Source organism: Sceloporus occidentalis, unplaced genomic scaffold (assembly GCF_023333645.1).
Source record: "Sceloporus occidentalis isolate IW3139 unplaced genomic scaffold, rSceOcc1.0.p SCAF_3, whole genome shotgun sequence".
In the NCBI taxonomy this organism is placed as follows: domain Eukaryota; kingdom Metazoa; phylum Chordata; class Lepidosauria; order Squamata; family Phrynosomatidae; genus Sceloporus; species Sceloporus occidentalis.
Genome location: NW_028316983.1, coordinates 220044970 through 220150994, shown reverse-complemented (window position 1 = coordinate 220150994; position 106025 = coordinate 220044970). Strand labels below are relative to the sequence as shown.

The 106025-nt window shown below is 40.6% G+C and overlaps 1 protein-coding gene across 1 annotated transcript; it reads right to left on the bottom strand.

Annotated features, from left to right (window-relative positions):
* Positions 1–20523: 20523 nt before the first annotated feature.
* Positions 20524–95117, bottom strand: LAPTM4B (lysosomal protein transmembrane 4 beta). The gene is made up of 7 exons (XM_089517686.1): positions 94960–95117; positions 56032–56143; positions 50781–50854; positions 49502–49624; positions 42778–42876; positions 31996–32091; positions 20524–22473 (listed from the first exon to the last, which is right to left on the bottom strand). Exons 1-7 carry the CDS (start codon positions 95059–95061, stop codon positions 22399–22401), a joined length of 681 nt encoding a protein of 226 aa, XP_089373812.1. The 5' UTR covers positions 95062–95117; the 3' UTR covers positions 20524–22398.
* Positions 95118–106025: the final 10908 nt, after the last annotated feature.

Genomic DNA, 106025 nt, shown 5'->3' with positions numbered 1-106025 from the left:
ACTGCAAATGATACTTGCCAGAGTACTAACAGGAACCACAGAAAGGCATATTGTGGTTTTTGAAACAGTAATCCCATAGTTTGGTCAACTCTGCATAATTTCCACTAGATGTGAAATAGCTGGATTTACCAAAGAAGACTTTTGTAATGACACTGCTCCCCTTGTTGGCAACTTATATTCAGCTTTTCAAGACAAATGATCTTTTCATCAAACTGATTATTTGGGGACAGATTGACCTAATGTCTTTGAACTGAAACTGTGATGAACATCAGAGTTTCCATAAAATCTGTAAGACTAACAATATTTTAGTTATAATTTAATTTAATGTATTTATATGCTACCTTTCTCCCAAACTGGACCCAAGGCAACTCACAAAAGATGTTTAAAACCAACAACAATAAAATAGTACAATTTTAAAACACAATTAAAATATCACATTAATATAAAAAGTTAAAAAAATGTAAAATCCTTAAAAATACTGTTAAAATATAAAACCATTTAAAAAAACTTCCAAAGCAACATCACAGTAAGAAGCCTCCCTGGATGCAAAAATCTACTTGAAAGGGTTTTTTGCTTGCTGGTGAAAGGAGTGCAGAGAAGGAGCCAGCCTAGTGTCCTGTAGAAGGGAGTTCCAGAGGATGGAAGCCGCCACTGAGAGGCTCTTTCTTGTGTCCTCACCAAACAAGCCTTTGATGGTGATGGGACCAAGATAAAGCTCCCCCCCCCCCCAATATCTTAGGACATGATCAGACAAGGGAAATTGGAAGTATAATCCAATGGCAATCCAAACACAATCACGGGGTTTAACGTTAATGCGTGATAGACTACCACACACAAATTCAGGCAATGGGAAGTCAGTCCGAGCGCAATCATGGGGTTTCATGTTATTGTGTGAGAGGTGATCAGACGCAATTTCGGGCAATGGCATGCTATTTTTGGGCAATGGGAAGCCAGTTTGAATGCAATTCACATTCATGTAAATTTGCTGAACTAGCCAATTCACATAAATGCATTCTGGCCCCACTTTCTTTTCATTCGAAATTAAGAGAAATTCCTCATGTGTGACAAACTCCTTAGTGTTCTTGCAGGTTCATAGGGGAAAGATATGGTCTTTCAAATACTCTGGGCCTAAGCATATGTAGTTCATTCAATAAAAATGTAGGACATTACCAAATAAAAGTTAAAAACACTTATAGAAATATAAATACATGCTTCTTAGTCATGCTCAAGATGGAGGACCTTTTGGAATTCCTCATGGACAAAAGGCTGAAGTGTAGGGCATGTCCTGGAAAAGGATGTCTGGTCACCCTGAGCTGGTAGAATCAAGTTATTTATGTATTTCATAGGATGGGACAGATTTCATTTCTAAGCTCACAGGACTGAGACTGCTGTTCTTAGCCAGAAGCCCTTAGTGCTGAAATGCATACGTAAAACTTTTAAAAGTGCCTTTATATAGAAATATTACATGGAGAATGTAATTTCCTATTTCCTATGAACAGGATTTCAGATTTCTATTGTGTACTGAAATAAAGCTCTAGTGAAATTGTATGAATTATGCAACATTTCCACCTGGATGTTCCCATATTAAGAAATCCAGCCTTCAACTTGGACTGTTACTTTGGAAACAGCACCTCATAAACACAAGGGAAAAGTTGGTTTGTCTGTTCAAGGCCACTTTCCCTTTTCCTATTTCATATGTTCCAACACTGAGTCCTGGCACTGACATAACAGCTGTGCCCCAAGTGAGCCCTGGCACTACATAAGCCCTATTACCAGCCAACGCAGCAAAAATCAATACTGTTTGAATTCCCTGTTGTTGAGAAAAAGAGACTATAAATATATAATTGGTGAATTAAATGTTCAGCCGAGTGGTGGGCACCTTACGGTGACCCCACCTACCATTAGGGAAAATGAAGCTGCTGCTACATGTTTGGAATATTGCACCTATTTACTATTATTGTATTTATACTGCCAAGGAGGGAAGAGGTACTTGTGGGATTTGATGCCACAGGTGCCAAAATAACTTGATCAGCCTTGGGTACTGTACAACTGGAGTAGGGATAAGAGTGTTTGCTGGCCTGCCTTTGGCAACATAATGTCTTGATCTCACCCCACATAGATAGTTCACGCAAAGATTATCAAAAGATGGTGAGGGTGATCAAAGTAGCTTACTCCAAGGGTGTAATGCGGGGGTGCTAAATGATGGCACTGGCCCCCATCAAGAATTCTGCCCCTCCGGTGAACTTTTCCTTCTGTCCCCATTTTTTTTTAGCATTGCAGTAACTTATACTTTCAGTGAGCATTTGGAAATACAATTTAGTCATTTCTTTTCCAAAGAAAAGAGGCAGTCAAAGTGACCAAACACAAAAGTGCTAGGGATAACTGAATTTTCGCATCCTCAGTCTCTGCAATGCTGGTGTCTGAAGGGTCAGCACGGAGGAGGAGTTTGAGCACTGGAGTATGACTCTGGAGACCAGGGTTCAAATCCCAACTCAGCCATGGAAGTCCACTGGGTGACCTTGGGCAAATCACACTTTCTCAGCCTTAGAGGATGGCAATGGAGAATCCGCTCTGAAGAATTTTGCCAAAAACAACAACCCTGGGATAGGTTTGCCTTAGGGCCCCCATAAAGAGCTTGAAGAAACTGTTTTCAGCATCTCACTCTCCAGTGCTAGAAATCTGAGGATTGAATGAGGTTTTCATTCAAAGGAGCAGAATTCTTACTGGGGGAGGCAATGCTTTCATCCCCCCACCCCCATAATAACACTTCTGGCCTAGTCATTTCTGCTGTTTTCAGTCACCAGAAACATTCTCTAGAACAGGGATTAAAACTTTGCTCCCCTAAAAAGAGCCTCAGTCACATTCATTTCCCCCAAATGACTCACTTCTGCATTTTCCCTATGATTAATCCTTCAGTTTTTTTAGTTTGAAGTTTGAAGGAGGGACAGTGTGGCATAGTGGTTTGAGTGTTGGACTATGAGTCTAGAGACCATAGTTCATTCTTGGCCAAGAAACCCACTGGCTGACCCTGGACAAGTCACACTCTCTCAGCCTCAGGGAAAGGCAATTGGTAAACCTCCTCTGAACAAATCTTGCCAAGAAAACCCCACGATAGTTTTGCCTTAGGATCCCCAGAGCTTGGAAATGACTTGAAGGCACACAGCATTAACAACATCAACACATTCTGACTTGGAAGGGGGAGTATATGTGCTTCTGGCCTGGGAGGGGAGTCACAGGCAGAGACTCCAGAAAGGCAAGAGCCATGACAGTCTGGGAAGATCGGGATGCAAAGGCATTTTGTAGCACTTTTGGGTCTAACTGAAAGAAGGAACCTGGGGGCATGAGCTTCCATAACAGGCTTGAGTCTGTTTCCTCAGCAGATGCATGGAGGGGAGCTTCCAGAGGACCCCCCCCCCCCGCCATGCATCTGAGGAAGCAGACCAACATCTAGGAAGCCCATACTGCCTGGGGATCCATCGTTCCATGCATCTGAGGAAGCAGCTCCAAGCCTAGGAAAGCCAAGGCTCCCCGGGGACCCTCCTCCCCTCCATCCCCCCAGAGAAGCAGACTCCCTGCGCTCGGTTGGGCCTCAAATGTGCCCCAAGGGGCCAGCTGCAAGTTCCCCGGACCTGCCCCCCTCCCCCCCGGCCAGGACCCCCAGAGAAGCAGGCATTGCCATTTCCGACGGGTCTAGCTTGGCGCTCGTCTGTGCTCCAGCCCTGCATTGGCCTGGAAGGTGCTCCTCCTCCTCCTCCTGCTGCTGCTCCTGCTCCTTGGAGGCCCCTGAGGGCGCCCAGAGCCCGCCTTACCTGGGGCAGCAGCCCAGAAGCTCCCGAGAAGCCGGGCTCTTCCCTGGAGGGCTCTCTGCGGAGAGAGAGAGAGAGAGAGCTCCGGAGGCGAAAGGGCTTTCCCAGCCCAGAAAGAGCGTCAGCCTCGGTTCTGGGGAAGGAGGAGGAAGACGAGGAGGAGGAGGAGAGGCCCCCAGGGTCCAGCCCCGATCCTCAGGACCTGGGAGTGGTCCCTCAGAGCAAGAAGGAGAAGGCCTTTGCTCCGACTGTCCTCCATTCCCCACCTGCTCTCCAGGAGGAATCCCCAAAGGTCCTCCATTCGGAGGGCCACCAGGAAGCAGGGATGGCTATTCCTAGCAGGAGTGCTATATCCTAGGCATCGCTGGGGGATCTGGGCTGTTACTGCCTGCCCTCCAGAGTGGTAGACCAGGCTCAGACCATTCCCCCCACTGCCCTCGCCCACTTGCTACTGGACCAGATAGGGCTAACTTTTTCAGCCGACCCTTATCTCTATCTTTCCAAGGAAATTACTGGGAAGGTCAGTCATTCCTGGGAAATCACTCCTCCTGTGTGTGTGTGTGTGTGTGTGTGTGTGTATACACACACCCCCAACTCTCTTCCATGCCCACATTCTCTGAAGATGCCAGCCACAGATGCTGGTGAAACATCAAGAAGAGACTCTTCTAGAACATGGCCACATAGCCCCAAAACCCCACAAAAAATCTATTGGGAAGGTCTTAGTGAGGACGTTACTACTCAGCTTCAACAGTTTGGTTCTGCTCTTTCTCAGTTAGTGGGCTCCCATTCCTTGAGGAAATGAGTTATCATCACTTTTTTATCATTTGATCATAAAGGCTGTGATCCTGCCTAACTCTCAATGCATTCTCTTTTGACTTGGCCATTGCCGCTTCCTGAAGAAATTGTGACTAGGGAGAAGCAACAGGAATTAAAATCACTGAGGTGCAGCAATAAACCATGTGGGAAATGTATACCCAGTTCATTCAATAGATATTCTAGTTGTAACCAGATATCAGTGGCATAATACTGGGGAAATGCTTACAGGCACACACATCCATGTTTCTCTGGGTGTGGTAAACCTCACTGTTGAGAGACTGGAAAATAAAACATTCTGCACCCCACGCCAAGGGTTATTTAGCCCAAATGACTAGGCCACCCACTGCTCTGCCTTCACTTTATATTAATTAGCCCACAATTTAAATTCTGGCAATGATTATGCATCCTTTCAATACACAAGGCTAGTTGCAGAGGTGTTACTGCACAATTAAGTCAATGTTCAGATAGATTGCTGTCTCTGCCTTTTGCTTTCTGTCCAGCTGTATTCCATGCTAGAATACCAACTGGCATAGAAATGCTCCTGGAAAAGGTGATTTGAGCCTGTTTGTAAAAATATCACTGGAAATGTAAAGGATCGCAGGACAAATTAATTGGCTACAGGTAATTAGCTTGAGCAGCTAGGTATTGATACCAGCTTGGTTGAGTTCTCAGGCTTCTCCCTCACATACCGGTTTCATTCATGTGCTCATCTTGGGGGTGCATCTGCACTGTGGGAATCATGCAGTTTGACATTAAGTGCTGTAACGCCATCCTATGGTATCCTGGAATTTCTAGTTTTACAAGGTCTCTATCATTCTCTGCCAAAGAATGCTGGTGTCCTACAAAACTACAAATCCCAGGATTCTGTAGGATGGGTCTATGGCAGTTAAAGTTGTGTTAAACTGTTCTATTTCTACAGTTCAGATGCACCCACAGTAACATTTGTAATTGTTGGACTCAGAAAATAATTAATTAAGTGAGATCTTAGGGTTTATTCAGATGGTAAAAATAATCCCAATAGAATGTGGGTTGAATCTTTCTTGTTTGCAAGTTCACTTAACCTGGGATAATCGATTAGTTCCCCCCCCCCCCAACCCGAGTTTCCTAAAAGATATGCATTGGATAAAGCGGGATAAAACTCTGCATTCCTTGAATGAATACATCTGAATCATCGACTCCATCATCCTTCAGTGTTGACATGTGTGAGCAACAGAACTCTCAGAGATGCACATAGATGTGGTTCCAATAAAAAAAAAATAATGTGAAAGGAGAATGTGTGAGTGAGATTATTCTGTATAGTCGTGCTAACAAAAATTGTCTGGTTAACCTCTTAGATTTATTATTATTATTATTATTATTATTATTATTATGCTCAATCACTCAAAATCTAAGTGGATTACAACAATAAAACAAGATACAGTTAACAATTCTAAAAAAAACAAAACCTATCTCTCTCCTTCAGTATAAAAACCTAGTAATACTAAAAGGAGATTAAACCAAAAGGACATTAAAACCATAGTATAAAATAACAGTTAAAATAAGTAGGAGGTTTGTAGGAAGTTTATAGCAGGGTTCAGATAGGATGGAAATGAGGATGGAGAAAAGAGGAGAAAAAGTGGAGGAGGGAGGCAGGTAAATGGAGGTGGTCTAGTCTGGAAAGGCCTGCCGGAAGAGATCCATCTTAATAGCCTTCTTAAAGGTTTCCAAGGTGGTAATTTGACGGATCGTTCCAGAGTCTAGGAGCAGCTACTGAAAAGAAGCACTGGGTCACTGCCAAGAGTCTAGTCCTCTTTGGTTGAAGCAGATTCTTCCCAACAGAACAAAGAGTGCAGGGAGGATGATATGGGAGACAGCGTTCCCGCTGTAACAGAAATTTCAGTAAATTTAAAGTTCTAGGACTGACAGAGCAAAGAATTGGCAAGAGGACCTAGTAAATTGAAAATCCATAAGTTTATTTCCAATTGTCGACAAAGGAAAACATTGAACTCAGTGGAATTCAAGTTCCAAAAAGCTGAGGCCCCGAACAAGACAAAATGGCTCTTTTTATATTATTGAAGACAAAGAAGCTTCTTCAATACACCTGATTGGCTAATTCCAATTTAAACATACAGAATTCTTACAATCAGAACAGAAATACATACATTAAAACTGCATCATCACTCCTTACCCCCTCCTTTAGGAATTTAGTAGCTTCCTTCTAACCTTGCTTCTGAACATCAACAATGTATCCTTATCTTAAATTGAGTATATTATGTCTAATTCTGTTGGTGCCAGCTTCTTACGGGTCATGATGCTCTTTTTACTCCTTAGCTCTAATTTTTTCTAAACCCCAAGCCTCTATTTTAAAAACCTATTTTTCTTTAACCAAAGCGACTCCATGTTTCTATGGCTTTTTATTTCATCAAGGAATTTCCACCACACGCAAGAAGTCTGGACCCAAGCCATGTAGATTACCCTTAGAAACTCTCAGTTCCTTTTTTACCAAATTATTCCATATCAAGCCAGATTTCACAGTGAGATACTTTACATACTCTCTCTGTTGCTCAGCAGTATTCTGACAAAGTTTCTGACAAATTTATTTTTTAAATATTTCCAAAACTGATTAAAGCAAATAAAAATAAAGATTATTTGAATATGGTATTTCCTACTTAGACGTGAGTTACTTCCAGGGGTCTTGGTAATGCACACAGACCTCTGGCTGGACCTGAAAAAACCACTGCTCCCTCACAAATCCTAACTGGAAAAAAGGCCTCTTGAATCCATTCTTGGATCTCTCTGATATATTTTAGTACCAGGAGGGGGCTTCCATTTTTGGGGGGAGGGAAGATGAGGGCCTCAAGCATGCAGGAGGGAAACAAAATGGAGTGAAATTTACCCCTTCCCATGTCTTTAGAGGGCATAAGGGATATTTTTCAGTAAAATAAAATTAGGATGTGGGAGTTTCAGGGCTTCTCTATGGCTGCTGGAGGTTGCATGCAAGCCAGAGAATGCACTTTGTCCATCTCTGTTCCTACTGTTGCCATCTTGTGGAACTGGTATAAAATCAGCTGGAGAAAATACATTGTTGTTGTGTGCCTTCAGTCATTCAAGAGTTATGGCAACCCTAAGACCCTATCATGGGGGTTTCTTGGCAAGATTATTTCAGAGGAGCTTTGCCATTGCCCTTCCCTGAGGCTGAGAGTATGTGACATGACCAAGGTCACTCAGTGGGTTTCATGGCTGAGCAGGGAATCGAACCTTGGTATCCAGATTCACAGTCCAACACTCAAACAACTACGCCACACTTACTGTTCCTATTAAAAACAGAACAGATGGAATTAATGGACATGTTTTTTTATCTCTAGACACTAAGCCATGTAAGTCTTTGGCCACTTTCCCAAGAGACATTTAAGTGGTTTTCACAAATGAGACAGAGGGTGCTTCCAGATGTGAAAAGACATTGTGCAGTTATGTCATCTTTCTCTCCTTAATGTTTTTCTTTTCCTGGTAAGGAGCTTGATGTAAGAAGTAGTGGGAAAAGGATGAAGGTTCCAAACAGAAGATAATATAATATTCTGGAAATAAAGCAGGACATTTATATAAGGAAAAACAAATCTAGAGTCCACATTAAATAAGCACTTTCTTTTCTTGTACATGTAATACACATGAAAACTTATGTTGTCTGTAATATATGTTCAAGTGTTGAAGTGTCAGTTCTGATCTCTGCAATGCATTAAGAGTCTTCACAAACTGAAGATTCACACTCATTGACACAATTATGTCTTGGTATTGTTTTTGCTATATGCCTCAAATAATTAAACCAATGTTTACACGCATTAGTTTTAATAGTTATCTTGAATTTAAAAGAAAGAAACTTGGTTTGTGAGTATATTCATGGTTATTTTTGATCTTGCTGCTTCTTTTTTTGCTTTCCATTTTATCTGAGGAAGTGTGACTTCTTCCAGCAAACCTCTGGCAAGGTTTAACACTTTCCAACAAATAAAAACTGATACTGAAAATGGTATCATCTTTCCTAATATTATCTTCTCACACATTGTGTGGCCATCTGTGAGTATAATCAGACAACTTTTTTCCCCAGTGAATGGAAGTATATGGAAAACTCATTCTGAGCAAGGTGCATCCAAATGGATTTGTTCCTCAATCTCTAGCACAAACCACAAATAAGAATGGATGGAGGAGGGGCATTGTTGCAAGAAGGACTACGTAGTTAAGTACAATAAAATATGCAAAAATGGTGTAACCAGTTGTCATTGGTCCAAACAGCAAGAAGAAATTGATGTTTTTCTTAATCCAATCAAGATAACTGACAAAATAATGAATCTAATGTTCTGTCTCATTATTGCGTCTGTCATTTTATTATCTGACAATGTCTTATATTAGAAAAACTGCAATCCAAGGAGTTGAATGAACTAAATACTGAGTATTTTCATGTTTTGTTTATGTAATTAGCAGCATTTTAGAATAAATGTGACAGAAACAATCCATGAACAATTCCCGGGCATCCAGAAACTTACAAGAAATTGTGCAAAAATGTTTATTTGCTTCTTGCACAACTTTCACTCATTTAAAACAGGGCTTGAACAAGGCACAGATGCATTGCTTATCTTTGTAAAATTATTACTACAATTTTTCATTGTTGCAGAATGCAGTACTTCACCATGCTTATTCCTGCTTGTTTGTCAGAACATTTTGGAAAGTCTAATGTATGCATCAGTCCTAAAAACAGCACTGGTCTGTCTCCATGTCTTTCTTCTTGCTTCATTTGAATGCCGACCCATGCATAGTTTCTGTTATCTACATTAATGGATGTGAACAAATGTCTATATGTGGAATACTAGGGTCATAGATCTATTTTCTAAAGTCTTTCTGTCATGAAGTTGAATCTAAAGGTATGGGAGTGCTTAAATATGGAAGTGGAGAGAGCTAGCATGATGTAGCGGTTTGAGCATTGGACAATTGCTCTGGAGAACAGGGCTTGAATCCCTGCTTTACCATGCAAACCCACTGAGTAACTTTGAGCAAGTCACACTTGCTCAGCCTCAGAGAGAAGTAAAAGTAAAACAACCCCCTGTGACCAAATCTTGCAAAGAAGTTTATCAAACGGGAGGAATTTCTCTTAAATTCGAATGAAAAGAAAGTGGGGCCAGAACGCATTCACTTAAAGTTGCTAGTTTAGCGCAATTACGTGAATGTGCATTGCATTCGAACTGGCTTCCCATTGCCTGAAAATGGGATGCCATTGCCCGAATTTGCATGTGGCAGTCTATCACACAATAACCTGAAACCGCACGATTGCGTTCGGACTGACTTCCCATTGCCCAAATTTGCATGTAGTGGGTTATCACGCAATAACATTAAATCCCATGATTGCGTTCAGATTGCCATTGGATTATACTTCCAATTTCCCTTGTCTGATAAACTCCATAGAAAACCCCATGGCCTTAAGGTCACAATAAGTCAAAAACAATTTGGAGGAATAGGTTTTTTTTGTGGGTTTTTCAGTCTATGTGGCCATGTTCCAGAAGAGTTTCTTCCTGATGTTTCTCCAGCATCTGTGGCTGGCATCTTCAGAGAATGTGGGTATGGAAGAGAGTTGGGTATATATCTCTGGCTTTTCTTCGCGAACGAAGATTACACACACACACACACTGTGTAACCCTGGGTAGGGAGGAGTGATTTCCTAGGAATGATTTACCTTCCCAGTAATTTCACTTGGAAAGATAGATATAAGGGTCATCTGAAAAAGTTAGCCCTATCTGATCTGAAGATGCCAGCCACAGATGCTGGCGAAACGTCAGGAAGAAACTCTTCTAGAACATGGCCATATAGCCCGAAAAACCCACAAAAAACTATGGCTGCTGGCCATGAAATCATTCAACTTCACAATTTGGAGGGACACAACAATAACAACAACCACCAAGGAGTGGTTCTGAAATGAGGGCGTATTTTTACCTCCTCCCTCCTGCAGCTTTCACACACATCCCATCTGCTGTGGAGTGTCCAACCATTCTGCGAATGCTAAAATAATGGTGGATACAACCCACACTGTCTGGCAGCAAATTCATTTCAGGCTTAATGGCTCTGGACCTGGCTTTTTCATCAAAGCCATGAAAGGGCTTCTTACGGGTTGTTGGCCTGCAGTACTATTTATTTTTGTTCAGATTAAAAATCTTAAACAATTAAATGAAGTCATGGTCAATCTGAGTTTAAGCATGCTTCCTTGGAAGCTCAGTTCAGTAGGTCTTACTCTCAAGTAAGGACTTTATCACATGGGGGAAATAGGGGAGAAAGTGGGGGTTTAAACAGACATTATCCTATGAAAATCATGCAATCACATTGAAGATTTTCACAATCATCATGATTAAAGAGGATTTATCCCAGCAATAACCAGGTAATAACCAGCAACAAATAATTCATAAGATTTCCCCATGAATGATTTGTTGCTGGTTATTACATGGTTATTTTGCAAAAACAAACATTTTTTTAAAAGCTTATAAGTTATAAGCTTATAAGTTATACTAGCGAGAGAACACATTTGCAAATCCTTATTGCTTGAAAACTGTAGCTGTCTGAAAGGGCATTACTATTTATGGCTGGAGGATGGAAAAAAAAGGAGAAAGGAAGAAAGTATTTTTGCTGCAGCCACTGTTAAAGAGAAAATTCCCTCGCCAGTCGCCAGCAACACTCTTGGTGCTTGCTTTCCTACAAGTCAGGAATGGTAAAGGAGAAGCTGAGTAGGAAAAGCAAGAAAGCACATGCAAATGCACAAGATGGTTTAGTCAGTGTTAATGGAAGGTTAGAAGGGGAGTGGGGGCTTGAGACCTGCTATGCAGCAAGTAGAAAAGGGTGAGCAGCAGCCAAGGTGGAAAGCTAGATTCCCACCTCATCCTCTTGGTGGCAAGTGATCATACAATATGAGAATTGGCTTATGCGTCTTCTGACCTTTTCAGCTTAAAAGCAGAAACGGCTTCAGGAGGTCAGTTGGTCTCTGTTTGAGTGCTTTCCAGTCTTTTTTTTTTATGTAGGGGTTTGTTCGCAAGTTTCTTCAGAGGAGGTTCACCATTGCCATCCTCTGAAGCTGAGAGTGTGTGAATTGCCCAAAGTTAGCCAGTGGGGTTTTTATGCTCCAGCAGGAGAGCCCAGCAAATGCACATTAGAACTGGCTCTGATGGGCTGCGCAAACAACAGAGATTCAAGTTAGGGTTGATGAGCTGAAGCCATGCCAAGGAGATTGCTGTATTAGGTGAGGAAAGCTTTCTGTATTTTCCCTCAGATTGCAAAGTATGTTAAGGCATTAAGTAGTTCGAGATTCTCTTTTTAAATACATTTATGTTCTTTGTGTTGTTAGTCTATAAATCCTACCCGTATGCTTCCTTTCACATTGATGGTTTCATTCATTGCAATGGATGTTTTATATTATGTCTCTGAATGTTTAAATGGGGATGTGGAAGTGGAAACAGAATTCTTTTCTTCCTGCAATGATGTTGACGACAACAACAAAAACAACAATGTTGTTCTTTATATCATACCTTTCTTGCAGCACAGGACTTAATGTAATTTACAACAAATTAAAACAAAGTGCAATGTAAAAAAAACCCTATTACTACCAAAAAAAATTAAATTAAAGATGAATTTTATTATTTTATTTTATTACTATTTATTTTACTTAACGTGCTGCATTTTTGCATGTCATTCAGTGCAATGATACCATATGAAATGGTCTTGGGATGGATGGGACAATACTTCTCACTCACTCCAGCCACTATGGTCAAAGGTCCAGTAGTATTATAGGAGCTGCAATCATGTGGAATTCACCAGACTGACTATGCTGACATGAATTTTCATGGACTAAATCTCACCTTTTTAATCCATGAAAGCTTGTGCTGTAATAAATGTGTTAGTCTACATAGGAAAGTGTTTTGTTAGTTTTGCTGCGATAGACATTTCCGAAAATGGTGAATTTGGCTATTGACTTCCAGGTGAATTAGTCATATATCAAAGCTACAGTGCTATATCCACTTATTGGGATGCAATCCCTATTTTATTAACTGGTGATTCCTACTGATCAAACATTTATAGGATTGCTACAGTAGTCAGTGCAAAACCAAACAGCCAAAATAAGTATGTGTACATCTTAAAATTGTTTTGTTAGTACTCTTGGACATTTCCATACCCTCTTACATTTCATGGATGAAAACTGGGATGCACGTGGCCAAACAATATGAGAGTATGGTCAAAAGGGTATGGGCAGGTAATGAGAGACAAAAGTTATTAAAGAGGCTACAAAGTTTGTTTTTGCTGGAGCCTATTGGGAAAGCCAACATTTTGCCTCATCCTCTCCTCTCTCTTGTTGAGTAAATTGAGGGCAAACTACTTTTGCCCTTCGAACTCAGTTTGCAGCAACAAAAGTAAGCTGAGGACAAAGGTGGAAAGTGGGAAGAAGAAAGAAAACTCGGACATTTTAAAAGCAATTGGAAAAGGTGGGATGACAGAGGATTAACTGGAACTGTCTACAAAATCAGAACAGTTGGAGGGTATGCATTTTAAAATAATGGATTCAGTTCATGGGGCATGTTCCAGCCTTCAAGAGGACACTGAACCATTTGCAAAAAGTAGAGTGACTCTCCCAAATTAAGTGTTAAGGCCATTGGCCCAGACCCCTGACTTAAAGGGTGTTATTATTTATGTACTTTTCTTAATTTTTAAAAAGTGGGTACTATAATACATGCATGCACATTGTTTGTATATACATAAACACACACACACACACATAAGCGAGAGAGAGCGAGCTGCTTTTAACAGCACTCTAATCTCAACAAGCAGCTGTTTCATACAATGCTCAAGATAAATTGTGTGTGTTAACAATATTTGTTTGCACTTCCAAGTTATCTTATATATATTGGCTGAGTGACAATTATGCCCCTAGTGCTTGGTGATCCAGAATCTTATCAATAATGCAGTAGATGGACATGGAGGGGAAAAGTCACAGATCTGTCTTCTCCAGTTCCAGCTGGAATAAGAGAATGAGAAGCTAGCCAGTTTTTGCAGCAGGCTTTTGATCAAAATCCAGAAGTGTCCAGACAGCTGTACCAGAGCCAAAATGTCCTTTGTATGGTGTCAGATCCTATTTTAGAACTTTCAAAATTAGCATTTATTTTCAATGTTTCTGGCTGAGAAATCCATTTTAAATATGACAGTGAGACACCAATTACATTCTCTGGAAGCAGGGGTGTATAAAATGCAGGCCTCTCACTAAGATGGGAATTTACACCAGCCTCCCAACCTGGTGCCCTCCAGATATTTTAGCCTAAATCCTCACCATTTGCTATTGGCCCTGCTGTTGGGCTTGTGCTGTTGAGAACTGTAGCACTAACTCCCTGGAGGATGCAAAGTTAAGGAAAGCCAATATGTACTCAAAGAAGTTAACATTTTGATTTCCGTAATTCTTTTCTTGTTGTAAGACAAAGATGTCTGTCTACTGAGTAACATCTTTCCTTGTCCAGCTTGACAGAGAATTTTGTTTAGCTCTTTCTCCCTAAAATATGGGGGCATTATAATCACTGGCATGCTCTCAAAACTGATTCAGTTAAATTATTTTCCTTTAACTTTTGGTGATCAGCCAGAAACTCAAAAAGTGGCATAGTTTTGGTTTGTCTACTTGGAGAGAACTGTCTGTACAAAGTTGTCTGTACTCCAAACACTCCTGTCATCTTCACAATGAATCCATCAGCAAAATAGATCAAGAATACCTATATCCATACTCTATAGGCCCTCTAAAAAGGATTGGGGACTCTGAATCGAAAAGTTTATTACAAAGTGTTATAATTTTTCTAACTATTGTATTAAGTTTTCAAATAAGTATCCCTGTTACTTTCTTGCACCATAAAAAGGAGGAAGGGAGGGGAGAAAGGAATGCAGCATCATCTTTATGTTTTTAACTACAGTAAAAAGTTTTTATTTTTGCACCAGCTTTGGTGTATATAAATCTACTTTTAGGTGCAGTACAGAGCTATTAAGGTGTATGCTAAGTGAAAATGCTGAAGTTTGGTCTTTTATGGAAAATGGAGCAGTTCCACTAGACTGCACAAAATATAGGCTTGCCTTTTACAAATCTCTTGTAAGCATTTTAATAATTTTGGGGGGGAAATGTGTACAGAACACTAAAAATATGGCCCTGCTGGCCACAATGGATATCTGTTCAGCAATGTCATTTTCCTTATGCCATCCACTGATAAGTATGGCTTTTGCAAGGATTGGGAGGGGGAAGATCTACATAGATTATAAAATCTTTATTACATTTTATACTGTTTTAATTTGTTTTATGCTGCCTTTGAACCTGTGCCGGGAGAAAGGAAGGATATAAATTAAAGAAAGACATAAAAAAAATATTGTTAATACTGTTCTTAAATTGAATGAGCAGCTGAAGGAACAGCTTAGGCTGCTTAAAGTGTCATGGCTACAGATGTTCCAAATCATCCACTTCATAGCCATACTCTTAGTAAAAATGCAAGCAGTGCAATTCCTAAGAAACTTGGAGGAATTTTTTTACTATCAGTGGTAAACTGTAGAAAAGTTTTGAGATCTAAGCTCTAATTTTTGTTTATTGACAGATTGTACAGCTACTGCTAAGCATACCTGGGAAACTGAGTCAGGATGGAGATTGATGGATATGCCTGGTGCATGTTATGGTCCAAAGTAGTGTTTCTTAAGGTATGTGATGTGGGGGATCATAACATTATTTTTTCTAGTGTGCCAGGGACTGGTAACATATTTGGATCCATTGGCTATAATTGTTTCTTTTTTCCTGGAGACTTTCCAAGGACCAGCAGCTGATGCCTTGTGGACTGTCTTCTGTCCATGGACTTTGAGGAGCACAAGTCTAAGCCTCTTTTTAGATTTATTTCCCCTGCATTTCAGGAACATTTATTAAGTTATGACAGACAATACTATCTTCCAACTCATTTGAAACATTTTAATGAAAATCAAAATGGTCAGTGTTTTAAATTGTTAAATTGTTTTTAGCTTTGTGAATAGCCTAACTCTATTTAAATGCTGTTCTTTTGTATGTTTTAACTATATTGTATTAGGTTTAATTTGCAATCCACCTTGGGTCCTGATTTTGGGGAAAAGGAGGGTGTAAATAAAGTTGTTAGAATGCAGACAACCTTATTACTAATCATTAATAATCTTTTAGATCAAGGTTAGATAAAATCTATATCTATATCCTCTTATGTTTACTCTTCTCTGCTACACATTTTCTATTTTCTATTTTCTTTTATTTTTATAGTTAATAATCAAATTAAAATAAATATAAAGAAGCAAAATATAAGAATGATTATCTACTGGTCCGAATCAGAACCAATGTGGAAAAAAATTAATTTTGTAAAGGGGAGGAATAGCGTAAGACTAAAGTGCAAACATAGATAACCAGGAAGTATGTTAAGAAGAAAGACACAGTTTAAACTTGAGTTAGCTTTATGTTTTTTATTTGTTGTCTGTCTGTTTGTTTTGCTTGATTGCTTGATTGTTATGTATATTGGTATATTGTAATGTCTTTTATACGTAATATATATATATATATATATATATATATATGCAGACAACCTTACAATGATGAGTTGCAAGTTAAACTGCCAATGTGAAGTACAAACCACATCAGAGAAACAGAAATAAATATTCAGCTTCTCCTTAAGAAGGCTCTAAAAATCTCCTTGTCACCTCTTTCATTTGCCAGAGCTAGGAGAGTCCATTGCTAAATCTAGTACTCCAGAACATGCTAGTTTGTTCTTCTTTCTGATAAATCTGGAGCAGAGATGGGAAAGATGTGGCCTCCAGATGTAGTTGGATTACAACTCCATCATCCATAGCCAGCTTAGCCAATGGTGATGAGTGCTAGGAATTGCAGTCCAGCAACATCTGGAAGTCTATGTGATTCCCACCCATGTGCTAGAGCTACATTCTTCATCTCCATCTGTGGGATATTTTTCTCTTAGCCTAATATACTTCACATAGATAATGAATAAAATGGAATGACTCCATGAATTCCATGTTCATCTTCTGGTGGTCCTGTGGGATCATACAGATGAGATATATAATTCAGAATGTAGGAGATCCACAACGGTGAAGCCCTGGGAGAAAACCACCCCTACACACCCAAGTAAAGCAGTGCATTATGTAAGTTGAAACGAGGTGCTTGGGAAAAAAGCTGTGCCAAGAAAAACCTGCGTTGAAGTAGGTATGAACTTGGGTTATTCAAAAAGGGAAAACAGTACAGTGTGGGGTCATAAAATAACAGAAGATTCTAGAGTCAACATAAAACAGATGGGAAATGTCTTCTCCAAATGCTGCATTGGTAGTTAAACTCGAGTGCATAGTGCACATTATTAACCACACATTGTGTCCTCAAGTTGTGATTTTACAGCTCATCTTTAGATTTTAGGTTGCTTTATTGCATTGTATTTTTAATTTTTATGTATATCTCAGTGAAGCCCCATTTTAGGCAAAGGCAAGGTATATCAATTTGTAAAATAAAATAAAATAAATAGCAAGAAAAATTATTTGAATTCCTCACCTTGAAAACAAAAACCAAGTTCTTAGTTCTCATTGTTGTGCGACCAATGTCAGGAAGAGGCAGAACTTCGGAAATGTTTGTTAGAACTCCTAAAGGCCAAAACATGGCTTCTCAGGGTCCCTTTCAGCTGCTGCAATGCTAGGTACTGTCCTTTTTGCATCAATGAGAAACACAGATCCTGAGCACTACCCTACCACTGCTCAGTTAAAAATGGCTTCGGGATATCTTATTCTTCTGAAAGCTGTGGGCCACACACTTACCAGTTGGCCCATTTGTGGGCTGCAGGTAGGCACAGGAGAGTATTGTGTTGTCCTTGCCACACTGTCTTCTTCCCAGGAGCCTCTACAGGACTTTTAGGGGCCATCAGACAAATTAATCCTGGGTGCCAGACATTGAAGCCAGTTCTGCAAGTACTCCCAGTTCTCATTTCCATGTTGGAAGGACTCTTCATTACATTTGTGCAGTATAGTCAATCCCCCACTTCCACAGATTTTTTTATCCAAGGAGTCAAGTATCCACAAATTGAAAATATTCCAAAAAGATATACATTCCAAATGGTCAGCCTTGATTTGCTATTTTATGTAAGGAACACCATTTTACTATGCCACTGTATGTAATGGGACATGAGCAACCACAGATTTTGATATCCACGAGGGTCCTGGAACCAAACTCCAGTGGATACCAAGGGCTCATTGTATATGGTGGAAAAAAATCTTAAGTATGAAAGAACTGAAAAATTGGTAAGATTTTTATGTAAATCACAAATAGAAGAATTTATTCTGAAACAATACAGAAAGAGGCATGAGGAAATAACCTTTTTATTAGATAGTTTTGTTTATACATAAGAATCAAATGAGAAATATGTACAAGCACTTATTTTTATATTGACATTTAAAAATGCCACAAATTTAAGTAGTTCAACAAAAGCAAATGCCTATTATTGTACCCAGTCTGGGCAAATCAACATTAAAGAAAATTCTAGAATTAAACATGATTGTGAGGCCTACTCCAGGGTACATGTTGCCCTGCAAAACAAGCAAACAAAAACAAACCTATCTACCAGTAAACCCAGTGAGAAGCTTACATGCCAAAGTACTGCCTTCAGCAACTATTTTGGGACACATTGCCTAGTCTGTAAACAAGCATAAAGTCTTGAACTGGCTTTATTGGATGCTGAGTTTAAAAAATTACCTTTGGGGAGTACAACTTCAAGAATTCTCAAGACAGATTGCTAGTCAGGGGACTGATTTTGGGAACTGTAGTAATTCCCTCCTGCCAAAGCTCTGAGTGGATGGATACCCACAACTGTGTGCTGCCCACAGCATTTCCTTTCAGTCACCCAAGCAAGAAGAGAGGAGTTGCTTTGCTTCCATTGCCCTCATTCTATTTGGTGTGCTCCATCATTTTATCATTTTCCAGAATGTAACTTTTCACAAGAATCTCTGGAATGGTTAAATATAAAACAAAACACCAGCACCACTACCACTACCACCAGGTGGAAGAGGATGTGAGAAAGTGATAGAGATTGGACTGTTGATCTGCTGCCTGCACACCATGGCTGGAATCCTGTTGGTCTCTTACACATGTGTAGGTTCCCCAACAGAAGTGGTGGTCCAATGCACAACATCCAGCTTAAGATCAAGGACACAGAGGTGGAGTTGCACATGCAGTGCTACTGTGCATGCACACTATCAGCAGATATACATTCATCCATTCCCGCTGGAATTAGCAGTAGTACTTTTGGTTGTACAACACTGCCATTCAATTCATGTCCTGCCGAGCAGTATCAACGCTTAACTCCATTTGTGGGGATTTACGTTACACAATCCCAATGTAGGATCTTGGCCTATGTGCTTTGCCACTGTGCTGCAAGTGCTAAGTAGCAGCTAACTCCAAGTGTGCATTTTCTTAGAGGCATAGAAGAATAACCATCCAAGATAATAGGAACTGGTTTGCTGGCAGGCTCCTCATGCCTCCCTGAAATAATCAGCAAATTAAGACTTAGTGACCTATGTCAGCTGAGTTCAGGAGCAGCTAGGTTGGCAGGGGGAATTACCAGTATAGTTGTTAATAATTTTATCTGGCTGCTTCTTGCCCCTGAAATTATAAGTATAAAAGCAGCCACCAGTCACAATTTCCCTCAATCTTGCTTTGAACTTATTAGGTAACCATTGGGTAGGCCATTCTCAGACATAGCCCCATAACTGCAACATGGATATAATACTAACCTACCTCACAGGTTTGTTGTAAAGTTCCATGATAATGAGTGTGACATGTATTGAAAATTCTATATAAATGCTAAGTATCATCATCATCATCATCATCAATTGACAGGCTTAGATATTAACTCACTAGAATGATTTCAAATGCAAAAAAGAAAAAAGAAAAGAAAAAAAGAACTTGTTTTATTATCACATTAAAGCAGGCAGCAAGATATAAATTTATCTCTCAAACATGAAGCAGAACTTGGAGAAGGCTTATGAGTCCCAGAATTCCCTAGCTTGCATGATCAAGCTCTGAGTTATATTCCAGTGGCTCCCTCTGAAAGAGTGGGTTTGCCTTAGCAGTTTTATACTTTAGTGTATCATTCCCCCCAAAGTGCTATATTTACAAGCAAACTCTTATGGCAAAACATTCACATTTTGGATACTCAAGAGGTATTTATTATTTATCACATCAAATGACTCAAAAGAATGGATGACATGATCTTAATTCACACTGGGCACAACATTCCATACAAAATTATGCATTTTAAAATGACCATCAATTTTGGCAGGGTAGATTATTTAACTTCCATTGAAACCAAATGGGTTTAAAAGTGGTTTGTTAATCATTGTTTGCAATTGCTGGATATTAGTCACATAAGCAGTCACATAATCATCAGATGGCAAAAATGGAAGCAGTAAAATAAACTACTTGGGCTCAGATTGATATAGAAAATTTACAAATAGTTCATAATCTAACATTAGATGTGGTGGTAGAGGTTGTTTTCACTTGTACATCAGCTTCGCATAGTTAGAGTGTAAATTAATTATCTAGACGCCCTGAAAGATGCAATGGCTAACATGTTTCCCATTCTGCATGCCATGACATATCTTAGGGTTCCTGCATACACTAAAACTGTATCAAACAAGTTTGCCACTGCATGGGAAATCTCCTGGAGCTTGTAGGCGCTGAAAAGGGCAGGATAATGTGTGTGACTGTTTACAAACCCTCCCATTTTACATTTTAATGCGGAAATGTAACCTGTTTTTATGGCCACACTTTAAAAACATTGCGAATGTAGCAGCCTGCACCATGGAGGGGAGCATAAGACATGCAAGGGTGTTTTCAAACAGAGATGCTGGCTAACGGTGGGCCTAGTGCTCCTGCTCCCTGAGGCAAAACAGCCAGTGCCAGCTGTTGCTGCTGCTACTTTTCCTTCCTCTGATGCCAGAGGGTGAACTGACATGCTCCTGGTGATCTTCTTCCTTCTCTTTTCTCTTTTAAAGGTCCATGATCTTGCCCATAATGTCTCACTCTGAGGAAGAGAGAGTGGCATAAAGGCTGCTGGAGCAAAATGGCCACAGAGAGCACAAGAATAGTACCAAAACTTTTTTATATATATCAAGAATCTTTAAACAGTAATTGTATGGCAGGTGGTGAGCAGCAGTGGCATGACTTGCTGTGAGGAATGGAGGAGACTTCCTTAGAAGGAGGCACTAGGCAGCTTGGATACCTGCTGGTGAATGAGCAAGTTGCACATCACTCACCCTTCCTGGTTGATTTGCTACTCAAATGAGAATAGCTCATATCAGTTCTGACAAAGGCTGATGTATAGAATAATAGCCCCATCTTGAGAAAGCCATATATTCATGCAGCTCCATAACCCCTAGAAAAGGTGATTCTGGGATCCATACCTAAGAGTACATTCTCCCTAAAAGATGCTGCAGTATGAAGAACCCAATAAAGATCACAGCAGAAAGGAAGGGAAAACAGGCCAGTGGATTGGCATATCCCTGAGCTGACCCTTCCCAGGACAGAAGTGGAACAGCATAGATAGGCCCATAATTTTGCAAAAGCCAAATTTTGCTGGTGTCAAAGGTCAAATGATTATTTTTGTATAATATTTGATATAAAGTTACTCTATGCCTCCTCTCCTTCTCCTGAACCAGTCTCTGTCTTTGGCCAAGGAACTATGACTAGACACAAAGAGAAAATATTTTTGTGTTTAAAGCATAGTGCAAGTTGAGAATTTGTCTTTTTGTTTTAATATCTAAGCCAGATCTTTTTAATGGAAACACATTCTTAATTTTTAAAAAATATTTTAACACAGTTTCACTGTAGCAAGGATGAACATTCATTTCTTCAAATCTGAGCATAGTTAGCCTGAGATCTGAAGATCTCACCTGAGAACTGTGCTTAGAATTATTCCTCATATTCTTTGATGAATACACTAGTTCAAAAATGCTGATGTTGCACCTGTTAATTATTGTTTAATCACCAGTGGTATTTGATAACACAGATAACACACCTTTGGTCTTACCTTTTAAAAAATGAGAGGGGAGTAACTTTGGGGGGGGGGGGTAAGACCCAGATTTTATGTGGGCATCAGAGCTCTACCCATGGAAGGAAAAAGGAGGTTATTTTCACTTATTCATCCCTCTTCCCTAGAAAGCTGTTGTGAAGCGCTGGGGAAATCTATGGAAGAGGTGGAACCAGGGCCTTCAGGAGGTAGAAGAAATTGGGAAACATTGTTTATTTACTATAGCAAGGAGACTCTACTGGATTTCAGTCAATCCCTTGAGCAAAAAGATCCCTTCCATTTGTAAAAGACTAGAAACAATCCAGTCTTACAACCTGTTGTATGAAAGTTATTTCAGAAGCTGATTTCTATTGCTCAGAAATTCTGAACAAACCCAAACCTTCTCCATTTTATAGTTGTTTGGAGTAGAAACTACAGCTTTTCTAGACTTGCAGGAGAAGACATGAAAACACAACCCTATAATGTGGCTCCTGTAACGTCTGCTAAATCAAGGTGGTTCTCGGAAGCCAGTTCAGTGCTGCTTTAGGCAAACAACATTTTGTTTCAATGTCTACAGCAAAACAGAAATAACTAAATCTGGGAGAGTGTGCATCCATCTTTTAAAAATGAAACAATCTATTGCTCAGATGTTCTGGAGAGTAAAGCTATTAATTCCTTAGGTAGATTTTCACACATGCTGTTTATGCAGAAACATATGGTGGTGGGGGTTCCTTAGCAGCACCGTTTGCAGGATCATCATATGGTGGCAGCAGCACCTGCGAAGGAACAAAAGAAAGGTTAGAAAACAAGTGTTTTAATAGCAATGTCAGTTACGCACAATTATGCGTAATATTCATGGTAACAATATTCTCTTAAATAAAAGAACTTGTGGACAACCTCAGACTGGTTAGCCTGCTATGATGGAAAGGACAAGTGTTAGAGAATAACTGTGTTATTATACATCAACACAAATTTTCACAAGCATCTTTTTTGGTCCTGAAATCATACTAAATGGATCAATGTCACATTTCTTTCTAATCAGTTGTGAACACGGACTGTGCACAAATGAACTGGAAGTTGCTGTTGAACCTCAAGAATGATCACTCTTCATACTGAAGCAGGGAAGAAAAAGCAAAAAAGAAAAAGAAAAGAGCGAGGGGCTAAAAGTAAGGATGCAACAGTTTCAGAAACTTTAAACATGTGAGTAGGTTGACATCCTTCCTCGGTTAGAGATCAGGTGCTTACCAGTTAGTCCATTATATGTGCAACATGACATTCATGACACTCATACAGGGAGGAGGCAGCAATGGAAACAGGAGAAGAAAGTGATTGTTTGGTAGCTGCCTATGACCTTGGGCAAATCACAACATTAGCCCTTGAAAGTCCCATGACAGGCTTGCCTTAGGATCTCCATAAGTTGGAAATAACTTGAATGCGCAACAATAACAACAACACTGAAATGCCTGGCTCTGAAGGGACTTTGGAGCCAGGGTACTGTAGGAGAGGTGGCTTGGAAAATTATCAATGCCATTCAGCACCTTCTCCTTCTGTGTGGAAATGTACTGGTGAAAACAGAGGACCTCAAGGAGCCACATTTAGTTCAAAAAATAATGCATATGGGTTTTTATTGATCAGATGTTTCCTCCTTAGTCCTCTTTTGGCTTGGGAAACATTCCTTCCAAACCAGCACAGCTGTGAAGAACTATTAGGACCGGCGGCAAAATTAGGGTCTCCTCAGCCAAGCACTGTAAGGAAACAAATAGCTAGTACAGAGGAAAAATGAGGGGCCATGTCATTAAACTGACCACCTGTTAGACTTATGTTCACTCCCCAGAGCTCTATCATGCTATTGTAACTGTGACTATGCACACCACCAAAGACCACCAACACATAAATGCACAGCAAGAGAGCTGCTGCATTGTATATAAGGAAACACAAGACAGAGGAGAGGTGAACCAAACTGTCATTTTCTCTGCTTTTTGCCAGGAAAATTGAACAGTGCATTTATCACTATATCCTGTCCAGCTGGTTAATGCATTCGGTGGTGGACTGGGAAATTCAAATAAGCATAGGAGGTGGTGGAAGGTCAACATGTACCTTGCATTTGTCTGTTTAGAGATTTCACAAAGTGATTAGCCACAGGCCAATTTGGCCCTCCGTCCATTTATGTGGCTCCCAGAAGATTACCAAATTTTGGTTTCTTTATGCCAAAAATAAGGAAAATGATGCCCTTCAGAACTGCATTACGCAGCCAATACTCTGTACATAGTTTTAAACAAAAAACATGCCCCTCCCAAAAAAACCCACACAAAGCATTTTTACTTTGAAACTTCCAGTTGGGAAGCATGGGGTGGCAAGAGGAAATTGGGCCCTGGGTGCATGAAACCTGCCCACCTCTGATTTATAACTATGTTTCAAATAAAGGGTCTTTTTGATCTGAACAGCAGCAGAACTAGATCAGACTCTACTGGTAGAGACCATGGGATAACTTGTGGTTGATAAACACGAGTTTTTCATTCCCTCTTTTTTAAAATGTATGCTACAAGTGCTCTAAATAAGAGCTATTAACATCTCTAGTCTCTAATGGAGCTCAAATATAGATGAATTCCTGTATCTGTGGGTCATCCCAGGCTATGGCTCATGTAAGGCTTACTAGACAAATGACCCCATGAATCATTTGCTCCATTTGGTGATCCCATATTTATAGTAAAAACAAGAACAAAATAAATTTCAATGCATGGAGTCTGAACACACCTGTGTGAGGTACAACACATGGATACCAAGAAATCTGAGTCAGCCTTCAAAGTGTGTTTGATTACAACTCCCATCATTCCCAGTCAGCACACATTAGTTAGGATTGAGAGCATGCCTCCCTCTTGTATCTCTACTTAGGGAAATACATTCCCAACACTTAGTGTAGGTCAATATGTATTAAAAAGGCTGTTATTTGATTTCTATCCAGATTTTCAGTCCTTAAGAATTCCATAGATGTCTTTTTGTCTGATACTCTACCTCTGAGCTATAGTCACTACTGTGTTGCATTTCAAAGTTTACATACTCACTCTGTGGAATTTCTGAGAGCACATCTGAGAAAGAGGTCCAAACCAGAGATCTAGGTGGATTACCAACAGTTAGAAGGTCAGATACATCAGTGGCTCAGTGGGAAGGAGGGAAAAAAATCCCAGCTTCATCTCTTAGGCTGGAGTTAGCCCTCTTTTTGGTACCACAGGTTGGCAAGTTATTTTTTAAAAAAACAATTCATCCCATTATTGAGTACAGTGATTGACAAATAATACCCTGCTGTTATATACTTGATAACAATGTGGAGGAAAAGGAACTAATTGGGGGCTTGCTATTTTTCTTTTACTATTTCTACCACATTTTTTAAGTGAACAACCTTCAGGACTGTAAATGAATGCCATAAACTTTGAAAAATTCTTGCCAAAATTCCTTTGAAAATGCCCTTTAGAAGCAACTACTGAAAGAAATCAGAAACCACTACTTGTCACATGAGTAAGGTAACTTTATCCTGCTTGTTGCACTACTCTCAAATGTAACTTCATTATATCCATATTACTCTAAAAATAACTATTAATGAGTAATTGCATTATTGTAACTTGGTACTTCCAAGCTGTTTTGTACAGTTGTCCTGCAGAATTCTGACACACTGCATAAAGCAAGAGTGGGAAATGTAGGTTGCAAGCTTTCTGCGGTCCCAGAATCCCTCAAACTCCTATTGAGTGATAATTACCCTAAAACTGGTAAAGTGCCACAACAGAAGGGGTTAAAACCTATCATCCCAATCCAGATAAAAATAGACCACAAAGCAAACCAGATGTTACTTTCAAGTATTATCTTTTGGATAATTTTCAGGAAGGGTGAAAACTTGTTTATGATGCAATCACCTCCAAAGTGGACCTATGAACAATGCAGGGCCTTGCCTTTCATTCTGCTATGTATGTGTTCTACCACAGTGTTTCAAAGTAGTGGTTCATTTAAATTTAAACTTAATTGAATATTATGACAAAAATCCAGGGAAAGATTCAGCCTTTTTATTCACTGATGCTGAACAAGTCTTTGGTAACTTGGAATAGACTTTTATGTTCAAATTGGTAAAGAAACTGGAATTTGGGGAAATCATATTAAATTGGATAAAACATATATACAAAGATCAGAGCTCAAAAATTATCGCAAACGGAAGCAAACAGAAGGATTCAAGATTGGAAAAGGAACAAGACAGGGGTGCCCTCTATCACCCCTGTTGTTTATAATGTGTTTTGAAGTATTATGTATCAAAATAAGAGAAGATAGGTCAATAAAAAGAACAAAAATAAAAGGAAACAAAATCAAAATCCGAGTATATGCCAATGACATAATGATTATAACAGAAGAACCTAAAACGAGCATTCCCAAAGTTTTAGAAGTAATACAAGAATATGGAGGATGGGCCGGCTTGAGAGTAAATAAGACAAAATCATCAATGTTAACACTCAATATGACTGAAGAGGGGGAAAAAACCTGCTACAAGACAAGACAAAAATTCAAATACAAAAGAAAGTAAAATACCTAGGGATAAATCTAACAAAAAAGAATGCGGAACTTTTTGATAACAACTATAAAGAAATTTGGCATGATATTAAAACAAAATTAACAAAATGGTCTAATTTACATATTTCACTAATGGGAAGAATTTCAATTATAAAAAATGAATGTTTTACTGAAACTAATGTATTATTTCCAAAATTTGCCAATCATCTTGAAGGACTCAATTTTTAACCAATGGAAAAAAGACATATCAAAATTTATATGGGCAGGAAGAAAACCAAGAATCAAGTGGAAGATCCTAACTGATGTTAAAGAAAGGGGAGGTCCAACATTACCAGACTTCAAGATCTATTATTATGCAAACTGTCTTGAATGGATAAAAGAATGGATTAACTTAGAAAACAAAAATTTGTTAAATCTGGAAGGTTTCAACATAAGGTATGGGTGGCATGCATATATAAATTAGACCAAAACAAAAATTTCAATGACCATATAATATGAAAATCCCTATTAAGAATTTGGTTAAAATATAAAGAAAAAATATATAGACAAATCCCAGGTTGGGTGTCTCCCCACGAAGCATTTATGAAAAGAGGAAAATTGGAAGTGAAAGATTGGCTCAAATATATTTATTGAAAAAAGATAAAAGGAAATTTACATATAAAACTAGGGAGGAAAATGAAAATATAAGATTGAGCTGGTTCTCGTACAGACAACTAGTAGAGATAGGGTTGCCGTAAGTCAGGACCTCCAAACCGGGACAAATGTAGGACAACATTTTCAAATGTAGGACACTTTTTTTAAATGGAGGACACATGAAAAAATTGATAATTTTTAAAAAATGTTAATATAAATGGGCACCCACCTCCTCCTTCTCCTGCTCTTCTTCCTCCTCTTCTTCCTCCTTCTCCTCCTGTTTCCCGCTCCTCCTCCTCCTCGCCATGCACCAAGAAAGGGTGCTTTTCCCTCCCCCTGGCCCATAGGCTCACTCCTTCTCCTCCTTGGCTCCGCCTCCTCCTTGAGGCTTGCCAATGGCAGGCTGGGGCTGGAAACAGCCCTGCCCTCGCTCTTCTGCCATTGGACAGCAAGCCTCAAGCCAGGGGATGAGCGCTTCGTTTACAGCCCTGTGCGCAGGTGCGCAAGCAGGGCAAGCACGAGCTGGCGCTGTCCGCAGCTGAAGCAAGTGCTGCGGGCGGCGCGGCCATGTGATGGAGGCAGAGGTGGAGGAGGAGGTAGGTGGGCAGCACGGCTACATGGCCGCGCGGAAAAGGAAAAGGTGGCGGGTGGTCTCTGCAGGAGCGCGCAGAGGAGGAGGAGGAGGTAGGCAGGCAGCGCGGAGGAGGAGGAAGAGGGCGGGTAGCACGGCCACATGGCCATGCAGAAAAGAAAGAGGTGGCGGCCGTGGGTGGCCTCTGCGGGAGCGCGTGGAGACAGAGGCGGAGGAGGAGCAGGCTGGCCGGCCAGGCTGCCGGCTCCTTGAGCGGCCACACGCTCACAGCTGCCACAGGGGCCGGGTCCAAAAGCATGAATCCATAGTAACCAGGCCGGGACCGGGCCGGGACCGCTAAAACCGGGACAGTCCCGCCTGCAGGTGGGATATAGCATCCCTAAGTAGAGAAGTACAGAATGATCTAAAACAAGAGGGAATAACAACAGAGAAAATGGAACCAGATGAAATAATAAGTAAGAATAAAAGGGGAACCATCTGAAGATTATATAGAATGTGTTTAAAGTTGGAATTGGAAGAAGAAACAATAAAGAACTGCATGACTGAATGGGCAAAAAACATCAGTAGAAATATACAATTAGATAAGATGGGAAAAGGCATGGGAGAAGGACTTAAATTTTACATGTTGTATTGATATGAAAGAAAACTATATGAAAATGTTACACAGATGGTACCTCCCACCTTCCAGATTAGCAGAAATGAAAAAAATAAAATAAATCAGAGACATGTTGGAGGTGTAATAGCCACTATGGTTCTTTCTACCATATGTGGTGGACCTGCCCATATGTTAAGACCTTTTGGAAAGAGGTAAACAAAATAATCATGGAAATATATCAAATCAATGTCAAATTAGAACCTGAGACAATTTTGCTGAACATGATAGATGGGAAAGAATCAAGAAAGCACATAACATTAATATGATATTTAATAACATTGGCAAGAATCGTAATAGAAAAAATTGGGGGGAAAAGGAAAAATAGATATTGATGTATGGTTAAGTAAAGCTTTAGAAGTGATAGAGATGGATGAATTAACAATGCTGCTGCGAGATGAGGAGAGTTATAAGACAAATGAAGAAATGTGGAAACCTTTGTTGAAATACTGTAAGAACAGATGATCAAAATCTATATAAAGATAAGGTTAGCACATATTTTGGATGACATGAAAGATCAAGGGTATGCTTGAGTATATTAAGCATTATGTGTGCTATTTTTTAAAAATCCTTAATACTGTGGATATTTTATACAATTATAAAATATAGATAATGAATCAATTTATAGAATAATGGCTGGGAAATGAACTGTAAAAGAAAGAAGACATAAGAAGAGTAAGAAAGTTAGAAAGCTATAATTTCTTTACCAGAATGAAGGGAACATACGGAAAGTTATGTCATTAAAGGAATTCTATACATAGACTGTTATGTACAAGCAAGGAAATTAGCTATTAGTGTGAGATGAGGGCTATACAAAAACAGGAATAGAGGAATATGATATAAACAAGCTGTCTAGAAATAAAGGAAGGAATATCCAGGGGAAACAGAAGGGAGGGGGAGAATGGGGAAATAAGATAATGGAGAAAGAAATATGTGAAGTTATGTTTTTATGTAATTTTCTTTGTTATATGATTTGTATATGGAATGTAAATATGAAATAAAATATTTTAATAATAATAATAATAATAATAATAATAATAAAGTAATGGTTCATGGACTGGTGCAGTTCCATGAGTTATCAGCTGCTATTGCAATATGTATTTCCAGGAAACTCTGCAAATATGGCCATAATACGGTACTGCTCACACTGGGAAAAATTGCCAGACTGACATATCAAGCAGCTTGAGAAGCACTATACAGCCAGACCTTCATATCTGTGGGAGATTCGTTCCAGAACACCCGCCTCCGGATATGAAAAAAAAGTGTGACCTCAAGTCCCTTTGTCCGTAATGGCAGTGAGACGGATATGCGCGACTGCATGCACCGCCATTTGAGACAATTGGGCTTGCCATCGGCAGATGCTCAAATCCATGCATGGCAAGGTCCCACTGTATTTTTATAATGCAAACATGGCTGCATGCTTCACAGAAATCCGAATAAAGCCTAGACATTTTATCTGAAACACACTGGTGATGCACAGTGTAATTGTTTCTACATGTATTATCATCTGTCAAGAAGCAAATTCCAGGGTGCCTCCCTCTTCATCTCAGCAGGAAGCAACCTAAATGTTTATCTATGAGAATTCCCATTAGAACCCAACCCAGAGTGATTACAGATGGAAGCTGGACCGCCCCAAGATAATTTATAGGCCTCCATTCCCTACAGTGCCAAGCCTTTCCTAGGAACACATGTGTACATTGGCTCTCTCTCTCTCTCTCTGTACAATTTGAATTATATAAGCTATTTATTAATTCTTAGAAAAATAAAAGGATTATATTTAGGCAAACAGCATACATTTAGTAGCTGAAGCCACATAAAACATATACCATGTATAGAAACATCATCTGGGACTCATTAAGAAGATATATTTAAGAAATTGGCTTACAGAGACTCACTGAGAGCAAAGATTGTGGAGGAAAGTCTGTTTTAGATTTGTCCAGTACATTGTATTTAGGTCTGGACAGCCATAGATTCTGGGAATAACAAAGTGCTCCAGTTTGCGTACACAGCTTTATCACATGACATAATGATCCAGTATTTGGGGTTAGGTTGTTCCTTTTGTTGCATCTTTTTTTGACAAGAGACAGAGTGTTTTTAGGAATGAGGCACTTGGAAGAAACAGGAGAATCAAATATTGTTCTGCGTTCTTGTTTTCCAGAGGATCCATGACTTTTAGAAACAAATTTGATTCTGATACTGGTTGAATCTCCCTTATTTGAAATGGTTGGGACCAGAAGTGTTTTAGATTTTGGAATTATGGAATATCTGTATCTACATAATGAGACATCTTGGGAATGGGATACAAGTCTAAACACAACATACATTTATATTTTGTATACACATTAAACACATTGCCTGAAGGTAATTTTATACAATGTTTTAAATAATTTTGTGAACAATGAATCACTAACCTTCTGACATAATGTCAGCACTCAAAAAGTTTAGGATTTTGGAGCATTTTGTATGTTCAGATTGGGGATACTCAACCTATACTATAAAGTGAAGTGGCTAATCTTTGGTCCTACAATTTTCATCTCCCGATAGCTCTAGCTTTAATGGCCAATGGCCAGGGATTCTGTGACCTTTAGTTCAATAAACATCTACAGGGCTACAAGTTCCTCACCTTTTCTGTAAATATATGCACAGTGGTTATGCTATGTCTCCGATTTAAAATATATAATCTCCCTTGATTTTATTATGTTGAGTTTATCCAGTTGTCTTAGAATCCTAGGCGTTCACACTACAAATATAATCTGGGATGAAGCCATGTTATTTCCTTTTCACACTTGCCTTGAATGCACTCAGTAAACTGGGGGGGGGGGGGGGGGGGGGGCTACCAAAAAATCACTTAACCTGATATATTTGATACCAGTTTTTTCTCAAGCTCTCCTGAAAGATCTGCATCTTCAGCAGTGTGAATACACTACTGAATTGATTCAGATTGCCCGGCCAATCCCCCTCCAGCCCCTCTGAGCCTTTTTCAGAGTGGCCAGACAAACAAAAAGGGGGAATGGGGGGGTTTCTTTTCTGGGCCTGGGAAGGGGGAGGAAGGGAGGGGGTCTCATCCTGCCCAGCCTCTCCCCACCAGGATTGCTTCTGCAATCCTAAATGCAAACCAAAATGATAGCATGTGCAAAGAACACAGAGTTAAAGTGCCTCGGAGAGATTTGTGAACCCAAAATTGTAATGGAAACAACAATCCATCAGAGGAGTGATCCAAATCTCTTCAGGACAAAAAGATGAGTGTGAATGCCTCCCCCCCCCCCCCTGAAGATACTGAATTTAGCTTCAACAGGGGAAACTAACAAGAGGGAGTAATGAATGGGGACTTAATTCTTTGAGATTTTTACCTCCAACAAAGGCTGCATTATTGTTTTTTATTACAAGGTATGCAGGTGAGCCCTGCAGATTCTGACCAATGTCCACTTTGGCCATCAGCTTGTCTCTAACAGCTATTAAAAACTGTCCAAAGGAGGACATAAAGGAAACGCTTCCTACACTGTTAAGCCCCAGAAAGTGGTATTCCAGAGAATACATGCTGTCTCCAACCATGGATTACAGACTATGATAGTTCTACTCTAGATGAATGTGTCTAAACAATTTTTAAAGCCATCTAGATTAATGAAAAGAAACTGATGACTGATGTGGCTAAAAGCCCTTACTTTTCACCAGGAATCTGAATCTCTGCCCACCGTGCTCACATGGATCACCTCTAGGAATCAGCTCCCATCAAAAATAGCTGTGCCAGATCAATGGTTTCACAACAACGGAAGGGACAGCTTGGTATGGATGATTTTACAGAAGCTGAAGCACACCTCACCATCCAGACCACCCAGGTACCCTCAGTACCCCATTCAGTTTCATCCTGCTTACCGCTGTGTCATTAGTAGTAATGTAGACCAGGACATCAGAGTTGTTTCTGGTATTAATGTATCGGTAACAGTTCCAAACGCAGCTGATCAGATAAGCCTACCAGGAAGGAAGAGAAGACATGTTAAATTTGTAACAGTTCCTTTATCACATTTCTTTACCATGGCTTGGCCTATAACAAAATGCTTATGAAACTGTTTTTCCCCTGTTCTAAAGAATAGTATCCCTGCTCCTCCATTCGAAAGAAAAAAATGCTAGCCTTGCAGTATAATAATAATAATTAATTAATTTGTTTTATTTATATACCGCTATTCCAAAGATCATAGCGGTGAACAGCAAGTAAGCTAATTAGCAAGTAAGCTAATTTGCCCCCAACAGTCTGGGTACTCATTTTAGCGACCTCGGAAGGATGCAAGCCTGAGTCGAGCTTGGGCCCTTTTGCTGGTCTTGAACTCGCAACCTTGTGGTTTTGAGTGTGGCTGCAGTACAGGCATTTAACCACTGCGCCACCAGAATTCTGTGGCACCCAGGAACACAGTCATCTAGTAAGCTATTAACCATAGAAGACTTTTGTCAGCTGAAAGCAGTGGCAAGCTAGTGGCTTCCATGTTAATGGCACAGTGAATCTGGTCTGGATTTTAATCTACTCTTTAAATAAGCTATTTACAGTGTTGAACATATTTTAGGGGATACCTTGGATAGCTCCTCTAAAGCTCAGTCTATAGCCTAGTGAAAACACTATCCCACTGAGAGAAGAACCATCAGCTGCCAATAGTTGTAAAAGAGCTAATTTTGTTTGAGTAGGCCACTAATATTGAAAGCTTTAAGTAAACTACACAGTCTTGCATTATAGGAGTGATCAAGGCACTTTGGAAGCACAGGGTCTATCCCTGAGTTGTATCCTAGCCTTCCCCAATGTGTGTTCATTTCATTTAATACAAATTAATGCTGCGTTTTAGAAAAAATAAAATGAAGAAGATGTCCAGCTGAAGACTGGAAGGTGAAGAGGGGGGAAAATGGGTGCCCAGTGGTCAAATCTCAAGCAGGTATGAAGGGGAAATCTTGTTTTCTGGGAGAAAAAGGCTTCAATGAACTCCTGTTTGAAGGTATATCTGCACACATCTCCTAGCACATGGACAGGAAGGCTGCTAATATTTTTTGTGGATTAATTCAACATGTAGACTTATTTACAAGGCTGCCTTAAAGACATAACAGATTTTGTGACATAAGCTTTGAAAGGCAAAAGCTGTAGTCGCTGGGTCTTACAAGTTAAAAAATGCTAGAAAATGAGAAACTACACAGGAAATGTAAATGAAGGTAGTAATAAGGGTTGTAGGGATTTTAAGCCTAAGCTGTTGCTGATCAGATGTATTAGAATGAAACAGCAAATTGTTATTTTAAATTATAACAACCTTGTCTTGTCACTCTTCTGAAAACATTTTAAATCCTTTTATCGCTGAAGTCGCAAGAATGCACTGCACCCATCAGTACTTTTGGCTAAGCTCCCAAAGTTTGTTGCCTAAAGTGGGAGTAGTTTCCTTGTTAGTCAGGCATCAGCCAGAATGATCACCCACATGAACATGGGAATATGAGCAATGAAAGTCAGCACGCCAGCTAAAGTATCTTGGAAAGAGTCAGTCTCTGTGTGTACCTCTTTTTTCTTTCTCCCATACACACACACACAAACAGATGTTGTAATGGAAATTCATTTTGCCCAGCAATTTTCCTATGGAGTTGTCCTTAAACGCCTTTTTTTCCTCATTAGATTGAATCACTGACCTATTTTACAGTACATACCTTTCTCCCTCAGTGGAAAAACAACACCACATACACAAGAATTCATTTTCAAAATGGCTCTAATACACATTTCACTAATAGAATGTGAAACTAGTTCACCCAGTTCCCTTTAAAGAGAGCTGGTACATCACAGTAGCTCAAAAGACTGAGCTATGAATCAGGAAATTCCTGCTTCAAATCTTCCCTCTTAGGCAAACTCCTCTTTCTCAGCCTCAGTCTTATCATCACATGGGTGATAATAACAATATCCAGAGAAAATTATTGAAGTGGTGGTGGGGGGGTCACTCTCCCAAATTTGGGGTTAGTGAGTTAGGTGCCCCTTGCAAAAGATACCATTTAGTATTCAGCTGAGAACTATGCAAATATATAATTACTTGGATGCACGCATGGGGGGGGGGGAGATGAGCAAGGAGGAGGCTAAAGCCTTGTGCCATCACTCTGTTCTGCACTGCTGAGTTTGCACATCACCACTAACACTGTACAAATACCAATAACTGCTACATTGGGTCCATTGGGAGAGCAGAAGGCTTTAGCAGTGTTGAAACAGACACTGGTGAGAGGGGTGTTTGAGGAAGGAGCATGGGCGCCGTACAACAGGCTTCTGCAGGGAACACCTTTTTTGTTAGAATGCTCTACACTCCTCTAGTTGAATATAGGGTTTCATATTTTCTTATTAGTTAGCTAGCATCAGGCATGTTTTTCAGAAGGCATGATGACCTTTGGAACACTAGGAAGTTTCCATGGGAAAGGCACACTGGTCCAAGACACGTGGAAGACCTAGATAATACCACAATAAATGCAGAATGGATTTCCTGATCACTCCAACCTACTCCAGGCTCTTCACTTCCTTTTGCAATGAAGACTGAACAAGTCCCATTGCAAATCAGTTGAAGACCATACCTCCTCCTTACCCCAGGCTGTGTCCCTATTCACCCTTCCTATCCAATTGTCTCAAATTCTATCAGTGTTTTGTCACTCCGGAATTAAAGCCATCAGCTGCTCTGGAGCCCTTTTCTTAATTCCATGGGGAAATCATATGGGGAACATCAAGTACCCCTCAAGGGTGCAAAACAGGATATAAATATCCACCCCATACATATTCAATCACTGCTACAGACAGAGGCTCTGTTCTGCAGACCAAAGCTCTGCTCTCTGTATCACCCTCTGACTTTGTCTGAGCCACTCTCTGTCTTCTATGGAACCCTCTCTTCAAGACTGCTAACTGTCACTCCCTCTAATTCTTGATTCTTCACTATCCAAGCTTTCACATCTTCCTTTTCTATTAGCCTTGTGTGGTACTTACAGCTGCACTAGATTTGTGTGTTTGTGTGTACCTTCGCACATTTCTATATAAAACTCTTTTACTTATTGAAACTCAAGTATCTCTGCAGTGAGTGCTTGTATAGATGAGTGGAAAGATCCCCTTAAGTTACCCATCTCTTGCAGGCCTCCTTTTGAGCTAACAATTTTCCCCAAATACCAAAGAAACACTGACATTATTGGTGGGGACCCCAAGTTCCCCCACCCTTTTGGGTAATTTTTGCCTTATAGAATTTTTGGAGAGGACCATAACGTACTAATGCATGTAAAATACTTTGACTGCATGAAAGTAGAATACATGTTTTTTTAAAAATGTAAAGACTTAATATCCCACTTTGTAGTGTGCAAAGTGCTCTAAAGCACTCATTCTCAAACTGTGGATCATCTAAGTAACCTTTGACCTTTTGGACTTCAGCTCCCAGATGCCCTAGCCAGGCTTGCCAATGACCATGGATTCTGGGGGGTGAAGGCCAAAACACCTAGAAGATCAACATTTGAGAACCACTGCTTTATAATCTAGATCAGGGTGGGCAAGGTGTGGCCCACATGTGCCTTCCAGGGCTCTTTTTATGGTTCCCAGGGCCTCCACAGGAGTAAAAAATATTTTTTGCACCAAAATGTCTTCTGGGGAAAGAGGGGATCTTTTCAACAAGGGAGGGAGATGCACTATTTTACGCCTAGGAAAGGGATCTTTAAAAAACCCAAAAATAAATCAGAACAACTTCTGGTCACTTCCTGTTTTTTAAAAAGGCCTCTCCTGGGTTGGGGAGGCTAGAAACATAGTGAAAATTCCCCCACAGACCCTAGAATGCCTTGGGGTGTATTTGAGAGCAAAAAATATTTGCGGTATTTATTTTGCGAGATGTGCAGTCTCTTAGGAGACTAATGTGGCCCCCTAGTTTCCCAGAGTTGCCCACCCCTGAGTTAGATCATCATTCAAAGAACCAAATGCAGTTTGATCCTGGGTTGCTTGAATGAGACATGAAGTCAAATGTGGGAGTTTTACAGCTTTCCTGAAGTTGTTGAACTATAGTTCTTAGCATTTCCTTAACATTACTTATGATGCTTTGGGGCTGCTGGAAGCTGGAGGATGACATAACTCCCATCCTTGATTTAACTATGGTTTCTTGAGCTTCAACAAAACTTAGGCCTGTTACAGACTGCCAAAATAAAGCTGCTTTGGGTCTCTTTGGAGGTATGCTATTTAAATGATGCATGGGTCCTAAGAGTCCGGAGGTCGCGCCAAAGCCACACTCCATTCCTAAGCACTGGAGTGCAGCTTTGGTGCAGCTTCTGGATTCTTAGGGTGCATGCATCATTTAAACAGCATACCTCCAAAGAGACCCGAAGCAGCTTTATTTTTGGCAGTCTGTAACAGGCCTTAGGTTGGTTCAAAATCAAACGCAGAGGCTCTAGATCTCATCTGGTATGTAATAAAGCGCTGGGTGCTATGGCTAAGACAACTTGTCCAAGAACACTAAAATATGGTTTAATATTATTGAACCATTCTTTTAATATGAAAATTGTCCTCTTAATGCCATTTAAAGGTAAGAATGTGAAACTTAAATATCATCAAGTTCTTGGGTCTTTTATAATTTTTAAAAAATAAGTATGCCTGCATTGCCTGTTACATTCCATTCTAAAATGAACTTGTCTGTTCTCTCCTCAGGGAGTGAAGAAAAGCCTTGGAACACAGTTTAAAAGTTACAGGATTTAAGTCCAAAGTTATCTCTTTCTTTCTCTCCCCCCCCCCCCCCCCCCCCCCAGTTTTCAAATTACTAAAATGCCGTAGACAGGATGAATATAAGATTAATTAGACATGGGTTGCTACTGTGTTCTGAGAATAAATGCAAAGGGGGAAAGGAATGGGGAAGCAAATTCATTTTGAATTAAGCAAATGAAATCTGGTGGAAGAATTACAACAACAAGAAAAGAATGCTGCAGGAGAAAGTCAAGATGGCCCAACATAAAAGCTCTTCATGTACAGGAAACCACAAAGGAGTGCCTGCTGCCTGCCAAAGATTAATGGGATCCAGTGGTTTGGTTTTACAAGGCTTTAAAAGACTACTAACGTTGAGCAGGGATTCACTATTTGGATCATAAATGGTGACAAAATGAAATTTATCAGTCCTAAAAGTAACATAGATACACTTTAAAGAGGATAATTGTCTCTTGCCCCCCTTTAGAAGAATACAGAATAATCCTTTGCAACCCTAAGCAGGAGCACCTACTAACTGACAACTTATACTCATTTTTAAAAAAAGTTTTCAGTGTGCACACCTTGTGACCTTTGCTGATGGCAGAAAATTGAGTGAGGTTGGGAAGGAATATAATCGAACCAAGCAAGAATAAAGTGCGGGGGGGGGAGGGATTTGTCAATTGATTAAAAATAGCCCTGCTGAGAAAATATACTGGAGATTATACCTCACAAATAGAATGAGTCAGCAATGCAATATTGTTGCAAAAAAAGCTAATCCTATTTCAGGCTGTGTTAGCACAGCATCATATTGAGGACTGGGGGGGTGCGGTGGTGGTGGATGGGAATACTGCCTTCCTCACTGTGTTAAATTTTGGGTTCCAAAAACATATTGAAAAGTTAAAAGGACATGCAAAACCAAGATGATCAAACATAATTATCTGGTTATGTAAAGTACGATGGCACTATCTTTCCAGGTAGGATTGCATTCTTCTGTGAGGCAAGAGGCTATGCTAATAGCAGCAATGCGGCTGGTAGGTTCTCCCATGTCAGACATGCTTTTGCAGGAGACCCAGGAGATTACCAGATAGGGGGAAAAGCAGAGAGTAAAAGACATACTCCCAGCACAATCGCGCTGAAGATTTTCAGATGATGTCGCGCTCATCCAGGCCTTATCCCAGGACTTCCCTGTGAATGGTTTGTTGCTGGAGCATTCCTGGATCTTCATGGGATAAGTCCTGGATGAGCGTGATGTGTCTGAAAATCTTCAGTGTGATTATGCCAGGAGATCATGCATTTTACTCCCTGTTTTTATCCCCATTTTATAATCTCCCCAGATTAAATGTGCCAAAAAGCTACTGGGTAGCAGCAGGTAGTGGGGGATGATGCTGGTGGAGGATTGTGAAGGAAAATGGCAGTGGTACCATTGCTAATACTCATTAGTACCACAAGAAGGAGGCACAGTAATCCCTTCTCAATGTCTTTTGCCATAAAAACTCTATGATGAGACAACCCAAAATGAAATAAAAGATAATGCTAGAAGATGAAACTCCCAGGTCAGATGGCACTCAATGAGCTACTGGAGTAACACAGAATAGAGGACAACTAAGAGTAGTGCTACAGCTAATGACACAACTGGACTCAAGCCAAAAGGATGTTCAGCTGTTGATGTACTCAAAGGTGAAAGGAAAGTCTGAAGCTGCACAACGCATATTATAGGAACATGGAATGTGAGACGCATAAATCAGGGTGAGCTACACATAATGAAACAAGAAACAGAACATATAAACACTGCGATTTTTGGGGTGTCCAGAACTAAACTGGACGGAAATGGGATTTTTTTTTTAGTCACATAATTTTCACAGTGTTTTAGCCAGGAAATGAAAATCTAAGAAGAAATGGGGTGGCATTTATAATGGACAGAGATGTAACCAAAAGCAGTCAAAGGATATAATGCAAAATCTGACCAAATAATATCAATAGGACTTCATGGAAAAGCCATTAATATAACCAAAATGCACATTAATTTTCCAACTACAGAGGCAGAAGAAGGGGAAAAATTGAAAGATTCTGTGCTAGAGTCTAGCAGGAAATTGATCACACAACAAAACAGGACTTATTAACAACAATAGGTGATCCTCTACCAAGCTTATGACTATTTTAAAAAAGGGAAAGAAATAAGATTAGTCTGGCTAGGCACTGGTAGTTTGGTATGAAGTGGTATATAAATGAAGCTGTTTGTTTGTTTTTGTTTGAATTGTTTTCCCTGGTATTGATGTCAGGCTGACTGGGTGGTAATTATTTGGGTCCTTTCTCTCTCTCTCTCTCTCTCTCTCTCTAGAAGATGGGGACAACATTTGCCCTTCTCCAGTCCAGACTCCTCTCCTGTTCTCCAGGATTTCTCAAAGATTATTGCCAGTGGTTCTGATATTGTTTCTGCCAGTTCTTTTATGAATTGATGAAGGACAGGACATTCAGGACAGGTGAGGAAAAGTTATTTATCATGCAACGCATAAACTCTGGAATTCCCTACTGCAAGAAGTGTAGATAGATGCCAATTTGGGAGACCTTTATAGGAGGACTAGACAAATCCATGGAGAATGGGGGCATCGGTGGTTATTAGTAAAGATAACTACATATTTTCTCCAGTACTAGACACAGTGTATCTTGGTATATCTCTTGTTAAGGATGAGGGTGCTATTGCACTCAAATTCTGCCTGCAGGCTTCCCATATGCAACTGGTGCTAATTTAATCAGGTACTATTTTCTATCTCTATCAAAGATGAATGAAAATTGTGCACTAGATTATGCCTTTCATTTCATCAGGAAGATTTAATAAATCTGTAAAGCAGATTTAAGCTTTATGCAAGACAAATTCAAAATTAGAATACCAGAACCAATGGACATATGTATTAAGTTTGTATTTTTCACTTAGCAAGTGAGAGGCACAATAGTAATACAGACATTTTAATGGCCATATAACTAAAATCCATTTTCCCAATATATAAAAAAAAGGCTTTGGCTTTCCCCATTTTTGTTTGTTGGAAGAGTTTTTCCATCTTCAAACACAAAAGTGCAGTCCAATAAATGAGATAATTCTGACCTACTTTCAGCCTGAACTGCACAATTACTTGGTCAGAATAGTTGTTTGGCTCATCTTAACTTTTTTTGAGGCAAATGAGACTTAAATCCAACTATGCATGCTTAGCTAACCTCAGGATCATCACTAGCAGCTCACTGTATGGAATCTACATGGCAAATGAACATGTAATAATCACTGGTCTCTAGTGATGATTAAGGAAACTGGGGCTTCCTCGCTGACTAGGAGCACTGATAGTGGCTTAGGGACAGATAAATATGTTGCTACTAGACAACCAGTTTCACCCCATCTTCAGTCATGAGTTACCAAACCATGCCGTTCTGTTTCCTGGACACATTTCCATCATAACACCTTGCTTCAAGAGGAAATCAAAGCTACATGGCAACTCAAACCTAGGTAAAGTTATTATTTGTTTTGGACTGTAACTTCAAGAAATCTTCCAAATATGCCAAACCTATCCCAATCGTATAACCTGTGCAATGCCAGTGCTGGCTGGGGATTCTAGGATATGTAGTCCAAAACCAACTTTTTCTAAGCCCTAGGAAATCTCTCATACACAATTAAGCTAAGGAATAACCCATTACTGGAAGCATTTAGAAAGTATCTAATAAATTCACTTTAAAAGAATTATCCATGACAGTTTAGCAGCAACTGCTACCTAGAGCGAAATCCTGACAGGCAAAAAGAAAATTCCAGTAGCTGTGAATATACTTCTGCATGTGTCTAAACAAATTCATCAGATTATGGCTTACCCTTTATCTCAATTCAGTGTAAGTAACTAGTTCAAGGTGGAGACATAGGATGGTGCAAAATCTATGTAAATAGTTTTCATCTCAATGCAAGTGTCTGTCTGCACAAGCCACATTTCATAGTCAAGCTTCCCATACTTTCCAACATTTCACAGATAAAAACTGGGACACAGATGGCCAACAAAATCTAAGTATTGTCAAGATGTCAAATGTTATGAATGAGGATGAACACACAAGCTAGGAGAGCCTGAAGTAGACTCCTTCTGCTTGAGTCCCTCGGAAAATGCAAGACTCGATCCTCTTCTTTCTCTCCACTGAGATAGTTGAGTTCAAACAACTTTTACACGTTGAACTCAGTTTGCAGCAACTGAAGTAAACTGAAGACAAAGAAAGAAAGTGAGAGAAGGAAAGAAATGGAGAACATTTTAAAAACAGCTGGAAAACTGTGATGACAGTGGATTAATTGGTACTGTCCCTACTGAATCAGGATAGTTGGAGAGTATGCACCTCCAACTGACATCCTGTTGCAAAAAAGGCCCCCTCCTGGACCAAAAAATAGCTTCATGTAGGCAAGGGAGAGAGCCCTGTGGCATTTTTTTCAACCCCCCCAAAACGCCAAAAACACTTTTTTTGGAGGGAATGGGGTACTGGCCCCCAACCAGCATCCTTGGGAGTGATAAGTTGCCTATGGGCATCACTCTCCCACCTCTTCATCTGCAAGCAATCTATATGTAACATAGGATTTTTAAAATCAGGAATCAGGAATGGGAATTGTATGGCGCCTCCAGATGTTGAATTGCAACTCCCAGGACCCCTTACTATTGTCTGTGCTGGCTAGGGTTGCTGTGAGTTCAAGTTCCACAACATCTTGAGGGCTGCTCAATTCCCAGCCTACACTTCCTTTAAAAGCAGCAACAAAAGCTTCCAATCACCTCCCTGTGGCTCTATAAGAAGAGAGATAAAGAGTACATGAGTCCAAGATGCACACAGCTAGTTCACTTAGTCGGAAATTAAGGTCATTATATTTGAACCAGACTGCAGAAACTTCCAAAGTGTTATGTACTGCCTTCTTTAAGAGACGAGTCTCAAAGATGTGAATGGCAGGAGATAGTTCCTCTTATACTTACATTTTGGGACATAAGGTAGGAAGTAACAGTTTGAGCCTGAATCACCTCTGTGCAGGCCATGAGAATCCTGGGCCTACGCAGTTAAGTTACTATGCTTCTTGAAAGTTAGTTTCCATTTTCCAGAAGATTTAAAAAACAAAAAACAAAAAACAGGTATCTATATATCTTAACCATGTAAGAAGAAGGCCCTACAGATGGGTCCAGGACTATTACTTTTGTACTTGCACCCCTTCACAGAATATGCCTATTTCTGTATCTTCTTTTGCAATAAATCAGTGCCAGAACTTTGGAGCTCAGTGAAAGAGGCAAAGCACATGAACACATAACAGGGTTCACAGATCTGTTTTGCCTGGACTACCAGTGTTTTTATTGTGCTTCTTTTTTGTCCTGGGTGATGGTTGGAATTCTTGTATAGGTATCTGCCCATGCATGTAGGTTTTCTGTACACTGTGTGGCCCAAACATTGATTCAACTCTCTTATAACATATCTGATTTGTGTGTGTGTGTGTGTGTGTGTGTGTGTGTGTGTTTTGAGCAATGAGAGGCAGGGGCTTGTCTTTCATTCCATTTTCAACTTAAGACCCAGAAAATTCTTGATTTTACCACACTTAGAGAAAGTTATTTCTTGGACTAGGATTCCCAGAATTGACAGCAAGTACAGCCAGTGTGATATAGTGGTTTAAGTGTTGGGCAAGGACATCAGGAGACCAGGCTTTGAATCTTCACTCAGAAATGGAAACAACAACAAATGGCATCTGGCCAACACAAACTGGTGGATTTTGTGAGGTGCAGTCAAAAGGTACCTGTTCCAACATCTGGTTATCAGTGCCCTGTGTAACCAGACCTACTATTAGCCATGCTAGTTTTTAAGTAACATTTACTCCATGATTCCCACCTTTCTCAGTTCTCTCTAGCTCACAAAACACTGTTGTAATGGACATAAATGAAAACATTCTAACACATTTCTCAACTTGATCTTGACAGGTTCATGCTTACCTTGAAAGCCAATGTGATACTTATAAAAAGAAGAATAATCACAATTAAGCAGGTGGAGTTCACTGACATAATATCTTCCTTGTAGGGAAAGTTAGCTGGCTGTGAAAAGGCAAAATGTATGTAGTTAGTAATTAAGGGTTATATCCGCATGCACACTCACAAATGCTGTGTTGTTTTTTAATATTATACATGCAGATACAAGGTGTATTTTTTGCATATATATCCACAGCATGCTCAGACTAGTTATTTTAAACTATGCAGCAATTTTATGAAGCATATCAGGTCACTGAACACTATCCACAGTCTTCAAAGCCATTAGTAATTTTGAAATGGATTTTTACCCATTACCCTTAGCTAAATCAAATTTATACAAATCAAATATTCCTAGCTGAGGAAAGCAAACTGCAACTCCTATATAATGATCTGATTTGACAAGTAAGTATATTAGAGAACAAGCAGAGATACTTGTTACTAAACTTCAGCCAACTAGTGAACCTCAATCAAAATTCACAAATTATCATACAGAAGTCTTGCTACAAAGCAGGGATAGTCCATTACAGAGACCCAAAGGGCCACATGATCCAGGTGCATGATGTCAGATATATATGATCAGTGTATCATTCAGAAATGTTCTTATGCTTCTACATTACTTAATCTTTAAGAGGATTTTCTAAAATTAAGTCATTAATTTAAAAAAATCATAATTACTGTAAAGGCCCAAAATTAATTAAAATAGTAACAAATGATCATCATTACTCAAAAATAATGTACACTGGCATTTAACACTGAAATCAATTTTGAAATCATAGTTTAATTTTTTTCATGAATTATTAATTTGTGAATGAATTATTCCTAAGCCCTTAGTTAATGGGAAAGCAGAAGATGAGTGTTATGATTTGACAGCCCACATCCGATCTTTAATATCATTAGAAAGCGCTCTGGAGAAATTCCAGTAAAATAAATACAAACTTATTCTTTACATTAACTTTTAAGAGGCTCTTGAAAATTTCCCAGGTTGTAAAGCATAATGTACAGTTTGCTATATTAAAATATGTGTCTCTGTGTGATATAGTGATTAGTGTGGCAGATTAAGTGCTGGGCTGACCCTAGTTCAAACCCCTACTCACCATGGAGACCCTATGTCCATTAAAGCAGTTTATCATTATCTCCCAGTTAAGCTCCAGCTTACAATGTTGTAATGAAGAAAAAACATCCCACCTCATATTCTTTGAAGAAAAGACTGGATATACATGATCTATCCATTATATATACCCTTATACCTACAGGCTTGTACTCCCCTCGCCTTCTTTATAGTACCCACAAATACTCTTATCTTTTAGATTATCAAGGGCAATAGGAGGAAGAGCTTTTTTCTCTCATATAGTATTAAATCCTTGGTGTTTTTGTCAGATTCATAGAGGCATAAAGCAGGACAAATATACTCTTCTCCATGAATTTCTTTTTAGCCAGCTCTGGTAAGACGTTTTCTTCATTTGCAAATTCACTACAATGTTCCGATTGTTTAATCCCACCAGATGGCATGAAACAGATTGGCGATAAATGTTACGCAACAATGCTTTCAGCGTCTTTACACAAAATTCCGTTTTTTAAATACTGAAATTTATATTTTGATCACTTTTTGCTTTGTTGTGAATACATATCTGTCTTCAAAGGAAGGCAGTTGTCTCCCTCTCACAGCACTGAAACAGAAGGAAAATGTCAGTGCCATTTCCCTCCCTTCCCTTCCCTCTTCCTTTGTTAATTAATATACTTTACTGATTATTAACACAGCGGAAGTAATTATGTTGGGACAGATTGACTTAAAGATGTGTGAATCTCAAGCCTAAGCTATTGCTGTCTCAGCATCAAACACGGCAGGTTACAGGGCAAGTTTAATGCTACCTTCCCTAAAGGAAGGACCAAGGGGAATTTCAGAACCTGGGAATCTGATTCTTTTATTTCAAGGCATGTTCTGAAACCATGAGGCAGCCCTGCTGCTGAACATAAACAAATTTGCACAGAGGCCAGATGTGAACAAAGTGTGGCCCTAAATGGCCCCAAGGCTATTTTGTGGCCAAAACTACCTCCTTTCTTATATTTTTTAAAAAGGTGGGTTGCCTTTCCTGGAAGCAGACACACCTTTTACATGACTCACATGACCCCTTCATGCTGCTTAACATCAATGAAGCTGACCACTTTTAGGGTTTAAATAAAATTGGCTGTTTGGGCCAGCTTATGCCACTGCCAGTGTGTCCCAATGACAAAAAAAATTAACTGCCCAGATATGTTGAAGGTGCCCATCTAGGTGCTTGTCAGGATGGCAAACTATTTGGGAAGTTCCATGTATGCCATCTTAAGAAAGTGAAGGGAAAAAAAGCTTACAACCACTTTTAGAAAGGAATAGATTACATAGTAATGTTAGAAGGGGTAGGTTGATGATAGCACAAGCAATCTCATTAGCTAAAGAAGGAGAGCATCCTGTTAACTCCTCTGTTCTGCGGCCTCCTCCTCCCTCTTGGTTTGGGTGACCTAGGCCCAAATAATGCCTTGGTCTGAAGGGTTCTTCTTTAGAACAATGCATCGTGGCTGAGCTGGTCTGAAGAACACCAGTGCTATGAAATTACAGATGGTATCTGTGGCCATCTCAGACAGGGTGCATCACTGTGTGGGTACTTGCAGAACAACTAGGTGCACCAGTAACTGCACTTAACACAATGTCTAACACTACGTATTTATACACTAAGTGGATCAAGACTCCAGCCAGAATGTTCTAAATCAGATTACGTTAAAATCTATTAATGGGCTAAATATTGCATTGTGACTATTTATATTGTTCTTTTATCACCAGTTTGCTGTTGTTGCTTGTGTCTGGACAAACTGATAAATAAAAATGACAGCAAAGAGGCTTGGGGATACTCTGGAATATAATTTATGCCTCTAAGTAATCAAGTTTTAAGTAAAAAAAGGAGTGCCTAATTATTCTAAACCATTTACAAAGAAGGGACATAGGGACAAATTAGTCATGTTGTCACTATAGAGCCCTGAGTTTTGCATCTTAACATGGAAGCCTGCTAAATCAGGATTTTGCTCTTCCTATAAAAGCACATGCCCAGAGAGCCAATGAGCTAGATGAGGACAAAAAGAGTTATAGTTCTATACAACTGAAGAGCATTTGAGTTTGAAAAGGCTCCTCTTGATAGTATACTGAGTGCACCTAACCTTTTCCATCACTGCTCTGGCTCAAGTAAACACACGTTGAATGAACAGCAAAAGGAGTGCTACCTCAGGCAGTGTTACCCTTTTGATCCTCTTGGATCTCTCAGTGGCTTTCAATACTATTGATCATGGTATCTTACTGGACTGGCCCTAGGGAATGGGAGTAGGAGGCACTGTTTTACAGTGGTTCCACTCCTACCTGCAAGATTGGTTCCACAGAGTGGCATTGGGGGACTCCTGCTCAGCCCTTGAGCCTTGTGTTGTGGGTACCAGGGTTCAATCTTGTCTCCCATGCTGTTTAAGGCCACTGGGAATGGTCATCAGGAGTTTTGGAGTCAGGTGTCATCAATATGCTGATGACACTCAGCCTGGCTTCTCCTTGTCATCAGAGTCAGTGCTGGAGCAGTGCCTGAATGCTGTAATGGGTTGCATGAGAGTGAATAAACTGAAGCTGACTCTCACCAAGACAGGGGCGCTGTGGATTGGTAGTTCTTGGGTCTGGAAATTGGGTAGATTGCCTGTCCTGGATGGGGGCACTCCTCTGAAGGAACAAGTGTATAGTCTGGGAGTACTCCTAGAATCATCCTTGTCACCAGAGGCATCCTGGTTATGGAATTCCCTCCTTCTACAGGTCCAATTGGTGCTAACTTTAGAATCATTTTTCACACCAAGTTAAAACTTGGCTTTTTATTAAACGTTCAAGACAAAGTGATTTTATCTAGGTTGTACATATATTATAAGTATATCATTCAAAATTAGTTTTAATCAGTTTTAAGCTGTCTGTTTTTAAATTGAAAAACTATTTGATATATTTTAATCTTTTAAACACTTGCAATTATTTATTGTTTTAAGTTGAATTTAAATGTAAGTTGCCCTGCCAGCTTTCGACAAAGAGCAGGACATAAATATTTTAATAAATAAATAAAATAAATAATTGGCAATTTACTTGTTTGCATTCAAAAGAACTACTACCCAGGCTCCTTAGCCCCAATAATTAATGTATACAAAGCTAAGGTTATAGCTATGCTTTTATATGCAGCAGAAGTATGGGGTCTAAATTCCACCACAGTAGTAGAACTAGCCCAGTCTCGACATTTGAGAAGTATTCTGGGAGTAGATAAAAGGACTTCAGCTGCTGCTGTTAGAGCCGAATTAGAAATTTACTCTATCCACTCACAAGCTAAAATCAGAGTGTTTAATTACTGGTGCAAAATTAATGAAATGGAGCCAGGCAGACTCCTTAGATTATGCCTATTAGAACAGTTGCACTCTCATCTGCAATCTTCATGGTCTATACAACTGATAAACTCTATAAAGAGCTGTGGCCTCCCTGTAGCCTGCACTATGAAAGATCAAGCAAGAAAGGGTGCAAGACAGAGAATCTTGGACATTGCAGCCGAAGAAGAATATAGCCACCCTCAGCAAGGGTAGGCAATTTAAAATGGTTGAGCCGATATAAACGGTCCTTTCAAATGCCAACTTATCTAAAAATACAGATCCCAAAACATCTCAGAGAGGCATTCACACGAGCTAGGTTTGACCAACTTGATACCATGGTAAGACATGGGAGATTCCAGGGTATCCCTTATAATGAACGAATTTGCATTTGTGGTGACCATGAAACTGAGGATCTAGCACACATTTTGTTTAGATGTAATTTGTACCAACAGGAAAGGAACCTTGATCGATATATTAAACAAACAATATTCTGAGATACTCACATCAGAATATCATACTTTATGAGTGGACAAGATTCAAAAAATCTATTCTACAGCTCAGTTCCTTCATAAAGCATCACTGTTGAGATCTAGATATGTGGGGATGATTGCTATTAACTGTAAGGGTGATGAAGAGATTTGACATATGATGATGAATGTTTTATGTTATTTCTACCTCCCATTTTAATTCTGTTTTACTTCCCTTGGTAACTAATTTACACATTTCTGTTCGACTGTGTAAACACTTTTATTCTTACCTGTTTATTTGTATATCTTTCAGTACATATTGTATATTTTTAGATTTGTATAGTTTGTATATAAGCTGTTTAGGCTATTCATACGTATATATATTGTACTGTGGTTATTGCATTTAGTGCACTATATTAACATTTTATATATGTGTGTGTGGCATTGCTTGTATTACTATGTTTTGAGTATTTTGAAACGGCCCTCAGGCTATTCAATAAACTTGTTTGTTTGTTACTAGCACATTAAATTTTGCAATTCTGATGACTGAATGGAGGCTGCCCTGAGGTGATCTTCATATACTATTTTCAGCAAAGCATTGCCACATATTGAGTCAAAATGAAAACCATAAACTCCTAAGTAAAATCTGATTTTTTGGGCATATAAAGGAATATACCAGCTTACTCTGGTACTCAAGAAATGCTACACTTTTGTTTATGGTACTCAGGACATAGACTAGCAGGTAGACACCTCTGTTGCTCCAGACAGACTGAGATGAATAGAAATAGTGTTATGCAGCTCTCCTTCATTAAAGCAGAAGTAGAAATTGTGTTGCTCTCCAGATATTCTTGGATAGCAATTGCTAGCAGCCTCAGCCAGCATACCCAATGGTGAGGAATGCTAAGAGTTGCAGTTCAAAAAATCTGGAGGACAACATAATTCCTACCCTTGTACCAAATAAAAAGAGGCTAGACAAAGACCTGAGGATGTCATAACTTCTTAAATAACAGTACATACTTTCCAACGGTCTTAATATGACAGGGAAAGTCCTGATTGGCCTACGATTTCTGTCATTCTTGCTTTTAAGACATCCCAGTATCTTTTCAGTATCAGACAAAAATTATTTTTATTATTCCAGGCACATTAATACTGTTGTCATTATCAATACTTTTACATACTGGGTTGGATCCAAGCTTAGAGGTTTATCGCATGGGGGAAAAACGTTCCCCAATGTGTTCTAACGAGCATGAGCGCAGGCGCGCACAGAGCGTGATGGGAACCCGATGGGTCCCAGAACGCTAGTTTACCACACAGCGGAACGCTGCTGTCACCACCGGGCGTTCCCATCGGGTTCCCAATGTGTTCCAGGGGGTGCCATTCTGGGAACGCTTTTGAAACTGTTCCCAGAAATGGCGCCCTCTGGAACACATTGGGAACCCGATGGGAACGCCCGGCAGCAACGGCGGCGTTCCGTTGTGTGGTAAACTAGCGTTCTGGGACCCATCGGGTTCCCATCATGCTCTGTGCACGCCCACGCTCGTGCTCGTTAGAACGCATCGGGGAACGTTTTTTCCCCATGCGATAAACTTCAAAGTGATGCATACTAATAGTTACTTAAATTAATCCAACTGATATTAATGACCTCATTCCAAGTACAATTAAGCCTGGATCAAACCCACTTTATTTGCTACTGCTTGATGATCATATTCTATATGACGACATAAATTTTGACTGACTACTATTCTGAAATCCAAACAGGATGACAGTTTGCATACAAAGTTTTTGAACAAACAAACAAAATAATGAATAACAAAAAGTTTTACCAGTTGCCGCAGGTAATCCTGAATGGTGCTTGGGTAAACAAGGATGCTAATAGCAACTAGCGTGTTGAGTGCAAAGTCAAAGATTTGGTAACAGAAGAAAGGGATGATCCATGCTGCGTGTTGCTATATATTCAATAGAGAGAGATAGAGGAATATATCTTAGTGTTTAACTATATATAATATGTTACTGCATATTTTTTTACCTAATTGAAAATAATTCACAACATAAAAGACATGCTAATCCTGAGAATATATATGGGTGAATTGTACTTGATACCATTGACACAGAGCATGTAACAAAAATAGAGAAGCAGTGGCCTATTTTTGAAGTTCCTAAGTGCCATGCAGACCTCCTAGATCCCTTCCTTTATTTTGGTAAAAAGGGACATTTCTGTTCCTAAAACTATTTAACTAACTTTCTTCTGGGGCTGATGCAGCTTCTGTTGGGTCCCAGACATGAGAAAGTGTCTCTAGGATCTGTTGAGCTTAGCCACCCCTGTTTTGAAATCAGAATGTATGTTATGATTGCTACTGACAGCTCCATCAATTGGAGAAGAGCTTCTATGTGTTGAGTTCTCCACACACTTTCCTCACTCCATCATTTAGAATGCTCTGCTTTACAAATGCTGCAAATACACAGAGCTTTTGTACCCACAGGGAAACCTGGGGAGGGATTCTTACCTTAATCTGATAGGCCAGGGGTGGATAGAGAGCTGCACAAGGCCCCTGAAATCCACTTTTACAGCCCTTAAAACTTCCAACCAGTTTCCCAAATAATACAGATTCAAAATGATGTTCAGGCAATTTAAAAAATTTAGGGGGTGAGAATATTTTTTCAGGTAACATTTGGCTTAAAACAGTGCAGAAACTCCTCCAAATGAATGAAAACTCAAAAAGCACCACTACCTGATCCAAACAAACCCTAGAATCTTTACAACTTCCAAACACCTCAGTTTTTCTCAGCAGATCTGCTCAAAATGGCAACTGGAAATGGTGTGATATCATTTCTAGTTGCCATTTTGAGAGGGATTACAGAGGAAAATGGAAGTATTTGCCTGTCCCTTGTTTAGGCACTTATATCATCTCTGCAGGTGTGCATTTGTGTAGATCACCATGTTGACGCCTTCTCCAACAGTATCCTCATGGCAACTTCATATGACAAGCACTTTATAAAGAACAATTGGGTTATTTTTCCCTGAGCTGATCACTTATTTTGTCCACAAATACTATTTATTAATTTTATACAAGTTGGTTAAGATAAAATATGAAATGGTATTACCTTATATGCCCCATATGTGGCCATTGCACAGATCAGAATCATGAGAAGAGAAATTGCTGTGGCAATGCACATATCTGAAAAAAAATGAGTCACAGGTAGAGATATAATTAATATATGCAAACTCTGATAAAACAGGACATTGCAACACACTGAGATAGCCAAAAATGGTTAAGAATGTGACTGAAAGAGCAAAAACTCAACATTTTAACCTTTTCCATTTTTGTATTTTGTGCAGAAAGCCTTGTATTTTGCTGAAAACCCTATTGTTAATTTTGTTTGAAAAATTACAGGTTTTGAGATATCAAATGTGCAAAATGCCATAAACTGGCCCAGCAAGGAAGACTTGGAATTTTTCATTCTCAGTTTATCACTGTATTAAAGGTAGGGGTGATAGTTTGTTATACAGTCAGCCTTCCATATCCATATCCACAAATTCAACCTGGAAAATAGAGCTGGAAAATATATTTCAAAAAAGCAAGCCTTGATTTTTTCCATGTTATAAAAGGATACCATTTTTCTACACCACTGTATTTAATGGCATTTGAGCATCCACAGATTTCAGTATCCATGGAGGGAGAGTCCTGGAATCCAACCACAGCAGATACCAAGAGCCCATTGCATAACAAATCCGTAATATTCCATAATATTCCCAAAGTTCTTAATTACTGCAACAAAAACCTTGGAATTTAAACAACTAAAATGGGGGAGAAATGGGCAGTGACAGATTAATTTATCCAGGAGGAAGCTTGGAGTGCTTAGCTTTAAAGTCTGGGTATGAACCTATGCATTCAAGGGGAACAGAATTCAAGTCACTATCTCCTTTTTCCCCCTGTATATCTTCATCTTTGATATCTCTTATGAATGAGAAAGACAATACGATATTCTCCATGCTGGGAATAAATATTCCCAATAAATTTAGCCACTCCGGCAGGTGGGCAAGGTTTAAGTACCTTTTTGATGAGACCATTGCCAATTTGCTATGGAAAGATGTTGAGATTTACAATATTCAGAAATGGGAAAAAGTAAAAATAACATACATATTGTCCCATTTCTAGCCATAAGTACATGGTGAGCTTTTGTTTTCAGATGTCTCCTATTACACTATGTGTGTCCATGTGCCTTCAAGCTGCCTGTCAACTTATGGTGATCCCCAAGAGTTTCACGAGAGTTTTCTTAGGTAAGGAATGCTCAGAGGTTGTTTTACTGGTTCCTTCCTCTAAAATAGAGCCTACAGCATCTGGTATTCAAAGTGGTCCATGTGGACCCCCAGGGGTCAATGGGAGATTTGACGGGGGTCTACGGGGGTCCAATCTTCACATTTTTTGACGAGTTTTGGGAATATGGTAGAAATGTAGCAGCAGGGGGTCCACCAAAACCAGTAAAATTTTGAAAGTGGTCTGCGAGAAAAAAAAGTTTGGGAACCTCTTAATAACCAAAGCTCACCCTGCTTAACTTTCAAGATCAGACAGGATCTGGAGCCTTTAGGATATTTAAGGACCCAACTCTCCATTACATTATCAACCCTAAAATCTTTGAAGTAGCATGGATGATTGTTCTTGGTTTTGAATAAAAGTATTCAAAACCTGAATTGTAACCACTCTGTTAAGCAAAATGTGTTTAAATAAGTGGCCCGGTACAGACTTGTGCTATGCGTCGGCCTGGGGCTGAAATTAGGGCTCTGGAGAGCAGAGTGTCTGCACGCTCCCGAGCCCTACTTCGCTGTCCGGGCACCTTGTGCACTGTGTCCAAACAGCACGGCGCACGAGGGGGGGTCATCATGGCATGCAAGCACGCCAATGGCACCCATTCTGCAGTGCAAAAAAGCCCCTTTTCGGAATTTCTTTTTCTGCTGTGCGCAGGCCATGCCATGTGGTTGCCACAGCCTGGTTCCAGGGCAGAAAGGAATGGCGTTTTGCCACTCCCTTCTGCCCATCTGTTGAGTCCCCATGCCTATATCACTGGGCACAGGAATTTCCTTTAAAAAGATTCTTCCTCTTGCTGCCAAAAGTATGCAAGAACTGGCCTTGGACAACATTTCATCTCATAATAAACTGAATGAGACGTAGTTAATTCTCCTTCAGTTTAGATAACTTTAGCACTCTTCTAATGCATGAGCAGCCTCTGCTGGAGGACTGGAGACTATGTTCCTTGCTTTGAAATTATGTGTCCAACTGTTCCAAGACATGCAGAACTCTTGACTCAGAACCACAAAGACCTCTGGCCAGAGTAGGATCTACATCACAGCCAGGAAAAGTCATATGTATTCCAAACACCACATGCAGTGCTGTACAGAGGGAGGGGGTGTAAAGTTCAAATGAACTCCAGTTTGTTATGGGTGAAATGATCCTTTGAACATGGTCCAAAATACACTGCAGCAATAATCCAGTTTGAGACTGCTTTAACTGCCCTGGTTCAGTGCTAGGGAATCCTGGGAATTGTACTTTATTGTAGCACCAGAGCTCTCTAACAGAGAAGGTTAAATATCTCACAAAATTAAAGTTCTCAGAATTTTAAAATTAAAGTTCTCAGACCCATGAAAGATGATGCTTTGAACACAAATGTTGAGCTCCCATCTTTTAAAGATTAAAGCCTAAGCCAGTTATGATACTGTCACAATACTCTTTTGGTAAAAGACTCAAAGCAAGACACTTCAGCCAAAAACAGCATTATGACACTATTATTTTTCTGGGCTCTGTATACACAGGCTTGGAGCAAGTAAAGGCAGACAGATGACCTAAAAGGAAAAAGCCAAGATTCCCAAACTGAACTAAATAAATTCGTATTGGAAAAGTACTGGAAAGTAACAGGAATTATATCACTAGAAAAGTTTCACAAGGGATATGACATTAGTAATGTATCTAGCTGTAGAGTGTGTCAACAAAAACTGAAGCCTTGCGGCATTCTCAAATCTGGCAGATGTGTTGGACTACAGTTACCATCATACTGCACCACATAAGCATTCAAGGGAGAAGGAAAGGACAACATGATAAGAGGAAATCTTGAACCACTAAAATATTTTATTTACAATAGCTTTGGCAGAAAATCACAATAATAACACACGTGGTTAAAAGACATGTGGTTAAAACATGCACAATTGAGATTAAAAAAGGATTTGAAAATACAGTATTAAATCCATTAAAAACCTTACTATAGACCTCTTAAAAAGCCCTTCTCTTGTTCAATACCAGTTCCCAAAGTCTTGCTGGAAAAGAAAGGTCTTAATCTGTCATTGAAAAGACAACAGAGAGAGAGAACAGTCTAGTTTCCCTAGAGAGGGACTTCCAAAGTGAAGCCACCACAGAGGTGTTCTTCTACATTCCCATTCAGTGGTGTCACTAGGGTTGATGCCATCTGGTGCAGTAACTCATGGTGTCACCCTCTCATTGGCCTCCTCCCATAATACACCATACATAATCCTTTGTAGCTAATGTTACTCATAAACATAATTCCAGAATATCACTGAACATTATAGCAATAGTTGTGCCACAAACAACTAGAAAAATTAAAATTATATCCTTAAATTACAACAACATACACACAGCCTTAATGTACAGTATTGACATTTACATAGTTTTATGTGGTGAAAATGAAAATTTGGTAAAATGTGACATTTTTAAAGAAAATTTAAGAAGAGTAAAAAAAATTGTAATAATCCTGAGGCCTCTCCTTTCTCCACCCACTGAGCTTCATACCAACTGAGCTCCAGCTTTTCAAAATCATGTGGGCAAATGCCACAGTCCAAGGCAGATGTCTGGGGAGCAGTAGTATAACCCTCCCTTAGAGTGTCACCTGGTGCAGCCTGTCTCCATCCCAATGATGCCCCAGTTCCCACCAACTGTGTCTGGGAAGGTGATGGGTTAAAAAGAAGTGCCTCCCATCATGATCTTGGTTGCTTTGCACAAAAAACAGCCTTTTCTGCGCCATAAACAATTATTTTCTGCACAGAAAAACTCACTTTATTTGTGGAAACATTACTTTCTGTGCAAGAAAAAACTGATTCCTGCATAGAAAATGCTGCAATTGGGGTCATTCCATGCAAAATGTTAGCCCCTCAAGAGGGCCACACCTTCCACCAAATGTTCCCTTTTTTTGTAGAAGTGAACAGAAGTCACCTTCTGTTTCACAAAAGGTCTTCCCTGCATAGAAATTGGCCCAAGGGGCCTGCAAAATATGGTGAAAATGCACCCTATGCCCTCTAGAAGATATATGGGGGCATTTTGAATTTTATTCAAAAGAAACTTTTTAAAAATGTTTTTAACAACCCTCTGGGGAACCCTAGGGGACTGCATAAATAGCAACAGCAATAGCAGGTACATTCCTGTACCACTTATCAGTGAACTAACACTCCCTAAGCGGTTTACAATGTGTAAGCCAATTGGCCTCAACAAGCTGGGTTGTTTTTTTTACCAGCCTATGATGGAAAGCTGAGTGGACCCTGGAGCCCTGCCTGGGATCGAACTCACAACTTTGTGGCTGCAGTACTGGCATTTAACCACTGCGCCAACAGGGCTCCTCTAGCATGTAGTCAATGGGACACACTTTGCCCACCTCTGTCCTGTAGGCTAACCACAGTTTTAGAATCAGAAACAATGGTAAACTGGAAGTATTTGAAAACATAAGCAATACGTTTTCACCTTCTCCTGATAGTAACTCTGGAAACGCGAGATAAACACATGAGCCCAAGGCTTGTGCATGTAAGCAGTACATTTCAATCAGGTTGCTATACTATATATGTATGCATGTGCCTTCATATCAATTATTATCTTATGGCAATCCCACAGATTTCATAGGGCTGTCTTAATAAAGGGATATTCAGAGGTGGTTTTGCCAGTTCCTTCCTCCAAAATACAGTCTACACAACCTAGTCATCATTGGCAGTCTCCCATCTAAGTACAAACCAGAGCTGACCCTGCTTAGCTTCAAGATCAGACAGGATTGGGTGCCTTTAGGGTATTTTACATACCCACTGCCATACTACCAAGCTATAATTCTAATATAAACCTTTGCTGACTGCTATATAAAACCTAGAACAACTTCAATTATCTAGATTAATCTATGATAACAGTCAGTTTAATAATTCAGTTGCAGTAGGTATCATATTTAATGAATATTTATATGTCAAAAAGATTTTTCGGAGATTTTTGTGTGAACAAATGTGAAGCCGAGGCCTCAAAGTGCAGTCTTGGCACAATACCAGCTCAATTAAATTGGGACCAGGTTATACATTACCAGTGACATGATATATACTTACTGGCATCATCCATAAATTCAAAGTCACCTCCTAATTCAGCAGATGTTAAATGGTACTGGCCAGGGTCTGTCAAGGCGCTCAGTATAATCAGTAGTACCACTGCATTGATGATCTAGGCATGGAAAGAAACAGAAGATCAGTGACCATAGCTATTTTGAGATTACCTGCTATCAGCATTTAATGAAAATGACCAGACTAAAATAATATTTCACCTTCTTATACCACAAGAATAGTCTTAATTATAATTTTCTCCAGTCTTCGCCCATACTCAATAACTACACCTTCTCATCTTGGGTGCAAGGGTAAACATACAGAAAATCCAATGACCTCATGGTTAATTATAATCCACAATGTCCCAGATAAAATGTGCAAAATCGGGATTTTGGAAGCATGACAGGTTCTTCCCATAGGTCAGGGAGGACCAGTCCACCATCAGACAGAGAAAGGAGGCTGCCTTGGGCAGCAGATTTGGAGAGTTACTAGAAAGGCACAAAGCTATTAATTATTTCATTTGCTGTTGTTGTATTTTTACTATCAGAGAACGAGAGAGATGTTTGTAAAATGTTCAACTGATATGCTAAAATAACTTGGCTAGTCCTGTCCCCTCGTGTCCTCTGCGGACATTTACTCCAATCATCCAGGACTAGGTTGGCAACTGTCAGCCAGAGGACTTTTTCTTCAGCCACCCATGACTGTGGATTGACCTGCCTGAAGAGATTCAACAGCTGACTACACTGCCCAAATTTAAAACAGCACTGAAGACTAGTCTCTTATGGCAGGCTTATCCAGATAATTTTTAAATTATGCATTTTAAATATGGATTTAGAATGTGTATGTCTTATTTGTCCTTTTAAACTGTTGCATGTTTCAATTAATGTGTTTTGTGTATTTGTTGTTGTTCCCCATCTTGATCCATGGGGAGAGGTAAGAAATGATGATGATAATGATGATGACGACGACGACCCAACTCACCCAGCAAAGGAAGCAATTTGAGGTACAACTGTGCTTCCATGTCAAAATAGAAGAGCATATTGTCTGATATGACCCCAAAATAGAGAAAACTGGCATCTATTTAGTTGGTGTCCACAATTTCACCTTTATTATACATCTCTTTTGCTGTTCTGCAACCACTGGGCTGGTTCATGGACAGAACAGAGGTTCCATCACATTGCACAATTATAGACCACTAATCCACATTTATTTGACATGGCAGCATCCTATGGAATCCTGGGTTTTGTACTTTGTTGAGGCAGTAAAACTCTCTAACTGAGAATTATAAACACCCCTCTCTAATCTGCAAATGAGATCCAGTGTGGTATAATGGACTGAGTGCTGGACTAGAATTCCTGGAGACAAAGTTCTGAACCCCTGCTTAGCCACGGAAACCCATGCATCTGAGGAAGTAGACTGAAGTCTATGAAAGCTCATGTTGCCAACTTCTTTATTTCACTTAGTCTCAAAGGTGCTACAAGATCTCTCTACATACAGTTGCATATAGGCTATTGATTTGAACACATGAGCAGAGTATATTTGCTTTGGCCCTTCCTTCACGAGGAGTGAATCTCCATTTAATCACATCTCTCTGCCTACCTGCAACTGGCAAAAGGCCTCAAACAGCAAATTCCAGAATCCAGAAGTGATTAGATCATCAATTCCAGTTTGGGGAAATGACCAGGGAGTCCAGGAGGGGGAGGTGATGGCTGGAGAAACCTGGTCCTCCTTGGCTGCTGATATTTGGATTAATATATGATGAAGAAGGGGTGGGAGCTGGAGGATTATATGCAAGTTAATGCTAAAAAGATGCTGAAATCTGGATGCTGAAAGGACAACATCTGTAAGGATGAAATAAGAGATGTGCAGAATCTACAGTAGACGTGTCAGTGGTGTCAGCACTGTGGAAACCATGTCACTTTAACTCCAAATTTTAGAGAACTTTTAGCTTGGAAACATTTCTTGGTCTGATAGTTTTGTCTTCTGATAGTGAATACCAAATCTCTTACTAAGTATTTTAGTGCAACTAAATAAAAGTATCTTTTTACATCCTTTTCCTATTGTTCCCTTATTTGTTATGTTGTTGCTGAATGTGAATATGGACTGACATAGGAGCACATTTACCCAAACAACCAAGAAATGCTGGGATCTTTTGCAGAAGCATGACATCCATGCAAGGAATGATATGTTGTGCTAATCTAAAATCAGGAAATTAGCTCACTGACAAAGATAGAGGTTGAATTCTACCACAGAATTTTACAGGCAAAAAAAGAGAGAATTGACTACTGTAAACTAATCAATAACAGGAAAGTAGCTATATGGAGCCCAGAATCATTCTGGAAAAGGAAAGGGAAATCAGATGGCAGTGAGTGACAGTTGAGTGACCGTGGGGATCTGAAACCATTCCGGGCATTAGTCCAGACCTTAATGTAGCAATTCAAGGTGCTGAGCCTATTTGGGAGATATTTATTTAATATGCAGCCTTTCTCCCAAAGTTAAAACCCTACAGCAGAGTCACTGTCTGACTGACATGAAAACCACCAGCTGCCATGGTCAAGTGGCTATAATCCAGACACTTCACTCTGTAGCCATCCATTAAAAACAACAACACACTATTTTTAAAATTTGAGGAAAGAGAATGCTGACAAGTGCAATAAGAGAGGTATCGGTGACACAGTGGTGTTTGGTGGCAAAATGTTGGAAATGCCAACTTTAGACTATAAGTTAGAATTTGCTGCCCACAGAATGTGGTGATGGCCACCAATTTTAATGGTTTTAAAAGTGGATTAAGCAAATACATAAAGCTATTAAGATCTGTTAGTCATGGGGGCTACATGTTATCACCAGAAGCAACATTCCTCTCAGTAACAGTTAGTGGGGACGACTGGTGGGAGAGATTTACTGCCTTCATGATGGTGGGATTTCCAGAGACACCACCTGTATATCCACATGGGAAACAGAATAGGCCTTTGATATGATCCAGCATGACTTCTCTGAAGTCTTTATCCTAAGAATATCTGGTTCTTCATGTTGACTCTGCTTTATGGATGGTGACCAGATGTCCTCCTTTTCCAGGATATGTCCAACATTCCCACCCTCTGCCCAGGAGGAATTTCAAAATGTCTTCCATTTTGACCATGACTCAGAAGCATGAAATTACATTTGTAGTAGCATGTTTAGCTTCTAATTTGTAATGTCAAAAATTTTTCTTGAATGTCTTGCATTTTATGGTGCTTTGTCCACCTTGCTGGTCACCCTGGTTTCATGTTGACTCTTTTTCAACCTGTCTATAAACACAGATGGACTTTTGTCAGTCATAATACTAGATAGAAATAAAAGTCACCTCTATTCACACAAGGCTATTCATACTCCTTCCATAATCCTGCCCCTTTAGATGACATAAACCCCTATTTATAGTTTAATGCAGCTCTAGGAAGCTAAATGATGGGCTGCTAGGGGGAGGAATAATAATCCTAATTGAGATTCTTGTGTACATTTCCAGTTCACAGGCTACTAATCTGGGGGATGCTGATGAGCTGGAAGAGATCTCATCTTGTGCTGTTGCCAGGCAACCATAAGTGTGCCAATCTGCGAATGAAGAGGCCTGGCGAGACCAACCAGCGCCAACTTGCCCACGCTAGTAGGCTGATAGCTATGGGCCAATGGCTGGCTCCCATGCCAGGGTGATCTTGGCCACACGTGTTCCCACTGCCATAGGACACTCAAACAACATGTGAGGGCAACAGGGTCATTCCTCTAGAACACTACAGACAGAGGACTAAAGAGTCATAAGGCTCAGGGTACATGACCTTTGCCTATAGTGCCTATATACTATCTTCCTACTTTACCCTGAAGGGATGTCCTATTGAGGATGGAGGATGGAACAATGGATGCATGCTACAGGAAAAGTGCTTCCACCTCAACATTAGGAGGAACCTCCTGACAGTAAGAGCTGTTTGACATCAGAAGATGCTCCCTTGGAGAATGCTGGAGTCTCCTCCTTTGGAGGTTTTTAAACAGAGGCTGGATCTCTCAGGGGTGCTTTGTGATTTCCTGCATGGCATGGGGTTGGACTTGATGCTTCTTGTGATCTCTTCCAACTCTATGATTCTACTTCTGGATATAAATGCTTATTCTCCCAGCCAAGCTCACTTCTAGTTTGAGTACTCAAATTGGGGGGGGGGGGGGGAAGCACTGAGAACAGGATGTGATAATGAAGAGTATAGTAAGCTGCAAGAAGGGGCAATTTTAGTATGCCCATCCCACATCTCTTTCACTTTGAGGACTTGATCTCCCTTCCATGTTTAGTTTAGGATTGCAGCAATCATGCACTTAAGCAAATGCAGCCTGCTGTGTCACTAAAAATGACTTTTTATGTCATTCCACTATTTTGTTCCTCATGCAAAGATAAATAATTCCTGTTGCCTTCTCCCCAATGCAGGAGACAACTAATTTTTGTCTGCTGTATTCTCTGCATATTTGAATGTCCTGAATTATTCTTGGGAAATTATTCTTTAAAAATAAATCAATTTAGTACATTAAAATGGTTTTCTGCACAGAAAAAATTATTTTCTCCATAGAAAACTTGTTTCCCAAGTTCTGAACAGTGTTTTCTGCACATTGTGTACAGGTAACACATTTTCTGTGAGAAAACATTTGTGTGTGTGTGTGTGTGTGTGTGAAAAACACATGCATGTATTGTTCAGCAAAATAATTCCATGAAACACTTTTGAGACATTTGAATATTGGAAGGAAATTGAATGATTTTTTTATTACTCTATTACTCTTCCCAACTTTGGGGAAATCCATTTTTCAAATAGGAAATGAACAATTCAGAATATTAAATTATTTCCATCCTCAGTTGTCACTTGTAAGAACCCTAAGCAAGAATCTCAGACTAAATCAGTTCTACTTTAAGAGGGAGCCACACATAGCTTACAGTTAGCATATCTGCTAAAACTGCCAGTCGCACATCATATAGTCCAGGAACAGTAATTTATAGATATAGAGAAAAGCATTCCCCCAGTCCCCAAAATATACAAGAAATTTCAAAGGAGGAAAGAAATGAAAAATTCCCAAGAACAGAAATAGCAGAGACAAGCAAATAAGCAAACCAACAAGACGACGGCATTAGCCCATAACAGATTAAAGGAGTGTGACTGACCCAAAGCATGCTGAGTATTCTGTCTGCATGCTAGGCAAAATAAGGTGACTCTTTGCTGTGGTTACATAAAGGATAAAGCCTGAGTAAATCACTTAGCATGTAGTTCAGCAGTTCTGCTCCTCTGCTGCACAGTGCTTACGTTAGAAATCTGAAACTAAGAACACATCTCCTAAGTCTCACCAAGGCATGGGATATACAAAGTGAAAGGAAATTTCAGATGTCTTTTTCAGGCTGATCAAACTGACATGACTTTACAGAAAAATGAAAGGAAGACAAAACCAACCAACCAATCAACAAACAAAAAACAAGTAGATTCTAGCTTGGGTTGAAAGTTGACAAAATAAGCCTAGAGTCTAAATACTAAGAACAGTTCTTTTCCAACTGCTTCCCACTACAGACAAATACACAAAGTTGCATACATCATTCTCACATCATTCTCACAAACAATAAACACAGGTAGTGAATATTGATAGAAATAAAGTCAAGGAGGGACACTAAGTACCAGGAGTCTGAATCAGAATACCTGGGAGAACAATTATGAAATGCCATTTTTTAACAATCCCCATGGAAGGGCATATAATCTCAAAAGCTATCGAATGAGATCTGTGCCTATCTAGTAGCCACTAGGGTTATAATAATAATAATTTGTTTTATTTATATACCGCTATTCCAAAGATCATAGCGGTGAACAGCAAGTAAGCTAATTTGCCCCCAACAGTCTGGGTACTCATTTTAGCAACCTCGGAAGGATGCAAGCCTGAGTCGAGCTTGGGCCCTTTCGCTGGTCTTGAACTCGCAACCTTGTGGTTTTGAGTGAATGGCTGCAGTACAGGCATTTAACCACTGCGCCACCAGGGCTCCATTCTGGCTGGTCAAATCTGGGCATTTAACATGCATATTATGAAAATTATTTTACTTATACATTTTTTTCTAATTTACATAATAATGTAAGTTCAGCCAGTTACAAGTTAACTTTCTGCATTTGCACTGTTATGTAAATTACATTTTTTCCTTCCACTATGTTTCAACATTCATACATTCTGTACATTTCTGTATCATTCTGTAAATTTTATCATTTTACAATTACAACTGGTTTAAGAGAACCAGAACAGATTAATCTTTAAAGTCCTGCATTTGGAACGGGGAGACCCAAGTTCAAATCTCTGCTCGGTTGTGGAATTTACTATGTAACCATGGGCTACCACTCTCTCACAATAAACCTGCCTTATAGACCCCATGCTTTTTATAGTCAACCATGCTTCTTATAACCAGGAATACCAGGTTAATCTAAATGAATATAAGTCTCCAGGACCTGATGAACTACATCAAGAGTATTAAAAGAACTGGCAAATGTAATATCGGAGCCATTGACAATAATCTTTGAGAACTGGAGATCAGGAGGAGGGCAAACATTGTTCCCATCTTCAAAAAGGGGGTGGGGGGAAGGATCCCAACAATTATCATCCAGTTAGTCTGACATCAATACCAGGAAAGATTCTAGAGCAGATAATTAAACAAAGAGTCTGTGAACATCTAGAAGGCAATGCCATAATCACAAAGAGTCAACATGGGTTTCAGAGAAAGAAGTCATGCCAGACAAATCTGATCTCTTTCTTTGATAAAATTACCAGTTTGGCAGATTAATGGAATGCTGTGGATATAGTACAGTTGGCCCTCCTTATGCACAGATTTTTTATACACAGATTCAAGCATCCACGGCTTGAAAATATTCTAAAAAAGTATACATTTCAAGTATCAAACCTTGATTTTTCCATATTATATAAGGGTCCCCATTTTGTAATGCCATTGTATTTAAGGGGACTTGAGCATACACGGATTTTGTTATTCACGGGGGTTCCTGGAACCAAACCCCAGCAGATAACAAGGGTCCACTGTATATCTTGATTTCAGTAAGGCCTTTGACAAGGTTTCCCATGACATTCTTGCAAACAAGCTTGTAAAATGTGGGCTAGACAAGGTAACTGTTACATGGATTTGTAACTGGTTGACTGGACGAACCCAAAGGGTGCTCAGCAATGGCTCCTCTTCATCCTGGAGAGAAGTGACCAGTGGGGTCCCACAAGGCTCTGTCCTGGGCCCAGTGTTATTCAATATCTTTATTATTGACTTGGATGACAGTAGTGATATACTTATCAAATTTGCAGATGACACCAAATTAGGAGGAATAGCTAATGAGCCAGAGGATAGGATCAAAATTCAAAATGGCCTGAATAGACTAGAAAGCTGGGCCAAAGCTAACAAAATGAAATTCAACACGGAGAAATGTAAGATACTGCAATTAGGGCAGGAAAATGAAATGTACATATATAGGATGGGGGGCACCTGGCTTAAAATTGGAGTTGCCTTTAGGGGACTGTTTTAATTGGTTTTTTCAAGCTTTTTTTCAAGTGTTAATTATTTTTAAACACAATTCCTGCTTGTTTTTCTATATATCCTACATTGGTTTAGGAGTCACAATGGGAGGAGATGCAAATAATTTTAAATAATACTAATTAAATAATATGATTCACTGTTTCCATGGAACATACCCATCAACTTTCTGCTTCAACAATATTTTCGGTAATATTTTAACAGTGTATTACATTCCTGCAATAAACAATTATGGAGGGTTTTTTTCTAAAAAAAAGTCAACTACCCACACTACTCACTCTCCTTCCCTTCTACTCCCCCACCTCACAATCGCACATTGCATCCCTCCCTCACTTCTTGTACTATCGCTGCTCCTACCACTCATTCTCCATTCCCTTGTCCTCCCTCCATCATCTTGCCACATGCCCTCACAATGTGTCCATTCCTTGCATCTTTCACTGTGCTGCTTGCATGGCTTGCCCTCTCATCCCTCACACTTGTCTCTTGCAGAGCAATTTCACAGAAGAGTGCCACCACATAGTGACCTTATCTTGTCTACTACAAGAGCTAAGGCTTATTTTTGTGGGGAAATGGAAGCTTGGAAGAGCCAGCATGTCATAGTGGTTTGAATGTTGGACTACAACTCTGGAGACTAGGATTCGATTCCCACTTGGCCATGGAAACCCACTGGGTGACCTTGTCACATGCTCTCGGTCTCAGGGGACAGCAATGGCAAAACTCCTCTGAACAAATCTTGCCAAGAATAGGGTCACCTTAGGGTCACCATAAATCAGAAATGACTTGAAGGCACACAACACACACGTATGCGCACGCCCACACACAGAAGAATGGAATCTGGGCCTAATGATGGCATTAGGTGGCATGCCTAGAACCCATGTAAAACTTAGCCAAACCATTCCACTCCAGTAGCCATGGAATGCTGACAGTAAAGCTAGAAAAATGGGAAGGGGGAATCAAGAGGGAATATAAAGACTATTCTGGATGAGAGCATTGAAGGCTGGCAGGCTGGCTGGCTGGCACCTTGATTTGAAAAACTCCTTGTAGGAAACAGCAACAAGTGAAAAACTGCTTTGTTCTTCAGACATCAGATCAGGGTCAGATGACTATTCTGCTACAGCTATGGTTGCCATAAGTCAGGACCTCCAAACCGGGACAAATGTAGGACACATTTTTTAAAATGGAGGACACATGAAAACACTAATGTAATTATAAATCCATGCTTCTTAGCCATGATCCAAATGGAGGACATTTTGAAACTTGACGGAAGAGGACATGTCCTGGAAAAGGAGGAGGATGTCTGGTCACCTTGTCTCTGGTCCAAAATACACTGCAGAAATAAAACATAGCTGGACTGAAATGCCCAGAGTTCCTCACCAAAGCTGCATCCACACTGAGGAAAGAATCCAGTTTGAGAGTGACTTAACTGTCCTGAGTTAGTGCTGGGGAATGCTGGGAATTGTAGTACACTGTGGCCCCAGAGCTATCTCTGACAGGGAGTCCCATAACCCTCCAAACGCAGTTGAGCAGCAGTGCTCAGAATTCCTCACCAGGTGCATCCACACTGAGGAAATGGTCCAGTTTGAGACTGCTCAGTGCTGGGGAATCCTGGGAATTGTAGTCTATTGTGGCCTCAGAGCCATCTCTGACAGAGAAGTCTCAATGTCTCCCAAACACTAGCATTCCCAGGATTCCCTAGCATTGAGTTAAAGCAGTCTCAAAGTGGGTTATTATTCCTGCAGTGTGTGAGAAAGATATAAAAGCTAGGGACTGGATTCATTTGGAGGATCTCTGTGTCCAAAACACACTGCTTGGACTGCCAGGGCTCAGTGCTATGGAATCCTGGGAATTGTAGTTTATTGTGGCACCAGAGCTCTCTGACAGAGAAGGCTAAATGCCTCACAGCCACAGACACCAGAATTCCAGAGCATTGAGCTGGGGCAGTTAAAGGGGTCTCAAAGTGCGGGGGGGGGGGGGGGGAGAGAAAAGCCAGGGAGTGTGAATGAGTAGCTCACCTCAGCTGTGGCTGCTCTGAAAGTAGAAGGAGGAGGAGGAGGAGAGGGAGGAGGGATGGAGCCAAGGGAAGTGGCCAGGACCATCCGGAGGAGCCCCTGCTTTTCCTCATCATCGCAGCCTCCTCCCTTCCACCACAGGCCCCAAAGGGCCAAACTGCCGGCAAGAGGCTCTGCCCCCAGGCAACGCCTCCTCCTCCTCCTCCTCACCTCCTGGCCCTGAAGGCTCTTCCTGAGTCTGGCAACCTCCTCAACCCGGGACAAACCTGAGTCAAGGAGGAAACCGTGCAGGGTCGCCCCCTACTGGTGAAAACCCAGGAATGTCCCGCCGGCAGGAGGGTTATGGCAACCCTAGCTACAGCACCCATTTCTCTGAACAAGGCAGAAATTTATCCAACATTAATGTAACCAAACAGCATTGACATTAAAAATAAAAATCAGGAGAGATGTAATGCTGACTTGCTGATGGACACACACAATAACCTTCAAAAGTATCAACTAACTTGTAAGTGAAAAAGCCTGAAACTCTTAATTAACGGCCCCATTCATACTGGTCTAAAAGACCTGGAAGGAACTGGGCTGATCCGGATGCCCCTCCCCCGAATCGCTCCGTTAGCAAGTGCCCACTACAAATTTGAAATCGAATGCATTTTGACCTGCAAATTAGAAATCGAATGCATTCTGTGTCTGCTGGCGAGGTGGCTGCTGCCAATCAAGCTATCGTCATGGTGACGTTTGCAGGGCATCGGGGAAAGTGTCCTCCCTTTTTAAAGAGCCAGGCACAGGGGTTTCAGCGGCTGAAGCAGGGAGAGAGATGCCTCTCTCTCTCTCTCTCTCTCTCTCTCTCTTTTTATAAACCTGTGGGCTTTTGGGTCAGATCTGCCCCTGTCCCAGGCAAAGGATGGGATTGCCATGCATTTTTTTTATGCTTTTAAAAGCAACATTAGCTTTCCCTTTGCTTCCCTTGCTGTATCTGCTCAAGAAGACAAACCATGCGCATATTTGCTCCAAAAAAATTGTTAAAAATGTAACATTGATTGTTTGCAACATTTGTAGCTTCCCCCTCTGCAGAAGGCAAGGAGATCCAAGGATATAAAGTGCAAGCCCAGCTCCATCTGCCTCTGGAATACAAACATAATGTATTCAATGCGCATATTTGCTCCAAAAAAATTGTTAAAAATGTAACATTGATTGTTTGCAACATTTGTAGCTTCCCCCTCTGCAGAAGGCAAGGAGATCCAAGGATATAAAGTGCAAGCCCAGCTGCATCTGCCTCTGGAATACAAACATAATGTATTCAATGCGCATATTTGCTCCAAAAAAATTGTTTGAATTTGAAAAGTGGGGGGGGGGGGGGTTTGCCTGACATGAGCTCCATTCGTGACCTGAATTTTTTCCTCCTGCAAGGGAAGGAATGCCCAGCGACAGAGGGCTTTGGGCAGGGGATGCAGGGAAAAGAGGCTCCTAAAGAATGCCTTCCCTTGCTCTCTTCTTCCCAGGGCTCATTCCTCCTCCCCCTCCCCTCCGATGAGGGAGGAAATGCCTTGCCCTTTGCCCACCCTCTGACCTAAATCCCTCCCTCAATTTGCCTCGATCGTGATCGAGGCCAAGTTCTCATTCCCAGGACCCGGGGTTTTCCAAAAGAAACGGTATTTGCGCCGATTTCAAAAACACCGCGCTAGGGGCCATTTAACACGGAACGGGTGTGCAAGCCCCGGATTCGCTTGTGTGAGATTCGGGGTGAGTAGGAACTTCACGTGATTGAATCGGTTTCAGAACCGATTTTTTTTGTAATGTGAATGGGCCCAACGTTTTATTCAAATCTGCTAGAGGTACTGGGAGCTAGATTAAAAACAAACAAACAGCCTACTCTGGATATAAGATATGGCTCATGAAACTCTAGCTGGCCAGCGCCGCTCTAAATTAATCAAATGTTAGTACCATCAGTTTCTGAGTCCACTATCAATAATTCAGACATGAACAGCTACTTCATAGATGATTCAAAGCGCTAGGCATATATTTAGGGGGTAGCAAGAATCCATAGAGATACCAGTCTTGAAATCACAGTCATAGTAGAAGATATCAGCTAAGAGGTAACTAACTCATGTTATGCATTATGCTCACAGTGACCCTTTTTAATGTAATGGTGCCATGACTTCTTATGGCAGCATTTTTGCTTATCACAGCGGATGATCTTTTTGGTCCCAAGGGCAATATCTGCATCTTGCTGAGAGACTGGAAGTATACATGCATGTCCAACAGTGTAACCAATCTGCACATTTTCCCAGGAAGCATGGAAAGCACAGCTCAGTTATATGCTCAGAAACATTCCACAGTGCATGCAAACCACAGCACTCTTTCATAATCTGCTTTGAATGAAAGGTGGGAGAAAGACGATGGCGATAAGGCTACTATAGGAGTGGTTTTTATTTTATTTTGCAAAAGGACTTGTTTATTTTATTTGAATTGCACTGCAAGAATAAGAAGCTGTGGGAGGCCAAAAGCAGGAACAGGTGTGTAGGTGTGTTTTTCCTATGGCTGGAGAGAGCTAGGTAGGACAAAAGAATTGTAGTCTTAACACTTATCCTGAAGCCTCTAGATAAGCGTGTACTCAGAAGCATTCTGCTCCCGAGTTCAGAGAACATGGGGATGCAGAAGAACAAAGCTGTTCAAGAAGAGACACTCTGTACATGCTCAAAGGTACCCTTCTATACTACAGGACTCAATCTTGGTAATGAAGAGGGAAAACAGGCTCTTACACTGAGCCCTCATAAAGACATGACACAGTTAAGACCTGGATTGGATGAGGAAAATAAAGAAGAATATCTTCTTTTCGTCCCGCCACCCTCATACATAGATCTCATTGGAACAAGGGAGAAGACCTTCTTAACAGCTGCCTGCAGGCTCTGGAACTCTTTTCCAGCCAAGTTAGGCTGACACTGTCTCTGCTATCTTTCTGCAAACTGATAACTCAAGGGGAATGGACTTAGCATAATGTGCTGGATTTTTCTGTTTCCTGCTTTCTTTAATAGTTTCTTTAACAGGTTTTAATTTTTTGATAGTTGAGTTATATTTAACACTTCCATTACATTGTTAAATATTAGCTATGCTTGATATATACATCAAGAACAGCAACAACAACAACAATAATGATAATTTACCTATAAATAAGAATGGGGGTGAGGTGGGGAAAAGAAAGGAATTAATGAAGAAGGCACCTGTTTTCTTGAAGAGTCAGTGAAAGGAAAGGAACAAAAGGAACTAGGAGTGAATTTTTCTACAGAGGGGCTTTCATTATTTGTTTTATCTGCTGAGGAATTTAGATTAGTGCTATGTAGCTGCTGTCAGAAAGATGGCTCCCTCCCAATCTTGTATATAGCACCTTCAGGCACTGCTTTCAAAGCTTTCTGAGCTTTTGTATTTTAAGATGTTCAGCTGCCTACTTGGACCCCATCCCCTCTGAAAAAGCTGGCTTTTGGCCAACTGCAAAATATATTTATAGCATTGCTTACTAGCAGAGTGGTGGAGCCAAGTAATAACAAGCATTTAATTGCTCACAATAATTTTTATTTAGCAAGGATCAATATTTCACTTGTTCAGTTTTTAGTCTCTTGCAATGATAAATATCTAAATATGATCAATATTTGCATCAGACCACAAGTTTACATTACCTTTTTCCTTAATCCCATCACACATGCACACCATATTTTCATCCACCCATTTGATTTGATAGTTGGTCTCTAGTTTCACAATCCTTTCACCAACACATTCCACATATTTATCCATTCATACATCCCCTTCTCTGCACCTTCCCAATACTTACGAACAGAGTCAAGACTCTCCTACACGCATATACAGATATCAGACATGATGTCAATGAAAGCATGAATGGCTTTGTCAAGCAGACAAGGGAAGCAATGCCTGATGTGACAACTTCTGGGTCCTTCATAGTGACTTGTGTCCCAGTCCCAATAAGGGGGAATCATTGCAGTTTTTCTTCCAATCTACTGTCAGACAAATCTTGCCTCTTCAAAAGACATAATAAGTGGCACATTTAACACCCATGCTCTGTGCTGTCACAGAGGTAAGTTAAAAACTGTGGCACAAGAGGGGAATATCAGGTCTGATTAAGATTTTAGGGAGGCCTCAGGTGTCCCAAGGGCTGCTCCCATGAGTTCTAGTTCTCTGCTCCACTCTCTCTCAAAAATAACAAAACTAAGAGGCTGGATGGCATCTGTCGGGGATGCTTTAATTTAGATTTCCTGCATGGCAGGGGGTTGGACTGGATGACCCTTGCGGGCTCTTCCAACTCTATGATTCTATGATCATTATATACTATTTCACTAGAGATTATTATACTGGGATATGACAAGGTGGGGATTGCTCTCCCATCCTTAATCCATTCATGACAGCTATCATGTGAACGCCTTTCATAACGTAGTGCTGATCCTGTCATCCTGTCATTGAAGTGGAATTACATTAAAGCAAACTCCCATTAATACAAAATGCCAGGGCAATTCCACTTCAATGACAAGATCAGCGGGATGTCATACGAAAGGCTTTTGCACAATCACTGTCACTGTCACTTCCTGGATGGGACAATGTCTGGATAAACCCAACGTCATATGAAAATTCTTCCTGTGATTGTGTGGGAAGGATGGGAAAAGGATGAGAAAAGGACAGGACAGGGATGTCCTTTTCCCGTCTGATAGTCTCTCCATACCAAGCACTGAATGTTGAAAGCCTGGGCTGGTTCAGCTGAGAAGGCAAGAATAATCTCTGCCAGAATAATCTTGTGCATGTATACTCACAGATAAATTGTGCTGAGTTCAGCACAGCTATACATTACTTTACTACCTTTTGATAGTACTGAATCCATACAAAGAACATTCATAGCCCCCATGCATTAAAGTGAAATAGGGGGGTTTAATTGTAAACTCAAGTCAAAAGAAAGTACTTCATTTAAATACAATATTCTGAGTGATTACAATACATTGAAAGACACCGTACAGTTTCGTATCCCTTATCTAAAATGCCTGGGACCAGATTTCAGAATTTTTTTTGGATTTTGGAATATTTATATACACTTAATAATAATGGCTGTATTTTAACCTGTTGTAAGCCGCTTTGATTGCCTGGCAAAAAGCGGGATAGAAATAAAATTATTATTATTATTATTATTATTATTATTATTATTATTATTATTTCCCACTTCTCCCTGTGGATCGAGGTGGGATTATAACAGTAAAACAACATTACAAGATTAAGAACTACAATATCATGTAAAATACACTCAATAAAACAGTAAAACGGCTACCAATACAATGCATAGACTAAATCATCATTTAAAATACATATCTTAACAAATAAAGGTTGAGTATTTCTAACTCTCTTATAGCAGGTTGGGTGGATAGGCCTGCCAGAAGAGATCCGTCTTAAGTGCCTTCTTAAAGGCATCAAAGGTGGTAATGAGATGGCTCTCCTCCAGCAAGCCATTCCATAATTTAGGAGCTATGGCAGTAAATGCCCTGTAGGAAGTTGTTGTTAACCTGGTGTTTACATACTCTAATAAGTTCTTCCCGGTTGTTCTGAGAGTGCAGGGCGGATTGTGTAGGGAGAGGCGTTCCCTCAAGTAACTCGGGCCCAAGCCATGTAGGGCTTTAAAGGTAATAACCAACACTTTGTACTGCACCCGGAAGCTAACTGGTAGCCAGTGAAGAGATTTTAATACTGGTGTTATGTGGTCTGATCTAGATGTTCCAGTGGCCAATCTGGCTGCCATACTTTGCACCTTTTGAAGTTTCCGAACTTGGTACATAGGTAGCCCCATGTAGAGCGCATTGCAGAAATCTAAACAAGAGATTACCAGTGCATGTACCACTGCTTCAAGGTCCTTTGGTCCAGGTAGGGACGTAGTTGGTGTATCAACTGAAGTTGGTACCATGCACTCCTGGCCATCATATGCAAATAGGATGATAACTGTAAAGATGGGTCCAGGAGTACTCCCAAACTGCGAACTTTGTCCTTTAAGGGAAGTGTGACCCCGTCCAGGACTGGTTGACAAAATTCCGTCCCTGGACTTTTGCTTTCTCTGGATTCAACTTGAATTTGTTTTCCCTCATCCAGCCCATTACCGACCCAAGGCAGCCATCCAGAGAAGATGCAACAGTCAGAGACATAGAGAAATAGATTTGGGTGTCATCAGCGTACTGATAACACTGAGCCCCATGTCTCCGGATGATCTCTCCCAGTGGCTTCATGTAAATGTTAAACATCATGGGGGATAGAATGGCGCCTTGAGGGATGCCAGATGTCAGCTCTCTCTTAGAGGAGCAGCTGTCTTCCAGCCTCACCATCTGGAATCTGCCCGAGAGGTAGGAATGGAGCCACTGGAGCGCAGTTCCCCCAATACCTAACTCACTCAGGTGTTCCAGAAGGATACCATGGTCTATGGCATTGAATACCACTGAGATGTCCAAGAGCACCAACAGGGTCACACTTCCCCTGTTGATGCACAGATGGAGATCATCGACTAAGGCGACCATGGCCGTCCCAACTCCATATCCCGCGCTGAAGCTGGTTTGAAATGGATCCAGATAATTGGCTTCATCTAAGACAGCTTGGAGTTGGGAGGGAACTGCTCTCTTGATCACTTTGCCCAAGAATGGTAAGAGGGAGGCCGGTCTGTAATTGTTTCTTACCAGGGGGTTTAGGTAGGGTTTTTTAAAAAAGCGGTCTTACTACTGCTTGTTTTAATTTAGATGGAAATATTCCCTCCCAAACAGATGCATTAATTATAAATTGTAATAATATTTTCATTGCATCCCCTCCCTGAGTGGTCAACCATGATGGGCAAGGATCGAGAGGACACATCATCTTCCTTACATTTTCAAGGAGCTTGTCCACTTCATCAGTATTTACAAACTCAAAATGATCTAGTTTAATACAGTCCACGGAGTCACTGGACACCTCTCTTACTGTTTCTGTCATAATGCCAGCTTCTAGATCAACCCTTATCTGAGAGATTTTATCTGCAAAAAAGTCATTAAAACCATCACAGCAGGCCTTAGTTGGTTCCAATAAAGAGTTCAGGGTGGGAGGCAGTTGAGTTAGTTCTTTAACCACACTGAACAGCTCTGCTGGACGAGACTCTGCAGACGCAATATGTGCAGCATAGGAAGAGTCCTTTGCTGCATCTATTGCCACTCCATAGGAATCCAACATGTTCTTATGGCGTGTCTTGTCAGATAAACATTGATGTTTCCACCAGTGGCACTCTAGTCGTTGCGCAGCCTGCTTCATTTGATGCAGATTTTTTATTTGAAGCAGGCTGGAAAAGACTCTCAGGAGCGATAGTGTCTATGGCCCTGGTAAGATCATTATTCCAGGTACCAACCAGGGCTTCGACAGAGTCGCTGTCATTTCCAATCATAAATCCCTCTAAAGCTTCCTGGAACCTTTTGGGTTCCATCAGCTTTCGAGGGCAGACCATTTTAATAGGTCCTCCAAGCCCAAGAAGGCTATAGGTAGTAGCCTTCAGTCCCACTTTGACCAGAGAGTGATCCATCCATGACAGAGCAGAGATCTGAACTACTTGTGCCCACATATATTCCTGATCCATACTGAAGACCACATCGAGTGTATTACTGGCACAATGTGTTGGACCCGAGACTATTTGGGAGAGGCCCATGGCTGTCATGGAAGTCATGAACCCCTGAGCTGCACCTGTCAGATCTGATGAGCTGACCTCGAAGGGGATGTTGAGGTCCCCCAGGACCAAAAGCCCGGGAGACTCCAACAACAGCTCTGAAACCAGCTGTGTCAGTTCGGCCAGGGAATCTGTTAGACAATGGGGTGGATGGTATACTAACAGAGTTCCTAGACTGTCCCTAGCCTTCAGGGTCAGGTAAATACACTCAATGTGCTCTGTTTTCCAGACAGGTCTCCTGGTCAACTTGATGATGCATTTATGGACCAAGGCTCCTCCTCCCCCTCACCCACTTTCCTGACCTTGGTACCCAAGTCTAAAGACAAAATTTATTTATGTTTCATATACATCACATACATATCACCTGAAGGTAATTTTATACATTATTTTTAATCATTTGTGCATGAAACTAGTTTGTATACCACCAGAAAGCAAAAGCCACCCATTTTAGATTATTTTACATATACAGATAAGGGATAGTCAGCCTGTATAGAAAAATCAAGATATCTTTCTTAAAAGCCTTGTGTTGTGGTTGCTGCTGCTGCTGCAATGCATAGGTGGTGGTCTGCTAGTCTTTAATACAGTGGACCCTTGTTATACGCTGGGGTTTGGTTCCAAGATCCCCCATGTATAACAAAATCCATGTTAGCTCAAGTCCCATTAAATATAATAACATAGCAAAATGGTGTCCCTTATAAAAAATGGAAAATCAAGGTTTGATATTTGAAATTTATACTTTTTTGGGGAATATTTTCTAATCGTGGATGCTTGAATCCATGTATAAAAAATCCATGTATAAGAAGGACCAACTGTACGAGCATTGTGTTCATGGCAGGGGAGGCAAGAATGCTCTGGCCCAAAATACTGCTTATTTTGGGTACACCACTCCTTTCTACAGTGCCTAAAGAAGACAAGGAACTACTGTACTTCCTAGAGAATGAATTAAGAGCATGTTATTTAAGAACAACCTAGCAAGTTGACCTAGGAAGATTTCCCTGATTTGGTCAGGTATTAGAACCAAAAAGTATATCTGACAACCCACGCCCTAGCTTCTGTTGGCAGAGCTCATTTAAGTGACAGGACTTGATTAACAGAGTTGCAAAATGAGTAAACTGTGGTTTGTTATTTAGCTTCCATTACTACTCAACAAAGGGTTTTAGTCTTGTGGGGAACTTTGTTACACTCCTTCCATGTCACATTTAATGGTTTCTGCACACGCAAGCTACCAGAGACACTAAGCTGATCTGGGGACAGCACTATGAGGCATCCAAGAGATTTTATTTCTGCAAGCTGGAATTTAAATTCACCATACTAGCTTGCAACTTAATTATGTTAAACAGGACTTTGCTATAATGAAATTCTATACTGTGCTTACGCAATCCCCAGAAAAAGTCCTGTCAGCAATGCATTGATGAGATGGGTCCTGGTAGCAGTGGAGCCTATCTTACCACCCACCCACTTTCCCCAATTAATTACATGAAAGAAAACAGCTAGCATGGCAGACGGTGCAGTTGCTCCAAGTCTGTTAATCCCTAAAGTGATAACTGACATGCTCCCATTTATCCGACAAGCTCATCTGGTTTCGAACCATCTGCAGAGCTGGTGCATGTGACTTTCCAAACAGACAGCCTCTCTCTAAACGTAACTGGAATTGAACATATTTATCTTCTGTGTTTAAAGATTCTTAAGAAAGCAACTACATAGAAATGAAAAACAAAATGGCAGAGCATCAAAAATTAACTTTTTGGGACTGCAACTCCCATGCTGACTGGAGGATTGGTGAAGTTACATTCAAATATGTAACATTTCCAAGCTCTGATAGGTCTCAAGTACTGCATAGAAAAACCAAGGAATCCTGTTTAAAATCTTGTCTTTTTGCCTTTCTTCTGAAACTGCTAATGTAGGATTATGAGCATTCTGGATGTGTGAAGAAAGAACTCATACCTGCACAAACAACTTTTCACTTTCAACAGAGGGTCAGTAGTTATGCAGTATTTTCTATTTAGAAAGTCATCCTGTTCAAACTAACAAGAGGATCTCCATTCCTTTGGGGTATACATACTCAAAGTGGCTGCTCATTTAGAAACAATGCTGCAGTGAAAGGGTTGGGGAGCCTTCATCTGAGCCATCATAATCAAAGAGCCTAAAACAAATAGACCTGCACCAGTCCATTTCTGGGCAGAATTCAAAGTACTGGTTATGATCTATAAAGCCCTACAGAGCTCCAGGTTATCTGAAGAACTGTATTCTCTCATTAAAAACTGCTCATAGTTTGAGATCTTCTGGGGAGGCCCTTCTCTCTGTTCCACCATGTTTACAGCTACAATTGGTGGAAACATGTGAGAGGGCCTTGCCTGGTGGCTGCTCCTAGGCTCAGGGACTCCTTCCTACACAGGCTAGACTGATGCTCTTCTTGCTCTCCTTCCATAGACAGGTGAAGATTTTTTATTTCTGCAGGTCTTTAAGGACTGATGGTTTTGTGGGAAAAGTCTTTCATAATCTGCTGTACTGTCTGCATTTGTTGCTTTTCTTTTTAATGCCCATGCTTTTAACTGCTTTCAATTCTATTGATTTTTTTTAGCTTTTACATGATGCTAACATTTCATTGTTATCTGTTTTAATTTTTGATGTCTGGTAGTTTAATTATATTTTTAATTTTTGCATGATACCGCCTTTTAGCTGTGATCTTTTAAAATGTTTACAGTTTATTTGAGAACCACACTGGGGAAAAGATGGGATATAAATTATCATAAAAATAATAAACTAAAATATGACCAATTAGCTAAACAAACAAAAGGAGGGCTGGCACCCTCCTTGCTAACCCTCCCTTGGCAGGTGAAGACTTTTTTATTTGTTTGTTTCAGCAGGGTTTTGAGAATGGATTGCTCATGAGGAAGAGCCTTTAATAATGTGTTGTATTAGTTAGAACTGTCCCCCGTTTTAACAGTTTTTAAAAAAAATTAGATTGATAGTTCAATTATATTTTAAATTTTATGTGAACTGAACCTTTAACTGTATTCAGCTTTATTACTTAACATTGTTTTTTTGTATCACTGTAGGAGATTTCAGAGACAGTTACAGACTGATTTGTTTAATCTTTCTAGCATAAACATGGATTTAAAGGACAGCAGAGAGCTGGCAAGACAGTCACCGCTACCCCCGCAAACCAGAGCAGACGCAAATTTGCTGTTATCGCTCAATGTCCTCTCATTTTAGAGAACTGCATTTGAAACTGAATGTCTACTAGGAGTGTTCTTTGAAATAAATAACTAAATAATACAATTAACTTAATTTCTCAAAATGTTTATCTAGTTTGTAAAAGAGAAATTAAAAGTGAATCTCTGAATCCGCCCTGATTCCATATAAAACAGCAACAAGCCATACCCACCGGGGGATCTTAGGCAAGTCAGGGTCTCTCAGCCTCAGAGGAAGGCAATGGCAAACTCCCTCTGAACAAATCTTTCCAAGAAAAGTGTATTGATAAGATCACGTTAAATCAGAAAAAACTTGAAGACACACACTACTAACAACCATGCCCATGTTTATCAATATCTTCAGTCTTAGAATTGGACAAATAGTACAAGAATCCAACAAGGGGAGGGAAAATAACTTAAATAAGCAGATATAGGAAATTACACATGGTCTTAGATGTCTCTACACTAATGCATAGATAGAGCATGGGAAATAAACAAGATGAATTTGAACTCTTAGCACAGCAAAACAAGTATGATATAAAAGGCATCACTGAAACATGTAGGGATAGGTCTCATGATAAGTCCTGGTGGTGCAGTGATTAAATGCCAGTACTGCAGCCACAAGGTTGTGAGTTCAATCCCTGCAGTGCTCCAAGGTTGACTCAGCCTTTCATCCTTTTTAGATGAGTACCCAGCTTGTTGGGGGCAATTAGTTTACAGATTATAAACTGCTTACAGAGTGCTGAGTTCACTATGAAGTGGTACAGAAATGTAAGTGCTATTGCTATGATTACACTTTAATAATGGATGGTGTGATAATGGGGAACTCCTTCCCAAATCCTTCCCATTATCCAAACCTTCTTTAACAAAGGGTTAAAAAGAGACTCAGCTACATTTTAATGAGACTCAGGCCTGTTACAGACTGCCAAAATAAAGCTGCTTCGGGTCTCTTTGGAGGTACGCTATTTAAATGATGCATGGGTCCTAAGAGTCTGGAGGTCGCGCCAAAGCCACACTCCATTCCTAAGCACTGGAGGGCAGCTTTGGTGCAGCTTCCGGATTCTTAGGATGCATGCATCATTTAAACAGCATACCTCCAAAGAGACCTGAAGCAGCTTTATTTTGGCAGTCTGTGGCCTGTTACAGACAGCCAAAATAAAGCTGCTTCAAGTCACAGTGGAGGTATGGTGTTTCAATGATGTATGCGTCCTAAGAGTCCAGAAGTCGCACCGAAGCCACGCTCCAGCCTGGAGTGTGGCTTTGGTGTGGCTTCTGGACTCTTAGGATGCATGCATCATTGAAACACCATACCTCCACTGTGACTCGAAGCAGCTTTATTTTGGCTGTCTGTAACAGGCCTGTAACAGGCCTCAGTCACCCTTGACAAGACAGGACAATCAGATGGACAAACACTTGAACCTTCAAGATGCTTTAGAACAGGTTATAAAAAGTCTGAAACCATCATGAGGTCAGGCTGTCTTTAAGCAGACTCAGCAAGGGTCTTTGTCTCTAGCTCTCTCTAAGCAGATGATGAGGTGAGCTCTAACAAAAGGGGTTTGGGAGATGGATGCTCCTGCTCCCCCACCCCAAGTAACTGGTTAAGGCTGGACAAGGGATTCCAGAATCCAAGCTACTCCCTGAACATCAAGGATACAAATTCCATCTGATCTGTGAGTAGAATTAGGAGAGCATAATAGCTAGTCACCATCAGGGTTTTTAAACATTCTTTCTCTTGATTTGGTTGAAATGATCTAATCTGTCTGTAATTTGTAATTCCTAATTTTTGCCAGAAGGAAAGATGTCCTTCACATAAAAGATATCACTTTACTATAGAAATTCTTCACTTAGAATAAAGCCCTTTTCTCTAAAGATACTCTGTTTCTTTCACAATCCTTTCTCACATGCCTTGCATTGGCATAGCTCTTTCCAAGAATTGGCAAGGGAAGTGTCAGTGGAATCTCAGCAAGATCTCATTGTGTTGCTGAAGAAGGAAGATTCTCTGGGACCCAGTGGACCCTCACAGAGGAATATAACCTATTTCAGAGAAATAGACCAAACAGGAAAGGAGGATGAAGAGTAGCATTGTATGTCAACGATGTTTATATCTGTGAATAGATCAGTGACTTAAATCCTGGAAGGTAGGTTGGTTGAGAGCATCTGGGTAAAAATTTAGGGGGAGAGAAAAACAACAATGATGTCATTGTGAGGGACTACTATAGACCTCACAAGCCAGACTGAGGATTTGGAGGATGTCTTGCTGGAAAAGATGGCCAAACATGCAGAAAGGAGAGTTGTAGCAGTAATGGGAGAACAAATATATAGTTGTTGGAAGTCAAACTCCGCCAAGAATATATGGTCCAACAAATTCCGTACTTGCCTTGCAGACAGTTTCATTGTCCAGAAGATGGAGGAGGCAACAACGGTCTGTTTCAGAGCGGATCCTAACCAACAGTGATGGAGTGGAAGTCATGGGATCCTTAGGTGGGAGTGACCATCTTCTCCTGGACTTTGTTGTACAGTGGAAAGGGGAAGCCAAGCATAGTCAGACATACATTCTAGGCAGCTTATTTCAGCAAACTTAGGGAAATGCTTATGGCGATGCCATGGCCAGGAATACTAATAGACAGATTAACAGAACTAATTGAGTTCATGAGGGATGGCATTTTGATTACAAGTGAGATATTGAAGGTAGAATTTCAAACAGTTCCAACAAAGAGGAAAAAATGTGACGTGTCTAAAGAAACCAGGATGGATCTCTAAAGACCTTTCAACTCATCTAAAAAAAGGGGGGGGGGGAATCACCAAGAAGAATTCAAACAAACAGCCAGCACATGTAGGGAGAAAGTCAGAAAAGCTACAGTTCTTGCTCAGACTTGCTAGAGAGATTAAAAACAATAAAAGGGGCTTTTTTGGTTATACTCATAGCAGGGATGTAGCCAGGATTTTGGGAATGGCAGGGTCCAGACCAAGTGCCACCATTATAATGGGGCTTGGGTGCGGCGGTGCGGCAGCACACACCATTCATTTTATCTAACGGAAGGGGGGGGGGCGGACCCCAAGAAACCCCCCCCCCCCAGGCTACGTCCCTGCTCATAGCAAAAGAAAGAACAAGGAATTGTAGGGCTATTGCATGGGGAAGAACGCCAAATGCTAAGAAGGGACAGAGAAAGGGGGGTTAGTCTTTTCATTTGCTATGTTGTTTCTTCTTCCTCACTGCCTCACCTGTCATTCTTGCTGGAATTTTTCCATGCCAGGCAGCAATTTGGATACAAGTAGCAAGCACAATAGGCACCCATGAACAAGAGGTGGAAGAGAGAAAGGAGACGGTGGAAACCTGTAGTACAGTGCCCTGTCATGAAGAGACATCCAGAAAAGGAAGGCCAGTTTGTCCAGAAAATGGTGGGAGGGAAGGGTTGGTTGCATGGCATTATAGATAAGACCAGAACAAGAGAAGCAGAAGAGGAGAAAACAGAAGGCAGGAATTGCATGAGAAATCAGGCTGCATGATTTACCCTGCCAGCTGTTTGCAGGAACGGGTAGGGAGCAATGGCAGACTTTCCTTGGCTGTGCTGCCATGGATTTGGGGAGAACCGGGCAATGAGCTCCCACCAGCGTTGCCCTCACTGGCTGATGCACCCTACTAGGGGAAGCCGCTACAGGCTTCACTGTGGTTGGGTAGTCAGGCTATTTGAGCCCTTGTCTGCTGGCAGTCTGCGGGGCCCACCTTTTGTGGTGGCAGTATGGGTCATGGATCCAGGACATTGTTTACCAGTACTGGTTGGGCATTGATAGTATACAAGAGTCCCCTATGGGATCTGGGAGTATGTGGTGTGGAGAAGGATCCCCAGGTGGGAGTGGATGCCTTGACAGCATTCCCCGGTGACAAGGGTCACCCTGGAAATTGGCCAGCGGTTTCCCCTGTTGTCCATGTGTGCCAGCACTGGGCTGGAATGGGATTCATTGATCAACAGCTGGGCTGGTCAATGCCTGGATCCAGACCCATTCTTTTGGCTAACCATGTGATCAGTTCTAAACAATACAAGTTGTGGCCTTGGTGTTGTGTGTGGTATCTCTTGCCTTGCGACTTCACCCTTGCATCAGCAAAAGGGATACACAGAAGTGTGGACAGCACATACTAGAGAGGAAAAAGAGGAAACACAGTGATCAGGCAGAATGATACGAGGGAGGGCCTAAGAGGAAAAGGTGGAGAAATGAGATGAAGAGGAAGAAAAAGCATAGACAAGAGAAGAGTAAGTAGAGAGGGAGAATAATTTGATGCAGACTTTGTACTACTGGCCTAATTTTTTTTTCTTAAAATGATTTAAGAGAATTTTGGGGGGGACTATTGCTGAAGAGGGATTAGGCGATTTGGATATTATTGATGGAGGCGAGGGGTGTGTCTGGTTTACATTTAATGTTTATCAATAACGTCTTTTGTTTCCTGAATGCTTCCTGTGTTTGTATTTCTCTCTAAATGCACACATTCACTTTCACTGCACGGGTGAATGAGAAACAAGACTTTTCCAAAATTCATGTGGTTGTTTCCTTCTCTCCCAAGCACAAACAGGAAGTGGGGAGAAGGAGGAGGAGTGCAATTTTAGATAGCATTGTTCATCTACATTTCAATAAGATGTTTAACACAGTCATGTATTGTGAATTTCTGGTGTTTATGTTAGAAACAACCTAATTAAAATTAATGTTCTTTTTTCCCCCAACATGAACATAACCAACTCAGTGATTAACATAATCATAATATAGTTGCACATTTTTAAAATTTTCCTGAGAAGAACATAACATAAAAATCTCTTCTATGGTTTCTGCCATATGGGGTAACTATAAGACTAAATTTAACGTGTCAACTGGTAACTTCCAAGCTCTGATATTGTCAACTGGTAATTTCCAAGCTCTGCCTCCTACCAAGGAGATGAAAAAATCCTGATTTAGGGACAACTTGTTCATTATCTGGGGAAGAAAAGATAAGAAACTTGTAACTTGGATGTGGTAAAAATGCATTTCAGAGACACTGGCACTTCTGTTCCTTCTGTCTTCATATTAAGTCTGAAGCCACAAAAAAGGAGAGCATTTTTTTCCAAGCTTGACTGTTTCTATACACTTAGGGAGAACAAGTAAGGATCTTATCTCTGTAGACATTCAGAATAACTTTTGCAACTTTCTATTAAGAATGGAGTCTATGTCAGAAGATTTGGAACCAATTTGTTTATAAAATGACAAGATAAAGTATGTTTCACAAAATGAATGACCCAACAGAAAAGCCATGGTACAAAGAAGCCTCTGAGCTGGTCAAGGATTTTATTCTAACAATTACTAATTGCAAACAAGGCTTAGATACCCAATGCTGCAAGCTATCAACTATGTATCAGTCAAGAAACTTGTTCTTGTGTCTGTATACACCTAGCTAAATAACTGATCTACTTTTTCAGCCACTGGAACCTCATTATGCTTCCTTTCATTAGATGAACTCTGCAATAGACTCCCTTGATACAAAAATGAAAAGAACCCAAAACAGCCATGGTTCCTTCAACTGAAAGGCCCAAATCCAATTACAAGTTCCACTGAGTGTAAACCAATTGAGTCAGTGTATTTTATACAAATCATGATTTAGAGCTGTTTGGGCTGGAAGTCAGTCTGAAGAACACAGACGTTCTCCACCAGCCGGCACCACAGGAAGAACACTACCATCCCTACATCACTGTAGGCACATCTGTGCTTAAGTCTGTCCAGCAGTTCACCTACCTGGGAAGCATCATCTCCTCAGACGCCAAGATTGATAAAGAGATCAATCACAGACTAGCAAAGGCATATAGTGCATTCAGAAGGCTTCACAAAAGAGTCTGGAGTAACAAACACTTGAGGCAAAGCACAAAAATCAGTTTGCATACAGCCATTGTACTGTCTATTCTCCTTTATGGGTCTGAAACATGGGTCACCTATTGCCAACACCTACGACTCCTTGAACGCTTTCATCAGCGCTCAGATTGGCCTTTTTAGTCATCAATGTGCTTGTAGAAAGTGTGGGATGAGTCCTTCCTAAATCTTTGTTCGCGAAGGAAAGCCAGAGAGAGAGAGAGAGATGATTTATATGAGTAAACCCACTAAATAGTTGGGATTAGCAACTGGATATAAACTAGGAGTGGGAATAGTATACCCCTCGAGATGATGCTGAATTGTAGTTTCAAGTATTCCTCACCACCAGGTATGTGACCTGGAGCTGCTGGGTGTCACAGTCCAACTACTTATAGTCTAGAAGGCTGCTCAATTACCGCCTGTGGGCTAGTCCTAGGACCCTTTCTGTGCTACTAAGGCAGTTCCACAGAGTGCTTAATAAAGTGCTGCCTGATATGTATTATCTAACAATGCCTGTTCCTGTGGATAATATCCTTCCATAATAATAGCTTGCCCAAGAGTAAATCCCTTTCAGAACAGCCCCACCCTAAACTAACCCCCAAAAGTGGTGGTAACACTTTTCTATGAATGAGTGAAGACCGAATGAGGAAAGGTTAAACCACTAGTGTCTGCTCCCTGGCCATCAGCAGCCATTGTAGCTTATCGCTTGTTGTCTCAAATCAGCTCCAGCCTCCCAGGCTACAACCAGGACGTGGGATAGAGGCGAGGATTATACCATACTAAATTGTCACCAAATCACCAGCTGCCATCAGCCTTGGTCCCAGCTGGGTTCAAGCCACACACCACCAGCACTTTTTAGAAGTTGAAAAGCTTTCTGACTTCTAAAAAGTTCTGGCTGAGTGCGGCTGGGACCCAGGCTGATGGTGGCTGGTGATTTGGCAACGATTTAGTGTGTGATAATCCCCACTTCCATCCTGCAACCCAGTTGCAGCCCAGGAGGCTGGAGCCAATTTAAAATGCCAAGTGATAAGCTCCATTGTCCCAGGGATCTACCTCACTCACTTCAGTCTTGCTTCCAGACAAATATGGTGATTTTTTAAAAAAAGGCAGTAGCAATCATATAGAAAACACAAAGGAGATTTATGTTTCACTTCTACTGGCCATGATCTGGAGTGAGAATGGAGATATTCAGTGCCCCATATGGGGTACACAGTTTTCCATTTACCAGCAGCAACATACCCAGATGTGCACTGGAATCTGGTTATCTGTACCATCCCAGTTTCAGTGGTGCACAAATGTGCAAGGTCCCAGGTTCAACCTTTTCTTAAAAGAATCAGGTATCCTGAGACTCCAAAAGACCTATTGCCAGCTAGAGTAGTCAATACCAGGCTAGACAGGCAAACAAACTGGCCTGGTATTTGATGACATTTCCTATTCTACCCCGGTGCTATATTGTAGACTTCATATGACAGCTGTGAAGTAGTAACCCAAAATATGCTCCTGCATAAAGTAAGCAAACCTCCATTGAGAACCTGGCTGCTTTGCCTGGCATTCACCCCAGGGAAACCTTGGTTTCTGTTCAACAAATTCTTATAATACAGATACTGTAGTCTGGTGAGCTAGCCATCTCTAGAAGTTCACTTAATGGAAAAATCTGATCAAGCCAACTGTCTGTGTGCATATAGCATGTATAACCAAGAACAAAGAAAATCATATCTAATTTCTGTCAGAAGGGAGACAGTATTTGTTGCTGTATAACTGCTAGGACATAGATAAACTGAGCAGGTACTATTACTAGGCATGAAGCGTTCATTCAGGGACATAGCCAAGGGGGGGGGGTTCTTGGGGTCCGGACCCCCCCCCCTTCCATTAGAAAAATGAATGGTGAGTGCTGCTGTGCCGCCGCGCCCAAGCCCCATTATAATGGTGGCACTTAGTCTGGAAACACCCCCCCCCCCTTTCCTAAAATCCTGGCTACGTCCCTGGTTCATTCCAACAGAATAAATGTTTGTACATGAAATATAAGATTATTCTGCATGCAGGATCAAGATAACTATGGCACTTGGGATGCTTTTTATGCTTTCCCCCTACATAACACACCTTGTAAGCTGAATTTATATCAGGCAGAACCTACATCTGATTTCAAAATGGCTCACCTCCATTTTTCAGTCATGAATTAAGATTCACAGGAGATGAATTCCAGACTAAAAGCTATTCTTAGCATCAGTCATCATGACTAGAACACATTATGAATGTAGTCATCATCTCCCTATTTCATTTCTGACATGCTCATTCATAAATATTTGTAAAAGCTTTTTAGAAAGAGGTTTCAAGGGCAGTTGCTTTCGGGCCAGGGATTGCATCTACATGTAAGGTTGTAAATTCTTGCAGCTCTAGAAAAAGTGTTAGAAAATCTCTTCCACATGAAATTAAGGGTTTATAGCTGCAGCAGAGATACGTTAACAAAATGGAGTGGGAGGTAAATGATTATTTTCCTTATAAGCATTCCAGAAATGCACATACTTATTAATAATTTTATTTAGCTTTAATATATTAATAAAAATGCAGGTGCAAAGGTGGATCGATTTCTTATTCACTTTGTAGTGTAATGAGATGCCAATCATTAATTTTATATATCTTGCCCAACCTGGCCCATCTCCCCAGTATTTTGAACTACAGATTCCATCAACAACCAGCCTATAGGCTACACTGATTGGAGCTGTACTGCAATACATCAAGAGTACCAGTCTGGTGAAGGCTATGCTGGTACGTCATTGTTGGTTTGTTTTTAGCAGAAACGGTGGTGCACTGGGCAGGCTTTATAAGGAGTTCCTGCCTGCAAGGAAATGGTGATGGTGGGGCAAGAGAGACCCTGCCTGTTGTGCCATCACTTCTGCTGAGGTCAGAATGAGGCACCCATGGGATCAACGAGGAGAGGGAAGAGCAATTCCCTCCTTACTGATCACATAGTGGGATGCCCCATTCTGATCTCAGCAGAAGCAACAGTGCACTGGGCAAGCTCTTGCAGGAAAATGCTTGGCCAGCAAGACTGCAGCAGTAGTGGCACCAAGCAGGATGGGCCAATGGAACCAGTGTGGTGTTGGTCTGGTTGGCCCATATGCACAACAATGTGGTGTTGCACCAGATTCTGCCTGGTGCATGTATTCTCTATCGTAGTCAGTCTAGGGCTAGTCCACAGCATAATACTCCAGAGTGGCTCTGGATTAAGAAGCCAGTGTAGATGCACCCAAGGACTTTCTGTGTCAGGGCGCAGCAGTGTATCTGCTGGAAATAATGCAAATAATACAATAAAGTTTGAGCTGGGAAAGCGGGAATCTACTTTAGCTGATCTTATTGTTGCTGTATGTGCCTCCCTACAACAGTCCAGGTAAATGGCAGCTGCCTCCAGAATCCCTTACTAAGCATTTGTCAACAACAAAATGGAGAGACAGGGAGAGCATGTAACCCTGCCTCATATGTTACATCCAGCATGTAAAAAAAAGAAAGAAAAGAAGCATAGATCTATAAATCTGGCAACAAAAATGGAAATTCTAAGGAAATCAGGGGATGATGAAAGGAATAAAAAAATCATTCCTGGAGACATGTTGGAAGAAGCTTTCAAGTGGTCCCTAGAAGTTCAGAATGTTTTTGTTTGCTTATGATGGCTTACCTAACCTATCATATATTCATATTGTTAGTTTTGATTGAAAACAGTTGCTGAAACATGTTGAATTACCCTTCTATTTTTGCAGTGCAGGAACCTAATTTTTTCCTCCTGTTATTTCAGCTTTTGATACCAAAGTTTCTGTTAAAGGAGGAATACCGAGGAACACATCTACTGTACTTTGTTAATTGAGTTACACCGGTATATTCTTAAGCATATATAGTCATTTCAAATATTTAGGCAGAATGTTCTGTAATGAAAATCCACAACTTTATTTTTTAAAAATTATTCAGTGAACTTTAGTTGTAATTTTCATTTATCCATGATGTCATTCCTGAAATGCAAAGTTTTATGCAGCTTGGCTCCCAGCTTGATTTAATCTTCTATAGAAGGTAACAAAGGCACTACTTGGTCTTAATTGTGAGTCTCAAACAAATTGTCATTCTTGACTGCTGGGAAGTATATTTCCCTTAAAAGCCAGAAAAGTGTGCCAGGTTGTAACAGAAACTGGGTCTGTTCCAACAACTAGCATCCTTTTTCAATTTGCAAGATGATTCTGGACTTCCAATTAATCTATGGTATATTGATTTCCAATTTATTTAAGACCTTGGTTAATAAGAAAAACATTTTTCTTGCTAGAAAAGAAGGATATTGATGTAATTTATGGACATTGTGTATATTTTTATTTTTTACAAAACTGAACATTATCACTGGTTGTAAAGTGCATGTATTCCCAAACAAGATCATATAAGTTTGAGAGTCTGAAAGCATTACTCAGTTTATGTGCTTCCCTCTTTGTTAGCCTCTGTGCATGTGTGGACTACCCCCAGAATGCTTCAGCCAGCATGACCAGTGGCCATACTGACAGGGTTTTCTTGGGAATTAAAGCCCCCAAAAGTAAATGTTTAAAGCTCTGGATTTCAATTTGTGATTATTTCTGAGTTGTAAGATCAACTAAATACATGTAATGTGATATAATGGTTTGAACATGGGACTTGGACTCTGGAGACCAGCTCAGCCATGGAAATCCACTGGGTGACTTTGGGCAAGCCACACACTTTCAGCTCCAGAAACCCGTGACAGGTTCGCCTTAGGGTTGCCATAAGTAAAAAATGACTTGAAGGCACAGCAAAGCTCACCCATTAAGCAGATTATGTTGATACAGCAAATGCACATTTGTTCTTTTATTCTGCATGTGCACACCATAGATCAGAATGAAAACTGACCACTTGAAGAACCACTATTAGTGTTGTTGCAATTTGTTCTCACAGTATATCCAATACTTTTCTGAAAGTAGCAACCAGGCAGCCTGGGAAAGGGGTTGCAGTTTCATTTTGAAGGACAGATTAGGATACCCATAGATTATACATGTCATAGAAATAAAGCTACCTTGTATAACTTTCTGGGCCACCTCTGCTGGTGAACCATTGTCTCCAAAATCCTTCTTTCCCCCCCAAATTACTTTGCCAAAAGGTAAAGCCCAGAAATACCTACTACCATGAAGCTTCTAGTTAGAATATTGTTAAGCAATTTTACTTTGGTGAGTCTTTTACCTTTGTACACCTTTTTTCTAGCTTGTGAGAAAAAAAATGGAAAATTAGTTCAAGCTTGCATGACTGTCTTTTCTCATCTGTTTGAGACCTTTTGTTTAAGACCATTCATCGGTTGTTTTTTTGTGGCACTCTAAAGACTTAAGTTCTATTTGGCACAACCTTTCACCAGATTCCAGCCCATTTTATCACATACTTCTAATGAAGTGGGCTGGAGTCCCTTAAAGCTTATGTCTGATGCCAAAACTAGTTTGTTGAAGTGCCATAGGTTTCTTATTTATTCTGTAACACAGGTACTTGTGATCTACTAGGTAGGACTTCTAGATCCCTTTCACATGATATTATGTCTGCTTCCAGTGCACAGAAATGTGATGCCATGGCACACTTGAGGGATATGGCCATATTTGTACTGTTATCTGTGGCTCACATTCCCATCCAACAACAATTCTCCCTAAGCCTTCTTCTGTAGTTTTTTGCAATTCAATCTTCCAACATCTAAACCCCTCCATTCATGGCACTTTTAGTGCTCTCTGTTGAAGCTTCTCCACTGGCATCCTTACAAAATCCCCATCTTTTTTTAAAAAAATGCATCATCCCGAGATCCGTGCAAAACTTCACTTAAGTTCCCAAATCACTATGCTGAACATCTCCTTCACCCTCTTAACACTCACCTTTCTCCATAGCTAGCTATTTTTGCACTTGCTAAAGAAACACATATGACTCACAGCCTAATTCATGATATTTTGGGCTAGCATTTGTCTTCCACTGTAAGGGGGTTAGTTAAACACCTACACAATGTTCTGAGCCCATGTTTAAGTAAACCACTATTTCTTAATTGCTTGTTGCCTTCTAAACCTTATCAACATTAATTTCTTCCGGAAATATACTTCTAATGCCTTTGAGGTGTTTTTAGAAGACATTGTTTGATTTATCCTTTGATTAATCTAAAAAAAAAATTACTAATTGGTTAAGCACCTCCGTTTTTAATCACCAAATTGCCTAAGCTCATAAATTGCCAAGTAGCTGGGATAGTCACAGCTCAGTGCATAAAAGATCCCTGCCATGAATCTTTTAAGACTGTGTATCTGATAAAATGTGCAATCAGAAATCCATCCTCATTAAAACTTATGATATGTCCAGTCGGCAAACAGGGGAAAGCTATTAACACGTTTGTGTTCTACCTAAATACCAAATAAAAGTATTAATTTCAGTTAACTTAGACATATATTTCTCTGAAAATATAACATACTGTCCACATTCATAAATTACATGATGCACAAATTTCTGTCTTTGTGAAGAGCCAACACTCCATTGTACAGGATTTGGGGCATCTTGTTCAGTCTACATAATAGTAAAAGCTTTCTAACCTTCGATAGGGTATGTGGCTGATAATATGGAACACCTGTCAGTCCTATAGGGAATATGTTACAGTCCTTCAAATAAGGGACATACCATATAATGAGGGATACTTGGCAACCTTACTTGTCAATAAAAGGCATGGCCCTTTCTCCAATGCATGGGAGAGATGTGTGATAAAGTTGAGGGTCCCCTCTGTCAGTGTTTTTATTTCTTTACGCATTGTTTAGTCAGGTATCATATTGACTGGATTCTCCATGCACTTCATATCATTTACATGTCAACACGGCACACTCCAAATATATTATGGCCCATCTGTGAAGGAAAACACCCACGGGCTTACAATTTGCGGCAGCCACATAATTCTTATAGAGAATTATGTGGCTAATAATACAGCTCTTTAGAGGGTTATCTCTCCAGAAATAACCACACTTCTGAAAAGCAAAACTAACTGCTGAAGCCAGCAACTCAAGGAAGCACAATGAAAAGAAAGTCCATGGGCCAAGATCTGAAAGTCAGTATCAGCAGGGAGAGAAGACAGCTGACTAAATTACTATTGGGGAGGCGGGGCGGGGGGGAGATAAATAAAGGACTGAATCCAGCTCATTGATGATGATGAACCATGTAGGTGAAATGTGGTGGGACTCTGTTGGATAATGTTTGTAGTATCACTTGAAGTACACCCACCCAAAGACCAATGGCTTGGAAACCTTTTCCTTCCTTTTATTGCAAAATGAAGAAAATACATCAGTCCATAATAGGAGCATCCATCCTTAATAGAAGCAAACACAAGCAGAGCCAGCTTAAGGCATTCTGTTGCCCAAGACAGAACAGCAATTGTCACACACACATTAACACTCATCCATCACAACAAAGCTAGTTGCCTTATTTTTACATCTGAAGAAACAAAGAAACAAACCAAAAACCACAAGAATCTGATAGTAAAATAAATACATACATACATAAAGGAAGTATCAAAAAGGCTCCTGTTTCATGCATGACATTTAAGATCAGCACAAGGCAGGTTACGATCTACACCATCCTGAACATATCCAATCTCTTCTGATTTCAGAAGCTAAGCAAGGGCAGGGCTATTTAGTACTTGGCTGGGAAACCATTAAGGAATAATGCTGGAGAGACAGGTTGAAAATGACTGCCAATACAAACAAAAATCCATCAGTGATACTTTTATTGGTCAACTGAGTCAGCCTGCAAAAGATATCCTCCCCAGCAGAACATCTTTACTAAGGACTGAAACAACATGCAGGCATCTGACTAACATCTCCAATTGTTTTCCCCCCTCCTGTTTGGTTTGTAACATCTTGCCTGATGAAGAAGCCCATGGAGCTTCAAAAGCTTGCAACAAGTATATTGTGCATTTTGTTTGGCCAATAAAGGTATCAGTGATGGATTTTTGTTTGTATTTGTTAAATGGCCAACATAGCTACCCCTGAATGATTGCCAATAGTCTGAATGCTGGATTACTTTTGTGACAGCCCCTGTGGAGGCAGATTCAGTGTTCCTAGATGGATATTTTTTAATCATTATTTAACATTTCTAACTAGGCAGCAAGGTCATCCACTCCCTAGAACAATAACCACAGCCAACACAAAACGAAGCCCTGGATCTTTAATGGGTTTACAACAGAGCTTTTTTTATTTTTGGATTACAGTTTACAGCTCCCAGAATCCCCCATCCAGCATGACCAGTATCCAAGATTAAAAGTCATGGGGTTTGACAAATGCTGTTTTTCCCTACCATCTCTAATCTAAATTTTCACAACAATTGCAGCCTCATAAAACTCTCCTTCTATCCACAAATGTTTATAGACACAGAAGCTCTGCTGGTTTGCATTTCATTAGTTCATCCTAATCAGCAGCAAGACTACCCTCTTCCCTTTCACACTTACTGTATGGTGACAATATGCGGAGAGATCTTGTAGCACCTTTGAGACTAATTAAAAGAAAGAAATTGGCAGCATGAGTTTTCGTAGACTTCAGTCTACTTCCTCAGATGCATTTGGTCCTGGCCTTGGAGGTAGAGAGGAACTGCTGGACCTCATCCCCTTCCCCATCACTACTCCCTTCTCCTTTTGTGTGGTGTCTTTTTAGATTGTAAGTCTGAGGGCAGGGTCTAATTAAAAAGACTGTATGTACAGTGCTGTGTAAATTTACAGCGCTTTATAAATAAAAGTTAATAATAATAATAATAATAATAATAACAATAATAATAATAATAATAATAATAATAATAATAATAATTGCATCTGAGGAAGTAGGCTGAAGTCTACGAAAACTTATGCTGCCAATTTCTTTCTTTTAGTTAGTCTCAAAGGTGCTACAAGAGCTCTTCACATACTAATTCTATTGACTAACATGGCTATATCTTTGTATGGAGACAGGTTAACAAAGTTAGCATCAGTTTTTAGGAAAACTACAGCACTAGGAGGAAAAAAGCACAGGATTTAAAGAACATGGGGTAAGTGGCCAGCTTTAAAACCTAGCAGCAGGGTTTTACTCTCTTTCATTTTGCTCTCTGAGAAGCAATGCCCTGTTGTCCCTAATTGAGGTGCATAACAGCCAAAACCAGTCAAGTACCCAACGTAGAAAATCCTACAACTGCGGGGAAAGGAAAGCAACAAGAATAAGGGAAGTAACTACCATTTTTGTGCTCTTTTGTGACATCCCAAGTAGAGGCCAAGGCATCACATTCAGAAGCATGAAAAACAGACACCATCAGGCAGCCACCCAAATTACCAGAATTTCTGAAGGGTGACCATACCAGGGAGATTTGGGACCCTTCCAGTAGGTGGTGACCCCTCCATGCTATGGGCTGTGTATAGCAACACTCATCTAATCACCAGTGGCTTCTGTATCAGGAGGGCAACGAATCTACTTCAGGTCTTAACCTGAACTTTAAAAGAGTTTTACAAAGTTATTTGGGGGATAGTAACTCAGCAGAGCAGTGGAAGACAGGGTCTCTTTGTCTACAGGGTTGCCATGGGTCAAGATCAACTTGAGGGTGGATAACAACAATAACAAATTCAGCACCTTGGATAGCTTTTTTAAAAGTTCACACCAGTTCCTAAAGCAGATTCACCACCCCATTGACGTGAAAGCCACTGGAAAAGAAAAGGTGAACAGTAGTGCTGTCGCTATCTTCTCTCTGTGTTGTGTGCCTTCACATTGCTTCTCACTTATGCTGACCCATGGGGTTTTCTTGGCAAGATTTGTTCGGAAGAGGTTTTGCCATTGCCTTCCCCTGAGGCTGAGAGAATGTGACTTGCCCAAGGTCACCCAGTGGGTTTCATGGCTGGACAGGGAATCGAATCCTGTTCTCTAGAGTCATGGTCCAACACTCAAACCACTATGCCATGCTGGCTATGGGTGGGGCAATATTACATTCTGCACCCCCACATGAATTTCTCATTCATGCCCCAAATTTCTAGCATTGCAGTAACTTAAAACTTAAGTTGAGCATTTAGAAATAGCATTTAAACAACCAAAGAAAAGGAGCTGTCAAAGTTACCAAGGGAATCCAACCACAGCATATGTAGGCATTCTAGGTGTGAACAAGTGCTAGTGCCTCTTTCTCTGAAATGTGAGACATCATATGTTCTGCTTCTTTCTCTGCAGAAATGATGCAGAACTGTCATGGCTCCATGCTATGGCATTCTGGGCTTTCTAATTTTGTGAGATATTTAGCCTTCTCTCTCAGAGAACTCTGGTGCCACAACAAACTACAAATCCCAGGATTCCATACCACTGAGCCCTGGCAGTTAAAGCAGTGTCAAACTGTATTATTGCTATAGTGCAGATTGAGAGCCACTGTAATGTGGTGGTTTAAGTGTTGGATTAGGACTCTGAAGACCAGGGTTCGATTCCCTGCTTGGCCATGTAAACTCATTGGATGACCCTGGGCAAGTCACACTTTCTCAGCCTCAGGGGATAGCCATGGCAAACCTTCTCTGAAGAAACTTGCCAAGAAAACCCAGTGACAGGCTTGCCTTTAGTTTGTCATAAGTTGGAAGGGTTTTGAAGGCACACAACAACAAGAAGTGCAGATGAGACCTTATTTTCTTTTACCCCCTCCTCCTCAGAAACAAGAAGAGTAAGGGGGAACAATGTTGGAAAGCAAAAGCCAATTTGGGGACTCCTCTAGCTCCCAAACTTCTCTCTCTTCTGGCAAGTACACAAGCTACACAGGGTGACCAGATGTCCTATCCACAAAAGAGGACAAGGCACCGTAAAATGCCAGACATTCCAGAAAAGTGGAGGACGTGACCAAATCAAAGTGAAAAACACTCACAGAAATGTAAATCCCTGCTTCTAGGGTCCAAAACACCCTGCAGAAATAATCCAGTTTGAGATTGCTTTAGTGCCAGGGAATCCTGGGAACAGTAGCTCGGTGAGACATTTAGCCTTCACTTTCAGAGAGCTTTGGTGTCACAATGAACTACAATTCCCAGGATTCCCTGGGCAGTCAAAGTGGTCTCAAACTGGATTATTTCTGCCAGGTGTTTTGGACTGTAATCATGTTCAAAAAGGAAGACATTTTGGAAATTCCTCCTGGGCAGAAGGTTGAAATGGAGGGTATGTCCTGGAAAAGGAGGATACCTGGACAACCTGCAAGTACATCCTAGGCCTACTGTGTCCTACGGGGGGGGGGGGGGGGGGAGGGAGAGCAAAAAAGAAACACCAGCTCTTCCAGTTCCACCACTGCCCACCCCCCAGTGACCTAGATAAATGGGGCCAGCATTACAGTGGCATGCAAGGGAGAGAAAGCCTCCTCTGTCTCATTACTGCCTTTCTCTTGTCTCTCTGCACAATGCAACAAGGAAGCCTTGGGCTCCCTGGTGCTACATCCACACTGCAGAAATCATCCAGTTTGACCCTGCTTCAACTGCCCTGGCTCCATGCTATGGCATTCTGGGAATTGCAGTTTGTTGTGGCACCAGAGCAGAGCAAATCTTGCCAAGAAAACCCCACGATTGGGCTGCCTTAGGGTCGCCGTAAGTCAGAAATGACTTGAAAGTACACAGCAACATTTACTTTTTGGGACGAATTTATTTTGTGCTATTCTTTTGTGACCAAAATTTTTCAACACAATCCATTTAGCAGGAATGTTCTGCAAGATGACAAGGCTGGTTTGCATCCAGTGTGGTGCAGCGGTTTCAGCATTGGATTACTCTACTCTGGAGACCAGGGTTCAAGTCCCAGCTTGGCCATGGCAACCCCCTGGCTGACCTTGAGCAAATCACATTCTCTCAGCCTCAGGGGAAGGCCATGGCAACCCTCGTCTGATGAAACTTGCCAAGAAAACCTCATGACAGGTTTGAGTGTTGAGATTATGCCTCTGGAGACCAGACTTTGATTCTCAGCTCGGTCATAGAAACCCCCTGGGTGACCATCATCATCATTTGTATTCCACTCTTTCCCCAGAACAGGAACTCAGAGCAGCTCGCAACATTAAAAGTACAGTACAAATTAAAACATAGAAAAGTAGTACATTAAAATGGAATTCAATTATTACAATATTAAAAAAAGCTTATTAAATGACTAAAACAGAGCAAGTCACCGTCTCTCAGCCTCAGGGCAAGGCCATGGCTAACCCTCCTCTGAAAAAACATGCCAAGAAAACCCTATGATAGGTTTGAGCATTGGGACTAGGACTCTGGAGGCCAGGGTTCAGATTCCAGCTTGGCCATGGAAACCCCCTGGGTAACCTTGAGCAAGTCACACTCTCTCAGCCTCAGGAGAAAGCCATGGCCAGTCCTCCTCTCGAGAAACTTGCTAGGTTTGAGTGTTGGGACTAGGACTCTGGAGACCAGGGTTCGGATCCCAGCATGGCCCTGGAACCCCCCCTGGGTAACCTTGATCAAGTCACACTCTCTGTCTCAGGGGAAAGCCAGGGAAAACCTCCTGCCAAGAATGATATAGGGTCGCCATAAGTCGGAAAGGACGTGAAGTCACACAATACCCCCACCCGGAGGCACACAACACACACCCCGACAGAGGGTGGGGTGAAGCTCCTTACCAGGTACCAGATGCCAAGGATGATGGTGCCAGTGCGGACATGGCAGCACAAGCAGCAGCTGTTGGAGTAGAAGCGAGCCCAGGGGAAGCTCAGCATCTTCATGGCGGTGCCCTGAGAGCCCTCCAGCCTGCCTTGGTCCCTCTCTTGGCTCCTGTTGTGGTTGTTGCTGCTGCTTCTTCCAATGGTACCTAAGCAGGGGTTGGAAGGGACCTGCCGCCTTTGCCAGCAGCTCAGGTGCGACTCCTCCAGGGATGCAGCAGCCTCACCTGTCCAGCAGATTCACCTGTCTCAGCAGCCTCTCACCTGTGCTGCATCAGGATGCTAGCTGCGCAGTGGATCCTCTGGGAGGGAGGGAGGGAGGGGGGGGTACCTCCGTTCCATGACGTCATCGCTCCCTCCACCAGGGAGGGAGGGAGGGGCGGAGCCTTGGAACTCAGCTGGTCCAATCAGGTGTGTGGGGGCGAAATCAGGTGGAACAAGGGATTTGCTGCAGGGCTGGTTGAGCTGATGGTGGACTCAACCAAGGGCGACACTTGCAGGGGGAGAGTGCGGACTGCACCAAGTGACACCCTAAGTGTGGGGGTGTGTGACACCTCTGCTCCCCCAACATCTGCATTTTTGTTTTTGGACTGTGGCATTTTTTAAAAAAATGCTGTAAAATGGAGAATTTTCTGTATTAAGTTTGAAATAAAATTTAAAAAAGGATATGAATGAATGAATGAATTTAGCACATGGCCAGCACCAAAATAAAGCAAAAATACAAAACATATAACATGAGATGTACTGCCGCAGCCCAAATATATATACATTCTGCTCCAGCAGAGATGTATACCCTCTATATATCCAAGTAGGAGGAAAGAATGCCCACAGTGCCTTCCCTCATAGCAGCACAAAATTCACACATTATTATAAGACATTGGCGTAGTCAAAGAATATATAGCTTAAAAACGCCCTAAAGATGGTGTGAATGGGCTGAAGGCTCGGGGGCAGGAAAAAAGAGAACCCCCAGGTTTTTTTAAATTAAATTTTGAAATTTTGAAATTTTTAATTTTTTTAAATTAAATTTTGCTATGGGATTCTGGGGTTTGTAGCTGGCTGTGGCACCAGAGTGGAGAAGCAAACCCCAAAACTTTAGAATTATTTTATTTTATTTTAAAAAATCACATTGTACCAAATTTTCACTTCAACCACATGAAACTATGGTCAAGACACACTGCAGAAATAGTCCAGATTGAGACCATCTTTACTGCCCTGGGCTCCATGCTAAATAATCCGGGGAATTGTAGTTTTGTGAGACATTGATCTTTTTCTGTTAGAGAGAAACTTTTCTGTGCCCTTTAAGAGATTTAGGACTTTAGCCCCCAGAAGCCTCAGCCATGTTGATCAATAGTTTGGGATTCTGGGAGCTGAAGTCCAAAATCTCTTAAAGGTCACAGTTTGGGGACCCATATGCTATGCCATTGTATTTAGTGAGATTTGAGCATTTACGGATTTTGGTATCCAACAGGGGCATCCTGGAACTGAACCTCACCAAGAATCTATTGTATGACAATTTTAATTTTGCTAATTGTTTTATGTCATAACAGCTATTACCATTACCTTCAGTGATATACAGGAACTACAATTTATGAGTAAGATTTGAACCAAAAACATGACTAAAGGTTCTGTATTATGTGTGACAGGAGAAGGTCAATGGAGAGGGTGACACCAACTCTATCTATCTATCTATCTATCTATCTATCTATCTATCTAATTTCTATGCCACCTTTCTCCCAGGAAGGGACTTAATAAAACTTTAAACAATTAAAATCATCTAGAACAAAAAGTATAAAATTACATGAAAATATACAAGAGTTAAAAGGAATGACTCTAGCTGCATCCTCACTGCAGAAATAATCCAGTTTGACACTGCTATAAGTGCCATAGCTCAATGCTATGGAATTCTGGGATTTGTAGGGTCTGGTGCCACAACCAGCTACAAATCCCAGAATTCCATAGCATTGAGCCATAACACTTATAGCGGTGTCAAACTGGATTATTTCTGCAGTGCAGATGCAGTCTAAAACATGATATGGACTGTGGGGTTTGCCTGCCTCCCTTTAAAAGGCTGAAGAGATGGTGAGAGTTGGGGGGTTAGTGGGAGGATCAAGGAGAAGTCTGTTTGTTTTTTTAAAATAATTTAATTTTTTTCAAAACTCAGTCTTCACTCATTTTTCTGCATTATTCCAGTTTTAAATGAAGAGTCATTTGTAATCTTAAAAACTAACTCACCTCGTAATGGCATATATGTTTTTGTACAGCTAGCCTAATTCATCAGATGTACAAAGATGCCAGTGTGGTATAGTGGTTTGAGTATAGGACTAGGACTCTGGAGATTAGGGTTTGATTCCCCGCTCGGCCATAGAAATCCGCCGGATGGCCTTGGTGAGTCACATATTCTTGGCCCTAGGAAACCCTATGATAGGGTCACCACAAGTCAGAAATGGCTTGAGAGCATATGACGACAACAACAAACAAAGATGGAACATTAGGTTAGCAGGACTCTACAGGCAGGATTCTGTTCAATGAAGACGGATTTAGCCTGCGTTGGGTAAGGACACACTCCCCCTGAAATCTCAGGTTTGCAGCTTGGGTGTGCTCCTAGGTTTCAGCTGGATCCAGGAGGGCTTCACACTATTAAAACTAGCTGCATCTGTTCCTTGAAAAGTCAGATCTGGCTTTAATGACACATGCCTTGATGACATCCCATTCGGACTACGGTAATGCGCTCTATGTGGGGCTGCCTTTGGAAAGGGCTTGGAAATTTCAGCAGATTTAAAACAGTGCATCCAGTCTATTGACTACCTATAGGGATCATGAGACCCTCCTACTGAAACAGCTACAGTGGTTACCAGTCCATTTCCAGGCAGAATTCAAAGTGCACGTTTTTGAGTAGCTAATACCCAAGAGGACAGGATCAAAATTTAAAATGACCTGAATAGGCTAAGAAAGCTGGGCCAAAGCTAACAAAATGAAATTCAACATGGAGAAATATTGAGTACTGCATTTAGGGGAGAAAAAATGAAATGGATAGATATAGGATGGGGACACCTAGCTTAAGGAGACTATGTGTGAAAGGGATCTAGGAGTGCAAGTAGAAGACAAGTTGAACATGAGTCAGTAGTGTGATGCGGCAGCTAAAAAGGCCAGTGTGATTTTAGGCTGCATCAACAGAAGTACAGTGTCTAGATCAAAAGTAGTAATAGTGCCACTCTATTCTGCTTTGGTCAGGCCTCACCTGGAATATTGTGTCAAGTTCTGGACACCACAGTTCAAAAAGGATGTTGAGAAACTGGAGTGTGTCCAAAGGAAGGTGAATAAAATGGTGAAGGGTCTGGAAATCATGCCTTATGAGGAAAGACTTAGGGAGTTGGGGATGTTTAGCCTGGAGAAGAGAGGATTAAGAGGTGATATGATAGCCCTGTTTAAATATTTGAAGGGATGTCATATTGAGGAGGGAGCAAGCTTGTTTTCTGCTGCTCCAGAGAACAGGACCCGGAACAGCAGATGCAAGTTACAGGAAAAGAGATTCCACAACATTAGGAGGAACCTCCTGACAGTAAGGGCTGTTCGACAGTGGAACACACTCCCTCGGAGAGTGATGGAGTCTCATTTCCCTGGAGGTCTTTGAACAGAGGCTGGATGGCCATCTCTCGGGTATGCTTTGATTGAGAGTTCCTGCATGGAAGGGGTTGGACTGGACGGCCCTTGTTCTCTCTTCAAATTCTATGATTCTATGACCTTTAAAGGTAGGATATAAAACTAAAATAACATAAATGATAGGAATGGGGGCAATCTTACAAGCCACTGAACCCTGAAAGAGACCCAAGGGTTTTGTGGGGAATTCTTAGTCTATCAGGTGCTGCAAGATTTTTTTGCTGCACCTGTTTTGTGTTTTGCTGTCAAGATGCCAGTATAGCTACTTCCATTCACATATTTGTAGATAGTCTGCATGTGTCACAACCTGACCATGTCTGCTTATCCATTTCACAAACCACTGCTCTGTGCATATGGATTCTCTCCCACCTGGCAGCTGATGTAATTGAATTGCTCTAAAATGTAACTGCATTTGCAATGAATGGCAATAGGGATATGGTGTCTGGCTGGGAGGTGCTTCCATGGGCATGCCTTTGCAGCGATTCTGACCTTGATTACTTAAGAGATGCAAAATGAATTCAAGCTGGAGGAGCTGATAATGAAGTCTGTGGGTGTGAGAGGAAGAAAATGTCATCTGCACTCCACAATTATCAGTTATCTATTCTTAGAATTTATATGACAGCAAGGGGTCTAGAAGGGCATCTAAATAAATGCACCTCACTGTGTAGGAGAGGGTATCTGCACTTTGCAGTTGAAAGTCATCATAGAGTTGGAAGGGACTGCCATCAAGAGAAATATACAACTAAACCATTCTGGAAAGATGGTCATTCAACATTTCTTTAAAGATCTCTGAGAAAGAAGAGTCCATCACCTTCTGAGGCACTTATTCCACTGTTGAACACATTTTAATGTCTGAAGTTTTTCCCAATGCTTAGATTTAATCTTTTTGTCTTGTAATTTGATTCCACTGGCTTGTGTTCTAGTCTCTGGAGTAGCAGAAAATAAGTCTGGTTCATTTTTAACAACACATCCTTTCAAATATTTAAAGATGGATATCACATGATGTCTCAAATCTCCAAGCTAAACATATCTAGCTCAATAAAGTGTTCCTCATAGAACTTGGTTGCCAGGCCTTTTACAACTTTGGTCACCCTATTCCAGCTTGCAATAACCTTCTTGAACAGTGGTGCCCAGAACTGGACACAGCATTCCAAGGAGATCTGAGCCAAGTTAGCTCTATATTATCTCTCTCAGCCTGAACAAAAACTACTTTAACTGTCATGACTACATCCTGCAAGGATTTGAAATTTGGAGAAATGCTTAGAATGCTCTGCTAGAGAAGTCCAGTGTTGAAGACTAGAGAGTCCACTAGAGCTCTAAGTATTTCACCAGCCTAGAAATAAAAGGAGTCTATGGGTGTTTAAATCTGGGCACAAGAAAATTCTGAAGAAAATCCCAAGAGCAGAGGAAATTAGATCACAACCAAGGTCACTGAAAGCAATTATTTATTAATAAAGAATAAAAATGAGTCTGTCACACATCAGGGAAATTAAAATTTAACATTCAAAATACATCAACACTGTAGATGTTAAAATGCAACAAACATAAAATCAGTGAAATACAGAGATGCACAAGATGGTCTTGAGGGATATCATTGCAGGCCCATGTTCATGGCCATTTGGGGACTGGGACAATAAAAGATAGGTAATAAAATTTAAACTCCATTAGCAACAGAAAAGTAACTTCCCTTGAGATCCAGGCTGCTCCTGATCTGTGTGAAAATGACTGCTCCTTTCTTAGGCAGAGAACACTGAATTTCTCAAGATGTCCCTGTAGTTACATCTGGAAAAAACCTTTTGATGCTATATAGCTAAAACTTGCCAATTGTAGTCCAGATGAAAGAATTTTACTTTTCATTGAGATAAAAAAAAAACCCACAAAGAATTAAGTCCCAGCCCATTGCTCAGCTTCGTGCTAGCTGAAATTTCTTTATGGAAACAATATATCCTGCTTCCCTGTTTCCACATGTACTTGAGGATCATCATGTGAAATTAGTATGTCCAATATATACCACTGTATCTGAGATATAACATAGCAGATGCTCTTTGTCAGCAATGACTAAGGTAGGATTATTTAAATATCCCATGGGTAACCTTTTCCAGGCAAATTCTGCTCAGTGAAACAGGGAATCTAGTAATCTGATCGTAGGAAAAGCGGTATACAAATAAAACATATTATTATTATTATTATTATTATTATTATTATTATTATTATCATCATCTTCTGAATCACATATTGGATGAGTCCAAACCCATTTGCAAAGTCTCAAATAATTTTATACTGTCCTCAATGTTCATTCTGTAATGAGGAACTATCATGATAGTTCAATGTTGCTACCAACTGTGTTCTTCAATTCAAGATCCTGTAATCGATGCATATTCTCCATTGATTAGCTCCTAGCTTTGGTACAGGGAATAGGGCTCCATTGGTGAGGCTTGTCTGACTAGCACATCCCCTTTCACTAGATCGTCTATTGTTTTTATATGGTTACTATTGCCTTCCTGTTCACTGCATATTGATTCTGTTTCACAAGAGGTGCTGTTCCCAAACCTGTCATATGACAGAGATCTTTCTGATGGCCCACTTGATTGGTCCATTTTTACAAATATTAAGGATTCTTTTCCAGGTAATTGAATATGATTTCCTTTTGTTATTCTGGTAAGTGGCTTTTCTCTCTGTATCTTTAACACTGCAGGAAACTCGATAAAATCTGAAAACTGTAAGGCTTCCCCTTATCTTCATAGACCAATTAAAAAAATCTGTATTGTATAGCTTATCTACAAGGGCTGTTTGAATGTCCAGTTCCACCTCATTAAATGTAAGTCACTTGTGCCAGTGTCCATGCGCCTTTAGATACAAAGCAGCCATTACCTTATTCTAGCTACTACACTCATTCTGCCAGTGCAGTGAAGCTGAACTAGCATATCAATCAGTCTTTTGTGCTGTTGGCTGAAGGCATTGGAACCCTCTACTGCTGCTATGTTTTTTGGAGATCTACATTGCTACATCTTTCAGACCTCACAACATCTCTTACAATTTATGTAGGGAAGGCCTGCAGTATCTCCCTCTATTCTTCTAAGACAGACGGTGGTATTTACATACCTAAGGGACATGCATTGGCATGCTAGGACTTCATATTAATTGACCCAATCATTTTGTGTGGTTACCTGTTTTTCTGGGGTCAGTGGGATGAAGTTTCTTCCTCCATTAACCCAAGGGTCTGTGGGTCTCACAGCTAGTGAACCATATTTTGTTGTACCTGGTGGATGCTCTGGCAAGGCTCATAGCCAGGCTGCTACTTGAGCTTCTTTGGCATGGAGACAGACGTTCTTGAGCATAGGTACTTCTTCTTTTTCTATGCTGCCCCTATATATCATGGTACATCTATATTCCATCAATCACTCACTATTTGTCATCTCAAAGATGATGAATTCACCACCAGCAGGCTCTCTTATTTGTGACTATGAAAGGTAGTGAAAAAACCCTGTTGTTTGTGAAAGGCAGTGGCATTACTCAAGTTGCTATCTTCTCGTGTCGCGAAGATTGGGGAGGATTCTAATCCTGACTTCCTAACTTTTCCTTGTTAGGGACATGCAGGATTTCTCTACTTGCTCCAGTTCCTCACAAGTATCTAAGACATACGGGGCTACTGCAGTTCCACCTGCCTCTGCTTCAGGGCTATATAAGCTAAGGCTCCTTCCCCTAAATTAGTCTAATAAACCTTACAAACTTGTTGCACATATGAAGCTTCCTTTTTAATTTTCAAAGTATTGCTGAAGTACATTAACCTTTTATATTTTATCTGCAGCATCAGTAAGTTTAGACAAGAACTCAAGGTCAAAGACAGACAGTACAGTTTCCTGTTCTAAAGCCAGATTGGAGTCTTTAATTGCTATGAAACTTCATAGAGACTGAATGGATTGGTCCAGCTAATGCTTTTTTCTCGTTACAGAAAGCTCTTGGCTTTCCTCCATTGTTAGCTGATTCTCCTCTTAGGTTCCATTCAAGGAGCCTTTCATGCTGGAAGATTGATGGCTGAAATAAAACCATCTAATTTTCCATCTCTCATTTTAAAAGATCTACTGCACACTATTCGATAAATTTTGTTTTAATTCTACTGAAATAGCTTTCTATTTGGCAACATTTCAATGTCCATTTTAAGCAGTACAGAAGAAACATGGGACACTGCTTTAATGTGCTTGCTATCTTAAAAAACTTACTGGACAATCCTGTGCATGTCTATGCAAATGTCAGTCTTATTAAGTTCAACAGGGCTTGCTTCCAGTTGTGTATCCAATTGTCTGAGCTCTGGACCCCACAGAGCCCAAAACCTCTCAGTCAGATACCTTTATCAAAATATTTGCTATTCTTGGCTGTAAGAATGGGATTCATGTGCTGCAACACAAGATGAAAAGATGCAGTTTGATAATTTTAACCGGCATATGTGTATTAGCTAGAACCTTTGCATATTAACTCAGGGCTATGTCCTATAAAAATTAGCAAGTCTTGTCTTCTAAATAGATGCAAGTAAGACTGAAGTATTCAAGTTACTTAACTTAGTCTCAAAGGCACTACAATATCCCTTTGGAAACCAAGGTAAACGGTCATGCATGAAGATGAAGGTGGGGAACAAGCACACTAGCTGTTCAAATTTTATTGGTTTTAATAGGATTAATCACAGTCTTCAGATGGGCTGTTAATGTCAGCCCAAAAAGGTGCCAGGGGCCTAAGTCCAGAGAAAGAATTAAAGTGCTTGGTAAACAGGACACATTTGGGATAACCAAGAAATGTCAGAAGCAAACAATGATGGACACCAAAAGATGATGCTTAAAGAAACCAAGGAACTACACTGCTGTACAAACTCAAACATCTATGATCTCTACATCTTGATAACTGACAGGTTTATTATTATCACTGGTCAAACTGGATTGTGGATTTTAGCTACATTTATTCCACAGAAGCTGGAAACCCAGAAGGATCTCAACCAAATGTAAATCATTTCTGAGGATTGCCATTCCAGTGGACATAGGATCATAGAGTTGGATAAGACCACAACTCCCAATCAAAGCATCCCCGTCAGATGGCCATCCAGCCTCTGTTTAAAGACCTCTAAGGAAGGAGACTCCACTACACTCCGAGGGACTTTGTTCCACTGTCAAACAGCCCTTACTGTCAGGAAGTTCTTCCTAATGTTGAGGTGGAATCTCTTTTCCTGCAGTTTGCATCCATTGTTCTGCGTTCTAGTCTCCGGAGCAGCAGAAAACAAGCTTGCTCCTTCCTCAATATGACATCCCTTCAAATATTTAAACAGGGCTATCATATCACCTCTTAACCTTCTCTTCTCCAGGCTAAACATACCCAACTAAGTCGTTCCTCATAGGGCATGGTTTCCAGACCCTTCACATTTTAGTCACCCTCCTTTGGACATGCTCATTTCTCCACATCCTTTTTGAATTGTGGTGCCCAGAACTGAACACAATATTCCAGGTGAGGCCTGACCTGAGCAGAATAGAGTGGCACTATTACTTCCCTTGATCTAGACCCTATACTTTTATTGATGCAGTCTAAAATTGCATTGGCCTTTTTACCTGCCGCATCACACTGTTGAGTCATGTTCAATATGTGGTCTACTTGCACTCCTAGATCCCTTTCACATGTAGTCTCATTCAGCCAGGTGTCCCCATCCTATATCTGTGCATTTCATTTTTCCTCCCTAAGAGCAGTACCTTACATTTCTCCATGTTGAATTTCATTTTGTTAGCTTTGGCCCAGCTTTCTAGCCTATTCAGGTCATTTTGAATTTTGATCCTGTCCTCTGATGTATTAGCAAATTTGATCAGTATGCCCCCAATTTTGTCCTCCAAGTCATTGATAAAGATGTTGAATAGCACTGGGCCCAGGACAGAACCCTGTGGGACCCCACTGGTCACTTCTCTCCAGGATGAAAAGGAGCCATTGTTGAACACCCTTTGGGTTTGGCCATTCAACCAATTATAAATTCATTATGTCCCTGCTCCTATTCAGTAGTTTTGCATGTTTTTGTTTTACTGTATTTGACAAACAGGTTAAGATCAGGGCCTACATTGGATCCAAGATAGAAAGCAAAATGTCCAGCAGAAATACCATGTGAATTAACCACCGTGAGTCCTTCATGATAACCTTAAAATCATGTAGCACCTTTGAGACTAACTGAAAGAAAGAAGTTGGCAGCATGAGCATTGGTAAACCTCAGTCTACTTCTCAGATGCTCCAAAAGTCTATGAAAGCATTTCATAGCCTTTTGTAGCATCTGAGGAAGTTGACTGAAGTCTACCAATGTTCATGCTGTCAAATTCTTTCTTTCAGTTAGTCTCAAAGATGCTACAAGATCTCTCTACATACTGATTCTACAGACTAACACGGCTATATCTTTGAATTCTATCACTCTTTAAATAAATGAATAAATAATAAATGAATAATAAATGCTACAGATGGTAACAATAAGGAAGCAGTCAACAGTTCCAATTTACACAACTTTAACTCCTCATCTGCTCCCTAAGCAGTCCTTAAGGGTTGTCTAACCCCATCCACTTTTCCCTGCTGCACAGATGATGAGATGAACTTGTGTGTGTCTGGGTATGAATCCATGACTTCCAATATTGCTATTTACCCACTGCTATCTCGGTAAAGATTGTTCGTGGATCCCAACACAATGACATATGTACATGCGTGTGTGTGTGTGTGAATGAGTGTGCCTGTACAAGCACGTATGCTTTCATGACGCAGGGCCAAAATCACAAATCAGGTGTGAACAGTTTTCACAGTGTCTGCAGTCGATTCAGCCTTTCTTCCCCTTAACCAAATTTGAAATCTTTACCTTTTGCTCTGGGCTTTTGGCTCTCTCTGCAATGATGACTGGTGGCTGCATTCCCACATGGGCCCTGTTAACCACCCAGCACCGCTGCTATGGCACAAGTTGCTCTGAGATCAGAATGAGGCACCCTGGTTGATAACATGGCTCGGTGCTTTGTTGTGACCTCAGCAGGCAACAAATGAGGATTTCATTGTACCAGGCAATGAGCAGGGATTGCGTTGGAAGGCAGTCTGCTGTTGTCACTTCAGAGAGAGTACATAATGGGGGGAATTTGGGGCCAGAATACTCTGGAGGCAACCTGGAACATTCTTGCCATGGCTCTCAGTCAATACCAGATGAGATACTTGGCAGTGAAAAAGTTGTGCATACTTGATTGACATAAAAGGCTCTAAACATGTTAAATTATTTAAGTTCCAAGGGCCACCCTCTATTTATTACTAACAGCCTCAGAGGAGAAACTACCATCACGGTGGAAAGCCTGTTGTACACAAGCAACAAAACATAGGACTGACATAAC

Bases quoted from the DNA above. Each gene is read 5' to 3' on its own strand.
- LAPTM4B (XM_089517686.1), bottom strand. From the start codon at position 95,061: ATGAAGATGCTGAGCTTCCCCTGGGCTCGCTTCTACTCCAACAGCTGC. The intron at 50,855-56,031 runs GTAAGTATATAT...ATTTTTTTTCAG, and splicing joins TGAATTTATGGATGATGCCA to ATATGTGCATTGCCACAGCA. The intron at 42,877-49,501 runs GTAAAACTTTTT...GCCTTTTCACAG, and splicing joins AGGATTACCTGCGGCAACTG to CCAGCTAACTTTCCCTACAA.